Below are 113,355 nucleotides of genomic sequence, written 5' to 3'. Positions count from 1 at the left end.
AAGCTCAAAGGCAATAATGTGCGACCGTTGGGTTGAATTTCGTGACATACTTTTGAATAACTTTTTCCAACGTTTAGAAACCCGCTTTATTAATTTCAAGTTCCCATTCAAGTATCCTTTTGCTTTTCCACTACATATTAATTTTTGGTTACCGGTATTAAGATACTAATTTTGACATAAAATTTTGGATTACATTTATTCCGTATTTACTTGTTAATACTAGTTAAAAACAATACAAATTTTATACCAAAATCTTGGTGTTATTTATTCCATATAGGATGTGGGTTATAATCTCAAATATCTTAGTTCCGAACAAAATGAACCTATAGAGAAAGTAACAAAGTAAAGAGCTTCTTTTAGGAGGTAACATTACACTTAATTGATGTTAGATTAAATTGCTAACATTAAGCTGCAACTGGATATAGATGCAAGTTTTGACGGCCTTTTATTAACTTTGAATTATATATTTGTAAAAGCTCACTCTCACTGCTACAAAAGGGAAACACTACACCAATTGGTTTTAAAATTGTGAATCAGCTTCTGACTGTATATTCTCCAAAGACCACTCTATGTTATTTATTTGTTTAAATTAAGGTATTGGCCATCATATACAAATTTGTGAAATGGCCATTTAACGGATTAAAGCTTTATAAAAAGCAGAGAAAGGTGTCTGCAAAATGAGTATGACAGCACATCTTCCTCCTGTCCTGACTCCTGACCCCTTCCCTTTTTCATAGTTTCCTCTTTATCACACAAAACAAAAGCAAAAAAGAAAAAGAGACAGATATACTTGAGTATGAAAAGAAAAACTTACCTAAAACTTCCTTAATTCTTTTCTTTCTTTCTCTTATTGTCCATTTCTTTTTTCACAGTTTACTCCACCCTTTTATTCCTTGTTTTACCAGCTAAGCATTTGCTTATATGGTGTTCCAAGTCCTGAATTTTCTCATACGGCTCAACACTCATCATATTGCTTGAAAGTAAAATCGGCAAAAAATTGATTCTCTAAGCAATTACTTCTCTTTTCTATTTATGTCCTCATTAGAGTTAATTTTTTTCCAAATGCATATCCCTTTCACACACTATATAATTTAATTCATGTAATTCAAAGATGATTCTATATTTTCACTTCACAAAAATAAAAATAAAAAAATTGTCACCATTTTGGCTTACTTGCATTGAAAGTTCTTACTATTAAGCAAAACATGTAGTCCAACTTAGTAATGAGAGTTTGCTCTAACGTAAATTTGTATTGTGCATTAAAAAGTTTAAGCATGAAAATAAGTATATATTTTATTGGCATGAAGAATATATTTTATTTTTTCGGCTGCTGCACTAACTAATTGATAAATTATAACCTTGCTTGACAAAGAAATAACTTTATTTAAAAAAATAATTGTTAAATTGAACTACAACGAAATGATTCTAGATGCTTAAACTTAATTATGAAAATTCGTCAATTTCTCATTTATTGGATACATACAAGACTACAATATAGGAAACTTCAAGGGGCACAAATGGAAATCAAACAAACATAGAGACGCTAATGCAAATATGCAATATTTATCAGCAATTTTCCCTCTATAAAAGAATCAGTATCATCACAAAACAAAGAAAAAGCAAAAGCTGCATTCTGTTGCATTCTATTGAAGAAACCTGTAAGCTAAGAATGGAGGGGAAAGAAGAGGATGTGAAGGTAGGAGCAAACAAGTATTCAGAAAGGCAGCCATTAGGGACCTCAGCACAGAGCAAAGACTATAAGGAACCACCAGCAGCACCATTGTTTGAGCCTGGTGAGCTCCATTCTTGGTCCTTTTGGAGAGCTGGGATTGCTGAGTTTATGGCTACTTTCTTGTTCCTTTACATCACTGTCTTGACTGTCATGGGCTACTCTAGGGCTAACAGCAAATGTAGTACCGTTGGTGTTCAAGGCATTGCTTGGGCTTTTGGTGGTATGATTTTTGCCCTTGTTTACTGCACTGCTGGCATCTCAGGTATATATATATATATATATTTCTATCTCTCTTTCTTTACCTCCATAATTTATGTACTAGTCACCTAAAGTTGTGCTTTTTGCTTCAAAGCTACACTTTCTCTCATGTTCATTAGTGATATATATTTTGCTTCAAAGATGAGATCTTTAATGTGTTTTCTTGATAAATGAAGAAGTAAAACCTTTAAAGTTGCAGTCTTTGACAGTTACTGAGTTTCTTATTTTGAACTACTTCTCTCGAGTTTCATAATACATCAAAATTGTAACAGTTTCCTTTTGGACATTTTGGAGCAGAATAGCTTTTTTAGTGGTTATCTTTTATTTGCAATGTTCTTATGGAATTTTTTTGGCTATACTAATAGCATTTCCTGCTAGAGCTGGATTAAACTCCAAGCAGTATCTTAGTGAAAGATGCCAGATCCTCTGCAGAATTGGTTTTTAGAATGTGTTTCGGTGCTATGATGTGTAAAAATATTTACAAAATCTGGTTACTTATAAGGTAGTAAATCTCTACAATTTTCGCACTTCTCAAATAGCTCTGTATTCCTATATTCTTTGCTATTAGATGCTGTGTTATTTGTTTATGTTATGTTATTTCCTTGCCATTGTTACTGTTTGTTTATTGTGTCCTTTTCACTGTTCTTAAGCCGAATGTCCATCCGAAACCTCTTTCTTCTTAAGGCTTAGTTAAGGTCTGCGTACACATTAACCCCCAAAACCTCACGTGCGGGATTTCACTGGGTTTGTTGTTGTATGATAAAAATGGTATCTAACCTGCTTTCACATGTTAAAAACTACACTGATAGTGTTAGAAATCATTACAGTATATAACTTAAATTGTTTTAATTTTGTTATTTGTTCTCTGACCTTGAGAAATTCTTGATTTTTGATCAGGTGGACACATTAACCCTGCTGTGACATTTGGTCTGTTTCTGGCAAGGAAATTGTCCCTAACCAGGGCAGTTTTCTACATTGTGATGCAATGCCTTGGTGCAATCTGTGGTGCTGGTGTTGTCAAAGGGTTCCAGCCATCTTTGTATCAGGTTAAGGGTGGAGGTGCTAACATTATGAACCATGGTTACACCAAAGGAGATGGGCTTGGTGCTGAGATTGTTGGCACTTTTGTTCTTGTCTACACTGTCTTCTCTGCTACTGATGCCAAGAGAAATGCCAGAGACTCCCATGTCCCTGTGAGTACTTACTTGGCTTCTCATTTGTACTTTAGATTTTACTGTTGAGCTAATTAATGTATATGTATTCTAACTCATGGTTGTGTATTACAGATTTTGGCACCACTCCCAATTGGATTTGCAGTGTTCTTGGTTCACTTAGCCACTATCCCAATCACAGGCACTGGCATTAACCCTGCTAGAAGCCTAGGTGCTGCCATTATCTACAACAGAGATCAAGCATGGGATGACCATGTAAGTTATCTTTTATGCATGAATGGATTTAGTATGAGGACAATCAGTGGGATGCACCCACTATCCTTGAATTCAATTGTACATTAAATTGAATAATTTTTTAAAAAATGGACCCAAACTTGAGGATATATGAAAATGAGGATTCATGCAACCCACCCAACAACTTGAAATTGAGGCTTAGTTGTTGTATAGTTATTACTAAATCCTCACCACTTATCGTAGTAATAGTAATATTGAATGAAACAAAAAACATGAGATGATTTTTCTCGGCTGCTTAAGCTTTGGTGAGCAAAATCATCTTGTACCTTTGTTGGTGGGAAGTAGCTGGCAGAGACGGATCCAGGATTTTAATTCTATGAGTTCAAGATTTTGACTTCAACCACTGACCTATCAACTTGTTTGAGTTATGGGTTTATAGCTCATTTTTCAGCAATTTTAAAGAATTTTATACTGAAAATCTAGGTTTAAAATATAAGTTAATAGTTCAATTGAACTATAACTAAAATGTTGGATTCATCCCTTGGTCATCACGTTAGCTGAACATACATATAGTGAATACGTTAGCACCCATTATCTTAAAATCTTAGATCCGCTTCTCTTTTTAAGAGCTACGTATTTTTTTTTTTAAAAATTGTTCATTGTTGTTTTGGTTTTATGAGTAACTAGAATTTTCTCTTTTTTTCCTGGTTTTGAATAAATGCAGTGGATTTTCTGGGTGGGACCATTCATTGGAGCTGCACTTGCTGCTTTGTACCATCAGGTTATCATAAGAGCCATTCCATTCAAGAGTGGAAACTGAGAAACACCTTGGTTACTTATCATAAGAGCCTGTGTCTTGTTTCTGTAATTGGTTACTTTGCTATGATTGACAATGATGTTCAATGTTGATTATGTACAAAAACTGTTGTATTGCTTTATTTATCGTATTTGGTTTTGAATTCATCTTATTTATTTTAGCATCTGTTTTAGCGTTATTGCCTTATTATCTCTGCAACCCTTTTTTGTTTAGAGCTAATTTTCTACCTACTGGCGGTTTAAAAAGTATTTTCACAATCAAAACCTATAAAATCTCTATGAAAAGCATTAGTTGAAGTAACTTGGTAAAAATGATAGTAATTGACTTGCTAATTTTGCAATGTCAAGTACTCCCTCCGTCTCATGTTAACAGTCGTGTTACTAAAAATACTTGTCTCAAATTATTTGTCATTCTAGAAGTTCAAGACAAAATTGATTATTTTTTTCTTTTTTTTACCCTTAGTAATAATTGTTTTTAAAGATGGAGATAACACATAAATAGAATAAACATTCAATGAAGAGAGATTATACCTTAAGATATAAATAAAGGTAGAATAGTCCAATCACTTTCCTAATTAATATTTCTTAAGGGGCATGTAAAAGAGAAACACGACACATAATATTGGTAAAAATTGCATGGGGTGCCCTATTTGGTCGCCCCTTTTAAACTTATGTCCGTTTTTGTTTTTCTATTTGCATCCGTACCCATTTTTTTTGTTAAAAGCATTTTAAAATGACGATTTTGCCCTTCTTTAATAAAAAGACGATTTTGCCCTTTTTGTTATGATGTTTTTTAGCAAATGAACTAAATAATTTCAGCATGCATTAGAAAAAACTAATTAGAAAAATATATACCGCAAGACAAAAACTTAAAAATGTTTAGTCTGAAATTTTAGCAAATGAACTAAAAAACTTCAGCTTGTTAAGACTGAAGTTTCGGATAAAACTCATGACAAAACCGTAGACTGCATGACAAAACTTCAGCATATTTTGGTATTAAGTTTTAACAAATGAACTAAATAATTTCAGTATGCATTAACAAAAGCTCATTAGAAAATTACATACTGCAAGACAAAAACTTAAGCATGTTTAGTATGAAATTTTAGCAAATGAACTAAATAACTTCAGCATGCATTAGCAAAAACTCATTAGAAATTACATACTGCAAGAGAAAAACTTAAGCATGTTTAGTCTGAAGATTTATCAAATGAACTAAATAACTTAAGCATGTTTAGTCTGAAATTTTAGCAAATGAACTAAATAACTTAAGCATGTTTAGTCTGAAGTTTTAGCAAATGAACTAAAAAACTTAAGCATGTTTAGTTTGAAATTTTAGCAAATGAACTAAATAACTTCAGCATGTTTAGTATGAAATTTTAGCAAATGAACTAAATAACTTAAGCATGTTTAGTTTGAAGTTTTAGCAAATGAACTAAAAAACTTAAGCATGTTTAGTCTGAAGTTATAGCAAATGAACTAAATAACTTCAGCATGTTTAGGCTGAAGTTTCGGATAAAACTCATGACAAAACTGTAGACTGCAGGATAAATAACTTCAGCATGCAATAGTATGAAGTTTTAGTTTTAATGTGAAACAACTTCAAGCTATATTAGCATGGAGTTTTAACTTCAACATGAAATATTAGCATGAAGTTTTAGCTTCAAGGTGAAACAACTTCATGCAAGTGTGATTCTGAAAATGAATCTGGACAAGTTTTTGGTTTTTTGATAAAACTGTTGAGAGGAGAAGAGGAGATATTTTTTCACGAATGAGGTTGCAGATCACGCGATTAATGCGTGATTCAGGTTTTATATCTTTTGTCAGGGGTGAAATTGTCATATTATAACGGATTTTTTGTGAGCAAGCTACCAAATTAATAATTTTTAAAAATAGGGTACAAGTTAAAAGATGGCACAAATATAGAATATGATTGCAAATTTTCCATTTTATTGTATATAATGTAGCACGTTTTTAAATGTTCAAAACTTGGAAGGTATCATTTTGGTGGGCTAAAGCAAACGTGGCCCAATGTTTAAGCTGGAACTAGATTGGAGCGTGTTAAAGGAGCCCAAAGCTTCTCTCTTTTAGCTAGGACCAGACTCGAGATTCAAATTAAAGTTAAGGAATTTTCACAAACCACTATTGTTTAGTGTCTATTAACTTTCTATTGCTACCATATACATAATTACTTTCTATAGCTACTATTCAGTTGTTACGGTAGTGTATTCGCTGTATTCGCGCTGCTGTATTCATGAATACACCAAAAAGCGCCTAAAATCAGGACAATCCAGTTGTACGCGCATATATTCGCGCCATGTATTCATGAATACAGTAACGACAAATCACCTTAAAAATAGGTATGTCTAGTTGTCTAATAACAGAAATAATATCAATTAGCGTGATACTCTCTTAATATAACTCAATAAAATCAATTCTAACATACCTCACTATCAACCCAACTAATTAGAATTATTTTTCAGTTGTATATAACTGCAGTATTTAACTTTTGTATTTAGTGTATTTCAATATTTTTTTTTTATTGTTGCATTCATCAGATTTAATGTTTGTATTTACTGTATTCGCTATTTTATATTCAGTGTATTCAAAGGTATTTGTATTAACAGTATTTTTGTTATTCCTAATACTCCTTCCGTTTCAATTTATGTGAACATATTTCCTTTTTAGTACGTGCCAAAAAGAATTGCCACTTTCCCTATTTGAAAATAATTTATCTTTATAAAATGATTTATCGTCACACAAAATATATGTGCCTCGCTTTATACCACAAATTCAAAAGTCTTCTCTCTTTTCTTAAACTCCATGCCCAGTCAAATGAGTTCACATAAGTTGAAACGGAGGGAGTACATGTTATTACTGATGTATTCAGTATATTTCATTGGTTGTATTCACTGTATTTCTATTTGTATTCAATGTATCTTACTGTATTTTACTGTATTTTAAAATTAAATGTATTCACTGTTTAAATTCTGTTCTATTTTAATGTTTGGATTAAGTGTATTTCAATGTTTATATCATGTATTCATGCATATTGTATGTACACTATGCATGAATACAAGTGTATCCAGCTGTATTAAAAAAATACAAATCTTCGAAATACATAAATACATGCAAAAAAAGGTATTTATATAAAAATACAATGTGTTTGAGTGAATTTGTACAGAATACAATGTATTTGTATCATTGTATGTGACTATATAGCAAAGAAGAGAAGAAAGTTCTCGGATCCGTACAACAAATTTATGATAAGAGTTCATCACATTGCTCCTTTCCGTTCGAAAAATTCACTTTTTTCTGTTTCCTGGCTGCCTTCTACTCTATTCTAATATCTCATCGGCCATCAATACTAGGGCGTGTATCTTGAGTTGCTCGAAGAGAGAGAGAGATTCTTCTTTCTCGTCGGCCATCAATACTAGGGCTTGAGTTGTTCAAAGAGAGAGAGAAAGAAGAAAAAATTTGAGTGAGAATCTTGTGTTAATTGAAAGAAATAGAGAGAAAAAACATAAATAGCGTATTGCATGCCTCAATTGTAGTATGTACCATAAATACCTTTTTTGCTATAAAATATAAAAGGTAGCTATAAAAAATAATATTTTAAAATAATTTTGATTTATAATAAATAGGGTGTATACCTTTAATATAGGAGGTAAAATTTCCATTAAAGAATACCTAAATTATTTACATAGCCACACAAGCACAATATAATAGCTCCAAACCCATTTATTTATCATAAAAGTTGAAATCAAACTCGAGAAAATTTTGTATGATGTAAGTTGCTGAGAGATTAATTATAAGATCAAGATTGAGGTTTAACTAGTTAATTTACTTTTTTTTTTAAGCAAACGTTTTAAACTCAACCATGATTTGAAGCTTGTTAAATATTCAAGTTGGATCAACTTGACTTGCGTGTGAATTTGAAGGGGAAAAAAATACGTTAAGAAAATACACTTCGTGGGATTCATGGACCGTGGTATATAACTAGAGACTAAAGGTTGAACGAAGAATGAAATTGCATTATAAGATCTCAATTGAACGTTCTTCAGTTGCATAACACGAAACCTATTAGGCTCAAAGTTTCATGAAAAGTAACAAAAGTCCATGCACCTCTAAATTAAATTCCATTTCACACTAAAGAGTAAAATTCCTTGTACTTCACACCTCAAAGAATTTGCAAAACCACTAGGAGGAGTAAAATCTTTAGTCATTTACAATTGCAGCCTTCAAAAATTGGACCCATCTATAGATATACCTACCGTACAGTTACTTTAAATTTAAATGTTAAATGTTACGTACCTCATCGGATTTGAATCTTTAAAATTTTAGATTTAGATTTAATATTTTATTAAAATTTTAATGGGTTTCGCATATATATATATATATTTCGTGTCGAAAATATTGAGTACCCATAAATTCATCGCTGAAAGGGCTAGATCCACCCTCTGTAACCATGGACAATCCATTTTTTCAGCAACATTTAGTGTACTCGTTGTCTTTGAAGACACTAAATGCAATTCGATTCTGACACATGAATTATTAATATAATGTAGTAAAACTTCGCACCCACTGATTAATAATTTTGAAGCTGTCTTTTTTATTATATCTTTATCTGTAAAGAAGTTGAAAGAAAGACGAGAATAAATAAAATTATGAATAAGAATAGAGGAGGATGAGAGCTGAAGTGGATTAGTGGAGGAGGCAAATGGCATATAGGTGGAAGTTGGTGGAGGTGGGAAGCTGCTGCATCCATATAATATAGAGTATCCAAAGTCAAAAACCCAAAATATACGTTTGATCTAATAATTATATATTTTTTTTGGTTTTCCACCCATGTTTCAGTATTCACATTTGAATTCAATTAAATACGAATTTTTACGGGAAAGTTTCATATTAGGGTATAAAATGGTTCATAATAAAGACAATTTTATAACTAAAACGTAAATCCAAAATCTCTAATTAAGAATAATAAAGTATTATCACAATCGTTATTTGTGGTGCATCTAATAAATGACTCGTACAATAGTCAATTAATGAGAGCAACAAGAAAACATGTTTGGGGTCCCAACTTCCTGGTTTGATAATCTATTGCTGCCCAACTACTTTAAAATTTTCCTTTTCTCCACTGAATTAGACTTCATGTTTATGTCTCTCACCACAAATTTTATTGATTTCCCCACTAGCTAGTTCATCTTGTGATCTTGCTAATTTGGACCTCATCTGGATGTCAACATGGTGGGACTTCAATTCCAAAATTAAAATTGTTTTTAATATCATCTAAATTTATTTTTTGAGAACAACAATTCATTTCTCATAAAAAAACAGAAGACATTTTACGTCATGTATAATGGAGCTCAACCGAAATAGGAGAAATATTTTTTTCCTTCAGTAAGTCTAAGCATCAAATCGCTTTTGGTTCTTTGCTTCATCCATTTGTATCTACATTATTTTAGGATTTAATTATACACGAATGGAGTAATTAATTTTTTTTTTATACATTATCATTTAATTTGAAAACCAACTAGTATAAGTAACTATCTAAGCTAAATACGCGTGCATAGGTAATCTGTAAAATATTTAATTAAGTAATTTATTATAACAGGGTTAAGCTACATTTTAATAGAATAAATGTAAAACTACAGGATGAATTTTCCTTCCCATCCAACGGCACAGCAGTAGAGCGCTTCCGTTAATTATAATCAAGCTTAATTTTACTAAAGGTCATTCAATTATCTCCCAATTTCACAAAAGTCATTCTAACTATTTTTTTGTCACTCAAAAAAAACTCAAGTTTACCATTGTCACTTAAAAGTTACTTTGGCTCAAACCCCTACCCATAAATCTGATATGGCATAAAATTTAATGAAAAAAATCTAAAAAATAAATGTCACATCAGCATAAATGAATCTATACACACTTTAGATCTGTTTTTCCTTAAATTCGATTTAACTCGTAATTCAAATGAGTTTCAATAAAAAAAAATGCCACATCAACTTAGAATATTTATTCTATACTATAAAATTCTTGCTTTGTCCGTTAAAAATGCCAATTCGTGATGATTTTATACTAAAAAGTTCTTGCCTTGTCTATTCCATAGTGTCCATTTAAATTTCTACTGAAATTAAAATATTATTGTATTCATCTTACATAACATATAATGTATCATAAGCAGACAAGAATAATAAGGCTATAATTTTTACAAACTACTATTCAATTTTAAAATGTTGCTTATTAAGCAACACCAGCAAACAAAAAACCTACGCATCACATATAATTAAAGTGCATAACAAAAATTGTCAATACACTTGCAATTACAGAGAGCCTATAGCAATAGTTAGACAGAAAGACAAAATATGATGTGTCATTAAGACTATATCTTTACGCCAAAACCCAAAAGAAATTCACAAGACCTAAATTATCTTAAATTCTCTAGACTTCTTTTTTTGCACATCAACCACAAAATTAGACACGATTTTTCTCTTCGCATTCCTTAATCTCTTTGAAATAGCTACAACAAAAGTTCATCAGAAATTTATTTTTTCTAAAAACCCTGAAGTGTTAAGAGTGGTCGTAGGTGCGTATTTTATTAGGAGAAAGAAGGGAAACGGTGATTTCTTTTAGTATTAAAATCCATTTGGGTTATGGGTAAATTCGAGTTTAAGGAGAAATGAATCTAAAGTGGGTATGGTCCTAATGTGTCATTTATGTTTGATTTTTTCTCATTAAATTTTATGTCATGTCAGATTTTTGGGTAGGAGTTTGAGCCAAAGTGACTTTTAAGTGATAATGGTAAACTTGAATTACTTTTAAGTAACAAAAAATAATTGAGTGACTTCTATAAAATTGAAAGATAGTTGGATGGCGTTTATTGTTCGGTAAAATTAACCCTCGTAATCATATGCGCTGTTGGAATAGGAAGACTAAAAAGTCTAATATAATATGGTTGTAGAACATTGAAACAAGTAAGCCTATGTCTAATAAATAGCTAGCCAACTACAAATACAAATAGAAACACCAACCTGACCTACTTATTGAACTTCCATATGTTCATAAAAGCACCAATGGAAACCAGGAAAAAAAAAGGTTTCAATCCGGTAGCTGGCATGTTGATATAACTAACCAAGACTTACTACTTTCAAGTTTAAAAGGATAAACTGAATGAGGAATACGTTTTACATATGAAGACTATGGTTTCTTGTTGTAATGGTAAATTGATATGCCTACGTTTCTTTTTACAATGGGTAATGGATATTTTAAGTAATTGGTTCTGTTCCCCTTATGTTTTGCTCGGCAATATTATTTATAACAAATGCATGCTTTCTACTTTGAGAAAAGAACTAGGTAAGACATTCCTTTACTCTGATGTTTTATTACAGTGACTTTTCTTTATTACTAAGGACGCATATGGCAATAATTCATTTTGCACCCCAATGTTAATATATTTTCCTAGAACTATATGGAAAAAAAAATAATCAAAAATTAAGGGTTTTTTTCACTTTTAGCCCGCGCCAGAAACTATTTATATTCGGTAGTAGAAAAAATATATAAAATTTATATATTTTTTGAATGTAACATACAAAAATATACAAAAACTATATATTTTTTCGACTATTATTTTAAGAGCGGCTATACAGTATCATTTTTCCAGAAATTAATGCATAAAGACCGCTTCTCACCGAAGATATTTTTTTAGATGCACACACAAACAGGTACAAATATGCTAAAGATTAACATCATTAACTTCAACTGATAAAAAGGGGATGGGCGTCTGATATTTCTATGGGGGGTTAATTGGTTTTTACTTTTTACCAAAGTAGAGGATAGATCTTGATAATTGATGTATAAATTAAAACATATATTCAAGAAAAATACTACTCCTGTGCTTCGGATTACTACTATAAGTTCATTGGCCAAAAATAATAAATGGCCACCGACCTGACAGCTTTGCAATTAATAGCATGAATAAATAGAAAGAAGTAATGTTGATAATGAAATTGAAGGACATGAAGGAAAAGTCGAGTTGGTTGAGAAGTGAGTCAAGAAAATATTCCCAAATCTGAATAAGAAATTGCTGATATAATTTGGCAAGCAAAGAAATAAAAAAAAAATAGTAATATTTACGTCAAACTAATAAATTCATGACATATATTTTTTACATTCAATCATTTGTTAAAAAATATTTGATGTAACTATCTAATGTCAGTAAATTTTTTCAGAGAAAATCCAATTCACTTACTTTCTTTTGCACTTTAATATAATTTGATGCAAATATTGAGTGTCAATAATATTTTTCCAAATAAGAATACAAGTTAGTTTCTTTCACACTTCGTATTGATCATTTCCTTTCTGTCCCTCCTAATTTAGTAAAACTTTGTTAATCAGGGCAAATCAGGTATGATCACTTCCCAAAATAGGTAAACACATTGAGGTCTGCTTTCACGTTTCCAACAAACTAAAATAGTTTACATCATTAATCAATGACTAGCATTAAAAAAAAGAGTATTTATACCAATTTAAAAACTCTTGTTATAAATATGATCTCTAAATGGGTAAATATACAAACTTTAGTTTTAAAATATTTAAAAAAGAAGTCACAAAAAAAAAAATCATGGAGTAAATAATTTCGAATCCGATAATTCTCATATATCGGTGAGAAAGTCAAAAGGCAAATTTGATCCTTATCTTCACGAAAAATGCAAAAAGTAATACCAAACACCAAACCAACAAAATTTTATCAATTGAAGCATTAAATTCCTCATCCTCCCCACTCGCTAAACTCAAGGGTCATTCTTGTCTTTTCACTAACCTCCATCCAAGAATTCCCAACTGTAAAAACCATCCTAAAGGACTTTTAAGTAACTTCACTCTCAACCACCTTCATTTAAAACCAGACCTTCCCTCTCCTCACCCTCCCATTCTTGCAAACCAAAAACCAAATAACTTCCATCTTTCTCTCCGGAGTTTTAACAAAATGTCACTTCCAAAACCGAATAAATCCTTCCCGTCGGTGACGACATGCGATACCACCGCCGTGGACCACCATTCCGTAGCGGCCGATCTCGACGGAACCCTCTTAATTTCCCGTTCATCTTTCCCTTACTTCATGTTAGTCGCTATCGAAGCCGGCAGCTTTCTCCGGGGACTTATTCTTCTCCTTTCTTTTCCTCTCATAGCCATCGCATACGTGTTCGTATCCGAAGCATTAGCTATACAAATGCTCATTTACATCTCTTTCGCTGGCGTTAAAATCCGAGATATCGAGCTCGCTTCGCGGGCTGTTCTCCCGAGATTTTATGCCTCAGACGTGAGGAAAGAAAGCTTTGAGGTGTTTGATAAGTGTAAGAGGAAAGTTGTGGTTACTGCTAATCCGACAATTATGGTTGAGCCCTTTGTCAAGGATTTTTTGGGAGGTGATAAAGTTCTTGGAACAGAGATTGAGGTGAATCCGAAGACTAAAAGAGCTACTGGGTTTGTGAAGAGTCCTGGGATTTTGGTTGGGAAATGGAAGAAATTGTCAATTTTGAAGGAATTTGGAGAAGAAATGCCTGATATTGGAATGGGTGATCGTGAGTCTGATCATGATTTCATGTCCATTTGCAAGGTAGTAATTAATTAGCATAAATTTTAATTGCTATTCATTCCTCTGTTTTTATGTTACATGACACTAATAGTATTTGGAGAGTGTGAAGAAGCTTTTTCTTTAACCACGATTTAATAACTATAAAAAAATGTAATTTCTGGCACTTTTTATTTAGTATAATTTCAGTTTCCTTAAATTCGATGAGCCTGAAATATGTCGGAAATAACTTTTTGACCTTTATAAGGTTTGCGTACATAATAACATCCCCGACCTCATTTATAGATTAATCTAGGTTTGTTGTAGTTATTATTGTTGTTGCTCAGTTTCCTTAAAGGAAAATCTAAAATCTTTTATTATTCTTTGATAATGTGTACTTATTTGCATTAACTTTTAGATTGATATACTGAAATGCTATAAATGTGAATCTTACACACAGTTAGTGATTCTGTTAATGAAGCTTTTGTCTCATATATGGGAAATCTAACAAAATTTAAATCTCTGACGTTTAGATTTTCCATTTATGCTTTTAGCAAATTGTATTAATACTAATAAGTGTTATGAGAGCTTGTTCAACTAGTGCTGACGTACGTTGTTAACCAAACATATCTAATTTTGTGGCCACGGTTAGACGTTAAACTTGTGATACTATTGTTGTTTATATTATATTCTCAAGTAGGTAACGTGAAGAGTTCTTATCGATCTGATAATATTTCTTAAAATGGACCTTATCTTTGATTTCTTGTAAGAATCAACAAAGAGAAGAATAATACCTCCAATCGATACTGATTTACTTACAACTTTATACTTCAATAAAGTAAATAACTATGTGGGTAATTGGTTACGTACCATTTAAGGCGGTGGGTGAGATAAACACGTGAAAGTAAATTGTGAGGGGCCTAAGCATTTACTCTCCTACCAGCCACTTAGCAGAATTCCAGTGGTCCTTCACTCTGAGTTGTGCGTCAATATGACTTTAGATTTGATATACAAGTGAATAAAAGTAGTCGTAATGAAGGACTTGATTTCTATTTTGTTTGGTCATTTATGTATTGTTAGTAGTTGGTTTTTCTTTATTGAATTAATAAATGCATGAAACCTCAACGTTGCACCAAGATTTCATTTGAACTTTGTGTTATGTGCCCTTTCTAACGATCATGTTACCAGAAAGGGTTTAAAGGTTGAGAATGCACTTTTGGATTGAATCAAAATTCCCTTTGTAAATAGGGTGTTCATTACTGTTATATTATTATTTTCTAAAGACATACATGTATACATTCAATTTTGCCGAACTTTACGCCTCCGATCACTGCCAAGTCCGAACCCAAGAGCTCAGTCTCTTTGAGTTCGAAGCAACTAATAGGTGATCTACATTGAGTTTATGCTAACATATATATGTTAAACAGGAAGGTTATATGGTGCTTCCTAGCGAATCAGCAGAACCGGTTCCACTCGATCGCTTGAAAAGCAGATTGATCTTCCATGATGGTCGTTTGGTTCAGCGCCCAACTCCACTCAATGCCCTAATCACCTATATGTGGCTGCCATTCGGATTTGGTCTCGCTATATTCCGTGTATACTTCAATCTCCCTCTCCCAGAGCGCATTGTTCGTTATACATATGCATTGGTTGGGATCAAGCTTGAGATCAAAGGCCCTCGACCACCTCCACCATCTCCAGGAACCCCTGGAAACCTCTACGTGTGTAATCATCGTTCAGCTCTTGATCCTATTATTGTTGCTATAGCACTCGGGAGGAAAGTCTCCACTGTCACATACAGTGTGAGCAAGCTCTCCAGATTCTTGTCACCAATTCCAGCTGTTGCTTTGACTCGTGATCGTGAAGCTGATGCTGCAATGATTAAGAAATTGCTTGAGAAGGGTGATCTAGTTGTGTGTCCAGAGGGAACTACTTGTCGCGAGCCATTTCTGCTGAGGTTCAGCGCTTTGTTCGCAGAATTAAGTGATAGGATTGTGCCTGTTGCAGTGGACTCTAAGCAAAACATGTTCTATGGTACAACTGTCCGCGGGGTTAAGTTTTGGGATCCATACTTCTTTTTCATGAACCCAAGGCCAAAATATGAAGTGAAATTTCTTGAACCATTGCCAAAGGAAATGACTTGCAAGGCTGGTGGAAAATCAGCGATAGAGGTAGCAAACCATGTCCAGAAAGTGTTAGGTGGTGTTCTTGGTTTTGAGTGCACTCAGTTGACAAGGAAGGATAAGTATATGTTGCTTGGTGGAAATGATGGCAAAGTAGAGTCCATGTACTCCAAGAAATCCTGAATTACATTTCATTTGGGAGGAGGTATTATATAGCTAATGGATTTGGGGTTTTTTTGCCAGTAAAATTGTGTTCAACATTTAATAGAACTCTGCTGTTGAAGGGGTTTGTTTTTATATGATTAGTTACTGTATTTGTATTCAACAGACAATATTAATTGAAATCAAATTTCTGCGTAGACCAACTTCTCTTTGCTGTTTCTGTGTTTTTCCTCCTTCAGTCTTCTAGTTTTTACACCCAAGTGCAATTTCAGGACTATTAAAATAACTTTTTTTCTTTGTAGTTCAACAACAAACTATTTAATATAACTTGCAAGGAAGATCTCGAAATTTTGTTTGTTTATATTTGGGAGAATAGCCTAACAAACACTTCTATTTAATTGCATTTGTCATCCCGGTCCCTATACTCAACAAAGTTTCATCCGGACACTTATAATCGTTCAAAGTCATTATTTTAAACCCCTTTGACGCCGCGTGTCTCTCAATCACATGATGCTAGAGTCCACGTCATATAAAATATGCCACATCATCTTTTCTTTTTAATTTTATATGAAAAAAAAAATAATACTTCTATCTTTTTTCTTTTTCTAACTTTTTCTTTATTTTTCTTTCTTCTCTACCATCACCTTCTCCATCACTGTCATCTTGGCCACCAGAGAACACCACGGACACTCTCCCTAAATAACTTATATGTACCATTTTTTTTCTTCTCCAAAACACATCAGGCTAACCATAGTAACAACCTAATTCTGTTACTCATTTCTTATTTTCGACAATCTTCATTCCTTCACTCATTGCTTTCCATCCATCTTCATGATTTCACTAATAATAAAAAATAAAGATTTCTATCAATCAAATTGCACGATTTTGTACTGAAAACAAACATTTACAAAGCAAAAAATAATGGCAAACAAACATTTACAAAGCAAAAAATAATGGCAAATAAAAAAATAACTCGATCATGTAAAAGGAAATCAGATCATCCAAAGATATTTTGAAAAGAAAAAGAAAAGAAATAGAAAAGGGGCCGGGGAAAGAACGAGAAGGGAACAAAAAAGAAATGGAGCAAGGGCCGGGGAAGAAAGAGAAGGGAAGAAAAAGAAAAAGAAATTGAATGGGGAAAGGGCTTGGGGAAGACGGGAAGGGGAAGGGGATAAAGAGAAAAATAAACAGGGGAGGGAGTGGGGTAAAACTGAGAAAGAAATTTATGTTTTTTAATTTTTTTTATTTTTATTCTAAATTTTTATAACCACGCTCCTTGTATGCGTGAAATATACACATTTTGTACAACTCAGTAATTAAATTATCATATATGCATGATCAATAATTAGAGGGGTTCAAAATACTTACTTTGAACAACTATAAGTGTTTCGATGAAACTTCCTTGACTACAGGGACCGGAATGAGAAACGCGAACAAATATAAATATTTACTGGGCTATTCTGTCTAAAATAGAATAAGAACTCCATGGTTTATTTTTGTTTTACCTTTTATTAGGAAAGGGACAAAATGTCGATTAAGCAAACATTTTTATCGTGATAAAAGCAAATCACTCGCGATTTCATAGTTAAGTTTTCTGCTAACATGTCAATTGGGGAGTGGAAGGATGGGTGATTAACTAATTGACGTAAGTTTGAGTCATACATACGAAGAATTGATTGATGTTGAATTAAGGGTTCGGAGTAGAGGCGTTCGATGTTTACGTTCGCGTATAGTTTGTATTGTATTGTATTATATTGTTTAGTAAATATAATATTTGGATAGATGGTATCGTTTGTCATCGTTTAATGATGCCATGCACCTATAGTATGAAAAATAAATTTGCAATATTACAAAGAAAAAATACGATACACTGTAGAATTATTATATAAAAAAATAGGTTAAAAGATAATATATAATTATTTAATAATAAGGATGGGGCAATATAAAAAGGAAAAAGCAAGGTAACGACGCCACCACATATTCCGACGGCCGGCATAGATCTCATGAGACCTGCCCACTATTACTACGAAAAAAGTCATGCCCTTTCCTTCGCTACTAGGAAAGTAAGCAACTTCTATTAGCGCCGGACCTTGAGTCGAATTGATCATGTCATGTGCAACGTCCATCAATGATGGTTCATTAATGTCCATTGATTTAGACTCCTTCCCCCTTCTCAACGTAGAAAAAGATCGAGAGGGGCCCGAAATTTACATAATATGGCGCTTTTCGTCATTACGTAACGACGAATTTAACAATACGATACAATAAAATTAAAATAACAATCAAAATAAATATTGTATTTAAAATAATAATATGATATAATAAAATTAGGTAACAACCATCCAAACAAGCTGCAAGTGTCAATAACTTTGTATTTTCTGTATTTGTTCATTATAATCATCCCGTCATGGCACATTTAATTATTTGAAATTGAAAAAATCATTGTCAAATCGTTAAATCGCGTAATCACTATATTGTAATAAACCTATTCGTTCTTGTATAGGCCAAAATCTGCCCTAAAGCTATTTAGCGTAATACGACGTTAAGGAAAGAGTCAGTCGAGCTTGACAGGGAAGAAGCAAGATTCGTGGCCGAGATATCAACCATGACCGAGGTCGAGCATCGTGTAAAGAACAATAACGGCTAGTTTTTAAAATAGAATATTAGAGAGAATATTCTAGTAAATACTCTCTACACTTGTACTATTAGGATTTGCTGGGGATATGTGTCAAGTACATATGGGGAAAAAAAAAGGGAATAGGGGAAGCAATATTCATATAAGAAGCCTTTTGAGAAAAAGACTCTCTCTCTCTCTTATAAAAATACAAAGATTATATTTTTATCAAGATTCCTACTCATATTATTCCACACCTTTTCACCAGATCCAAGGATTGATCAAGCAAATCTTAGATCTATCTGTCATTCATCATTGTCAGGAGAAACATTCGTCCAATCCATCCATTATTGGGTAAATCATTCCTCCTATTTACTTAAATGTCATTTATTGTTATTTATTACTAGTCACACCTCTATTATTACTCACACTTTAAGAATGTTTTGTACTTATTATCATCAATCTTTTATGGAATTTGTCCCTATCTCCCACACATTTTTAAGACTTACATCTAGAGTTATTATCTGTAACAAGATTTAACCCATTATTACTTAAATTTAATAGTTTAGCCGAAAGCTACACTTTCTGGTCAAACAATTTGGCGCCGTCTGTGGGGAGTTTCTAGTTAAGTCTTTTAGTTTCTTCTAGATCTACAATCGACACTAGTCACTAACGTAAAAAAAAAAAAAAAAAAAGAACATTTTTCTCTCTGCATGCATAGATCTAATATGGCAAGTAACAGAGAAAAAAGAATGAGAATAATGAGTGACCTCCCAACCAATCTCATGAACATCATCTACGAAAGTTCTGAAACAGTGGACGAGGACACATCGCCCAATGCCTCTCCTAGGCGAGGTGGATCACCCCCTTCCCACTGCAGTGTCACAAAATCTCTTGGTAAAACAACCTCCTTATCCGTGGGAAAGGATGCACCACCAGCGATAAATAAGCTCCCTGAGGCCTAGCTAACTAATACACTAACCAGCGTCCTCCATAAGCCCGCTCGGGACGTGGCCGCAGAAAACACGAGAACATGTGTCACGCCACCAATGGACGAGCAACATGATCAACCTCCTCCTCCTCCTCCCACGATAACATATACTACTCACAATGTTGTTGACATGCAGGTGACGACACTCTCACGACCATTCTGAAAAGGATGGAGGAAATGGAGAACGAGAACAAGGCACTTCGGGACCAAATGAGAGAACACCAGGAAAGGGTTGATAAAATACCGGGCGCCCCCAAGCTATTTCCTAAGAGAGATGCTGGTCAGTTCGTCGAGCAGCCGTACAGTGATAGTGCTGCCCCACATGCCATCCCAAAGACCTTTAAAATCCTGGCCTATCTGAAAATATGCGATGGCACAACCGACCTCGATGATCATGTGATGCACTACGTCACCGCCGTGAAAGGCAATGACCTCGCCAAGGAACTAGTATCTTCCATTCTTCTACAGAAATTCGGCTAAACCCTCATGGGAGGCGCATTAACCTGGTTTTCGCAACTGACCGCACATTCCATTGAAACCTTTGAGGAAATGGCCGATAAGTTCGTAACGGCTCATGCCGAGGCCAAGAAGGCCGAGGCAAGAGTGAACGACATCTTTGTTATCAAACAGTCTTCAGGATAGGGGCTAAGGTACTTCCTCGCCCGTTTTAACCGCGTAAGAATGACCTTGCCCAATGTATCGTAAAGGAATAGCGGTAGCGGTTTTTCAAAATGGGCTGAGCAGAAATAGTTCGAGGGCGACAAGAAAATTATTAAGTTGGCTTATGAATCCCCCAATGACCTGGGACGAAATACATAATGCATATTGTGCCAAAGTCCGAGCAGACGAAGACGACCTCAATGGGCCGAACCATCGACTGACCTCAGTGCAAGCAAAATCTAGAAAAGATCTAAGAAATGATATCATAAGAGACCCCGTGGCCGCACGACCAAATCGGGAACGTCATCTCCCATACGTCAGAACCACCGGTGCATCCTCATCTCTCCATGAAGAGGGCCCACCCTGATAAAGAACAGGGACTCACCGGAATGAGAGAGGTATGCCCCATTTATTATCCCCTCACAATTTTTACGTATCACCTGTTACACCCCATGTTTTCATACGTGAAAGTACACCTTAAGTAAATTGATGGAAGCTCGAAAAAATGAGATGTTGCATCCCGCATTTTCATACGTTAAAGTTTCGTCGTAAGCTAATCAACGTAAGATCGGGAATGAGATTATTTTGAGATTATAAGTATTGTGCTATTTCAAACAAGTGATGAGTAAATTCGTGAAGTTGAGAAGGTAAGCAAATCGAAGAAAATGAATTTCGTCGAAGTTTGGCATTTTGAGATAAAATACGGCCCGAGCTAAAATACCCGGTATTTATGGACTAGTACCATACAAGGTACCACATGGCCATGATAGTAAGGTGTATAAGATGTGTTTAAAGTGAGTAATATTATAAATAATTTGAGATAATTCTTAATTATGTGGATAATCAGATAATTATTAATTTTAGTGGGAGATTAACAATTAATTAAGATAATTGATTGTTAATTATTGGATAAGATCCTTAACGTGGCATCAAGCCACCTAAGACCTATGACTCTTAAATCTTATGGATTATGTGGCAAAGATGAAGGATATATGGTTAAGCCACCACATAAAGTGGGGCCCATATTCATGTATAAGAAATTTATAACTTAAGAGTCTTATGACTCACGTTATTATCCACATCCACATCACGTTATTATCTATAACTTAAGAGTCTTATGACTCTTAAAGAATCCCATCACGTTATTTGGGTCATTTAATATGCATCTGCATATAGCATATAAGCAACGCAAGACCTTCAACAATTCAAATCAAAGTGAGATTTTACAATTATAACGGAGTACGGTGCAATCTTTCTCAAGAATATCATACGGATTTTTTTTACTCCGATCTTGCTGTTACGTGTTGTCGCAATTGACGTATGTTAGAGGGATTGTCAAGAGAATCGACTCAGGTATGTTAAGGCTATCCATTTTTTCTTTTTGGCATGATCTATGCGACACGAACAAAATGAGCAAATGCACAACTTCCATAAATGACTCTATTCATGGAAGTATTAGAGATGTCTATGTTCTTGAATTCCCATATGTGTTATTATTCTATCGTTTGTTCATGGGTTTCAGAAAATACGTAAGTTGATAAAGTTTGTTTCATGATATTAATTAGAGGTTTAATGGTCTTATGACGTTCCGAGAGATTTTATTGACGTACTTCTCATGCATTGCATTTATTTATACATGTACATTGACCCATGACCAAACGACATTATATACGCGTATATATGTATATTATATGTATATGAGATATGGGAAAAGGTTACGGCGTTATATACGCACCACCACCTGATCAGCTGGTATATGTTGATGATTTTTCCCACAGTGGCCGAGATGATATGATGGGATGCCCTCAGAGGCTTGATGATATTATCAACACATGTACTTATGCACGACATGACATTCATACGCATATGCATGACACTATAAGTATTTTATGATTTATAGAGTTGTCCAGACTTACAGGTTGAGTCATTTACTCTATATTTCTTCCATATCTTTTATGTACTTATTTATGTGCCTTACATACTCGGTACATTATTCGTACTAACGTCCATTTTTCCTGGGGACGCTGCGTTTCATGCCCGCAGGTCCCGATAGAAAGGTTGAGAGTCCTCCAAGTAGGCTATCAGCTCAACGAAAGATGTTCCATTTGCTCCGGAGTTGCTTGTTTGGTCAGTATGATTAGTATATGTATTGTTTGTTATGGCGGGGCCCTGTCTCGACCTTTATAATAAGTATGTACTCTTAGAGGCTAGACAGACGTCATGTATACATATGCTTGTATGGCCTTGCCGGCCTATGTTTTGAGTTTATAAATGATCATGTTGGCCTTATAGGCCCGTATGTCACATGTATAATATTTTTTATATATATCAGGTTGGGTCGTCCTATATTGAGTATTCTCATATGTCTATTCTGGTTAGCCCATGACGACCCATTTGGCCCATTTGCCAATGAAAGTACAATAAGAAAGATATGTTATGTTGGTACTCGGTTGAGTAAGGTACCGGGTGCCCGTCGCGGCCCATCGGTTGGGTCGTGACATCACCTACACAGATAGTCTACGCCTTGGAAAAGCTCGTACCAAAGGTGAAGTGACCACAAAAGATGAGGTCAGATCCGAATACCAGAAAATCAGATGCCCTTTGCGAGTTCCATCAAGAGCGAGGACACAAAACCGAATGTTGCATCGCCCTAAGACAGGAGGTCATAAACATGCTGCGACAGGGAAACCTCAAAGAATTGCTGAGCGGTCGGGGAAGGACCAACTTTGCCACGGGATGTGAACAATATCAAGGGCTACCAAAACCGCCCTCGCCAACCCGCACCATCCATATGATCATCGGGGGCGGGGATGACGTTTCCGTCAATAGTGTGAAGTTCACCACAACCCACAAGCTCAAACAGTCGATCACCCACGAACGGTATGATGAACTCTAAGAAAGTATCATCTTCGATAAGTCAGATACCGACAGTTTGGCTTTCCCTCACTATGATGCTCTCGTTATCACTTAACGGATTTTATATACTGACGTAAAACGGATTATGGTAGACGATGGGAGAGACGCATGTATTATCCATCCTCGAGTACTCACACAAATGAAACTCGAGGACAAGATAGTGCCACGCTGCATCACACTAACATGCTTTAATAATGCAGTTGAGCGAGCATCCGGCGAGATCACACTCCCCGTCTTAGCGGGTGGCGTCAGTCTGGAAACCGCATTCCATATCATGGACCAGGACACGACATACAACACCATAATATGGAGACCATGGATACACACCATGAGATCCATCCCGTCCAGCTTGTCCCAAGTCATCAAATTCCATACTCCATGGGGAATATTCAGTAAACGATGGGAACAACACACATCCCAGGAATGCTACCGCATCGCCCTAGACTGCGCAGCCACCCAACAAACAAGGAATAAAGAAATAGAGCCATATCAATCAATAAGTCGAGGTCGGTATGCGATGACAGCGAGGACATCATCATAGACCCTGACATGGTCGAGGCCGCAGGATTGACCATAGAGGGCCTCAACCCCGTTCAACTAGACAGCAACGACCACAACAAGAAAGCTTACATCGGCTGCAAACTTCAAGAACCGGGTAAGTTTTGTGAGTGTTTAACTGCTAACGCGGACTTGTTTGCTTTTAACCATGCAGATATGCCAGGTATTCCAAAGGAAATCGCCACGCACAAACTGAACGTCGATCCACTCTACCCCCTGGTGAGGCAGGTTAGGCGTAAGTTCAACTCCGCAATTAATGACATAGTACGCGAAGAAGTGGAAACATTATTGGAAAATGGCTCCGACAGGGAGTCGAAGTACCCCCAATGGGTCGCTAACGTAGTCATGGTGAAAAAGAACAACAACAAGTGGCGGATGTGCGTAGATTTCATTGACCGGAACAAGGCTTGCCCCAAGGATTCGTTTCCATTACCTCATATCGACCAACTCATCGACGCAATAGCGGGGCACAAGCTACTAAGTTTCTTGGATGCCTACTCGGGCTATAATCAGATTCTTATGGAGGAAGAGGACTAGGAAAAGACCACCTTCATCACCCACCATGGGACGTACTGCTACAGAGTCATGCCCTTCTTCAGACTGAAAAATGCGGGGGTAATCTACCAAAGATTGGTGACGAAGATGTTCAAAGACCAACTCAACAAAACGATGAAAGTCTACATCGACGACATGCTGGTCAAATCCAAAAGGAAAGAAGATCACATCGACCACTTTAGAGAAGCCTTCGGCCTACTCAAGCAATACGGCATGAAGCTGAACCCCGAAAAATGTGCATTCGGCATGGCCTCAGAAAATTTCTTGGGTTTCCTAGTGTCGCAGAGAGGTATCGAGGTCAATCCCGACCAAATCAAAGCCATCTAATAGATATCGGAGCACTTGACCACCAAAAAATAGGTCCAGAGGTTGACTGGCTGTATCGCTGCCCTTTCGAGGTTCATTTCATGATCCTCCGATAGGTGCCATAAGTTCTTCGGCATACTCAAAAAGGAGAACGACCTCCAATGAACCTCTGAGTGCGTCCAAGCCCTGAAGGAGTTAAAGGTGTACTTGTCATCACCACCGTTGCTTTCAAATCCAGAACCGGGACAGTCGCTCATCGTCTATCTCGCCATGTCCGAAGTAGCTATGAGTGCAATCCTGGTCCAAGAAAATAAAGGTACGCAATCTCCCATCTATTACATTAGCAAAACACTAGTCGATGCCGAGACAAGATACCCCTATCTTGAAAAACTAGCTCTGGCCTTAGTCGTAGCTTCACAAAAGCTTAGACCGTATTTCCAATGCCACCCCATCTCGGTCGTCACGACTTTCCCTTAAGAAGCATTTTATATAAACCCGAGCTATCAGACAGGTTGGCCAAATGGGCCATCGAACTCAGCAAGCATGATATTACATATCAATCGTGAACGACGATAAAGTCATAGGTCCTCGCAGACTTCGTCGCCGATTTCAATGCAAAAATAATATCGAAGTCGAAAAAGAAGTCGTCCACGCTTCTCCCCAAACACAAGACCTCTGGGTCCTGTACACCGATGGCACGTCTAACGCGACCGGATCTGGGCTGGGACTTGTACTCGAAGTCCCAATAGGAGAAGTGATTCACCAGTCTATAAGTTGCCCTGATATGACTAACAACGAGGTCGAGTATGAGGCCGTAATTGTAGGACTGAGACTAGCACTCAAATACGGGGTAAAATGGCTCAGATTGTGCTACGATTCTCAACTCGTAGTCAACCAAGTCACAAGGACTTTCCAAATCAAGGAGCAAAGGTTACAAAAGTACCAGACCGAAATCTGTAAGCTACTACCCGAGTTCGACGAATGTCAACTCAACCAGATCCCCCGAGCAGAGAACACCGAGGTGGACGGCCTCGCCAAATTAACCACATCCACCAAAAACATTACAACCGGAGAAAGAAATGTTGTCTACCTACTCAACTCGTCGATAGATCAAATCAAGGTAAGAATTATAAACCTGACTTGGGATTGGCACAACTGTATTATTACATATTTGCAGGACGGCGTACTCCCCAACGATAAAAAAGAGGCCAAGAAGCTACGAATGCAAGTAGCCAGATACAACATCATTCATAACGACCTGTACAAAAGGACATATGGCGGCCCTCTGGCGAAATATTTAGGCCCAAATCAGACGTGGCGTGTCCTTGAAGAAGTACACAAATTCCACTGTGGAGCTCACTCCGGTAATCGAGCTTTAGTCAGATGCCTCATACAGGTAGGATACTACAGGCCCGCCATGAAAAAGGAGGCCGCGAATTTCGTGCAAAAATGCGAGCAATGCCAGAAGTATGCCCCAATAATCCACCAAGCAGGAGAACACCTACACTCAGTAATTTCCCCTAGGCCATTCATCAAATGGATAATGGACATCGTGGGCCCCCTCCCGGTAGGATGGGGTAACGTACGATTTCTCTTGGTTTTAACTGACTATTTCTCTAAATGGGTGGAAGCATGAGCATTCACCCAAATACGCGAACAGGAAGTGATCACCTTCATATGAAAAAACATCATATGTCGTTTCGGTCTCCCCAAAGACATTAACTGCGACAATGGACCCCAATTTACAAGAAAGAAGGTGGCTACCTTTTACGAAAAATGGCACATCCGCGGGCAACGGGCAAGCAAAATCCTCTAACATGTCAATACTGAACATCATGAAGAAGAAGAAACGCGAAGATGGCAAGGGACTGTGGCTGAAAATATTGCCAGAAGTACTCTGGGCCTACCGAACAATGCCAAAGACGAGCACAGGAGAAACATCATACTCGTTAATCTATGGGACTGATGCAGTAATACCGGTCGAGGTCGGGGACCCCAGCCTAAGATACTCCCGCGAAAGCGGACCCCAGAACAATGACAATAGAATGCAGGAACTCGATGAAGTCGAGGAACGAAGAGATATGGCCTACATGAGAATGGTCGCCCAAAAGCAACAAGCAGAACGCTATTATAACAAAAAGGCAAAGATCACGCCACTCAAAGTCGGGGACTATGTGCTTAAAGCCAAAACACAAGCAAGCAAAGACCCGGGGGAAGGCAAACTAGGAACAAACTGGGACAACCTCTACAAAATCATGGCAACAGCAAACAAAGGGTCATTCACACTAGAAACAGTGGAAGGAAAGAGACTACCAAACAACTGGAATATTACTCACCTAAAATACTTCAACTTTTAAAGGATGATGTCCCCAAAGTTGTACACTTTTTTCCTTACTCGAGTTTTGTCCCAATTGGATTTTCTCAAGGAAGTTTTTAACGAGGTGATGACGGGGATACTTCAGGATTAAATTGCGCATAGACGAAGGCACTAGACAACTAGTTCATTGCTCGACCTATCAATATTTTTCTAGTTCGACCAATGAAGGGACTAGATAGACTGGGACTGGGACTGAAAGGCCAGCCAGCGCTCGGAAAATATGTAAATCTCCCCAAGTATATGAACAAAGCACAAATACATAAAGTTTATTTTTGTTCTCCCCAAATATTGATTATATTCAACCTTGTTCGAATCAACACCTAATCGTCCCTCGACCACAACTAAATATAGGTGATATTCGACCTTGTTTGAATCAACACTTAATCGACCCTCGGCCACAACTAAATATAGGTTATATTCGACCTCATTCGAATCAACACCTAATCGGTCCTCGTTCATAACTAAATATAGGTTATATTCGACCTCGTTCGAATCAATACCTAATCGGCTCTCGGCCATAACTAAACATGCGAGGTGTTCAACCTCGCTCGAACCAACACCTACTGGCCCTCGGCCAAAATCAAACTTAAGAATTTGTTTTAACCTCATTCGATCTACTTGAACAAAGTTATTATGACTAGGGCAACCAAGCAACAAAATCAAAGAAACATACAAACCCGAACAGAAGAAAAAGAGTCAGGTACGAGTAACAGAACTAGCATTTAATACTTAGAATGTTTTTTACAAAAGCTCGAAAACACTCCCACAAAAAATACACATGTCTGTGGCTAAGCAAAAAAGAAGGAAAGAAAAAATAACTAATTTTCGCCTGGCCCAGCAACACTATTAGCTTGATCGCCTAGGCCATCTTCATCTTCCTCTTCATCATCGTCATCGCCAGCGGGATACTCATCCTCATACCAGGCGTCCTGTTCAATCCAATCCACGCCCGTATCCTCCTCAACATCATCGGCCTCTGGTGTAGCGGGATCATAGCCACAAGCAACTCGAGCTCTACGTGCCTTAACATGAGCATCCTCGAAGTCGGCCTCTGAAATAGTTCCCGCCCCCATCAGATCTCTAAATATATCCAGCTGGGCCTTGGCATGAATCCATTCCTCGTACAAATCCCGCGGAAAGTCGGGAAAATTAGAAGTACGGGAAGAAGATGATCAAGCCAATAACTGTGCCTTCTCAGCCTCGAGAGCAGCAACTCAATCACAAAGGCCAGAAGCCTCTTTTTCCAGCTCCCCTATCCGTTCATCAAGTCGCCCCTCTCTGAGCTTGGCCATCTCTAGAGCACTCTCCCGCTTAGAACGAAGAATGCAGATCACGATCTCCAAAGCCTCCACTTTCCTCGCAACCCCTAACTAGGCCAACTTTGCCTCCTCTAAATCCGCTACCTTCTTAACGACCTCGCCACTCAGAGCATCCACTTTGAGTTGACACTCCCCGAGCTCGGCGCGCAATGAGACCACTTGGGCTTGGCACATTGAGCCTCGACCCCCTTGCTCACCTCAAGATCTTCTTATTTGTCCCTTAACGCCCCCTCAAGAACACTGCATTTTTTGATGACTCTTACCAACTCGTCATCCTTCTCCTTCAGTTCATCTCGGATAGCCTGGAAATTGTCGCTCTCACCGAACCGTCTGCAGATCTCGCGGTGTTTGTTACGGTAGTCACGATATTTTTGCTCTATCTTCTGAAAAATAGCCTTAAGCATCTCCTCTCGTCGAGCGCTCTCAATCTCCAAAATAACAGTCTGAAAGAAAGAGAAACAGAAAATGAAGAGTAAGAACAAAGTTTTGAAGTCGACATACAAAAACGAGGAGGGATCGAAAAACTTACCCTAAGAGCGAGGCCGGCTATGGTCCTAGATAAAGTGGCATCCTTCAGCTTTTCAAGGGTTTTACCCTCCACATGAGAACAGAGGGGACCAAGATAAGGGACCACGACCTCCGTGTCAACAAACAAATCCCGATCCACGGGGATCGCAATAGTCCGCGTGGTCCCCTCCAATCTTACCTCAAGACGGGTAAGTCCCTCCCCCATCATCCTCACCTTCTCGGCATCCATATCAGAGCCTATCTCGGAACCTTCCTCCACTACGTATTTTCCTTTTATGTCAGCCTTCGAAGAAGGATCCTCGGTCGGTCGCGAGGCCGATGGCTCGTCCTATCGCAAGTCGTCAGGAACTCTCGCCGATGGCCCTTCAAATTCCACCACGGTCTCAGGGAGAGACGTGCCCTCTTCGACTTTAGATGATGACGAAATCACGGGCGGTAATTCGGTGTCATCTTCAAGTTCTATGGTCGCCGTTTCTTGGACGACGAAATCCCCTATCACTGAATTCACCTCTCGGACAGCTCTTTCACCGACGTCCACTGATCTTCTCTTGCGGGGAAGCAAGTTGCTACTATTCGGCGATGATTCCTCTTCATCGTCCTCGTCTTTTAGATGATGCAAAGGGGAAGTCGAGAGTTCTGCTGCAGATGTAGGAACAGAAGAAGGAAGAAGGAACAGAAGCAGACGTTCGGGCAGGCCTGGTCGCAGTCATAATGGGAACAGACTCCGAAGAAGAAGCAGTCTTCCTCTTACGAAATGCAGGAGCAGGAGCCTCCGGTCTCCTAGATAATCCTCAGGCTGAAAAAGAAAGATTAAAAGATTGTCACTTCCTATACAAAACTATAACGAGCAAGCGACTATGAGGTCAAAACAGTATAGATAAAAAATAATATATATATATATATATATATATATATATATATATATATATATATATATATATATATATAGATGAACTCACTGATCGCGGAAGACGCAGGCCCGAACTTCTTGAGAAAGGTCGGCCATTCACGAATCCCCACTGTGTGAGGCAGAACCTGGCTGACCCAGTCATGAATGTCCCCGACCAAAGGAGGAGGCGTAGTCTCAGCTGCACGAAGAAGGGAAGGAATGTCAGACTATGACTAAAACAGGAAGAACAAATGTTTGAAATAAAAGGGATACTTACGGGCGTAATTCCAAGTCTCAGGGAATCCGCTCGTGTTGGCCACCACGTCCTTGATCTTCACGGAAAAGTAGTTGAGCCAGAACTGGCGATTTGCCTTGTCGTCCATCTTCACCACCAGACATTTACTTCCTCGGTGGCGAAGGTGCAATATCTTCCCCCTATAGAAACTCGGGACGAAGAGATGCATCAAGTGGCGGAGTGTGACACCGACCCCGGCCAACTCTGTATATTTCGTCAACATGCGGATAAACTTGTAGATGTATGAAGAGAGCTAAGTCGGGCAAACGTCGTCATAGCGGCAAAATTACTCCGCCAATGGGAGAAGAGGAAAGGAATAGCCAACGTAGAAAGGATACGCATAGAATGCGCAATACCCGGGGTAGTGTATTTGTACCATATCGGGCCCCGCTGGGATCAGATCGATATGGGCAGAAATTTTGAACTTTGCCCTAAGCTCAGCAAGATCAACCTCTTTCATCACCGATTCCGAGACCTCAGGGTCGTCCCCAGGCATCTTCGAAAAGTCGGACCTAACTTTTTCACTACGAGGGATTATTTCCTCCACCGTAGAAAAATTCTTGTCTTCAATGGAAACAGAAACACTATCGCCATGAGGAGGCATACGCTCCGCCAAAGGGATAGGGTCAGTTGCCATGCCGGAACTAGAGGGTATATTAACCATATTTTCGAGAGAAGATGTTTTAAGTACAAAAGTGTTGGAAGCAACTGGAATCACCAGAATTAGGGGAGTGGGTACGCGATTACGAAGTAAAAAGAAGGCAATGATTCAATATGAAGAAGAGAGAAGAAGGCATAGAGATTCGATATTAAGAATATGCAAAACACAAACGAATGGTCTCATGTCCTTATTTATAAGAGTTCAAGCATCATGACCAAGAAATCAGGCCATCATTACCCAGCGCAGGTATCGAAACGGCAGGGGCACGAAAAATGACGCAGAGCATTGGGAAGACGCCATAGTGACGCATGATGTCATGACATCATTCTGAAACAATGCGACCCCAAAGGTTGCGGTTCACGAAAGGTCATGTTGTCACCTCGTCTGAAACGCCACTACTTGACTTGCTCGCCCAATTTTGCCAACCACGATAAATAGAGTCCGCTCATCAAGGCCGTCTAGGGTCGGCCTTAATAAGCGGATGGACTAACTGTATAGGCAAAAATATGCCCTAAGGATATTTAGCGTAATACGATGTTAAGAAAAGAGTCGGTTGAGTTCGACCAGGAAGAAGCAAGATTCTTGGCCGAGATGTCAATCATGACCGAGGTAGAGCATCGTGTAAAGAACAATAACGGCTAGTTTTCAAAATAGGATATTAGAGTGAATATTCTCTGCACTTGTACTATTAGGGTTTGCTAGGTATATGTGTCAAATATATAAGGGAAAAAGAAAAGGGAATAGGGGGATGTAATATTCATTTGATAAGAATACGTTTCAGAAGAAGACTCTCACTCTTATAAAAATATAAAGATCACATTTTTATCAAGATTCTTGTTCATATTATTCCACACCTTTCCATCAGATCCGAGTATTGGTCAAGCAAATTTTGGATCTATCTGTCATTCATCATTGTGAGGAGAAACATTCGTCCAATTCATCCATTATTGGGTGTATCTTTCCTCCTATTTATTTAAATATCATTTATTATTATTTATTGCTAGTCACACCTCTATTATTACTCACACTTTAAGAATAATTTGTACTTATTATCATCAATCTTTTATGGGATCTGTCCCCATCTCCCATACATTTTTAAGACTTATATTTAGAGTTATTATTTATAACTAGATTTTAACTCATTATTACTTAAATTTAATAGTTTAGCCGAGATTTACACTTTCTGCTCAAACCGTTCTTATAGACATAACGGATGTGCTATTCTTTTCACTTGGCTTAAGAGCATATAACTTAATTTGATATGTATGCAAAGAGGAGTGGATCAAAAATAGCCACAACAAAAAATGTACTCGCAAGATTCTATTCCTTTACGTGACTCACCGATCAATGGCTTTTCGGTAAAAGCGATAGCCCACAGCTTTCATGGTGATATCCGATATTACCCTTAACGTCACACCTTATTTCCATTTGTTCCCACTCTTAAAATCATTCCTAGTTTAATTAAACATAGAGGGGTATTAAAGAGATTGTAGCTTCTCCGCACGGATAACCTCTCAAATCACAGCGGATGAAATGCCACGTGTCATATTCTCAGCCCTCTATTGCTCTGGGTTATATCGACGCCCACTGAGATTTTTATTTTTCCCGCTTTTCAGAAAAAAACAGAAAATATAAATGCCAATTTTCCACTGAAATTCGGATGAGGAACATCACTCCTACTGTTATCTCCTTTCTCTGCGCAGATTTTAGAGAGAGAAATTCAGTTTATTTCCTTAAAACGGATAACTAGTTCGTGTGAACGCAGAGAGTGTTGGTTGCCGGAAAACGTAGTCACCGGTGACAATGGCAATCGGTGCCGTTGTTTCTAACCGGAATTTCGGTTGTTTCGTCAGTTCAGGTAAACAATTCACCATTGCTAACTCGTGCTTTGGACTTTCGCTACACTAGTGTTTCTGCTAGCTGTTTAGCTGATTAATTTCAGTATACAGGAAGTTATGAATTTTGAGAAATAGTGAAGCAGTATACTCTATTGGATGCATGTAGCAAATTGATTGCATGTCTATTGATTTTGTGAATGTAGTTTTTTTTTATGATTAAAAATATTTAGTTTTTTTCTTTTTTTGGGCTGAAAGTACTGTTTTGCCTCAATACTTGAGTTAAATCTAGATGTTATACTGGTATCTAAAGGAATCTTTTGCATGCAAATGGATACTCATAGATTTTGTGTGACAAATATTTCAATTTTGGTCATTTGAGCGACTATATCAATGTTGAATTCTAAAACTGATTCAACTAAGACAAAGCTTAAATTAGTTACGGCTCGAAGATGTGTAACAGTGACTGTTTGTTTCTTTATCTCATTAATATTAGAGAATCATTTTGGTATTTCGTGCCTAGACTATAAACAGAAAAGAAGTCCTATTTTATCAAGATAACATTCGCAGTATAAACTCTCTGATCTCTTTGATGTTAAAATCTCTTGCACAATTTCTAAAGGAATATCCTTTACCACAAGCTATGGTGAAGTGATGGAAAATTTGATAAATAGTGGTTAACCCGACAAAACTAAGAGAATCTTGACTTCAAATTGGGTACATATGCAAATTAACTCATGATTTGCAATTAATTGGAGAGATATATGTGAATATTACACATGCAGGGAATCTTGTGATTCCTATTGGTCACGGAAATGCTGTAAGAAACTAAGCTGGTCTCTGGGTAAAGCGAGTAGTTCTTGAAAAGTGAAGAGCATTGAGTCTTGTTTCTTTTTCTCTTTCGCTTCACTTGTTGTTTTTGGGGAACACTCTGAATAGTGAAGTGCTGTAAAGATCAAAACGTTAGCCAGCACTTGTAGCTGCCAAAACTAAATTTTACACTTCGCTGAAGCCTTTTCCTGATTTTCTTCATCTACTTGATCTACTCAGTTCTTAGTATCTTGCATCTTCGTGGTGCCTTGGATAACAAATCAATGAACTGACTATGTCAACAGGCAGAGAGCAGTGTATTAGCCGTGGAGAACGATTGGGTTGTGCTGCTTTGAAGTATGTTCAGAGGAATATGTTATACAACGACCGGTGTCTCTCAAGGAGTGGCTTGTCGTACTCCGGTTGCATTTATAGGTCATATTCCCAATCTACTGGACCTTTGGATGGTAAATCTTTTGGATCAAAATCACCATTTTATGTTGAACTCATTCAACCTAACCGGTTTAGTGAAAGTTCTCATGTCATCAATCCTAGGCGAAGAACCAGAAGATGGGAATGTTATCTTTCCTCTGCTGACTCAGGTAACAGTTGGGTTCAACCAAGGAAACTGGATAAGCTTGGTTTCATTGATGGACAAAAGCTGCAGAAAAAGCATGCTGCGGTAAATAGAACCCAAGCTGACTATAAATCTGATGAGTATGACATAACTGGAGCTTTGGAGTCTCTTGTGTCATCGGAAGGGGCAAGTGAAGCCATTTTGGTGGAAGAAGTTGAGCAATCAAAACCTTGGTGGGAGCAATTTCCAAGACGTTGGATTGTTGTACTGCTGTGTTTTGCTGCATTTTTGTTATGCAACATGGATCGTGTGAGCAATTCATCCAACTTTTATCTTGCTACTTAGCTTTCCATTCTGATCTTATGACCCCCTATAAGATGGACATTGTCATCCCTTTTTGGGATGTTTGAATGTATCGTTCATTGCTTAACTTTTTTATTAAAAAAAATACACCTAAGCATAGGTGTATTCAGGCACATGCCAAACTTTATGGCTACCACATTAATATTTTATATCCTATTTTTTCAATAATCACCATCAAAATTTGTTTACAAACATGGTTGTAAGAATAGCTACCTTGCCTTCAAGTTTTTAATTGCAGATTAAGTCACAAAAGTTGTTTAAGATTTTTTCTTAAAAAGAGAAATTATGTTTAAGTTCTTGAGATCTTAAGCTGAATGACAATGAATTTCTTCCTTCCATTCTTTTTCTATTCATCTGTTTGATATTATTGGAAAAAAGACCATATGTGATCCTTTATTACTGCCCTAACTCAGCTTCCACTTTGGTTTTAGGTGAACATGAGCATTGCAATTCTTCCGATGTCAAAGGAATTTAACTGGAACAGCGCTACGGTTGGTCTCATCCAGTCTTCCTTCTTCTGGGGCTATCTTCTCACTCAGGTTTTCTTCGCTTTAACACTATCTTGGTCTCTTCTAGTGCACGAACTCTTTCCTATTCTAGTATTAGTATTTGATCAATCTGTTGTATTATGGATGCGGTTTTCATGTACTCTGACCATGTCTCAACATAAGGTTTTATCTATTATTAATCTCTAAGCTAGCCTTAGAACTCTATTCTAGGTTGCCAGTGAAGAGGCACGAACACATAGGAGAATCAATTCAGTTTCTGATATGCTATTCTTATGTGCTAGATAAACCAATATCTTACTTTTGTTTATATGTTCTATATGCAGATTGTTGGAGGGATATGGGCGGACAAACTTGGTGGGAAGGTAGTGCTTGGCTTCGGAGTTGTCTGGTGGTCGATTGCAACTGTTTTAACTCCTATTGCCGCCAGAATGGGACTTCCATTTTTACTTGTCGTGCGTGCCTTAATGGGTATTGGGGAGGTTAGTCTCTATATGCATATTCCCAGTTTCTTCCAAAATCTTCTACGCAGCTGATTTTCCAAGCATTTTAAGTAGTCGTTAGACCAGTAAGTAGCCTGAATGTTCTTGTTATGGACATTGTAAGAGAAACCAGTTGTTTCACGCTTAGCTATACTAAGCATAGTGGATTTAAGAAGATACATCTCATAAACTTGTGGATCAATTTTGGGGCCTCACCGTACACTCTGATTCTTTTGTACCACAACTGTAGTTGGTAAGGAGTTAATTCAAGTATCGCATGCATAGTCTCTTGTTCTGACTATGTAAGTTCTCGTCAGGGTGTCGCGATGCCTGCCATGAATAATATGCTCTCAAAGTGGATTCCTGTCTCAGAAAGAAGCAGATCTCTTGCCCTAGTGTATAGTGGAATGTATCTTGGTTCTGTTACAGGATTAGCTTTCTCTCCTATTTTGATCCAGAAGTTCGGATGGCCATCAGTGTTCTATTCCTTTGGTTCTCTTGGAAGCATCTGGTTTGCGCTGTGGTTGACCAAGGTGAGTTTGTATGCTTTTTCAGTATCTTTGACTTATGTTATTTTTATAGTCTTTCAAAATTTTCATGACTTGTTATCATTATTTCTCCCTTCTCACAGTTTTGCTTAAGATAAGAGAACCCTTTGTGCTTCTAGTTGTGAAGTTCTAACAAAGCAACATAGTTATTAGTTTTCAACTTCTGCGATCATCCTTTAGGAGCGTCAGTTTCTTGTCAATGTATCTAAGATGTCTGGTTGTTATTTCCTTTCCATGATTTTTCATGGTTGAAACATCATTCCATGGTATAACATTTGTTATACGTTGACTATTTTGTTTTACAGGCATATAGCTCTCCAAAAGATGATCCAGGGCTTAGTGCGCTGGAAAAGAGGCTGATCATGGGTGGCAGTGTCTCTAAGGAACCTGTCTCTAACATCCCATGGAAACTAATTTTATCAAAGGCACCTGTCTGGGCCCTCATTATCTCCCATTTCTGTCATAACTGGGGAACATTTATTCTACTGACATGGATGCCTACATACTATAGTCAGGTATGTCTGATACTGCTGTCTGGCGCCATTCTTCTTGGAGTTAATTCTTTTCTTTGCATTTCATCATCCTGGAAAATGGAGAACAAAAGAATAAATAAAACTTTATTTTTTGTCTTCGTCCAAGTGGGATATTATTTGATTCATGCACCGTTTCCTGGAGACTAGCTGAACCGTAGATCTCAGAGATTCTATTAATGATACAGGATGCTGTATGGTTTTATGCCTCTGATTTCAGTCCTAGCAGGACAGGAAAACTGCACCCAATTACCTGATCCATTATGCAGTCTGTTTTTATATTTTAAATTGATTTTGCTGATTAACTGCCCAATTCCTTGAAAACTCTAATCAAGATTGTAATCATTAGAAGAGGAAGAAGAAATGTTTAATCAAACTCCAAATGGTTCTCGAATATAAACTTTAACATATTCAAGAAGTCACTCTTGTGACTATGCGTGTACAGATTTATTAATTATGCTGTCAAAGACTTCTTGAAGTAATTACAAATCCCGGGTACACTTGATACTTCAATTTATCTCACCTTCTCCTCTCTTCTGTTTCCTCTGATTTCCTTGGCAATTTACCATTAATAAAAATAATGAAATTTCACCAGGAATAACAGTAAAGATTGGTAAAGATGAACTCTATCTTAACATGCATGGTTATAGGAGTTAATCTAAGCATCTGAGCCTGGTAGCCGGAGATCTGGAATTCTTGCTTGACAAATAATTTGTGTTCATTTCAGATTGGTTTCGGCTAGTCTTCTGACATTCCATTTGTTTTGTGCATCTGTTTCTTTTCTTTTTCCGTGCTTCTGTGGAGTGTGATGTGACTGCCTTAGAGATTCCTTGTCAAGATAATATAAATCTCAAAATAACTTTAAGCACTTTGTGAGCCATCTTATCAGTCAATAATCAGCTATGCCTCAATCTCAAATTAGCTGGGTTGGCTAATCCATTTCGCTCGACTAATTATGCAAGTCCATTTTCTTGCCTTCTAATATCAATGTTTCTTGTGGTATCATGAAATATTTGTCTTGCTATCACTGATGACTCTCTTAGATGTTGAGAATCTTCAAGGCTCTAGAACTTGTAACCATAATGCTGAATCTGGAGTAATGATCTTGTGAAAATTTCAGTTACTCGTATTCCAACTTGAATTTGGATATTGGTTCGTTTTGTCATACCTTTAGTGCTTGCCTTACTAGCTCTAGTAGATCTTGACATTTCTCTGTATTCTGTGGATTGAATTTATGAGGTTACGGGCTAAACTATCTGAAGTGACTCAATGCTAATGGATTTTTTGAAGACGGTACCGTATTTAGAACAAACTTTATTGTGCAAGCTAATTAAGGTCTTTCTCTCCAATCTTTTTATCTCTACAGGTTTTAAAGTTCAACCTCACCGAATCAGGACTACTCTGCGTATTGCCATGGCTGACCATGGCCGTATTTGCAAATGTAGGTGGTTGGATTGCCGATACACTTGTGAGCAAAGGATTCTCCATAACATCAGTTCGTAAGGCAAGGGCTTCATAAAACTCTTGTATAAAGTTTACTGTGTATAGCGTTATAGTTTAATCATCTAATGATGAGCATTACTTGAATTTATTTCGTTTCTAATAAATAACTACCAAAGTAAATTTGCAGATTATGCAATCTATTGGTTTTCTGGGCCCTGCTTTTTTTCTTTCACAATTAAGCCATGTGAGGACTCCTGCGTTAGCAGTGCTATGCATGGCATGCAGTCAGGTTGGTACCATAGGATAATGGAATGACATACTTTTGGGAGATTTTTGAAGTCTGTTGATTAGATATTTTGATTTTTTGATTTTTTGCAAGGGATCGGATGCATTCTCTCAGTCTGGCCTCTACTCTAATCACCAAGACATTGGACCGCGTTACGCTGTAAGTACCTCTACTGCCTATAAAAGCTTTATATGTTGATTGACATGTCTAGAATCGTTGTCCTACTTTTTTCCCGGTTAGTAGGTAACTGCGGTCCCAGGATGCAACTCGTGAACTTTATCTTATCACCATTGGTGGAAGTTCTTGTCTGGACACTGTTAACTATATTTTATGAATTAGTAATCATGAAAGAAATTTTATATCATGTTAGCTTGTTGGTCGATGGCTGTAAACCTCTGCTAACGCTTGCCTCAACCCATTATATTTTTCACAGAACAGTTGGACATTTTGTAGCTTGTTTTGAAATTTAGATGTTTGAAATTTTTTTATACATCTCCTCCCGCAGGGAGTGTTGTTGGGATTATCTAATACTGCTGGAGTGCTAGCTGGTGTCTTCGGTACAGCTGCAACTGGATACATACTACAAAAAGGTATTTATGTTGTATATTTTCTTATCAGCTTGGTGGTTCTGAATGAGAATGTTGGTTTTGAGTTTATTCATGACATTCCTGTATTTTCCTTCTGCAGGATCTTGGGATGATGTATTTAAGGTGGCTGTTATATTATACATCATAGGCACATTAGTCTGGAATTTTTTCTCAACTGGAGAGAGAATCCTCGAGTAGATATTAAAGGTTGCATGAAGGAAGCCTAGTGTAACTTAAGAAATCAGAAAAAGTGCAAATCCATCGGATACCTGGAAACGAGTTTTACTACAAGCATAAATTCCAGTTATGAGTACAAGGTGCTAATGCCCCCAGGTTTATACATAGAAAGTCCCCTGCAATGAGGTCCGTAAAACAATTTTCAGAGTTGCTTTCGGAAAGTTTCTCCTTAAAGGTGCTCTTTACTTGCATAAAACTTTGAACCATGCTTAGCAAAAAGCTATCTGGGTAATTTGACCTGTAAATGTTGGTAAATTTACTGGCATGGATTTTCCATAGAACACCTGATATGAAGTCTGGACATTTTTTTAGCTTAGTATTTTCCTTCAACCTTGATACCGTTTGCTAGTCTTGTTGTACGGACGCGTTATTATGGTTCCATTATACTTGTTTAATACTTCTCAGGATGTTGATCTGACACTTAACGATGGACTCTAAAAATTTTACGGAACTTAGATATGATAGTACCAAATGTAATGCCTAGATTTGGTTTTGCTCTGACCAAACTCAATACACTCAGCTTAAATTTCTCTGTGATAAGAGAACTGAGCTGGCTTAAAAAACGCCCTTCAGTGCTATGTGTGATGTGGATTCCTTCATATGGATTTAAGATCCCCTTGCTTCATCAATCAAATACTCCAATAGAGATATTTAAGGAGAGATGTTTAGTTTCTGGTCTGAACACCAGGATATGCATCAGCAGACAGGATTTTGCTAAGTCCTGGAAAAGAAATAGAGTTGAATTTACAAAGAACAGAAAATGAGATTATAGAACCATGAGATTGGGATATAATTAAGCTAAGGGCCCGTTTCCGTAATAGACTTTGAGACATCGCCTAGATAGACTTTAAAATCTTGCATTTTCTTGGATGATAAATTCCAGGTAATATGAGACTTGCCATTTCAACGAATTTCACCTTCAAATGAGAGAAAGATTTGCGACAGCTAGAGTTCGACTCCTAGTTGCAAATGTCACTGATTTTGGGAAAAGGAAATTGAATTAAGCAATTCAGTTAGATTAGTTATTAATTTGATTGTAACCGATCTTCCAAAAACTAATCTCAACCTAGGAAAGGGCTTTACAGAAAAGTTTTAGGTTCCATTTATGCTTGACCAGTGGTCCAGCTTTCTACTTTCGCTATTGAGCATTAAGCATTTAAAATGTAAATTGTGGGACAAGAGGCCAGAAACAAAACAAACACCATTAGTTATTCAAAAATAATAACAAGATACAAAAGAATTAACATACCAAACAAAGTGAGACTGAAAAAAAAAACTAGAAAATACAAAAGAATTCTAAGGAGAATAACCAAACAACGTAAAAGGAACAAATAAAGGGGTCAGCTTTAGGATACTATAGAATAATTAAAAGAAGAAAAGTAGTGCAGCTAGATACTTGTACAACTTATTACTAGTAAATTATTGAGAAATCTTCCTCCTCTTCAACCTCAAAATCATTTCCAGTTGTGCTCATCTACCACCGAAAAAAAAAGTTTGTCTCACAATGAATGAGATGTACCTTAAAATCATGAATACCGTCATTTCTCCTTTATGACAAAAGCTGCCATAATTGAGCATTCATGTGAGAATTAACCACCATAAGCCAATCCAATTGAACTAGCTCCTTTGCAATCAATATTTGCCGACACCATTCTTTAAACCACCTCAACCACCCTCCTACCCCTCTCCCCATTATGATCATTCATCTTTGTCCCTATGCAATTTTTGGACTAATTGGACCTCTTTTTCCTTCTTTAGACTATCCGTTAATAGTGTGAGGTCTCTTGGAAGAAGATTTACTTTAAGGCCGTCTTTCATGAACAAAGTCAATGACATTTTCTGCTCCACCTTATGGCCGGGAGCCACCATGAGCCGGTGGCGGAGCAACACTGCTGCCGCCACCGACTTCATTTGCAAGTATGCCAAGTCTTTCCCTAGACATATCCTTGGACCAGCATTAAAAGCCACAAACTTGTATTGTTCATGCATTACAAACTTTTTACCATCTGGGGTTAGCCACCTCTCTGGCTTGAACTCTAAGCAATCCTCACCCCATGTAGTTTTCATTCTTCCAGCTGAATATATGGAATATGTTATTGATGAACCTGCCGGAACAAATGTTCCGTCCGGCAACAAGTCGTCGACCACCACGTGCTTTGAGTCCTCCGGCACCGACGGATAAAGCCGGAGAGTTTCAGATAATGCAGCTTTCAAGTAGGTTAGCCGATCAACTTCCTCGAAAGCTAACGGCTCGTCGAGCCATGATGATGTGTCACTGCCACGTGTCTCTATCAAGACCGTGCATATTTCGTGTAAGATCTTTTGTTCAACTACTGGATTTTGTATGACCAACCAGAAAAACCAACTCAATGCGACCGATGACGTGTCACGTCCAGCTAGGATGAAGTTGAGTGCCACGTGTTGCAAGAACTTGTTCGTGTAGGATTCCTTCTTCTTCATGAACCTTGATAATAAGTCATCATGTGGGTTTCCATCTTTTTGCTGACTCATCAACTCAAGCTTACGTGTATTGATGATGTCAGACATGTATTTGTCCAGCTGTACAAGGCTTCGGTTCAAGCTGACTTCCATTCCTAGCCCAAGCCATTTCTTCAGCTTCCATATAACTTCAGGTAATATGAACCGCTGCAGCGACGCCTCAGTGGCTCGGTCAAAAGCCGAAGAAAAGGTATTCTCCGGCAAGCCGGGTGCCAATGTTTGCGGGTCCTTGCCAAAAGCCAAGCCGCAAATGTTGTCGAAAGTAAGCCTAAGTAAAAGATCTTGTAAATCAACCGGCTTGCTTTCAAGCTGAGCCGTCTTAAGAATTGGACAGAACCTAAGCTGAATGGCTCGGTTGACCCATCGAGCCATGGCTTGGCGGAGGGTCCTAGTCGTGAACTCAAGCGCCGCCGTCTTCCTTTGAAACAGCCACGTGTCACCATCAGAGTTAAAAATTCCTTGGCCAAGCAGCTCATGGAAAACGGCTTGCCAAGTCGGACCCTTCGGGTAGTTCTCGAATCGGGTCTTCAAAATATGCTCCAAGTTTTTCGGGTCGCACGTGACAGTCACGAGACCTTGCTTCCGGGCCAAGAATGGGATAGCACATATGCATGTCTGGTACGTGCCACCACACGCGCGGAGGTTGTCCACAATCCAGTCATGCATACGCTCGGAGTTCTCGATCAAGCCCGGTAAGCTGCCCAATAAGGGCCAGACACGTGGACCCTTGAGAGATCTTGAGATGAAGGTGAACCATAGAAGATAACAAGTTATGGCAGTGAACAAGAGTAAAGCTATGGCAATGTCCATGTTTTGAGAGAATGAAGCATATAAATTAAGAAGAAAAAAAGACGGCCAATGGAGTAGATAGTACTATGAGATTTAACAAAAGAAAAGGAGAATAAAAGGGAATTTATAGGGGAGGAAAATAATAGTAGTAGTTGAAGTAGAATTGAGGAGCAATAACTAAGCGCCAGACTGTATCTTGGATTTCACCATCTAATTTTTTTCTCTCTGGCAAACACAATAAATGCATATAAAAAAAAGAAGCTATATTCAAGATTTGTAGCAAAAGGACATCAAGTAAAACCACTATAGCCAAAACTTAACAGTGGGCAATCAAAAGGAAAAATACAAATGAGGGATGGTGGGGGGTAGGGGGTTGGGATGAAAAGCTCCCCAACTAATTTCTGCAGAGAAAAGGAGCTGCTCTTTAAATTCAAGCATTGAATGAAGGAAGCTAAGGGGTGGTGAAATGAAGTAAATGAGATTAGTTGAGAAAAAAGTAGCTAGTAGTGCAGAAAGAGAAAAACAGATAAAAGGGAAGTGAGAAAGGATTGGAAAGTTGTACTTATGGAGATGTATATGTGCTTTTGTTTTTGTTTTTTGGTTGCAAAAATTTAGTTAAGAATTAGTATAACAACTCATAAATGGAACATGGGGTTGTGATCATGTAGCTGGTTAAGGGTTCGGTGAACGACCTGCCACCAACAAATTTATGGCCAAGTACTTCACGTTACGTGACTCTATTAACCTTTTTTATTGCCTTTCGTTTTTTATGTTTATCCCTTTTATCAGTAGAAATAATATCTTGCTAAATGATTTAACTCCTATATACTTGCATTTTTATATTTCCTCAAAGATATTTAGTGTAGCTACTCATAAAAGTGGGATGAGTAACTTAGAAAATAAAAAAGTTTACTCGCAATTTATTAGTAGTATGTATAAATTAAAACCATTGGTAATTAATATGGAAAATATAGTAAGTCTAACTTTTGTGCCTGATTAAGATTTTTTTACACTATTGGATTAAGATGAGCTACAACAGCATGTGGCTATGCATAGGAGCAAAGATTACTTTTAACCCGAGGCCAAAATTATTTACGTTCAATAGCCGCAAAAGTGTATATAATTTATACTCCCTCTGTTTCAATTTATGTGAACACATTTGACTGGATACGAAATTTAAGAAAAGAGAGAAAACTTTTGAACTTGTGGTATTAAATGAGGCACATATATTTTGTGTAGCTATAAATCATTGCATAAAGGTAAATTGTTTCCAAATAAGGAAAGAGGTCATTCTTTTTGGCACGGACTAAAAAGGAAATAGGTTCACATAAATTGAAACGGAAAGAGTATATTTTTTGTAAATAACATACATAAATGTATATATATACAAAAATATTGCGGCTATATAGTATCATTTTAACTATTTATACTTATCCTGAATTGGTAAAATAAAAATACTTCTGACTGGTTAATATATACTGATAGTATAAAAAATTTAACACGATTATAATAAATGAAAATAAAATTTATTACAATGGCAGGAGTTGACTTTGACTATCTTGAATGCAGGATAATACAGAGGGGCAAAAGTCAACTACCATATATAGACGGCCATGGTTTTCTGGAAAGAAAACAAAAGTCTAAGTAAACAGGTTTTTCGAACAGAACGAAATTACGAAACCTTAGCCGATTGATTGGGAAATCGAGCCCCTTTTTTACCAATGCAATAAGCCAAGATAGATCTGCAGGAATCAAATGCTATTTGAGGTCAACGCCCAATTTCTTTTCTTAAACCTTTTTCTTTAGTTGAAAATGAAAGAGCTTTAATTTTTTACTGAAAAAGATGATAAACAAAAGGAAAGCTTCTAATTGATGGATTAGCTATTATCTATCTTCTTCACAACAATTGACTGGCATATCTTAATTTGGATAAATCACTTCACCAAATTCCTTACTAGTTTTTCAGCAAAATTTTCTAAGATTGGTGCAACTATCTCCTAATAATTTAGGTGATAAACTAAATATCCTTGAGAACCTTCTAATGCTAATAGAGACCATAAAGAAATATTAAGTATATTCTTATACATAAAAAAAAAAACACTTATAACCAGCGGTATACGCAAGATTTTTTTGTAAGCGGTGTCACATTTAAAGAAGTAAGAAATGACATATTCAACACCACTTCAACCTTGGTACATCCGCCGGGGTATAAACCTTATACTTAAAATATAACTCCTCCCCTTGATTAATGCATTCATTTTGAATCAAGTAAGAATAGAAGCAAAAGTCACATATTCAGTTACATTATACTCCAACCTATTATACTTAGCAAACCTTTGAAGATCAAAGCGACAAATTTATCATAAATTTCTTTAAGAAAAATTGTGATTTCGAGGTTGGAAAAGACTTTTTTGAAGATATGTTCTTCTTATTTCATCATGGTTATTACAATAATATTTTTGAGTTGTCAATCTTTTTTCAGTGTCAACTTTTAAGGAATTTAAATTAACTCGTTTAATTTGTCGTTGTTGCTCCGACTATTGACCCTTTCTTCCAAGTTAGATGAATTTTGAGATTTTGAACTTGATTTGAAAGTTTGAAAGATGCTTTAGGATAATCTATTGAATGTAAGTTGAATTATAAATAAAAATATTAATTTGAGAACCTCCGAATATTTTTATAGAGTACACTCATAAAGTAAAACTATTTTAAGAATTTTTTTTTAAAAAAAAAGTAACAGAACGAAACAATGAAAAAGTAACAAGAGATACATTCTCTTGCCCTTCTTTTTTTCCAGTCCAAATCCTCAAAAAAAATAAAAAAAATAAACCCCATAAATGGTGTTCGATCCCGCCACCTTGCTTAAGGAAATCAGGCGCTACACCAATTGGCCGGAAAAAAACTTGATGACAAGTGGTGTCACACTTAATTATTTTAGTATGTTAAATGGTATTTTTGCAGATTATTTATATACACATTTAACAAAAATTTATGACGAAGCGGTGTCACGTGACACCGCTTCACGCTTACTGCATTCGCCCCTGCTTTAGGGAACGTTTGGCAGGAGAATAAGTTATCTCGGGATTATAATAATGGGACTATAATACGAGGATTAAGTAATAACGGGATTATTTAGTGAATATATTTTTATCGATAAATGTTGACTAAAAATGGAATATATGGGTATAATCAAAACATGTATTTTGTGTACAGTAAATAAGTTAGGATAAATTTTCATTTTTAATTTTAACTTTGGATTGTGTAAAAGACTTAGGGGGAAGAGCCTTGGAGAAGGGCATCTCTGCCATTTTAATGTTTATCCCGGGATTATTATCTCACCCTCAATGTGGATAGAATAATACCTAATTTTGGGATTAATTGATCCAAAGATTGCTAATCCCGAATTTAAAAATTCAACCAAACACGAGGTAAAATATCCTGCATCTAATTCTTAGATTATTATCTCTTATCTCAAATATCAAACGACCCCTTCAAATTTTTAGCATTCAACCTATTTTATTTTTAAAACTATGGTTCAAACCTATTATTTGTTATAATTTTGATACATTTTTACATATAAATTTATTACTGAATTTAGACGAACCAAGCAACACAACACGCCATCCACCCCTACACTTAGCAGTAGTCTATGTTACACGGACTCGTTCTTCGGAGTGTAGCCAATACAGGTGTATATGAGTATTCGTACAAAGTTTTTTGCTAATTTTGAATTTATGTAAAGAACCTGAGAAATTCTTAATGCAGTTTTTTGGTAAATTGAGAAAAGAAATGATCCATGTAACTTAGGCTATAGTTCCTTTACAAATCAGGATACATTATGAAGAAACAAATCCAACTATACAAAGATAGCATTTTTTGGTTATTTTTGTTTATTCCGTCAAAAATTATACTGTTACTAACTTACTACTCACATTTAAATTACCTTTGCCATGAGAAGAGGAACTAAATTTTAAGACGAGCAGCGTAAATTGACAGAATTGACTCTTACAGCCATGTACAAGCCACATAGCCTCAGTATCACCCAGGAAATGCCAGAGGGAACAACATATACTCCATGTAATAAGAAAGTATCAAGTAATACCAAGTCCCATGAAACCGTCCCAATAATGAAAAAAGTGAAAACATCCACCTTTTCTTAGGACCTCTATTTAGTCCATAGAGCAGCATGAGAGAAACCTTATATTCCAAAATCAACAGAGCATTTTTAAGATTCACATTGAACAAACCAGAGAGAGTCGTACCTAGCTATTTCCAGACGTCCTTGCATCTTCTTGATGCCAACACTGTAGCCAAGAGTTGTGCGCACCTCAACTATTCTTCTAGAGAAGTATTCAAAAAAGGAAATATCGGGTTGCCATCAAGGGGTTAGGTTGGAAGACAACAAAATTACCTTCCAGCAAAATATACACACTTCATTCTATAGCACCAATTACAGCAGATGTAAGTGATCATGTTTAACAAATAAAAAGATTTCAAAAGGAATCGAACTTGAATCATTTAATGCCAGTAAACTAACGGACTAGCTAGATTCTTATAAACTCAGAGAAAGCAAATAATCACTTGCGTATCGTCATATGTTCAATGTTAGTCAATTATTTCGACAGCTGAAAATATTTAAATGTTCTTCATGGAGTCCACCCAATCAACTTCCACTTAGCCTCTCACCACTCAGTATACAAAAAAGAATGATACACAACTAGAATCTTAGTCGTACATTCACCCTGCCACAAAGGTTGGTTAGGTGACATCACCTTGTTGACTGCATCATGCTGCTCTTGCTTGACATGCAAAATCATATTAACATGAGTGGCTTCGTTACACGAATGGAACATCTTGTATATCATCCTCTGTATAAATACTTTGCCAGAGGAAATTTTAGACTCTTTGCAACCTGCAGAATTTGAGAAACAAGACGAGCCACAATGGTGAAGTAAGAACGGCTTCTGAAAATATGGCCATTTGTACTTTAAAACAATAAGGAAAAAGATTTTGAAAGTTACCTTAAGAGCCATATCTTCGGACACCATAGATCGATACCGATTAGCGCCTTCCAAGGGGCAACTTCCTCCTTTACTGATAAAATTAGCATTGCACAGACTTGATAATTCCAAAAGAACATCAGATAATAGTCCATTAGTCCAACTCTCTCCTTCCAATCCACCATCTTCTTGTGCTTCTTCATCAGGTAAGCATTCTTCAACAGATACAATACACTGAAATATGGCTAATAATCTTTCCAAGGGGAATGTTCCTGGTCCCTTCAAGAGCAAGTCTTGTTCTGCAGTTTCCTTTTTCTCCATTGACTTCTCGGAGCTCCTGAAAGCAGAGATCATATCTTTAGGCGTGTAAGGACAAATGAAGTAAGATAATCAAAGACAACTAAAATATGATTCGCAGCAGATAAATGAGAATCGCTTTAACTTTAAAGGGATTGAGCTCATCATGCACCAGACAACACTTCAAATGCCAATATCGATTCACTAACAAACCTAATCATCAGACAACATCGTCACTTTTTCGAACTTATATTTCCTTAAGAACTCTCATGAATGAGCCAATAGGACTTTAAAGCTTCATAACATTAGGAAAATATTTCCAACTAATTGGCTTCGATGATAAAAACGATAACAAGGAAGCAAATTCTCATTTTCATATTTGATTATTTCAGTGATACCGATGTCAAGTAGTCCAATTTAGCACCCCTGATTATTTTGGTAATAACTATGTCCGGTATTCCAATTTATCACCCAACAAAAACTTACATATTTGTTCTCTGCTTTATTTAAGAAAAAATGAAGGTACACCCAAAGCACTCATGTAAATGCAAAGAAAGTCATCAACACAAGCAATTTGTCTACCAAATAAAGGGAAGTAGAATTAACAGCAATGTCAGAAGAACAGATTTCAGAATTACTTACTTTCTCTTTCGTTTTCGGTTGCTGGAACCTCCAGTTGAATCAAACAATGACGCGTCAAGGGTAGCTGGGTTTCTTGAAGCAAGAAAAGCACAAATAAGAAGGTATTTGGCACAAGCAGACATATGAAAGTCTATCTCATCAGAAGATTCACAAACTCCATTTTTCTTGGCCATGCCTTTCCATTTGTTCTTCTTAGCTGAGGCTTCAGAAGACAGCCTGCTTCCAGCTTTGAACGTGTCATTCAGGGATGGCCCAATATGTGGTTGAAAATGAGAAAATAGTTTTCTTTTCATATCTTCATTTGGAACAATGCCTAAATCATCCAGAGGTTCACAATATATCTGATATAATGATGAGAAGGCAGTCAATAATTCATCAACTCGTCTAGTAACTCGACAAAATGGCCTCAACACCACACTGTATTAAAATAAGTAAAGAATGTGTGTTAAGTGGAATTCATAATAAAGCCACCAAAATGATGAAAATTAAATTTAAATTTCAGACTTACTCCAGAAATGAGGAATATAGCTTTGGGCCTCCCTGGTCTTTCATTAAGATTTGACGAAGTTCATCCTCGGTGTAATCAGGAAAATGAACAGGAATAGGTTCTACATAACCAGTGTCCGAGTCATACGTGTCAGGTGAGGCATTACTGAGAAAAATCAAACCCACTTCAGGCATTTTCATTATATCATAGAGCTTAAAAAGAAGCGGTAATATATTGGAACTCTTGTCCCATCCGCGAGCAAGCTCCAAGTTATCAAACACCAAGTAAACCATCTTCCCCCTAGCCCATCCCACTGACTTCTTTGAGCTTGATTTCGCCATGCTCCCCTTCAAACTATCTACCACACTACGAAGAGCCCCCTGCAAAAGATTTACAAAATCGGAGGGCTTTTCGCAGCGGTTAGTACTCGAATAGTCATTGCTTTCATCCCTTCTATGAAGCGATAACTGGTTCAACACCGATTCAAATAGTATCCTTGGGCTATAACATGTTATACAACTACAGTAAACAAACGGACGTTTTAGGTGCTTAAATATCTGAAGAATTGTACTTGTTTTCCCAGTTGAAGCACCCCCATATACAAAAAATGGTAACATTGGAGAATCCAAGGGGCCCAAAAGGCGCAACAATTTGATAATTTGTGAGCGCCTGCCTGGTAAATTAGAAATCAAGTCATCTAAACTAATTGATGATTCGTCTCGATAAGCAAGGTCATGTATTGTTAAAGGTTGTTGATTACATGATTTTGACTTGTCTGTAGAAATTTTAGGATTTGGTGTGCTACACAATGATGATCTAGTGGCTCTTCTGGGAGTTCGTGGATTTCCCTCTTCACCCATTTCTTACAATGTGCTCAAAATCCTGGAAAATTCAAAAAATAGCAGTATAAATCATTCAATCACAGTGCCACCAAAACCCTAACATTATCAAATATAGATATTTTAGAAACTGAACACAACTTAATTGCATATAAATCCCACATAAAATGAATAATGAAAACTGAAGTAAGTAAACAAAGTAAATGCAGTTGAGGACGAACCTTAATTCAGCAGTAGAGTAATAGGCCGGAATTAGTGGGTAGTCAAAGATATGAAATCGGCCGGAATTTCGAGGTGGCCGGCGAAGGGAGACACGGAGTTGAAAGAGAAGTTGAAGAGTCTTTCACATCAGCCCTAGGTTATGACATCTAACTTTTCCCGCCAAGAAGCCCATGGCTTTACAATGTTTTGGGTCAAGGTTTTGCGATAACTGTTCAAATATTAAAATTGGATTTTACAACAATAAAATTAATGCTACAACTGTTATAAATATATTATATTATAAATATTTATTTAGTACTCCGTTGTAAATAAACTTTCTGAAAAAACTTATCCATATGAGACTCCGCCGTAAATATATTTATCTATTTAGTACTATATTGGAAATAAACCTCGTGAAGAAGCTTATCATTTTGGTACTCCGTTATGGATAAACATTATTTTCGGTAGAAGATTATCTATATCTGGTACAATAGCAGCTTACACAGCAGCTTGCAGTAGCAGCTTAGAAGCAGCTTGCAGTAGCAACTTACAAGCAGCTTATACAACAGTTTGCAGTAGTAGCTTACACAACAACTTTCTTTCTTCTATAAATAGATGAGATTTCAGTTCAAACAACTTTCTTTCTTCTATAAATAGATGAGATTTCAGTTCATCATGTACAACAGTTTGAAGTTGAATAATATATCAGTTTCTCTCCATACTTGTCTTACTTTACAGTCTTTATTTTATAACCAAAAAAAAATAGTAGTGTAGGTTTTTAAATTTTATTTTCTAGTACTCCTTAAGTGGCCTCTTCAGGAGGTCGATGGATTCAAACCTATAACACTGTGATTCAGTTTATGCTTTTTAATCATGGAATAATTATTTTCATGCAAGTCAAGCAACTTGACTGAAATACTGAATAAATAAATTGATATTTATGTAACTACTATCTTCATTTTTGTTTACCCGAAAAACGGATAGACCGTAAAGTTCGTAACTTTTGCTGATAACGTGTTATAAAATAAAGACTGTAAAGTAAAGACAAGTATAGAGAAAAACTGATATGTTATTCAACTTCAAACTGTTGTACATGATGAACTGAAATCTCCTCTATTTATAGAAGAAAGAAAGTTGTGTGTAAGCTACTACTGCAAGCTGTTGTGTAAGCTGCTTGTAAGTTGCTTGTAAGCTGCTACTACAAGCTGCTTCTAAGCTGCTACTACAAGCTGCTATGTAAGCTGTTATTGTACCAGATATAGATAATCTTCTACCGGGGTAATATTTATCCATAACGGAGTACGAACTTTCTTTTTCTAAATAATGTCAAATATTTCTAAACTTGAATTTGTAGCCCTGGATATATCGGGCAAAAGCTACATGTCTTGGGTGCTTGATGCAGAAATTCATCTTGATGCGATGGGTCTGGCAGATACCATCAAAGATAAAAATCAGGTATCAAACCAAGATCGTGCCAAATTAATGATATTCCTACACCATCACCGTGATGAGGGTCTGAAAATGGAATATCTTATTGTTAAAGATATAATCATACTGTGGAATAATTTGAAAGATAGATATGACCACCTGAAAATGATTGTTCTTCCACGGGCACGTTATGATTGGACTCATCTAAGGCTACAAGATTTTAAATCTATCAGTGAGTATAATTCTGCTATGTTCAGAATTATTTTCTAATTGAAATTACGTGGTGATAATATTACTGATCATGATATATTGGAGAAAACTTCCACCAATTTTCATGACTTTTCATGCCTCGAATATGCTCGTGCAGCAGCAATATCGAGATATGGGATTCAAAAAGTATTCTGAACTTATCTCACATCTTCTTGTAGCCGAGCAACATTCTCTGAGACGAACTTCCACCAAGCTAAGCGCGGAAAAGGACGTGACCCCAGTCGTGGTCATGGCCATGGTCGGGGAAGAAATTCTAATCATGGTAATAATAATGCACCAAAAAATCCTCCTCACCACGAGCAGTGAAAAAGGAAGGAACAAAAGTATGAAGCGGTGCAAGTAACAAAGGCAGAAAATGCATGATATAGATGTGGAGGAAAAAGGCACTGGTCACGTACCTGTCGTACGCCAAAGTACCTGGTTAAGCTTTATCAAGCCTCCCTAAAGAAGATAGAGAAAAATGCTGAAGCAAAATTTATTTCTGAAGATAATTTAGACTTCATGCATTTGGATGTAGCTGATTACTTTGCACTCCCGGAAGAAGAGACAAGTCATGTGATCGGTGATGAATCTGTAGAAATGTAAATATTTTAATTTTGGTTGTTTGTAATAGATAGTATGGTTATGTAATTGTTGTACATAAATAAAAGTTATGCTTTGTTAATGATATTTACTATAATATATTTTATTTATGTCATTTTGAAGAATATGGATAATCCTCAAATTATGTTTGGATCAAAGACTAATTATGAAGATATTTATGTAATTGATAGTGGAACAACTCATGCCATATTCAAGGATCAGAAATACTTTTCTTATTTGCATAAGGAAAAAGCAAATGTTTCAACAATTTCTGGTAATATAAGTTTGATTGAAGGCTCCGGAAGAGCTATTATATTTCTGTCTAAGGGAACAAAACTTATTATCGACAATGCATTATTCTCCTCCATGTCCCGAAGAAACTTGTTGAATTTTATAGATACCCACCGAAATGGGTATCATATTGAGACAATAGATAAAATGAACGTGGAATATCTTTGTATTACAAAGAATATTTCTGGCGAGAAATGCATTTTAGAAAAGTTACCAACTTTATCTTTTGGCTTATACTATTCAAAAATTAGTATAGTTGAAGCACACTCTATCGTAAATCAGAAGTTTGCGGATTCAAATACTTTTGTGCTTTGGCATGGCCGTTTGGGCCGTCCTAGATCAACAATAATGAGACAAATTACTGAAAATTCGAGTGGACATCCATTAAAGAACCTGAAGATTCTTACAAATAATGAATTTTCTTGTGATGCTTGTTATCAAGGCAAAATGATCACTAGACCATCACCAATGAAGGTTGGCATTGAATCCCTTGCCTTTTTAGAACGTATACATGGGGATATATGTGGACCTATTCATCCACCAAGTGGGCTGTTTAAATATTTTATGGTCCTAATAGATGCATCTTCAAGATGATCTCATGTGTGCCTACTATCATTTTACAACCTGGCGTTTGTAAAGCTACTAGCCCAAATAATTCGATTAAGGGCGCAATTCTCAGATTATCCTATAAAGTATATTTGCCTTGATAATGCTGGAGAATTCTCGTCTCAAGCATTTGATGATTATTGTCTATCCGTTGGGATAAAAATTAAACATCCTGTAGCTTATGTTCATACTCAAAATGACCTTGCATAGTCATTTATTAAATGCCTGCAATTGATAGCAAGACCACTACTTATGAAAACATGTTTGCCCACTACTGTTTGGGGCCATGCTATCTTGCATACAACATCACTTATTCGTCTCAGACCGACACATTATAATAAATTTTCTCAGTCACAATTAGTTTTTGGTCATGAACCAAATATTGCCCATCTACGAATTTTTGGATGTGTTATATATGTGTCAGTAGCACCACCACAACGTAGTAAGATGGGGCCCCAAAGAAGGTTAGGAGTATATATTGGGTTTGAATCACCCTCTATTATTCGCTATCTTGAACCATTGACGAGAGATTTATTTACTGCTCGTTTTGCAGATTGTCGATTTGATGAAATAAATTTCCCACAATTAGGGGGAGAGAAAAAGGAAATCAAAAGAGAAATTGTGTGAAAAGTTTCATCATTATCTCACTTTGATCCACGTACCCCTATATATAATCAGTCGGTCCAGAAGATTATCCATTTACATAATATAGCAAATCAAATGCTAGACGCATTTATTGATTTGAAAAGGATAACTAAGTCACATATCCCTGCAGAGAATGTGCCTATCCGAATTGATGTCCAAACAGGACCATCTACTAGCATGAGAGCTAGTGAACCTAAAGCACGCCTGAAGCGTGGTAGGCCTTTGGGTTCTAAGGATCGAAATCCTCGAAAAAGAAAATTAACAAATGATCAAAACGATACTATGAAGGGATCTCCTGAAGAGACCCAAGATCTGATTAGTTATCCTGAAGAAATCAATGAACCCGAGACTCAAGTGGGTGAGAAGATTTTAATAAGTTCTACTGGTGAAGGGATTAATTTAAATCAATCTGAAATAGTGGTGGATAATATTTTTACATATAATGTTGTACTTAACATTATGCAAGACAGTGAGAATCTTGAACCCCGATCTGTCGAAGAATGTCGACAAAGATCTGATTGGCCAAAATGGCAAGAGTCAATTCAATCGGAATTAAATTCACTTGCTAAAAGAGAGGTCTTTGGACCAGTAGTCCAAACACCCGCTGGTATAAAGCCAATTGGTCATAAATGGGTTTTTGTGCGAAAAAGGAATGATAAAAATGAAGTTGAAAGATACAAGGCTCGCTTTGTCGCACAAGGATTCTCACAACGACCTGGAGTTGATTATGAAGAAACATATTCACCCGTTATGGATGCCATACCATTTCGATATCTCATCAGTTTAGCCTTACTTGAAAGGCTTGAAGTACATCTAATGGATGTGGTTACAACTTATCTGTACGGGTCACTTGATAATGAAATTTACATGAAAATCCCTGGAGGATTTAAAACAACTGAAGCATATTCAAAATCTCAGGAAATATATTCAATCAGATTATAAAGATCTTTGTACGGTTTAAAGCAATCTAGACGCATGTGGTGTAATCGCCTCAGTGGATATTTGCTGAAAGAGGATTACATAAATGATGTTATTTGTCCATGTATTTTTATAAAGAAAATGGCTTCAGAATTTATTATACTTGCTGTTTATGTTGATGACATAAATCTTGTTGGAATTCCAGAAGAGCTCCAAAAGGCAATTGAATATCTTAAGAAAGAATTTGAGATGAAATATCTTGGAAAGACATAACTTTGTCTTGGTATGCAAATTGAACATTTAGCAGACGGGATCTTTATCCATCAATCTGCCTATACAGAAAGGGTCTTAAAATGTTTTTACATGGACAAAGCGCACCCATTGAGTACACCAATAGTTGTTCGATCACTTGAAGTGATTAAGGATTTGTTCCGACCTCCAGAAGAGGATGAGAAACTCCTTGGTCCCGAAGTAACCTATCTTAGTGCAATTGGTACACTAATGTATCTTGCTAATGCTACAAGGCTTGACATAGCATTTTTTGTTAATTTACTAGCAAGATATAGTTCTTCTCCTATACGGAGACATTGGAACGGGATTAAGCATATATTGCGATATTTAAAGGGAACTCTTGATATGTGTTTGTTTTATGCTAACAAAGATAGTGCAGATCTTGTTGGTTATACAGATGCAGGTTATTTATCTGATCCCTATAAAGCTAGATCTCAAACCGAGTACGTGTTTACATGTGGAGGTATTGTCATATCATGACGCTCCACAAAGTAATCTATTGTTACTAGTTCTTCAAATCATGCTGAGATAATAGCTATTCATGAAGCAAGTAGCAAATGCGTATGGTTGAGATCAATAATCCATTTTATTCGAGAAAAATATAGTTTGGAATGTGAGAAAAGACCCACAATTTTATACGAAGACAATGCTGTATGCGTAGCTCAATTGAAGGGAGGATTTATAAAAGGATATAGAACGAAGTACATTTCACCAAAATTATTCTACACATATGATCTTCAGAAAAATGGTGGCATTGATGTGTAACAAATCCGTTCAAGTGACAATCCAGAAGATTTATTCACTAAATCTTTACCAACTTCAACTTTTGAGAAGATGGTATACAAGATTGGAATGCGGAGACTCAAATATTTGAAACAAGATTATCATCAGGGCGAGTAAAATACGCGATGTACTCTTTTTTCCTTACTAAGATTTTTTCCCACAAGTTTTCCTTGTAATGTTTTTAAGGAGGCAGCTAGCAATGCGTATTACTAAATATGTGTATTCTTTTTGCTTCACTATAAATTTTTTTCCCACGGGGATTTTTCTAGTAAGGTTTAAATGAGGCACATTATCTTTTAATGAACATCCAAGGGGGAGTGTTATAAATATATTATATTATGGATGTTCATTGTATTCCGTTGTAAATAAGCTTCCTGAAGAAACTTATCCATATGAGACTCCGTCGTAAATATGTTTATCTATTTAGTACTCTATTGAAAATAAGCCTCGTGAAGAAGCTTATCATTTTGGTACTCCGTTATGGATAAACATTACCTCCGGTAGAAGATTATCTATATCTGGTACAGTAGCAGCTTACAAGCAACTTACAAGCAACTTACACAATAACTTGCAGTAGCACCTTAGAAGCAGCTTGTAGTAGCAACTTACAAGCAACTTACACACAACTTACACAACAACTTGCAGTAGTAGCTTACACAACAATTTTCTTTCTTCTATAAATAGATTAGATTTCAGTTCATCATGTACAACAGTTTGAAGTTAAATAATATATCAGTTTCTCTCAATACTTATCTTACTTTACAGTCTTTATTTTATAACAACAACAAAATAGTAGTATAGGTTTTTAAATTTTATTTTCTAGTACTCCTTAAGTGTCCTCTTCAGGAGGCCGATGGATTCAAGCCTATAACACTGCGATTTAGTTTATGCATTTTAATCATGGAATAATTATTTTCATGCAAGTCAAGCAACTTGACTGAAATACTGAATAAATAAATTGATATTTATGTAACTTCTATCTTCACTTTTGTTTACCCGAAAAACGGATAGAGTTGAATTTATATGTAGTTCTAAGGATACGTGGTGTAACTTGGCACAAATCGGAAAATAAGTAGAAATATATTGAATATTGATTGTATAAAGAATGAAATACAAACCAAACTAAGTGGAAAATGGTTTATGAACAAGCAAGCCGAATCAATATACAAAACCAAAAAAAGGATAATCTCTCTATGAATATCAATAATATGAGAGTGTATGAATGCCTTAACGATGGATGCCTTACAGAAATAGTATCTATCCCTCTTATAGTGGAGGAATCCTACTTTAGATATAATTTAAAATACATAGTGGGGATCCCATGATAGATTAGTTTTTTCCTAATTTCCGCCGAGATTCTCTCCCTTAGTGCAGCTGTAACGGCTCTTGTCTCTTGGCTCGATCTTGGTCAGATTTGGTATTGGTCGATTTTCAAATTTTGAGCTCGATATTAACTCGAGCTCGGTATTGACTCGAGCTTAATATTGACTTGGGGCTCGGTATCGAATCAGGCTTGATATTGGTCGGTCTCTGGCTCTTAAGCTCGATGATACCTCTTCACTTCATAGTTCGATTTGGACTCGAGCTCGGTATTTGATCGGTCCCAGAAATCACAGCTTGGTAACCTGGATTCAGATCTCATTTCGATATTATGAATGACCTTCAGTCCATTATGTTCCAATATTGACTAATCATACGAAGGTCGAAATCGGTTTTGACCGTATACATATAGTCCATTCGTTTCTCCGGAAGAATGTGGTGAGAAACGACATGATTTTCCAACGGTATGACTAGATATACACTGATATTTGCATCGAGCCCGGCCATGATGTACGTGATGGATGTCCCGTCGGTTCAGTTACCAAGGCATTAAATGCGTGTCAGGTGATGGTCGGTCATTGCTGATATTGAACCGTCATTGCCAACCCTATAAATAGTCCCTATTTTTACCACTGCAGAATCCCTCTTTAGAACACCAAACCTTGTCATCTTCCTCTATCGTCAATCTTCAAATCCAAATGGCAAAAACGTCAAAAATTGTTCCTCAAAAAGAAAAAACTTCTTCTTCGCGGCCCACCGTCGACAAAACACCGGTGGAGCCATGACCTGAGGAGTGTGTTCCCGGGGGGAAGGGGGGAGGGGTGTTCTTGCCTAAGATTTTAAGTTCGACAAAGCTTCGTCGCTTCCAGATCGATGCGATCCAGTATCGAGGTACACGTGCTCGATAACTAAGGGATATGTTAAACAGGTAAAGATAGATTGTAACTGGGAGAACAAAGAAATGATAATACCGGCTCCCGAAGAAGATATTACTACCCATGTGAAAGGGTTTTTAAGTATGTATACTTACTCTTTCATGTTGGGCCCTCTCGACCCTGTTGTCATCGACTTTTGCCGCCAGTATCAAGTAATCCTAGGCCAAATCCATCCTTCTTTTTGGAGGATCGTTATTCTGATCCGCTTCTTCGTGAACAAAGTCGAGGGGACGTCTTTCACCCTCGACCACCTCATGAGATTGTACAGCCCCGCCTCTATCGAGGTGGGTTAGTAAAACTCCAGCGCCGGGCTACCAAAGTGCTGTTCTAGAGCATAGACGAGGACAAGGATCGGGGCTGGATGGGCAGGTTCGTTTGAGTAAAGACTTCTGACTTAATCCCGACCGAGAAGATGTTGTTTCTAGAGGAATGGAACATGAAGCGTAAGTATAGTTTCTACTGTTAGCTCCTATTATTTTGCTCTTTTGTTTCTTTCTCACCGATATCATTTTCCGTGATGTAGCGGTTTCTTGGATGCCCAGTGCTATTCCTAACCTTAAGAGCTTGGTATGAGACTTGACTTCGACCTCCACATATGCCGAGCGCTCGTGGAGCGACTTACCAAAGGGATGATGGGAGGCTAAAAATCATGGTAAGCCTCTTTCCCATGTCTTCGATGATTCGAACAAAATGACTTTCCTATACTTAACTAATTTTCTTGTGTGTATGCTTGGGCAAAGATGCGGTCATGAGGCCCCCGTCTGGCGAGGAAGAGACTTCGGCCCCGGTTTTGAAATCGGCGAAGGACAACAAGAGAAAAAGGGCCTCTACTTCCGAGGATCCAGAACTTAAGACAAGGACAGCTCGTAAGCCGAGAAAGAATACCATCCCTCTGAACGAAGAATCAGTTCAGTGCCTAAGGGATGAAGACGAAGAAGATGATGACTTCGGGATGGTGTCTCGAGTGAAAATGAGTGCCGAGGCTCCAAAGGATACTGAATCGATGAAGGCCGCAAAGATTCTATTTTGTGATGAGGGAGTCTCGGGAAGAGAATTGATCGAAGTCCTTGAGTCATCGAGGATCGAGGCTACCTCCCACCATAATGAGCCAATGGTGAGTACGGTTGTGGGGGCTGGTCTCGAGGCCCCTCAAGATGGAGAGAATGCCCTAAGTGATTCACTTGGGGCAATAGAAATTGGAGGCTCCCCGCTGCTCCCCTCGTTTTCCGAGGAAATGATTCGGGAGGCTCGGGCCTTGAAGACCCTTTCTATCGAAGGGGGCCACGGAAGGGAAGATCTTTTTCGTGATTATTTTACTGGGGTCGAAGAGGTTACCGGCCTGGGCGATTTGGAAGTCTCGAGGAAGGACTCGAGTGAGGCATTGAGCCTTTTCAACGAAGTGCAACGGGCTCTGAATCGGGTAAGCCTTAACTTCCTTTGTTGGTATTACCTCTATGTTTGTTTTTCTTTTCTAACTTCTTTTCTTCTTTCTACGTAGGTCTCAGTGCTTCATCAGGAAGCATGTGCTCAGTCTCGAGCTGAGCTGAGTAGGAGGAGAGAAATGCCCTCAGACTTCTTTGTGGGAAAAAAAGAAGAGGAGACCAAGGACCTTCGAGCCGAGTTGGCCAAGGCTTACCAAGATCAGACCGACCTGATTGAGCAGGTAATGAAAATTTTAAAAGCTCATGGGCTCGACTCGGGAACGGTGGCTAACGTTTCAATCTCACAGCTACAGCAGAAGATCGAGAGGATCGAGCAGTTCCGTAAGGAGGTCGACACGATAAGAGCAGAGTCCTTGGGATGGAAAGAAAGCATGGACCGCCTTACTGCAGAGAAAGAGACTGCTCGAGCTCAATTATCATCGGTCGAAAGTCAACTTCAAGGTATGAAGGAGAAGAGTTCAATCCAGGCGAAGAAAATAGAGGAACTTGAGGCCCGGTTGTCTTCCGAACTTGCAAAGGCCAAGTTTGAAACTGAAAAGACAAAGACTGAGGTAGAGGAGATCGTGGTTGTCTACCGGGCTGATGCCGAAGCCACCCAAGTTCAAGCAAAAGAGGCAATCGAGACCGCTCGAACTCGAGCATATTGGGTTGCTGAACTCGCCAAATGCCAATCTCGGAGGGAAACCTTGAAGGAGATCCATGCTCGGGACTTCGATTTTATCGAAGAGATAATAAAGGCTAAAGAGCTTGAAGCCGAAACTGGAGCTCTGGCTTCCGATGATGATGCTGAAAGCAAGAGCAGGGAGGACTTTGATGAAGAAAAGGCTGCCCCTTAAGGTTTTCATTTTTGAACTTGTAAATGTAGGGTCCTCAATGATGATGTAGAGTCCCGATCAAATTTTGTAAATGTTATATATATAAAGATCTCTTTTTCCGACTTGCCTTCATTTCATTTTCTTGCCTTGCGAAAATTTTGTTTTATTCATGCCTTATGAATGTTTTGTTCATAACCGAGTGAGTGTTTACGTGAATTCGCATTAAGAGTTGTCCTTGGGCTGTATAGTCGAGCGAGCATTTGCTCGAACTCGAAGTAACGTAGCCCTTAGGATTTATGGTCAAGTGAATATTTATTCGAACTCGATGTAATGTAGCACGTAGGCTTTATGTCGAGTGAGTGTTTGCTCGAACTAGGAATGTGTAGCCCGTAGGCTTAAATGGTTGATTGAGTGTTTGCTCGAACTCGAAGTAAGAGTAGCCCATAGGCTTAAATGGTTGAGCGAGTGTTTGCTCGAACTCGAAGTAAGAGTAGTGTAGCCCGTAGGCTTTGTGGTCGAGTGAGTGATTGCTCGAACTCGAAGTAACGTAGCCCCTAGGCTTAGTAGTTGAGTGAGTGTTTGCTCGAACTCGAAGTAAGAGTAGCCCTTAGGCTTAATAGTCAAGTGAGTGTTTGCTCGATCTCGAAGTAATGTAGCACGCAGGCTTAGTAGTCGAGTGAGTGTTTGCTCTAACTCAAAGTAATGTAGCATGTAGGCTTAGTAGTCGAGTGAGTGTTTGCTCGAAGTAAGAGTAGCCCTTAGGCTTAATAGTCGAGTGAGTGTTTGCTCGAACTCAAAGTAATGTAGCCCGTAGGCTTTATGTCGAGTAAGTGTTTGCTCGAATTCGAAGTAGTGTAGCTCGTAGGCTTTATGGTCGAGTGAGTGATTGCTCGAACTCGAAGTAAGAGTAGCCCGTGAGCTTAAATGGTTGAGTGAGTGTTTGCTAGAACTCTAAGTAAGAGTAGCTCGTAGGCTTAAATGGTTGAGTGAGTGTTTGCTCGAACTCTAAGTAAGAGTAGTGTAGCTCGTAGGCTTTGTGGTCGAGTGAGTGATTGCTCGAACTCGAAGTAATGTAGCCCGTAGGCTTAGTAGTCGAGTGAGTGTTTGCTCGAACTTGAAGTAAAAGTAGCCCTTAGGCTTAATAGTCGAGTGAGTGTTTGCTCGAACTCGAAGTAATATAGCCCGTAGGATTTATGTCGAGTGAGTGTTTGCTCGAACTCGAAGTAATGTAGCATGTAGGCTTAGTAGTCGAGTGAGTGTTTGCTCGAACTCGAAGTAAGAATAGCCCTTAGACTAAATAGTCGAGTGAGTGTTTGCTCGAACTCGAAGTAAGAGTAGCCTTTAGGTTTAATAGTTGAGTGAGTGTTTGCTCGAACTCGAAGTAATGTAGCCCGTAGGCTTAGTAGTCGAGTGAGTGTTTGCTCGAACTCGAAGTAAGAGTAGCCTTTATGCTTAATAGTCAAGTGAGTGTTCGCTCGAACTCGAAGTAAGAGTAGCCCTTAGGCTTAATAGTCGAGTGAGTGTCTGCTCGAACTCGAAGTAATGTAGCCCGTAGGCTTATGTGGGGCTTGATTTCGTTGATTTTTCGGTTGGTAGTCCCCGATTTATGGGTTAATGGTCGGCCTTTAAGCCTGTTTGCATAATAAATCACGAAATAGAGGATGGATTCTGAGATATGAGATATCGGTAAAGAAAAAAAAATTCTTTATGTCATTACACATGTGTTCATGTTTTGTGACAGGGCTCGAGCAAACTACACGAGCATGGTTCGTTTTGACCATTTGGCTCTTACAATTTTTCCTATCGAAACCCTATTGTCATGAAGTAACTTCCATGTATCGAACTTGATAATTGAATTTGTTTTGTTATACTCGAGGGTAATGCCCCCCAGTATTCGAGGTTGACTGTAAAGTGGCCTCGGATACTATTGAATTGTTCTAAGTTAGCACGATCAATGGTTGCCTCATTAAAAACCTTTCCGAAAACCCCATTTGGGACAAAATCGGTCTAAGGGAAAAAGAGTGCAACACGTGCTTTCAGGCCTAAAGGCTTCGAATTGAATACTCCATCCCCGTTTCTGGTCAAACACATGCAAGGGTTAATTTTGAAATATAAATGAACATATGAGGGTCATACCTTAACAGTAGTATCATTTTAGGTGCGACACATTCCAATTGCTTGATAGTTTATTGTCGTTTATTACACCAAGCTTGTAGAATCCTTTTCCGACGATTTCGAGAATCAGAAACGGTCCTTCCCAATTCGGGCCCAGTTTCTTTTCATTTATTTTTCAGGTGTTGAGGGTGACTTTCCTTAGCACCAACTCCCCGATTTTAAAATGTCGAAGATTGGTTCTTCGATTATAGTACCTTTCGATCCGCTGTTTTTGGGCGGCCAATCAGACGAGAGCTGCTTCTCGTTTGTCGTCCAATAATTATAGGCTTGTGTTCATTGTCTCGTTATTAGACTCATTTGTCGCATACCGAAATCTGACGCTAGGTTCTCCGACCTCAACCGAGATAAGAGCTTCGGCGCCATAAACCAACGAGAATGGTGTTTCTCCGGTACTGGATTTTGATGTCGTGCGGTACGCCCATAGGACTTCGGGTAGTATTTCTCTCCATTTTCCTTTAGCGTTGGTTAATCTTTTCTTGAGATTTTGGATGATGGTTTTGTTGGTCGATCCGTTCCCACTGGGATGATAAGGTGTTTATAGGATCCTTTTAATTTTGTGGTCCTCGAGAAATTTAGTTACTTTACTTCCGATGAATTGCTTTCCATTATCACATACAATTTCGGATGGCATCCCTAACCGACATATGATATGGTCCCAAATGAAGTCTATTAATTCCTTTTCTCTGACTTTCTCAAAAGCCTGTGCTTCAACCCATTTAGAGAAATAATCAGTCATAAACAAAATAAACTGAGCCTTACCTAGGGCTGATGGGAGGGGGCCGGCGATGTCCATCCCCCATTTCATGAAATGCCATGGAGATAGAACCGAGTCGAGAAGTTCCCCGGGTTGATGAATCATGGGCGCATTCCTTTGGCATATGTCGCATTTTGAACGAACTCATTTGCATCCCTGTTCATATCGGTCCATTAATACCATGCTCTAATTATTTTTTGGACCAGCGAATTGGCACCGGAATGATTTCCACATGTGCCTTCATGAATTTCACGTAAGATGTAATCGGTATCTCCCGGTCCCAAACATATTGCCAGTGGACCATCGAACGTCCTCCTAAATAGCGTTTTGTCTTCGGACAAGGTGAACCGTGCTGCTTTTATGCGCAGATCCCTCGATTCTTTTTGGTATGACGGAAGCTTCCCGTTCTTGAAGTACTTTATGTATTTATTTCTCCAATACCAGGTTAAACTCGTGGAGTTTATCTCGGCATAGCCTTCTTCGATTACTGATTTCATGAGTTGTACAACAGTCCACGAGTTGAGTTCGTCATCCTCGATCGAAGACCCTAAGTTTGCGAGAGCGTAGGCCTCACTGTTTTGCTCTCGAAGTACATGTTGCAAAGTCCATTCCTTAAATCGATGTAGAGTCACTTGCAATTTATCCAAGTACCTCTGCATTCGATCTTCCCGGACTTCAAAAGTCCCATTGACTTGATTTACCACGAGGAGGGAATCACATTTAGCCTCAACGACCTCGGCTCCCAAACTTCTATCTAGTTCGAGACCTGCAATCACGGCCTCATACTCGGCCTCATTGTTAGTCAATTTTTTAGTTTTAATAGACTGTCTAACTACATTACCTGCGGGCGATTTTAGTACGATGCCCAATTCGGACCCCTTTGCGTTCGAGGCACCGTCCGTAAAGAGGGTCCAGACTCCCGAAGAGGTACCTGATTTTATCAGTAATTCTTTTTCAATTTCGGGTACGAAGGCTGGCGTAAATTCAACCACGAAGTCCGCTAAGATTTGAGATTTGATAGCGGTTCGAGGTCGATACTCGATGTCGTACCCGTCGATCTCTATGGCCCATTTGGCCAATCGACCTGAAAGCTCAGGTGTGTGTAAAATATTTCGTAGTGGATAAGTCATTACAACGTGTATCAGATGGCACTGGAAATACGATTTTAGTTTCCTAGAGGCACTTATCAAAGCAAGTGCTAATTTTTCTAAGTGTGGATATCTAGATTCGGCCTCACCTAAAGTTCGACTGACATAATAAATAGGAAATTGCGTACCTCGTTCTTCTCGAATTAGGACTCCACTTATTGCTATCTTCGAGACAGCTAGATACAAATAAAGATGTTCGTCTACCTTCGGGGTATGAAGCAACGGAGGGCTCGATAAATACCGTTTTAGCTCTTCCAAAGCCTACTGACATTCCGGAGTCCATGAAAAATTGCTTTTCTTTTTAAGCAAAGAGAAAAATCGGTGGCTCCTATCCGAGGATCTCGAAATGAATCATCCCAGGGCGGCTATCCGTCCCGTTAGCCTCTGCACGACCTTTACATTATCTACCACTGTGATGTCCTCGATTGCTTTGATTTTATCGGGGTTAATCTCGATTCCTCGATTGGACACCATGAAACCGAGAAACTTGCCCGAGCCAACCCCGAAAGCACATTTTTCGGGATTGAGCTTCATATTGTACTCCCTTAGTATGTCGAAAGTTTCCTGCAAATGCTTTAAATGGTCCTCTGCTCGCAAGGATTTAACTAACATGTCATCAATATAAACCTCCATTGATTTTTCTATTAGGCAAAGGAAAAGAATCCTTAAGGCATGCTTTATTCAGGTCTTTATAATCCATACACATTCTAAGCTTGTTCTCCTTTTTAGGGACTACCACCACATTTGCTAGCCACTCGGTGTATTTTACTTCCCGAAAGGACCCTATTTTAAGAAGTTTGGTTACCTCGTCTTTGATGAAGGCATGTTTGACCTCGGACCGAGGCCTTCTTTTTTGTTTTACCGGGGTGGAACTTTGGGTCCAAGCTTAGCTTATGAGTGGTGATTCCCGGTGGGATCCCTGTCATGTCAAGATGGGACCAAGCGAAACAGTCCATGTTAGCTATAAGAAATTGAATAAGCTTTCTCCTGAGCTCGGGATCTAACCCCGTGCCCAGGTTTACCTTCTGTTCGGGCAGATATTCGACTAGTATGACTTGCTCCAATTCTTCGACCATTGATTAGGTAGTGTCGGAATCATCAGGGACCATGAAGGATCGAGGGACCCTATGTTCATCATCTTCGTCAGTCTTCTGATTCTCTAATTGGGTCGAAGCTGACGTTTGTAATTGCTATTAGGTATTCTGTTCCTCCTTCGAACTCGATCATTTTGCTGATGATAATGATGATATCGGAATCACTTCATCGATGACAAACATTTCTTTTGCGGCTGGTTGCTCCCCGTAGACCGTTTTGATTCCCTCCGATGTTGGGAACTTCAAAACCTGGTGGAGGGTCGAGGGTACAACCCACATACTGTGGATCCACAGTCTTCCGAACAGGGCATTGTATCTCATATCGCCTTCAATCACGTGGAACTTCGTTTCTTGGATGGTCCCGTCCACGTTAACTGGCAGGATTATTTCGTCCTTAGTAGTTTCACATGCCATATTGAATCCATTTAGTACCAAGGTTGCGGGCACGACCTGGTCCTGTAGACCGAGTTGCTCTACGACCCTCGATCGAATGATGTTGGCCGAACTACCCGGATCAATTAACACACGTTTAACTTGAGTTTTATTCATAAGTACAGATATTACCAGTGCATCGTTATGTGGTTGCGTGATTCCTTCCGCGTCTTCGTTATTAAAGGACAAGGTTCCTTCAGGGGTGTAATCCTGAGTGTGGGATCGATTTTCTCTTACAATCGACATATTAGTGTGTTTAAGTACCAGCCCCTGGGGAGTATCGATCCCACCCATGATCATGTGGATGATGTGTTGTGGCTCTTCTTGTTCGTTTTGTCTACTGAAATCCTTGTTTTTGAAATGATTTTTGGCCCTGTCACTTAAAAATTCTCAAAGGTGCCCTTTATTGAATAACCGGTCTACCTCCTCTCTCAGTTGCTTGCAATCTTCCGTTCTGTGGCCATGAGTTCCATTATATTCACACATTTGATTGGGATTCCTCTGGGCAGGATTGGTCTGCAGAGGTTGAGGTCATTTAGTATCTTTGATGTGTCCGATAGCCGACACGATGGCGGATGCATCGATGCTGAAGTTATACTCTGATAACCGTGGTGCTTCCTTAGGTTCGGTATGCTTGTCGAACCCATTCCCGTTCTTCAGCCCCCGAGACCCTTGGCCTCGATCATTTCTCCTTTCGCCTCGTACGAGGTTGCGTGAAGGTTCGCTACCCCTACGATCTTCGTTATACGGCCGATATCGATCCTTGTTTGACCTTAGTTCTCGGTCGATATCCCTTTTAATAGCGAACCTAGACCCCAACTGGTCGTCTTCAACTCTGATCTTCGATTGATATCGATTGTGTACATCGACCCAAGTAACAGCCGGGTACTCGATCAAATTTTGCTTTAACTGTCGTGAAGCCATCGAGATCCGCTCGTTCAGTCCTTGAGTGAAAGCTTGTACATCCCAATCGTCATTGACCGGTGGTAGATCCATTCGTTCTGTTTGGAAACGAAATGCGAACTCTCTTAGCATCTCGTTGTCCTTCTGCCTTATCTTGAAAAGGTCTGACTTCCTGGTCTCGACCTTTATGGCTCCGGCGTGTACTTTTACGAAAGAATCTGCAAGCATAGCAAAAGAATCGATAGAGTTAGACGGTAAATTATGATACCATATCATTGCTCCCTTTGACAGGGTTTCACCGAATGTTTTCAATAATACAGATTCGATCTCATCGTCCTCTAGATCGCTCCCTTTAGTGGCACATGTGTAAGAAGTGACATGTTCGTTGGGGTCAGTCGTTCCATTATATTTAGGAATTTCAGGCATGCGAAATTTCTTTGGGATCGGTTTAGGAGCCGCGCTCGGGAGGGAAGGCTTTTGTACAAATTTTTTGGAATCTAAGCCCTTAATATCGGCGGTGCCCCTGGGATATGATCAACCCTGGAGTTATACGTTTCCACTTTTTTGTCGTTTGCTTCGATCCTCCTTTCTTCTGACTCTATTCATTTTGTCAGTTCTTCGAACATCTTAACAATTTCGGGATTAGTCCCCGATTCTTGCTCATTTGACCTTACTATAGCTGGCCCTGTTTTGTGGGTGACTTCTTGGGGTAGACTGGGCTCGAGTATGGTCGGTGCCTGGGTTTGGCTCTGCAATTGAGCTATTGCTACTTGTTGAGTTTGCAACATCTCGAAAATCATACGCAAGCTGATTCTGTTTTCCTCAGCGTTTTGGGTATTTCGAGCTACAGACTGAGTTCCACCATGAATGCTATTTTCAGGGTCGGAACGTTGGTTTGCCTCGATGGCTGCATGTGAATTAACGTCTATTGGCTTTTCGACCCGAGCTCCAACGGGATCGACGAGTGGCCTTCCACCCCCGGGGGTTAAGTTGTTGTTCTCATCTTGAAGGCCAACTTCGTTGTCGATTGGTAGGGCCATTAATTGAGAATTCGTCGTTTTCAACCTGAAATCAAAGATACTTCCGAGAGCAAGTATAAAATAGTGTGTTTTGCAGAGATTCGTACCAAATAAGCACTGTTATCCTTAGCCCCACGGTGGGCGCCAAACTGTTTACCCGAAAAACGGATAGAGTTGAATTTATACGTAGTTCTAAGGATACGTGGTGTAACTTGGCACAAATCGGAAAATAAGTAGAAATATATTGAGTATTGACTGTATAAAGAATGAAATACAAACCAAACTGAGTGGAAAACGATTTATAGCAAGACGAATCAATATATAAAACCCAAAAAAGGATAATCTCTCTATGAATATTAGTATGTTTTTATCTGTGAATATCAATAATATGAGAGTGTATGAATGCCTTAATGATGGATGCCTTACATAAATAGTAGCTATCCCTCTTATAGTGGAGGAATCCTACTTTAGATATAATTAAAATTACATAGTGGAGATCCCATGATAGATTAGCTTTTCCCTCATTCCCGCCGAGATTCTCTCCCTTAGTGCAGCTGTAACGGCTCTTGTCTCTTGGCTCGATCTTGGTCAGATTTCGTATTGATCGATTTTCAGATTTAGAGCTCGATATTAACTCGAGCTTGATATTGACTCGAGCTTAATATTGACTTGGGGCTCGGTATCGAATCAGGCTTGATATTGGTCGGTCTCTGGCTCTTAAACTCGATGACACCGCTTCACTTCATAGTTCGATTTGGACTCGAGCTCGGTAATGACTTCGAGCTCGGTATTTGATCGGTCCAAGAAATCTGAGCTTGGTAACCTGGATTCAGATCTCATCTAGATATTATGAAGATGACCTTCAGTCCATTATGTTCCAATATTGACTAATCATACGAAGGTCGAAACTGATTTTGACTATATACAACTTTATTTGCTCGTATTATACAATCACATAACATAAGAATTGGCACAAAATTCCCCCACTTGGACCCAAAGTTAGTTGGAAACTTCTTGATAATCCAATAGAACGAGTGTTGTGTTTTATGTAGGAAAAATTGTAGTTATAGCTATAGAACGAGTGTTGTGTTTTATGTAGGAAAAATTGTAGGTATAGCTATTGCCTTTTTTTCCTCTGATTTCTTTTTCGTATTGGTTTGCTGGCCCTTTTAACTTAGCGGATGTGACTTAGAGACAATAAAGTTAACATTACAAACTCAAATTCTCACATTTGTAATTAATTTCGAACAGGATCGTTTTTGCCTGAAAATAGAAAAAGAACCATGCTCTTACAATTTATCGTTTATGAGACGCCACTTATGAAGGTTTCATTTGGTGAGGCGAAAAATCCAATTTAAGATAGGAGATCGGAAAAGGAAAGACCAAACGCTGCAAATTTACGAGGTTTACTGCAATGAATTTTTAATCAAGATAACAGCAGCCGTCCACTGGGCAAATGTTATTTAAACTTTATAACCTAACACAAGCAAAAATTTCAGAAAAGGAAGAGCTGGAGAGAAAAATGAAAGATGGGAGATGCGAATGCAGCTGTTACTAGTTAAACACAATAAAGCCGAACATAAAACAGATTCCCCTCCCTTTAACAAATCACTCATGGACTCATAAAGACTGTAATTGTAAGCAGAAGCTATTCCAGCAAACTTTATACGTAAAATTCAACGATCCATCTAACACCAGATATGTACAAGACAGTACAATTCTAACCCTTCTCAAAAATTAGATTATGAAAATAATACAGTGAACTCTTTTGAAATCTTCAAAAGAGCAAAACTAGACAGTAGACAACTTAAACCTTTGGAGAACAATTGTATAACATATAAAGTTCTGGAGACTAGTTTTCAGAACGTAGCTAAATTCTAAGCTGCACAGTGCCAAGCGTGGAAATCAACATTACAAGAGGGCTGCAGCAACTTCCCGAATATAACCCAACAATCAAGACTCCCAGGTGCATGCTTATACAACCCCATCAAACCATAAGATATTCGCATTAGGCCCTGGTCAAAAGCAAGTAAATCAGCACACCAAAAAGCAAAACCTCGCAAGCCAAGCACACAAGACTTACCTCATTCACTCATTTTCGTCATCATCATCTTAAAGTTGAGCTGGTGCACTCCCTCTGATAAAGGTACCACGGCGATCACCCCCAACAATCACATCTTTCAGTCGAGATAGTGGACCAAACATCCTGCCAATCCTCTGTCAACATTGAAATACAGATCAGTGGACCAAGAATGCAACTAAACGGAGTAAAGGTAGGAGTGGAATTAGCATTTCTGAGAGCCAAGATGATTGATCTGACGACAAGAAACATAAGCGGAACTAACAACGTATGTGGATGACTTTCAGAGTTCAATATTCTACTATACCACAATAAGTGAAAGGTTTTGTAACCCTGGAAATCCCGGTTTATCACTTAGCTGTTTGTGTGATTGAAGTCTCTCGAATTTGATTATAAAAGCTACTATTGATTAGACCAAAGAAAGCAGCAAGCGTAAGCTTTTATCCTCCCAGAACCAACAATGGAGATCCCGAAAGCAGAATCAAACATAGGACAAGGGGTGAAGATTAATAAAAGTCGAAAGACCTTCTGCAGATTCACTGATTCAGGTTCACTTATTCTAGCACACATGAATTTCCAGACTCAAGACAGAACCATATTCAGAAACAACATACTGCGAGCTGTGTTAAAAGTAATTTTGTCATTCCATATAGGGCATTGGAGTTGGTGAAACTATTATGAATCGTTGATCCTTTTATTATTTTTGATTTTTTGGATAACGGTGGTGTCCAGGATAGCTTGCGCACACCTCAACTATTCCACGGAGTACCTACTACCTCCCACCAACCAATACAGGCACGCACCAGGTAGCTTTGCCTACCAAGGCTTAGGCAGATGGGAAGAAATCACCTAGCAATTTTTGTCTCCGCTGGAATCAACTATAAGAACTGCAAAGTAGTTTATTTATGTAGGGCAAAGATCATACTCTTCCGAGCCATTCAACCAGATCTTTATAGACTGGATCCACCAAGAGAAAAAATTAGCAACTGTATTTTTGCCAAGAGTAGGTCACGAGAGAATAGTGAGATTCCCCTCTGAAAAGGAGAGAAGGATGTGCTCCATAAAAGTTTTTTTTACATAAAAACAAGAGTTGCCACCATACTATCCATTTCAAAAGTAGTTCTTTTTACATAACAAATGAAACAAAGACCAGTGCAGGTATCATCAGAACCAGAAGGGAGAACGTTAATTTTCAAGATAGGCTGTTGTGGGCGTTATAAATATACACGTATAGACTGGCAAACAATACAGTCCTGTAAATCGCATTCAACATTAACAACTAGTCCCATCTCAGAAAAAGGTGTGAGCAAGTATAGGCCAACATATGAGAAAAAGGAGATACGACTGAATGCTTGAGGAGGGAGGAGGGAAGAAATCTAGTAAGCTCATTTGAGAATGTTGACTAAGCTGAAGCCTAGGTGAAGACATCTTTATCAGTTGGATACTTGGATCTTATTTAAATCCAGCTATTTTGGGTCAATCTTGTGTTTCTTCTTTTAGTTATCTCAATCAGAATATTTTGTTTGCTAGAAAGTTCCCTGGATTTTATTTTTTCCAGACAATTGGCAAGTATTGCAATTACACAGGTACTCCTCTTCAGAAGGTATTGTAATACGGTAGCTGGTGGGTAAAGTTATAACAAAGTGACTCTAGATGGGTTTTCTGCATTTTCTTCACAAGCAATTTCAGATTTCAGACCAAAAGTTGGAATATTCAACTCAACAGGGATAAAAATTTCAATTATTCCTCAATAAACAGCAACAACTCACCTCACCATGGACAACCTGCCACTTCGTTTGCAACACCTGCCACCTTTCTTGCTGCCACGTCTGCCCAATAATCACAAGGCCCATAACAGCAGCAGCAATGAAAATAGACCAGAATGCATTTGCGTCTTTCGCATGGGCCACAAGGGAAGCAGCCCCTCTTTTCCACCATGCTTGACAAGGAAGGTTAGATGTATCATCATCTTCTTCATCTTTAGCCTTTGGCAAATTTGAGATGCCTGAGTCTAAGCCCTGGTAGAAGAGTTCAACTGGTTCTGCATGCACGTTGGTTTCCTCTGTTGTTGCTGAGAGATCCATGGGTTCTTCACTCTGGTATGAACAATATTTAGCAGTACCAAGGAAACTCTGCTCTTTGTCTACCAAACTTAAGCCTTGCAGGGCAGCATCTTCTTCAAATTCTGCACCAATAAATAACAGGTTACCCTTTTCATCAATAAATTGAATACCATGAGATCCCGGAGTGCTCACACCTTTAGTTTTTGTACTTCCTTCATAAATATCTGATTTACCCCCTTCATCAGCAACAAGTTCTGGAGCAGCATCTTCACCTCCCTGTTCATCACAGATCTCATTAAGATCGGGTTCCAACGGCAAATTCTCATGCTGGCTTGGTGGAAAGACAAAGTGACCAGACATAAACATTGCCTGGGAAGTCTCGGCTACATACTCTGCACTACTATTATTATCATCATTCGGGTCAACCTGCTTTGGACCAGGGGCAGCAGCATATGCTGATTGTGTAAGTGACACAACTTCCCACTCATTTCCACGAGGAGCAGTTTCCTCCCCTTCCTCATTGCTAGCCATCTTTCGGAAATTGAAACAAAAGAAACTTAAAAAGAAAACAAATAGAAGTCAGAGCTTAAGAGCTAAAAAGCATCGCGCACTTTGAATAACAAATGTATTCCAAAGGAAGTACAGAAAATAATTAAGAAATAATGAGGGCACATATGATAAATTTTGTAAATTCTTAAGACATTTTTCTACAAATTTCTGGTACCAAAAAAAATGTGATGAAATTAGAAAGTACGACATCAAGTAACTCTTTACAGAGAAGCGGAGCTAGGAATTCTAACAAGGAAATTCAAGAAAGTATAAAAACGCGACATACGGGATCTGAACTTATATTTCTCTTATGTTAAGGGGATTCATTTTTTTAAAAATCTATAAAATAATATTAATAGTTTTTATCCTCATTACGCATATAACTTTCCAACAAATTGAATTCCCTTTATTGCATGTGGTTCCACCACTGTTTTCTAAGCAGTGGAACTGCAAAATCTCATAAACACATGCACTTGCAACATTGAGAATATCAAACCACAAGGTTTTAAACCTATTACATCTTCTAGTCTTATGGAAGTTGCTTGATAACTCTGAAGTCATATTCAGTCCAGACGGAACCATATCTCGTACCTTTGGAACATGCAAACTGCCAACACAATCAAGAGAGGAACTTGAAGAAAATTTTATCACTTTCCAACTTTCACTAGCAGAGCCCTCTGTCTACATTTTTTAATTTATGGATGTGCTTTTCCAAACCCTAACAGATTTCTAATTATGGGAAAAAGCGTATGAATTTTACACAACAGAGATAGAATCACAAGCAACTAAACAACAGCGACAGTCACGGATACTGAATCGGATAAACAGAGAAGAAATACAATATACAAGCTTTCAGCCGATAGCAGAAGCACATATACAGATCCGAAAGCTGAACCCACGCAACTTGTTAAAATACCGAATAAAGCTAAATCAGATTAAGGATTAAGTCACAACGATCAAATAATCCGATCAACAAATCGAGTGGAGAAAAGAAAAAGCGTTAAATCAAAAAACTAAAACCGGAGGTGAAATTCGGAATACTTACAGAATCAAAAGACGAAGAGAGATGTGAGATCGGTGAAGATAACGTCTGAGCTCCGGCGAGAATGATTGAAAACTGTCTCGAGGAACGAGCGAAGAGAGAGAATGGTTTATATAGTGAAGATTTTTGGGTGAAGAGATAAAAAACCGGGAAAACCGGTAACGCTGTAGTGTTAATGACTTGCTTGAGGATAGCGGTTTTACTTCTACCCACTGTGGCATGCAAACGGCGTCGTTTGGTGGATTCAATGGGCCAGATTTTGTGGGCCCGGGTGGAGTGCATGGGTGGTTCCCGGTTTTTGTGGTTGCTTGTAGGAGTGGAGAAGTGTTGTTACGTGCAGTGGCGTTTGTGTTGAGTTGGGAAAAGGTTATTCACGAGCTCTAATCTTTTTTTCTTAATTTTGCCAAAATTGACAACAACAAAAAAAAAATTGTAATACAAAGTCACGATTAATTCGGATTCGTATAGGTAAGACCCATTAAAAAATTATCTGTTAGGACTTTTTTTATTTACAAGACTTGTACCTAAAATCTTTAATTAAAAAAATACAAATCTTATTCACATTTATCGACATAGAATAATATGTGTAATATTTTTTTTTTTTACGTTACTCATAAATTGGACATATCATTTATATGTCAACTTACATGAACAATGGCGAATACCAAGAACTATTTTATTTGTTAAGTTTGTGAAAACATTCTTATTTGCAAATTCTAACGAATGACAAGGTAAAGTGAAAGTTTTTAGTTTGTGCCAAATTCAGAAAGAAAAAATCTAAAGGTTGTTTGAATAACTTTTGGCACTATACTATAGCATAAGAGGAACATTTAATAGGAAATACGACATCAATACAAGTTGACACATTAATTGGAACTCAAATTCAATACAATTTAACTACCGTATATAATTATTTTATTAATTACACCATCAAGTTAAGTTACTTATAACAATAAATAATTGTATGTATAAGTATAATTATGATAAAATAATTAATTGTAGCAGATTAAAATACACGAATAATTGGGAAACAAATTACTCTATCAAAACCCTAAACATTAAGATACTCTACAAACTAAAAGTGAAAAGAATATAAGAAACTCACTCCAGAAGCATGATCAAATTCAATTAAGCCAAAAGTTGTACTGGATGGAGAATGTATCGATATCATCAATATTTAAGCTGCATTCCCCTTCAAATATAAGACGCACCTCCTTAATTAGTTATCTTCTATTGGAATTGGCTATTTTTCAAAAAATTAAAGTACCACTCTCTTCAATAACTAAACATGAAAAGGTTTAATTCGCTAAACTTCTTTGAATTTTTTATCAACATAAGTAAGATAAGTGGAAAATATAGCCATGTACTCCTAATGAAATATTTTAAAGATTCATTGATTTTTTTTTTATGTTGGACATGAAAGTAAAGGGAGGTTTAGATTTCACTGAAGTTATATATATTAGTGTACAAGAGAAATTAATTACAACTCTATAATCTCATGCAAAAGAAAAGAAAAGAAAAATAAAGAAGGAGACGCAAGCAAAAGACCTATTAGCATAAAGATAGTTTGTTGATGTACCAAAAAAGTGTTTCACAGTGAAATTGAGCTTCACAAGTTCACATTGGGCTTTGTTCATTTTTTTCCCCCCTTATTACATAAGATAGTGAAAAATATAGTTAGAGTCTCCACTTAAATAGAATTTTCAGTTGATCCCCCCAAAGTTTAGTTTTAATTTTACCAGACTTGGTTTCACATTTTTAATAGCCCCTAATCGCTATATACCCAAGTACCCAACAATACAGTCACAGCTAATTTTGGGGAGAGTCGGAAAAATTTTTACACGAGACATAATCCCTACCAACCAATAATAGAGTAGAGGAGATGTAGGCACGAAGCAAACGTCTATAATTGTTAAATTATAATTTATTGATTTCTTTATTTCTTATTATTAAAACTAAAGGATAATACGAAGACATAACTAGACAGAATAATTTTAATCGTTGAAGGAAGCTGGACCTGGGAAAAATTCCCAAAATTTGCTTCTCCTTCTCTCTCTGTCTTCTGCTATAAGTTTTGTAGCAACTAGCAATACACTATGTTGATATTTGTTGAATTGTCTGATCAGTTACTCATTTAAAATCTTTAAACTATTAGAGATGAAATACTTTGTGTATTTAACTATGGGAGCCTGATTTTTTTCCCTTATACTCTGTTTGGATCATCTGTTGAATCTGTGAATTGCAGAAATTGTAATGACAAGAAGAGAAGAGCGATTGAGAAATTTTTCACTGTTTTTATTAAGCTTCTAGCTAGACTATTAGTCGTATATTATGAGCTCGTTTGGATTGGCTGAATTTAAGTAGCTTTTAGCACTTAAGTAACATTTAAGGAGATGGTTTTATAAATAAGCAGTTAGTGTTTGGATAGAAGTGCTGGAGCTGAAAAATAGTTGTTGAGATGTTTGGTAAAAAAGTAGGTGAAAAGGCATTTTTTCTATTAAAATGACTAAAATATCCTTAAAATTGTTAGTTACTATAGAGGAACTGATTATTCAAGATTTCTAATTCGAATTTACTCATATACAAATAAATTACTCTATATTCAATTCACATTCAGTTCTACGTTGATTGCAAGAATATCATTTTACCAATAAATATAGATTATGTATTTGAAGTGGCTATGTTCTAGCTGTTATTTGATTTTAAAAATCTAACTAATTTATAAATAAAGTTGCTCAAACTATTAAGTGCTCTCTGCTATTAGTATGCATATGGATTAATGCTAACCAGTATTTCATATACACAATAGTGCACTAACTGGTGGCTTTCCAAAAAGTTTCACTTCCCACCAAGCCAACGTAATGGAAACCTTTTGTAAATGAAGAACAAATGAGAGAATCTACATTCATTAGAATTTTTTTTACTAAAGGTGGGTCATCTATTTATCTACGGAGCTTAATTATGCATACAAGCTTCTTCAGAATACTCATTTCGATTTCTTGAATTAATCACCAACTCTGAATACTTCACATAATTCAAATCATGAGAAGAAAGTAATGCCACAAAAATCTCAAAAAGAAAGACAGAGAAGTGATGTAGAGATTGCGGAAAGGAAGAGGAAAGAAGAGAGGAAACCAAATAGTAGTAGAGAGGAAGAAAAGAAGACGGATGAGTCTAGGGATTTTGTTAGTGAGGGGTATTGTTGGAATTAGAAAATATTATAAGGGATAAAAAGGTAAATTTATTGGTCAAAGTAAAATGGCTTTTAAGCCAAAAAAATAATAAGTTGGAGTAGTCCAACTTATTGCTTTTGGCTTGTTTTGGACCTTTTGGCTTAAAAGCCAAGTGCGTTTAAGCACCTTTTTTACTTTAACAAACACCCAAATAAGCTAAAAAGAGCTTAAAAGCTAGTTTGACCAGCTTTTAAGCCAATCCAAACACCATCTATGTAGTATTTCTCCACTAACCGCTACAACTAATTGACAGTTGTACATATAACTAACTAACTCTAATTGACAAACTATAGTTAACTTAACTAACTATGGTTAAGTAATTCTATCATTTACATCCCCCTCCCCCCCCCCTCTAAGCTAGGAGGTATGAAGATGTTCTTCATTCCTAGCTTGGATACAAGGTAGTCATGCTGATCCCGGCCAAGTCCTTTGGTAAGTAAATCTGCTTGCTGATCACTTGAAGCCAAATAGAAAGTAGAGATGAGACCTTATTGAATCTTCTCGCGAATAAAGTGACAATCAATGTCAATATATTTGGTGCGCTCGTGGAACACAGGGTTTGCAACAATCTGAAGAGCAGATTTGCTATCACAATAGACAAGTACAGAGGAATAGTGAGGAACACCCAACTCCTTGAATAGGCCAAAGATCCACACCACTTCAGCAACAATAGAGGCTAGGCTGCGATACTCAGCCTCAGCAGAGCTTTGAGAAATAGTAGATTGCTTCTTGGATTTCCAAGAGATGACGAAATCACCAAATTTAACAATATAGCATGTGACAGACTTCCTAGAATTGGGGCATGCAGCCCAATTCACATAAACAGAAGGCTGACAAAGACTCATAACAATAAAACTTAAGCAAAATACCCAACCCAGGACATTGTTTAATGTACCTGACTACACATAAAGAAGCTTTCATGTGGGACACTTTAGGTTTGTGCATAAATTGGCTAAGGCATTGAACATCAAACGAAATGTCTGACCTAGTACAACAAGATAAAATAGCCTGCCCAGAAGCCTTTGATAAGGTCCATGATCATCAAGATGTGTATCATCAGTGATACCTATATGAGCATCAAATTCACAACTTGTCAACTTCAAATTAGGTTCCATGGGAGAAGCTACAGGCTTAGCACCAGACAAACCCAAATCTGCAATAATCTCAAGTGAGTACTTCCTCTGATGCATCAAAATCCCTTCAGCATTCCTGGCAAACTCGATACCCAAGAAATACTTGAGCTCCCCCAAGTCTTTGATTTTGAAATTCTGCTGCAAATTACCCTTAGTAGTCTGAATCAAGGACATATCATCACCAGTGATGAGCAGGTCATCGACATACACTAGAACTACCACTATGTGATCATGCAGTCGTTTGGTGAATAAAGAATAGTCTAGATGGCTTTGGTGAAAGCCTGAGGCAATGAGAGCAGAGGTCAATTTAAGATTCCATTGTCTAGAAGCTTGTTTAAGACCATAAAGTGATTTATGTAATCTAAAAACCAATGATGTATCTCTAGGCTTACTGAAACCCTGTGGAAAACTCATATAGTTCTACTCAGTGAGATCACCTTGTAAGAAATCATTGTACACATCCATTTGGTTAATGATCCAATGCCTAGATGCATCTAAGGAAAGAACACTTCTAACATTCACCATTTTGACTACAGGTGAAAATGTCTCCTTGTAATCCAGTCCTTCATTCTGATTGAAACCCTTAGCTACAAACCTTGCCTTGAATCTCTCCACTTCTCCAGAAGCTTTATACTTGATCTTATAAACCCATTTGCATCATATAGGTTTCTTACCTAGTGGCAATGGAACCAACTCCCATGTATTGTTGTCTTCCAAGGCCTTGATTTCAGCCTCCATAGCTGTATTAGTGGAAAAAAGGCATGACACGTGGTCTATCATCGAGGTGACAGGGCATGGTACGTGGACCATCAATATAGCGACAAGTGGCATTCCTAATTAGACGAGTTAAAGAATGCGAAAAAGACACGAGAGGAACACCCTCGGGCTTACACTGAGAAAGAGCCGAACCTAACAGCTGTAAAAGGAGAAACATGAGAGGAATTAATAAAGGTCGTTAAGAAGGAAAGATGCATGAACCTGTCATAAATAAGGAAAAAAAACCGATACGGTTACAGAAAATCTTTAGCCATAAATACTTTAGTTACAATTGTATATAGTAATGGGTGATCAAGGAAATTAATGCCATTAGTGAGCCAAAATTAAGTAAGGAAACTGTTACAATTGTATGCTCCTATATAAAGACTAAAACCTCATTTTGTAATATCATCGGATATTTATTCAAATTTATGCAATCATTATTTATTTTATTCTCAAAGTTCTAAACCATAATTTTGGGAGTGATTATCAATCTGTTTCTTATTTTATCAATTATTTCCATTCCTTGATTTATTCTTCAAATTATTGGGAAAGAGAAGTAAATCTTGGTTATCAGTCACCCGATTTCTTCTAGATTTTGACTTTGTCGAGAAATCTATTTTTGGGTTAAACAAATTGGTTCTGTTGTCAGGAATTTGATAATCTGTTCACTTTCCAAACTTTATTTTTAACGACCAAGTATGTCAACCATTAACGAGAACAACCAGCTGAACCAACAAGGTGGAACTCCACCACACCACACACCTACAGGATCCCCTCAGCAATCCCGCGGAAGTTCATCTGAAAGGTCTGCTTCGCGCGCTGATGATCAGTAGGGAGATGACCAAATCGTGGAGCAGGATGCTCTAAAGCAATTGATTACAGAACACGTGAACAGTGAGTGCACTGCAGGCTTTTGTCAGAGGACTATCCAATGCAGTGCAAACTCCTCTACCAGTTAATATAACAACTTTAGAGAACCCGCGTGCAGGGCTTGATAACTCTGGAAGTGGAGAAATTCCCAATGAATCTCGTGATGGAGAGTCAGGTACACCAAATAATTCTAATTTATGAAGTTTAGTGCTAACTTTGCAAAAAACAGTTGAAGGAGCAAAACGATCGTATAGAGCAAATACTTGGCGTGCTTCCCGTGATCAAATGTGTGGATGTTGACAAGTATTCACAACACCCCTGAAAGCCAAGTGTAGCACCTTTACCAATTCCCAAAAAGTTTAAAATGCCTGATATTCCCAAATATGACAGAACAACTGACCCTCAAGATCACGTAACCACGTTCACTACCAGGGTGAAAGGCAATGTTTTAACCAAGCAGGAAATTAAATTAGTTTTGGTTAAAAAGTTTGGCGAAACACTCACAAAAGGAGCGTTAACGTGGTATTCTCTTTTACCTGAAATTTCTATTGATTTTTTTGCTGAACTTGCAGATTCATTTATAAAAGCACATTCGGGAGCTCAAAAAGTTGAAAAAGGGATGGAAGACATCTTTAAGGTTAAACAAGGGAGTATAGAATTGCTCAGGGAATTCATAGATAGATTCAGCGGGAGATGATGATGTTGCCTCGAGTACTTGATAACTGGGCGGTTATGGCATTCGCGAGCAACTTGAACGAGAAAAGTTCAGAAGCCACGAGTAGGTTGAAAGAATGTTTGCGATAATTTCCTGCAACAACTTAGAACGATATGTACAATAGATACAGTACGAAGCTGCGGATAGAAGAAGATACGGCCGCACAGCCAAGGGCCGAAGAAAGACCAGGTTCGAGACGCTCAGAATCATAAAGAAGGTCCGGTAAAAACAAGTACGAGCCGTACACGAGACATGCGGGGCGAGACTCTCGATCTAAATAGGAGAATGCACGATTTGATTCAAGATCAAGGCAAAAAGATGCGAGTTCTTCATCCAGGTTAAACAATGAGCGAGATGCCCGAAGCAATGATTCCAGTACGCAAGAAAGAATAGGGGAGTACAACTTTAACATTAGCATCTCTGAATTAGTGGCTGTTTTAAGAGGTATGTGAGATAAGGTGCAATGGCCAAAAGAAATGAGTCAGATCCGAACAAAAGAAACCCAGATTTCTGGTGCGAGTTTCATAATGAATCAAGTCTAGAATGTGCTTTTATAAATGAATCTTATTGATTTGTTTAGTGAGAAATGGAGAATATCATACATGAAGAACAGACATGAACCCCCAAATCCTCCATCACTAAAAAGAACAGTCAACGTGATAACTAGAGGAGATGAGGTCAATGGGGTAACATATACAGCCGCAAAAAAGACATCAAAAGTCATTGTTACTCACGGAAAGAGAGTTCGCCAAGTCTTGGATGGCGAAAGTATAACATTCGACGATGAAAACGCGGATGGCTTGATGATTCCTTACAACGATGCACTAGTAATATCCTTACTTGTACATGATACTAATGTAAAATAAGTTTTGATTGATCCAGGTAGCTCAATGAACATCATTTTAATGAGGGTGGTAATACCAAGCTAATGATAAGGTCATACCAAAAGCCTGAACCTTGTTTGTGTTTGATAATTCAAGCATTGTTACGAAAGGGGAAGTTGTTCTTACCACATTTGCAGAAGGAGTCATCAAGGATGCAAAGTTCCAGGTGATAGACGCGGACATGTCCTATAATATAATTCTAGGAAGACCGTGGATTCATGATATGGACGTTGTCCCATCCACATTGCATCAAGTCATTAAATTTCCTTCACAGTAGGGAATCCGTCGAATCTGCGGAGATCAACAAGCTTCACGAAGTATCAACTCGGTGGTGATTGCAAGCACAATAGCCAATGATACAGATGCGAAATAGCAATTATATAATTAAGTTGAGGACACTACTGTTAAAACCTCAACTGAAAACACTCAAGGGAAAACCGATGTCGACTCGAGACCCGATGTGATTCAAGAGCTAGAGGAAAATGAGAACATTAAAACAACCGCCGAGGAACTTGAAGCTGTAATATTATTTGTCCACTGGCCAGAGAAAAAAAGTTTACATTGAAGCAAATTTGAGCCCAAAGATGAAAGGTAAGTTAATTAAATTTTTACGTGCTAACACAGATTGCTTTGCTTGGTTGTACTCAGATATGATAGGTATATCACCGGAGGTAATGACTAAAATATTTCAAGAACACTTGGGAAAAATCATGGAAGTCTACAGAGACGATATGTTGGTTAAGTCAACACATGCGGAGGATCATTTTCAACACTTGTGTGACACCTTTGAGATTCTCTGCAAGTATAATATGAAGTTAAACCCGAAAAAGTGCGTTTTTGGCGTGGCTTCATGTAAGTTTTTAGGTTTTCTTATTTCTAACAAAGGTATTGAAGTGAATCCCGCACAGATCAAAGCTACTTAAGAAATACCATATATACTCACGAGCAAGAAAGAAGTGCAGAGATTAACAGCCAGGATAGCAGCTCTGGGAAGATTTATATCAAAGTCATCAGAAAAAAATTTTAAATTCTTTTCAGTGCTGAAAGAGCAAAATCAGTTTGAATGGACTGACGAGTTCCAACAAGCTCTCAAGGACCTAAAGACGTATCTATAAAATCCGCCTCTGTTAGCCAAACCAAAAGACGATGAAAGATTGCTCATTTACCTTGTTGTGTCAGAAGTAGCGGTAAGTGCGGTGTTGGTAAGTGAAGATAAAGGTAAACAATCCCTAATTTATTACGTTTGTAAGTCTTACTAGATGCTGAGACACGTTATCCACACCTAGAAAAGCTTGCTTTAGCTTTAGTTATGGAATCAAGAAAGTTACGATCTTGTTTTCAGTGTCATCCTATTTCTGTTATAACTGCTTTCCCACTAAGAAACATAATGCATAAACATGAATTATCAGGTAGATTAGCTAAATGGGCAATAGAACTCAGTGAGTATGATATCATATATCAGCCTAGAACTGCAATAAAATCGCACGTGTTAGAAGATTTTGTAGCAAATTTTAGCACGAACTTAGTTCCTAAAGCAGATAAGAACTACAAGTGTTCATCGGAGCTAATCCGGGGACTTAGACCCTATTTACCGACAGTTCCTCAAATGTTAAAGGAGTGGGTTTAGGTATTATTCTAATTCCACCCTCAGGTGAAATCATAAGACATGCAATAAAATATTATCCAATCATTAACAATGAGGTAGAGTATGAAGCTGTGATTGCAGGCTTGGAACTGGTACGAGAACTTGGTATCAAACAAATTGTGATCAAAAGTGACTCGCAACTGGTAGTTAATCAAATACAGGGGACTTACATGGCTAGAGAGACGTGAATGCAGCAATACCTCGAAAAGGTACGAGAATTGCTTAGACAATTTCAGATATGGAAAGCTGTGCAAATACCCAGGGAGGAAAATATAGAAGCAGGCGCATTGGCAAATCTCGTATCTGTCGCAGATACAACAAATACAGAAAATGCCATTGTGATACATTTGTTTCATTCAGTACTCGATCAAACCAAGAGTGAGGTAAATTTCAATAATTTAACTTGGGATTGGAGAAATGAATTTGTGAATTTTTTGCAGTATGGTATCTTCCTTGAAGATAAAAGAAATCCCAATTGTTACGGCTGAAAGCTGCCTGGTACTGCTTAATTCATGGAAAGTTATATCGTAAAATGTTTGGTGGACCTTTAGAACGGTGACTCAGACCATCATAAACGGAGTATGTAATGAGAGAAGTACATGAGGGGCATTGAGGCAATCACGCGGGGGGGGGGGGGGGAAGATCGATGGTGAAAACATTAATAAGGGTAGGATATTATTGGCCAAAAATGGAAGAACAAGCAGAAAACTTTGTAGGCATGTGCGATAAATGTCAACGATATGCCAATAGCATGCATCGACCGGCGGAGCTGTTGCATTCAGTTATTTCACCGTGGCCCTTCATAAAATGGGACATGGACATCGTATGGTCGTTGCCTCAATGTAAAGGAAAGGTACAGTTTCTGTTAGTTTTAACAAATTATTTCTCCAAATGGGTAGAAACAAGTGATTTTAAATAGGTGCGAGAAAAAGAAATTATGGATTTCATTTGGCGAAATATTATATGCCGATTTGGAGTTCCAAAGGAGATTGTATGAGTCAATGGACCACAATTCATAGGCGCGAAAGTCACATAATTCTTCCAAAGTTGGCAGATTAAATAAATTACTTCCGCACCTTATCACCCAGCGGCCAACGGACAAGCTGAATCGACAAATAAGGTTATCATCAATAACTTAAAGAAGAGGTTGGAAGAATCAAAAGGCAAATGGCCAGAGCTATTACCAAGGGTGTTATGGGCTTACCGAACAACGACAAAAACTAGTACGGGTGAGACTCCATTTTCACTTGTATACGGAGCAGAAGTTTTGATTCGGGTAGAGATAGGTGAACCAAGTACGAGGTACACGCATGCCACTGAATCAGCAAATGAGGAAGAGTTGTGGGTAAATTTGGATTTGATAAAAGAAAGGAGAGAAGCAACATTAATTCGAATGGAGGTTCAAAAGCAAATGATTGAACAATATTATAACAGGAAAGTCAATTTGTGGTATTTCAAGATTGGGGACTTTGTCTTCAAAAGGGTGTTCCAGTCAACAAAAGTGGCAAATGCAGGAAAATTAAGTCCAAATTGGGAAGGCCCATATATCTTTAGAGGCATCGCTCGAAAGGGAGCATATGAGTTGGAAACCATTGATGGCAAGGTGTTACCATCAAACTAGAATGCAGTCCATTTGAAGAAGTATTACTTCTAAACGAGGTTAATACCCACGGTCAGGTATCACACAAAGTTTGATTTTGTTTCGTTCATTTGAATTGTACTAACCATTTTAGATGATAAGCAAAAAGCTGGCCCGTACCAAATGATGATATTAAACCCGAAAGACACGCAAAATACTGAAATATTTTCTGTCTAAGTTACAACTTTTCTGATGGAAAAAGGGTTATGCAGTCATCATCTAAAAAGTTATCTCCGAGTCCCGTTTTGCATTTTCCTTTTCAGGAAAAAAGACTAAAAGAAAGGAGTTGATCTAGTGTTCGAGATTTAATACTTCAATGCTCTAACACTAGGGGGACTATGCATATAGAAGGTTACACAAGGAAGAAAGATGTATACCAAGGGCATAGTACAGTTGAATCAAAACCTTGAAGAAACCCTTGAAAAGTTTTCAAAGGAGTTCAAACTCGAAAAAATGATGCAAGATATTACCACGAGCTTCTAGGTTAAGGCCATAAATTTAGTTGTGGGAAAATAGACCCGAATTTGTAAACTTGCTACAATGAAAGCAGTTATGAAAATGTTGTATGAATAGTTATAAAAATGATGTACATAATTTATTCATTTGAGAGTTCAAAACATAAAACTTCTTCAAATTATTTCTCTTTTCATATCTATTTCATGTTTCATATACTTGCACCAATATGAAGATGAGACGTCATATTCATTCGTTAATATAAAAAGACCCTCTTTTATAAAAACCCGTGTACATCGAAGTCACGGTCTATTAAAGCAGTTTAAGTGCAAGAGAAAGCTCAAATATTAAAAGGGCAGAAAGCATAATATACGGCAAAATCAATAAAGATATTTATATCTTAACCCCAAAGAACAAGTGCGATATTTATATCATATCCCCAAAGAACATGGGCGGTATTTATATCATAACCCCAAAAATGATAGGGGCAGTAAAACCTTCCAAAAAGTTGTCCAAAAAATACGAGGGAGTTTTAAACAAAAACCAACAAACAAACACTTTCAACACAAAAGTCTCGAAAAGAGAAAAGCTAAGGAGCATCATCAACATGAGAAGAAGGATCGACTTGAGGAGAAGAGGGTTGAACATCAGCTTCACCAGGAGCCAGACTATCTCCATCACCCTTAGAACCTTTGTCTTCAGGTGTGGAAAAGCTTTAACGTTGCTGAGTCTGTTCAATTATTTCCCTGGCCTTAGCAATCTCAGCGTTAAGGTCAAAACCCTCATGGTTGGTTTCAGTTAAAGTCTCGAGGCGAGTGTTCAAAAAAGACCAGCTAACACCCAGTGATGACTTATCTTCAAGGGCTTTATAGTCCTTCTCCCACTACTCGATCTCAGCTTTCAATTCTTCATTTTCTGCCTCTGAGGCTTCATAAGCAGTCTTCAAAGGAGCAAGAGAACTTTCAAGGAACTGAACTTTATTTATAGAGGCACGAAGGTATTCTTGAGCTTGGGTAAACGTCTGAACCAGATCACCCGCGTAAACCTCTTTTTGATTTAGGAGCTATTTCAAACTCCTTATCTCTTTAGTAGTCTTAGAAAGTTGTTCAACAAAAGAGGATTCCAGTCTATCCTTATCTTTCTCAACTTGACTAGAAGAAGCTATTAGAACCGCTAACTCAGCGGAGACCATCCTCAGTTGTTGTTCCAAAGCTCCTTTTTCCTCTGCAAGAACGTCCTTCTCCAACTGAATACCTTCAAATTGTTCTCTCCGGTTATCAGCCATGGTGCACAACTCAATTAATTGCTGGTCAGTCCAAGAGATCCTTTTCATAAGCTCAGTGCCTATCAAATTAATCTATAAAAAAGGCAAAAGAAGAAGAGTTACGAATGAGGAAAATAAATGAAGCAAATATAAGTAAAGTTATACCTTAAGAGAGGAATGAACGATGTCATTCATTAAAGTCAAGAAACTGTGACTATGGGTGTCAAGGGGCCGGTCTGGTACGGTCCGGGCTTTTGGAAAAGGAGACCGGCCAGTCTCCAGACCGGGCCGATTACCGATTTTTTAATACCGGGTTTTCTGGTTCTTAGCCCCTGCGATGAATTATTGAACCGGAACGGTTTCGGGCCTAAGGGGCCGAGCATGTTTTATTTAATTTTTTTTGAAGATTAAGTATAACTATCGTAATTTATATTAAGATAAAGTAAAAATATAAAACATAAAAATAATCTTATAAAAAGAGTGTTTGCATAAATTTCAAAGGCTTTAAAATCCTTATATTTAAATATTTCATTAAGAATTTAAGATAATAGAATATAATGAAGATGGAAAAAAATTGAACTTATAATTTGCAAGTTCTTTTTTTAATTCAAACTTGCAAATTAAAGTTTACATTTTACAACAACTAAATTAAAGAAAAAAGAGTAAATTCAAAGTTTAATTATTAAATATAAATCAAGTACTTCAAAAGTTTTATATTGCCTTAGTAAGTTCTTCATAATCAATATGAATTTCTTGGCCATCTTCTCGAGTGTTAAATTCAGATGGGTTACCATGTGTTAATATATCTCCAAGTTCTTCGTCTTCTGGTTTATCAACATCTTCACGTCCCTGATTTATTCGTTCCAATCTAAAGCCATAGTAACAGTAGGGTAATATACTCCAGAAAATTCAACAGTAGCTGTATGAAATTTATGTAAAAATTTAACAACATCATTAATGGCCTCCCAAGTATTAGTTGTTAACATACGGTTTGGATCAGTACAATGCGCATTAGCAACTTTAGTTATCGGCAATCTATATTTGTAGCAACATTTTAAAAATAAGTATGTATAATTCCATCTAGTAATAATTTCATCTGGCATGAATATGGGGTTAAGGTTATGCTCAGTACACTTAGCCTTAAATTTCCTAATTCTAGATTGTCTATTATTTTCTTGAATAACACCAACTGCTCTTCTAACATGAGTAATCTCAGTCGAAAATAAATCAAGGCCACTTTTAATAATTAAATTATAAACATGACATGCACACCTAACATGAAAGATTTCGTCAAGTGGTGGTTTCAAATGCAGTCTTAATATTGAAATAGCGGCATTATTGTTAGAAGCGTTATCAAAAGATACACACAATACTTTTTTATTAAGATTATAAAATGCAACAACTTCGCAAATAGTAGTACTTATAAAAATAGCAGTATGACTTTGATCTTCATCATATTTAAAAGCGATAATACGTTTTTGCATACAATAATTATTATCTATCCAATGACATGTAATTGTCAAATAATCATTTCCATTAACAGCATGGCAAATATCAGAGTTAAGAAAACTCTACAAGGAAGATGGTCAAACAAATAACACATGTATGTCTGATATTGTCCATGAAGTCTAAAGATATCGGATCTACAAGTACTTCTAGGGATATCTTTAAATAAATGATTATAAATCCTTTGAATATACATAATAGGATATGATGAAGAAGCAAAAGAAAAAGGTAGACAACCCAAAGCAATCATTTTTGCTAACTCCTCACGATCCTTCATTTTATCATATTTCATAAGTCCTCCAGTACTAGGGTTTAGAGTTCCTTGATTTTCATCTAAATCAGAGCCCCATTCTATAGGATGAGTAATTCTCATATGTCTACTAAGTATCCCAGTCCTCCCCTAAACTTTCTCCAGTCTTATGTTTAAAATCACATTTACAAATTTTGCATCTAACTCTATCAGAATTCTCTATTTTCTCAAAATATTTCCAAACTTTACTTCTCCTTCTCCGATTACTAGTCGGGGCCATAAGTGGTCTACTACTAGCATGACGACTACCACCCCTGCTACCAACTCTAACACTACTAGGTGTAAGTAGTACCTATTTTTCTATTTCCTCGATTACCAACATTATTACAAACTCTTTTTGCAGCATTAAACATATTGTGAAAATTTAACTATTAATAAAAATTAAATATGCAAATAAAATAGTAAATAAGAGAAAGAGTTGGAGCGAGTACACCGAATTCTGCAATAAATTGAACACTTGATGATTTTTGAAGTCTTGAAATTGAATTTCGCAACTCTGATGTTACCACGAAGAAACGTCAATTGTTCAAAGTTCAAACTTCAAATAATACCATAAATAAAATTCCAAAAAAAATGAGAGCCAAATAGTTGATTGCAATTTAGGTGAAGAATGAGAGAATGACAATTGAGAATTTGGGTTTGAGAATTGAGAGATGAGTGAAAAATGAAGAAGAGGGGGGTATATTTATAGTTTTTCAAAGGGCTAAATTAGTAAATACTAAAAGTGTTATATTTGAAAAAAATGATCAAAAAAGGGTATTCTTGCAAAATAGACGTTAGGCAACGGTCAAAATGGCAGCTGACCGTTGCCAACGATCAACTTAATTAAAAAAAATCTGAAATAATCGTTGAACCGGTCTGGGCCGGTCCGGTTAACCGGTTCGACTTTGACCTGACAGTACCGGTTTTGACCGGTCCGGTTAACCAGTACTTCGAACCTACCCGGCACAATCTATTTCCCGTCTCAACCCAGCCCTGCCCCTACCTACCAGAGTGGTCCGGTCCGGTCTATAAACTGTCTGGGCCGGTCCGGAACCGGGTCAACCCGGCCCGTTAGACACCCTTAAATGTCACCCTCCAACTTCTTCTTTTTCACGGGTCTTAAAAACGATTTCAACCATACATCATCTTTGCCCAGATTTTCTCAACAAATTCCCACCTTCGGGGATTTCAATAACAACTTTTTTCATATCCCGCCTGCTGCTAGAAGGCTAAGCTTCTACATGAGGAGCAATAGCGGGAGCAACCATTGGAGGAACACCATGTAAAGACACAAGGAGGTTAACAGTGGGTAAAACTGAAAGGGAAGCGAGAGGTAGTTCTTCAGAAACAGGCTCGAGGCCTTCCTCGCCCTCAAATCCATGGGTGAATAACCTTTCAACATGACTTTGGGGGGAGGGGTGGCTGAGTTACCAGCATCTTCATCATAAATTTCTAAAGGAGCATTCTCGGGCTGGGGGGGGTCATAAGATACATGGGTTTCATCATCTAAAATCACAAGTCTTCTGACACGCGGTTTTCTCACTAAGGAACCTTTTTCGGCATCCTTTTCATCATCAGACCCACGGGCTTCAATAGTTTTTCTCTTGGAGGAAGAAGCACTCAAAATCCGTTCTTGAGCAAGACTTACAGAAAGCCTGGTTGAGGGAACAGATGCAGGATTGATGCCACGAATAGCAAACCCTATGTCACAACCCAAACTCCATTAAAGATCGTGATGGCGCCAGACGCCGCTGTCAGGCAAGCCAAAAATAAATATTGATTTGGTTCTTATTTAATATTTTTAAAATCATATTTCCTTAAATTAAATAGTAAAAGATGGGATTTTCAGAGTAAATAATAATATTTTTAACAATTTCAGTATAGAATAACCCATAATCACCCCAAAACCCGGTGTAACAAGTGCATGAGCATCAATTAAGAATATAAAATAAAATACAGCATCTGTCCGGAATACAAATTTGGACAGGAAAAATATAAATACCACTGAAGGAGACTCTGCCGGTTGCGGGTCGTAATATGGAATGCAGCTCACGTAAGTCCCCGCATGCATACACGGCTCTGCTCTCACCAAACCACAAGTCACATATGTGCCTGCACAAAAGTGTGCAGCATGTGTAGTATGAGTACGTAATCAACGTGTACCCAGTAAGTATCTTGCCTAACCCCGGAGGAGTAGTGACGAGGGATCGACATCGACACTTACTAGTGGTCCAATAATATCATGTACAGTAAAGAGGTAAGTAAATATGAGGCAGCGTAAATAAGTGAGATAAACAAGTATAGATCATGTGGTATCAATACCCCTCTTAACGAGGAACTCAAGCTCTCCATTAGAAATTCCCTCCTTAACCGGAGCATATATATGAATATAGTGGATCTCATCAGATAGATTTTCATAACCCAAATCGAGAAAACTTACAGATACTCTGGCTTCTTGCTAAATATTACGCACGATTCCATGAGGATATGATATAGGAAATGCCGAGGCGTACGACCCGCTCCAACATAAAATTTAAATTGTGCACTGCCGAGGGTTGAACGACACGAACCATAGATGCATCTATTAAACTGCCTAGGCGAACGACCCGCTCCCCAGAGAGTGTGGTACATAAATCCTGCCGAGGCGAACGGCCCGATCCCATTAGAATAAAAAGTTTTGACGGGTCTTTGACCCCACTCACAAATAAACGTGTGAGTTGTAATTTCTTTTAACCAAAAACCTTTCAATGAAGTGTGTGTGTGTGTGTGTGTGTATATATATATATATATATATATCATGAAAATATGCCGTAAGGGGAATAAAGTTATTCGGTGACTAATCATGAACTCGTGAAATCTCTACAATAGCAAGTCTAGTCTCAACTAGAAGTGTAAAGCAGCGGAATTTAATAGGCGAGAAAATGCTCAAATAGTGCAGCTACATCATGATGTGAACCTAAGACTACCTGGACAATAACATGAATGTAGCTACGTACGGGCTTTCGTCACCTCGCGCGTACGTAGCCCCCACGACAAGTAGCACACATCAATATACCACACCTAGGGATAATTTTCCCTTCACAGAGTTAGACAGGAGACTTACCTCGCTCCGAAATTCCATAACCGGCTCCAAAGCCTCTCTAACACCTCAAACCGATGCCCGACGCTCCAAACTAGTCATTTAAGATGCAACCCAATCAAAATGTACTCTAATACTCATAATTAATCAATTTATAACAATTTTCAACTCCGCTCGAAAAATCGATAAAGCAACCCTCGGGCCCATGTGCCCGGATTCCGAAAATTTTCGAAGACAAACACTACTCATAGCACTACGAACTCAAATATATAATTATTTCTCAATTTCATGCTCAAATTCGTGATCAAAATCAAAGAATACCAATTTCTAGGTTTTTCTTCAAAATCTCAAATTTCTACCAAATTTCCATGCTTGAATCCACATAAAAACCATGTATTTGACTCAAAATAGTTGGGAGTTACTTACCTCATATTAGATGATGAAATCTCCTCTTCAAAAGCTCTATTAATGGCCCAACCAAAATGAAAAATGGGTGAAATGAACCCAAACCCCGCTTAAAAGCATTCTGCCCAGCCCGACTTTCGCACCTGCGGCCTCTTCGCCGCATCTACGGTCTCGCAGGTGTGGCCAAAACCTCGCACCTGCGCATTCCCTCTGCCTAGCACGACTCCGCACCTGCTCTTTTCCTTTCGCATCTGCGCCTTCGCAGGTGCGGACATCCCCTCGCACCTGCGCTCCAAGACTCTTTTCTCACTCTCGCACCTGCGACGCACCTCAGCATCTGCGACCTCGAGGTACGATCAACCCTTCGCACATGCGGTCAATGCCCAGCTTTTCCCAAACCACACCTGCGACCATTGGCTCGCACCTGCGTCCATTTTTGCACAGGTGCGATCACACCAGATATCAACTGCCCCATTTTTTCTTCCAATTCCAAACTCGATCCGTTAACCATCCAGAATCCACCCGAGGCCCTCGGGACCTCAACCAATTATACCAACACGTCCCAAAACACATTACAAACTTAGTCGAGCCTTTAAATCACATCCAACAACATTGAAACTACGAATCACCCTCCAATTCAAACTCAATGAACTTTAGAACTTCAAACTCCTACAATTGATGCCGAAACCTACCAAATCACGTCCAATTGACCTCAACTTTTGCACACAAGTCATAATTGGCATTATAGACCTATTCCAGCTTCCGAAATCAGAATCCGACACCGATATCAAAAAGTCCACTCCCGGTCAAACTCTCCAAAAACTTTCAAATTTCTAACTTTCACCAAATGACCCCCTAAATGACCTACGAACCTCCAAATCCACTTCCGGACGCGCTCCCAATACCGGAATCACCATACGGAGCTATTCCCAGACTCGGAATCCCAAACGGACATTGATAACATTGAAATGCACTTCAACTTAAATTAATGATTTCTTTCAAAATGCCAACTTCCATAATAGGCGCTGAAACGCTCTCGGGTCATCCAAAACCCGATCCGAACATACGCCCAAGTCTAAAATCATCATACGAACCTGTTGGAACCTTTAAATCCCGATTCCGAGGTCATTTACTCAAAAATCACACCTTAGTCACTCTTTCCAACTTAAAGCTTCCGAAATGTGAATTTTCTTTCCAAATCAAGTCCGAACTTTCAGAAATTAAATTCCGACCACGCGTACAAGTCGTAATACCTGAAGTGAAGCTGCTCAGGGCCTCAAACTGCCAAACGACACGCTAGAGTTAAAAAAAACCCAGTCGGGTCGTTACATTCTCTCCCACTTAAACATACATTCGTCCTCGAACGTGCTAAGAACTGTTCCGGAGTTGTCCAAAATTATTGTTTAGCACCTCGTGCACCTAACCGTGCTACCACAACCCAGTTGAGCACATTAGCTTGAGCCAGTTTGAAGATCCTCCCTTTTATTTAGTCAAATAAGCCTTAGAGCCAAATTCCAACATCTGAAATTCTCTAATAGGCTTGTTTCCAACATACAAACACCGTATCAATCACTCCACGATGCACCAATACGAGATTGCATACCTCTGCTGAATTCACACCATGCACCGCATAAGTCACATGACCAAAGTAATATCCTCCGATAACAATAGCCGGAATTTCACGAATCTGATGCCGACAACATACATCAAAACACATATAAGTCTTGTTCCAATTCTTGCAATGCAGCGACGACGGAAGAGATGTGTAAACATTCATGACCAATTGCTGAATCAACAAATCATTGAGTTTTTCTCCTCTTGACAAGAGCCATTATCTTATTATGAACCAAATAATGATATTTGCTTTTTAATATGCTTCATATAAATCTGATTGCACTAATCCCAAGTCCAATAATCTCGTTTCACCCGGTATAGGCTGCTCAAGCAATAAACCACCTCATATACTGCCAAAAATCTCACATGATGCCACAATGTGCCAACAAGCTACAAACTCAAATGTGATACATAAGGAAAACGAACTCTGGAAAGAACTACTCAACCCACGCAACTAATTTAAACAACTGAAAAGATGTTATGAACCATCCTCAGGAAGCGAGAAGCAAAACACATAATAATAGCTATGGGAAACTGTACTCAATAACATATTGTTGCGGCGTGCAACCCGATCCACACATGATACTGTTGCGGCGTGCAACCCTATACAACCATGATACTAGTGGCGGCGTGCCACCCGATCCAAACAACATATCCGTGGCGGCGTGCCACTCGATCCAACCATAATAATCTAAAGAAAACACACATCGTGCCGAAACGCTTATACTCATGAAATGCCCGAATATCAACCATAAGCACGCCAAGTGCATAATACAAATCCTGGGGAGACAGGTAGCGTCATACGCTATAAAACTCAAGCACGACTAAGGTGCGATATATGATCTGCATCTCGAGAGCCATCCTGCTCACATAATATCGCCGCTACGCGGGACCTCAACACATTGTACGAATAATTAAGCCGTCTCACAACCCATATGGCACAATAGGGTAATTAATGAAATAGCCGGCGATAAAATTAATGCCACATGCCCAAATACTCTTCCATAAGGAATGCTATGCTGAATGAACAAACACAGGCTGGTATAGAGTACACATCCACATTTGGACCCATGAGCAGACGTCAAACCGATCCTGATCATACCATGCTTGGGCAAATAACCTCTCAAGGATCCACAATGACCATTTTCCCGTGACATGCAAGAACAACCATCGATTCCGAAACAAACTTCCACAACCCACAATTAAATGAACTGAGCGCCTTTCTGGCATAAATTCTCACATTAGCGATAGTACCATAATCTTCATACTTGGTTTTAAATCTTTAATCAATCAGGTGACTATATGTCACACTTATACAATATTCCCGTGGGATGCACTCACACGACCTTCCGCACCAGGTAACAAGTTTGCACCTCCATACTACCGGCCACATTAATGCTGTAAGGCCAATCAAAAATCCGTAAATCAGTACACAAAGCCTCTCACGCAGGACACTGATCCCAGGTGACGCTAAAGACGAGACCGGCTTACTCTAAACATCTGAATCCTTCCCTGCTCATCCGAGCTCGTGACATCCCTGTCGACCTCAACTGCAATATTGATCCTCAACTTTCCAATTCCCATGCCGCTCACTACACCTAACATACCAATACGCAAGAGTACAAAAATTTCATCATAACTCCCGAACCACCAATAGGGTATACACTTCATCATATAGAAACCTTTCATTTAACCCAATCCAGGAGAACCATTGCCACACGTGACTGAATTCCCATAACCGTAGAAAATACAACCCCACGTAGTGGTCTAAACCACTATGTACCTTCTGGGATCTATCTACTCATAATAGGCCATAATAACTGAATACTTCCAAATAAATCAAATTACGGTGGCCGTCAAGCCTCGCACGTAGCGCCACAACCACCTGTAAAACTTAACACGTTGAAGGACCCGATCATTGCCACATCATGCCGATTCAACTATTGCTAACTAATCTGACTTCTTCTAATTTACCCTGGACTTGCCTTAGGAATAATAATAGCTTTATTCAACATATAACGAACCCAATCTGCACTCATCTTGGGTGACCTTATTTCACGAGACCACGTCGTTTCAATACATATGAACCATTTCATGTTCTCCTTAAGCGCTCAATAACATCGTCAACCGGTACACCCATTCTGCAAGACCTTTCGCGAATCCGAAGCTACTTCTTCCCTTCCTTCAATACTGCACCGCATGCCCAATGATAACATAGAACATTCCAAGCCCCTTTTTCATAATCCACTACCAAAGCCCGATACTTAACCATACCACAGACTCGAAATCCTTAGGCACCGCACTTTAATTTTGAACCTACTAGAACCATTGTTGAGAGCCACCCACTCTGACTTGGTCCCGAATACAATCAATTACCAGGCTCTGTTAGCACATGAATGCCCTCTCAAAGAAGCACCCGGCTTAATCACCTTTCTTGTACATCACATCTACACGAAGCATAATTCTTGAGTCTTCCCAAAGCCTGGACAAATATGGATAAGGCCAATTATAAAACACATTCCTCAAATCCTTTTCTCAAATCACCACCGATGTTCTCTTTCCTTAGCTGTAATAACCCATCAATATGCCAATAACCAGGAACCTCCCAAGTAAACAACCATGCAATCCAATCGTAGGCGGTGGGGCTCTCCCACTTAGCTTGAAGCTACAATTACATAGCCCTGGAGCCCACCAAGATTCCTTCTTCCTCATTGACATAATCTAAAGGTGTGACAATACATTCCAAATCCAAAGTCATGTTGTATCCTTCTTCATACCAAGCAACTCATTTTTCGTTGTATCCAACCTTCTTCCGCATAGTGGCCAATATTTACAATCAAGTTCATAGACTTAGTCACTGTTCACCATGAACCCCAAATCACCCTAAAGTTTTCCTCAACGCGTGTAGCTATCCTGCCACAGAACCCATATAATACTCTGCAACTCTCCCACTTTAGTCAAACCCTCCTCCTTTAAGCAATACTCAACTTATGTTTTCTTACACTTGGCCTTCTAGAAGTTTAACCACCGCAAGATACCTCCCACGTGTCCTTCCCCATCCTTCGCTACCCAATTGTTGCCTTAAATAAGAATTTATCTCTGCAACACCTGAACCAACAGATCGCCTCCAACTCTAAACCTCCCCGAAGATCATCTTCCTTGAGCCATCAACATTAGGATCACCGATTTGATCCTAAACCACAACACACTGCAACCTCTGACAACTGCTTCCTCGACACCGTTCACAATACTCTGCCCCAAAGGCGATTTGAAGAAGGTCGTAACACCGTCGAACTTAACACATTCAATCAAGGACGACGACACCACATCACGGATGAAGATTCCACCACGCTCGAAAATAATAAGTCTCGTTACTCCATCAATTCAAACCTGAACATCCTTAGTCCGATTACCTTTCCTCCGCTGGTAATAAAATGCCGAACCCCTGAATCATGTACTGAGTAAAACCTCATTTCAAGTTATTCACTGCCTCGATGCATAGGCAAGTGCCCTACCATTCCACAAATACTGTGCGATAACAATTCATGAATATCATAGCAATTGGTGCATAGCCCCAAAACTATCAGAAATACAGCTACTGACGTGAAATGACAGAACATCTTTCCGCAATGCGACGACATTAACCCAACCGAATATGCAGGGAGAAACATCTTGCACTACTGATGTAGTGCCATTAAAATTCCTCGATTTCCAATTTATAACAAGCGCTTCACGTCGCATAAGATTGAATAGGAAGGGAATGAAGGCATAAGCCTCAAAGGTATCAAATCGCGTGATGAGGAATCAGGAAGGGAAGTGATCCTAACAGTCCTGTAGCCTCTCGAAGATAAGTCCAGGCGTCTCCGTACCGATCCGCAAGACTCTACTAGACTTGCTCATGACTCGTGAGACCTAAGTGAACCTAGCGCTCTGATACCATGCTGTCACAACCCAAAATACATTAAAGGTCGTGATGGCGCCGGACGCCGCTGTCAAGCAAGCCAAAAATAAATATTGATTTGGTTCTCATTTTTAATAATTTTGAAATCATATTTCCTTAAATTAAATAGTAAAAGATGGGATTTTCAGAGCAAATAATAATATTTTTAACAATTTCAGTACAGAATAACCCATAATCACCCAGAAACTCGGTGTTACAAGTGTATGAGCATCAACTAAGAATGTAAAATAAAATACAGCATCTGTCCGGAATACAAATTTGGACAGGAGAAATATAAATACTCTGAAGGAGACTCTGCAGACTGGGGGTCGTAATATGGAATGCAGCTCACGTAAGTCCCCGCATGCATACACGCCTCTGCTCTTACCAGACCACAAGTCACATATGTACCTACACAAAAATATGCAGCAGGTGTAGTATGAGTACGTAATCAACGTATACCCAGTAAGTATATTGCCTAACCCCAGAAGAGTAGTGACGAGGGATCGACATCGACACTTACTAGTGGTCCAATAATATCATGTACAATAAAGAGGTAAGTAAATGTGAGGCAGCATAAATAAGAGAGATAAACAAGTATAGATCATGTGGTACCAATACCCCTCTTTACGGGGAACTCAAGCTCTCAATTAGAAATTCCCTCCTTAACCAGAGCATATAAATGAATATAGTGGATCTCATCAGATAGATTTTCATAACCCAAATCAGGAAAACTTACAGATACTCTGGTTTCTTGCCAAATATTATGAACGATTCCATGAGGATATGATATAGGAAATGCCGAGGCGTACAGCCCGCTCCAACTTAAAATTTAAACTGTGCACTGCCAAGGGTAAAACGACGCTAACGATAGATGCATCTATTAAATTGCCGAGGCGAACGACCCGCTCCCATGAGAGTATGGTACATAAATACTGCCGAGGCGAACGACCCGATCCCATTAGAATAAGAAGTTTTGACGGGTCTTTGACTCCATTCACGAATAAACGTGTGAGTTGTAATTTCTTTTAACCAAAAACCTTTCAATGAAGTATATATAAATCACGGAAACATGCCATAAGGGGAGTAAAGTTATTCGGTGACTAATCATGAACTCGTGAAGCCTCTACAATAGCAAGTCTAGTCTCAAGTATAAGTGTAAAGCAGAGGAATTTAATAGGCGAGAAAATGCTCAAATAGTGCAGCTACATCATGATGTGAACCTAAGCCTACCTGGACAATAACATGAATGTAGCTACGTACGGGCTCTCGTCACCTCGCGCATACGTAGCCCTCACGACAAGTAGCACACATCAATATACCACACTTACGGGTAATTTTCCCTTCACAGAGTTAGACAGGAGACTTACTTCGCTCCGAAATTCCATAACCAGTTCTAAAGCTTCTCTAACACCTCAAACCGATGTCCGTCGCTCCAAACTAGCTAATTAAGATGCAACCCAATCAAAATATATTCTAATACTCATTATTAATTAATTTATAATAATTTCCAACTCCGCTCGAAAAATTGATAAAGCAACCCTCGGGGCCACGTGCCCGGATTTCGAACATTTTCGAAGACAAACACTACCCATAGCACTACAAACTCAAATATATAATTTTTTCTCAATTTCATGCCCAAATTCGTGATCAAAATCCAAGAATATCAATTTCTAGATTTTTCTTCAAAATCCCAAATTTCTAACAAATTTTCATGCTTGAATCCACATAAAAACCATGTATTTGACTCAAAATAGGTGGGAGTTACTTACCTCATAATAGATAATGAAATCCCCTCTTCAAAAACTCCAAAAATCTCCCAACCAAAATGAAAAATGGGTGAAATGAACCCAAAGCCCTCTTAAAAGCATTCTGCACGGCCCGACTTTCGCACATGCGGCCTCTTCGTCGCATCTGCGGTCTCGCAGGTGCGGCCAAAACCTTGCATCTGCGCATTCCCTCTGCCTAGCACGACTCCGTACCTGAGCCTTTCCTTTCGCATCTGTGCTTTCGCAGGTGCGGACATACCCTCGCACCTGCGCTCCCAGACTCTTCTCTCACTCTCGCAGGTGCGGACAACCCTTCGCACCTGCGGTCACTGCCCAGCTTCACCCAAACTGCACCTGCGACCATTGGCTCGCACCTGCGACCTCACACCTGCGGCCCTTTTTGCGCAGGTGCGATCACACCAGATATCAACTGCCTCATCTTTTCTTCCAAGTCCAAACTCGATCCGTTAACCATTCGGAATCCACCCGAGGCCCTCGGGACCTCAACCAATTATACCAACACATCCCAAAATACATTACGAACTTAGTCGAGCCTTTAAATCACATCCAACAACATCGAAACTACGAATCAACCTCCAATTCAAACTCAATGAACTTTAGAACTTCAAACTCCTACAATTGATGCCGAAACCTACCAAATCATGTCCGATTGACCTCAAATTTTGCACACAAGTCATAATTGGCATTACAGACATATTCCAACTTCCGAAATCAGAATCTGACACCGATAACAAAAAGTCCACTCCTGATCAAACTCCCCAAAAACTTTCAAATTTCTAACTTTCACCAAATGACCCCTGAAATGACCTACGGACCTCCAAATTCACTTTCGGACACGCTCCCAATACTGGAATCACCATACGGAGCTATTCTCAGACTCGGAATCCCAAACGGACATTGATAACATTGAAATATACTTCAACTCAAATTAATGAAATTCTTTCAAAATGCCAACTTCCATAATAGGCGCCGAAACGCTCCCGGGTCATCCAAAACCCGATCCGAACATATGCACATGTCTAAAATCATCATACGAACCTGTTGGAACCTTCAAATCCCGATTTCGAGGTCATTTACTCAAAACTAATACCTTAGTCACTCTTTCCAACTTAAAACTGCCGAAATGAGAATTTACTTTCCAAATCAACTCCGAACTTTCCGAAATTAAATTCCGACCACGCGTACAAGTCATAATACCTGAAGTGAAGCTGCTCAGGGTCTCAAACCGCCGAACGACGCGCTAGAGCTCAAAACGACCGGTCGGGTCGTTACACCCTAATAAAAAAAAGGGTGATGAAAAAGTGATATATGAACGAGTAAAGAAGGAAAGAAACTGCGAGAATAAAGAGTACAATGAGTTTTCACTTTCCAACCAAATTTCTGTGAAAGAAATTTCTAAGATCTTTTGTCCATGGTGTTGATACCCAATTTTGTCCTACTTTTCTTCTGATTAATTTTTTAGTGCTTCCTAGTCATTAATAATCCAATACTCTATATTTACTAATATTATAATAATTATGGATAGTACTAATATTACTATTGGTATACTACTATTAATTTTATCGTTGTTTACTATTGTAATTACATATTTATTACTAATCATCATGGAAGAATCATATTTTACTCTTGTTTCAAACTAATCAAGTAAATAATATTTTGGTTTCATAAATTTGGCTTTTCTTATATTCCGTAAATTCTAGTATTGTAAAATCTTCATGAAATATAATTCATATATAGTAGCAGGCCCATTTTTATTGATTCATGACTACTCTATTTGCTAAATAACAACGAATTATTTTAATTATTATTATTCATATAATTTCTAACTAGAAAGCCCAAAAATTATTTTGAAGAAGAAGAAAAATCGGGGGATTTGCAGTTGTACCCTATATTTGTGCCACCTTTTAACATGTACCCTATTTTTAAAAATTATTGATTTGGTAGCCAGTTGACAAAAAATCCGAAATAATATGACAATTACACCCCTGATAGTATTAGCATTAGCATGCTACTTTGGAGATGACCTCATTCGCATTAGCATATTGTAAAACAAGCCCTGATGAACGTAGCAGCATGCTAACGTTTGGAGATGACGTTGTTTTACAGTACCAGAGGTTATTCATTAGCATGCGAGATGGTGTAAAACTTCAGCCAATTACAATAGCAGCTGAAGTTGTTTTACATTGAAGCTAAAACTTCATGCTAATGGATGCTGAAGTTATTTATCCTGCAGTCAACAGTTTTGTCATGAGTTTTATCCAAAACTTCAGTCTAAACATGCTGAAGTTATTTAGTTCATTTGCTAAAACTTCAGTTTAAAATGCTGAAGTTATTTAGTTCATTTGCGAAAACTTCAGACTAAACATGCTTAAGTTTTTGTCTTGCAATATGTAATTTTCTAATGAGTTTTTTCTAATGCATGCTGAAATTATTTAGTTCATTTGCTAAAACTTCAGACTAAGCATGCTTAAGTTATTTAGTTCATTTGCTAAAACTTCAGAGTAAGCATGCTTAAGTTATTTAGTTCATTTGCTAAAATTTCAGACTAAACATGCTTAAGTTATTTAGTTCATTTGCTAAAATTTCAGACTAAACATGCTTAAGTTATTTAGTTCATTTGCTAAAACTTCAGACTAAACATGCTTAAGTTATTTAGTTCATTTGCTAAAATTTTAGACTAAATATGCTGAAGTTATTTAGTTCATTTGCGAAAACTTCAGACTAGACATGCTTAAGTTATTTAGTTCATTTGCTAAAATTTCAGACTAAATATGCTGAAGTTATTTAGTTCATTTGCGAAAACTTCAGACTAAACATGCTTAAGTTTTTATCTTGCAATATGTAATTTTCTAATGAGTTTTTGCTAATACATGCTGAAGTTATTTAGTTCATTTGCTAAAACTTCAGACTAAACATGCTTAAGTTATTTAGTTCAATTGCTAAAACTTTAGACTTATCATGCTTATGTTACTTAGTTCATTTGCTAAAACTTCAGACTAAACATACTTAAGTTATTTAGTTCATTTGCTAAAACTTCATGCCAAAATATGCTGAAGTGTTGTCTTGCAATCTACAGTTTTGTCAATAGTCCTGAAGGGCAAAATCGTCTTTTTAAAATACTTTTAACAAAAAATAGGTACGGATGCAAACGGAAAAACAAAACGGGTATAAGTTAAAAGGGGGCGACCGCCCCATGCAATTTTTACAGAAAAGTCACTCTAACGAGCCCAAATTGTTTGACCCATCAGACCAAACCCCAGTCCAATTAGCCTAATCCCTAAAATTCTCCGCCCATCCCATTCTCCTCACTAGCCGCCACCCTTGTCTTCTTCCCATACTTTCCTCTCTTAAACAAAAATCCATTCTCTCTCCAGCCATGGCAGAAGTTTGCCTTTCCAATTTCGAGTAAGCTTCTCATCTCTCTTACTTTTTATCTATCCAAAATATCATGACTTTTCCTATCTCTCAATCCGTAACAAGATTTGTTCACCACAAGAAGCCAAAGAACTTTTAGATTTTGATTCTCTATGGCAGAGATTTAATTTTCAAACGGCTCTCTTGAGGACCAACAAATCCCAACCAGTGACTCCTCTGATTTTGGATTCGAATTTCAGATAAAAAACCTAGATGTTTCACCTATAAATACCTCTCTAAGTCTCATCTGAATTCATCTGGGAAATCCCGAAAAAAACTCAGTTTATATCATACTCTGCTTTCTTTTAATTTCAAGCTTTACAATCTGTGGAAAACTTCTCAATTTTTAGTCTTTATTTTTACATTCTCGACAACTGAGGAGTGGTAGATCTGATCCCTCAAAGTCCTAGTTCACTGCCCCACAAAAGGTAAATTCTACTCCACTCTGTTTATTTTTGTTGTTAAAATACTGTGCTCTAGAAATCGTAGCACCTGGGCTACAGATTTGGATTGTTGGGAGGAAGAAAAAATAGAAAGAAAGAAAATTAAGCAATTTCAAATTCATTGATTCCTTCTTTCTGAATACAAAGTAAGATAAATAGTGGATATTCAGCTAGCTATAACTGTCTTCCTAAAAAATTAGTACTATAATTGGACACTTGTCCTTAATTGAGGCTTATAGCCCTTTAGGGAATAAAGACCAACAAGATAAGAGCTAACTAATAATGGGCTCAATACTGCAATTGACATTGGGCCTTATAATAGGTTAATACTCAGCCTAAAGCAATACAACTGACCCAATGTCACGATTATAATCGTGACATCCCATCCTCCTTCCAAACAGAGCACTTCTTCTTCTGTCAAGGATCAAACTCAGGAAATTGAGACTTCAAGAATGCATAATATTCCCATGTCGCTTCTTCTCTTGAGAGGTTTGCCCATTGAACTAGCACTTATACCACTGCTTTATTTCCTTTTTTGACTATTTTTCTGTCCAGAATTGTAACTGGTTCAGCAAGGATTTGACCATCATCAGAGCAAAATGGAGGTTCTTGGGAGGGAATTACTCTGTCCCCAATCTTCTTCTTCAATTGAGACACATGAAATACTGGATGAATCTTCGAGCTTGGGGGTAATTTTAACTCGTAAGCCACCGGACCCAATTTACGAATTACTTCATAAGGACCGTAAAATCTGGCTGCCAATTTCAAATTCCTCCTCATTGCTACTGAAGTTTGACGATATGGTTGCAATTTCAGGAAGACCATGTCTCCTACCACAAATTCTCTCTCACTTCTTTTGGAGTCTACGTACTGTTTCATACGATTTTGTGCCTTGGTCAAATTCTCTTTCAAGCTTTTGTAAGTGATTTGTCATTCCTTCAACAACTGATCTACTGAGTCCAATTTTGACTGAGAAATTAGCTCAAAGGTCGGCAAGGGTGGTTCATAGCCGTACAATACTTTGAATGGAGTCATACCAATAGCTGACACGTAATTGGTATTATACCAAAACTCAGCATGTGAAATTCACTTGCTCCATTCTTTGGGTCTATGATCAGTCATACAACGCAAGTAAGCTTCCACACATTGGTTTAGTCTCTCTGACTGCCCGTCAGATTGTGGATGATACGCCGTGCTGAGTTTTTGTTCAATGCGCAAGCCTTTAAATAGCCCTTTCCATAACAAACTTGTGAAGATGGGATCGTGATCCGACAGAATTGAGCTTGGGACCCCATGAAGCTTGCAAATGTGATCCAAAAATAACTGAGCTACTTGGGTTGCGTTGTAAGGATGAGTCAATGTGAATATGTGAGAATACTTGGTGTACCTGTCAAAGATTACCAGAATAATATCCTTCCCAAATGACCTTGGCAGTCCTTCGATGAAATCCATGGTTAGGTGTTCCCAAGCTATTGAAGGAATTGGAAGAGATTGCAAAAGTCCGGGATAAGGAACATGTCCTGCCTTGTTTCATTGACAAACCTCGCAACTCTTGACCCTCTCTTTTACTTCAGTCAGTAGCCATGGCCAAAAGAATAAGGCCCTTAACCTCTGTTGGGAGCCCAAAATTCCTGAGTGTCCTCCCCAAGGGGTGGAATGCATTTGTTCGATAAACTTCTCTCGTAATTGACCCTTATTCCCCACAAATATCTTGCCATCTATTCTGATCAATCCATTTTGTAAGGTGGTGTTGGGTAGGGCATTGCTATCGACTGCTAGTTGTGTTAGGATGTGTTGAGCCTCAAGGTCACCCTCATAGCTCTCCATTATTTTAGTGGCCCATTTTGGTTGCACAATTGTAAGTGCATTGCACTCTTCAGTGAACTCAAACCTGCGTGACAAAGCATCAACAACTACATTATCTACCCTTTTTCGGTATTGTATTTCATAACTCAGCCCCATTAATTTTGTGATTCCCTTGTGTTGAAGAGCTGTGGTGATTCTATGATCTCTCAAGAATTTAAGGCTGAAATGGTCAGTACGAATGACGAAATGGTGGGGTTGAAGATAGTGCCGCCACTTTTCCACTCTAGCAATAAGGCAATCGATTCTTTCTCGTATGTAGAGAGACCCAAATGCTTTAGGCTAAGAGCTTGACTCATAAAGGTAATTGCCCTGTTATTTTGAATCAGAACAGCCCCCACGCCCGTACCACTCGTATCCACCTCTACTATGAATGGTATGGAGAAGTCAGATAAGTCTAATACTGGGGCTCGGATCATGGCATTTTTCAGTTTATCGAAGGCCTCCACAACTTTTTCATTCCAATTGAATGCTCCTTTCTTTAACAATTCTGTCAGCGGTTTGCTAATGATAGCAAATCCTTTAATGAAATGCCTGTAGTATCCAGTGAGTCCTAAAAACCCACGCAACTCTTTGATTGTGGCAGGATAGGGCCAACTAACCATTGCCTCAATTTTTGTTGGGTCAGTACTTACTCCATGCCCTGAGATAATATGCCCTAAATACTCAACCTGGGCCTCGGCAAAGCTGCATTTAGATAATTTGGCGAACAAATGATTGGCCTGTAACACCTTAAAAGCCACTTCTAGATGCTGGACATGATCATTCAGATTAGTACTATAAATCAGGATGTCGTCGAAGAAAATCAGGACAAATTTACGCAAGTAAGGGCTGAAAACTTCATGCATCAGTGCTTGGAAGGTGGCAGGGGCGTTGGTAAGCCCAAAGGGCATTACTTTGAATTTCCAAAGTCCATGATGAGTCCGAAAAGCAGTTTTAAACTCATCCCCTGGCCTCATTCTTATTTGATGGTAGCCCGACCTCAGGTCCAATTTGGAGAATATTTCAGCCCTATTGAGCTCATCCAAAAGATCTTCCACAACTGGAATCGGATACTTGTTTTTTATCTTAATGTCGTTCAACCTACGATAATCCACACAAAATCTCCACGTAGCATCCTTCTTCTTGACCAATATGACTGGGGATGCAAATGAAGAAGTGCTAGGTGAAATTGTTTGAGCTTCCATCATGTCCCTAACTATTTTTTTGATAGTATTTTTCTATTCAAATGAGTATTTGTAAGGGCGAATGTTAACAGGCTTAGATCCTGGTAGCAGCTCTATTGCATGATCATAAGTTCTGTTTGGGGGAAGGCTTTTGGGCTCCTGGAAAATGTCCACAAATCTGGACAATAAGCCTAGGACTGGTTCTGGTGGTCCATCATTTTTGGACACGGCTTCCATTTTTGTTAGTTGGGCTGAAATGATGCATTGACCCATCCTTAACAACTTCTGAATAACCTTTTCGTCACAAGATTCACTCGGCCCAGAGTTATCATAACCTATAAAGGTAATGATTTTGTCCCCTCTAAAAAAGGAAATACTATGCGGTGTAGTGTGTAAAACAATTGGGGCCATCGTATCTACCCAATCCATGCCCAATATAATATCCGCTCTTCCAGCGTTTAAGAGTCTCAAATCAAAAGAGAACACTTCCTCACTCATTTTCCATTTGAAAATGGGGCACAATTGGGTGCAACTCATAATTTGTCCAATAGCTACCCGTACCTTCATGGGCTTAGTCACGAGCTCCGTTCTCCATTTGAGTTTCTTCACAATGGCTGGGTCTACAAAGTTATGCGTAAACCCACTGTCGATCAAGACTGTAATGGGCTGCTTCTTGACCCATCCTCTAATTTTGATTGTGGAAGGGGCATGATTGAGGCCCAGTAATACATTTAAAGAAATTTCGACCTGGTCCACTTCTTCCACCCTTTCAATCGCCTCTCCTGGTTCCTCCTCCTCTCTTACTGCCTTCTCCTCCTGCCCTTCCATAGCATTTAGTACCTTTGGTTTGCGCTGGTGTCCCAGGAAATATTTGTCGTGGCACTTGTAACATAAATTCTGCTCAGAGAGTGTTTGGAGGTTTGGGACCTTTTGGGCTATGGTTTTGTTGAGTAATGCAACATTTGGGCCTTTGGTTAGTGGAAATGGGGTTTGGGTTGTGGTTTTATAGGAGGGGTTATATGTGGGTGGCTTAGAAAATTTGGCAGAGGAATTTTTTGCTTGGGCATTTAAAGACTGCTTATAGAGTTTTGCCATATTGTAGGCAGCAAGTAGTGTTTGTGGATTTGCGACCTTCACCAATGGGCCAATCTCCTCTCTGAGGCCCCCACGAAACAGGTTATAAAATAGAGCTCATCGAAATGAGGTCTGACTACTTGGGGTCGACAGCGTAAATCCTCAAAACGTTTTTGATAACTTGTTACATCGGCCCATTATTGTAGCCTATTGAAGCATGCATACAAGTCCACACAAAATTGGTTCCAAAACACCTGCCCTCCATGATCAATGACGTATGAATCAAACCAGCTATCAAATTTATCCTTGACACTCACTGCTACATATTTCATTTTGGCAGCGTCTGGGACTTGGTAACAGTCAAAATAGTACTGGCAACGGCGTATCCAACCCCTAACATTATTTTCATCAAATTCTGGAAAATCCAACTTAGCCTTTAGAAAACGCAAGTTATGGGTCGTAAGGTCAGAGTGGGAAAACAAGGTTGGGAGTGTGAAATCAATGTGTGGGGGGTAATTGGGACATAAACATTGGTGCTTGAGTGGTGAAAATTGGCATTTGTGACATATGGGCTGATGATAATGGAACAGTAGACGTATAAAGGGATAATTGGGCTGAAGAAAAAATTAGTGTGTGAGATATGGGAGGTGATTGGGAACCCACATAAGTACCAAAAGTTAAATGATGACTTGATAATAGTGAAGAAGCATACGGCCCACTGGAAGCTGAAAAACTAGTGAAGGGTTGCGAAGCACTGAGGGAAACAAGGATAGTGAAATTTATAGTAGAGTGAAAGGTATGAGAGAAATAGAGATTCATTGGACCATGGGGTTAGTGCCTCAGTGAAGCTCGGAACAGAGCTTACACGAGGAACCATGGGATTAGGCGTACTCAAAATCAGGCCACGACTTGTGTTTGAAAAACTTGGGGTTACCGCCGCTGAGGGGGAGTAAATGGGAGTCGCCGGCGCCGACGCTGGGCGAAATAATCCCCCACCGATGACTGACCAGATTCAACATATGAGCTTCCCTGGGCTGTCGCCATAAACGAACGTGCAGCTGCTCGAGAATCTTCTCGCCGGTGTATATCCTTCACCATCGTTTCCATTTGTTCTATCTGTTTCGTCGAAGCTTCCATAAACGACTGAAGCTGAAGCTCGAGAGTCGGAGTTCTTTCCTCTTCAGTAATTTCATGTTGTGGATCCACCATTGGATCGATGCTCTGATACCAAATGTAGCACTTGGGCTACAGATTTGGATTGTTGGGAGGAAGAAAAAATAGAAAGAAAGAAAATTAAGCAATTTTTAATTCATTGATTCCTTTTTTCTGAATACAAAGTAAGATAAATAGGGGATATTCAGCTAGCTACAACTGTCTTCCTAACAAATTAGTACTATAATTGGACACTTGTCCTTAATTGAGGCTTATAGGCCTTTAGGGAATAAAGACCAACAAGATAAGAGCTAACTAATAATGGGCTCAATAATGCAATTGGCATTGGGCCTTATAATAGGCTGATACTCAGCCCAAAGCAATATAGCTGACCCAATGTCACATTATAATGGTGACACGTGTTAGAATCTTTGTATTACAGAATGTTGTTTATGTTTGTAGATTTGCTTCTGTTGTGAATCTTGAATAGCATACCATCATAAAGAAAAAAATATTTTGATTCTTTGAGTTGTCGATGTCTTAGAAACCATGTCTAAAGTCTATCTTAAATAATCTTCATGCCTAGATTTATTCGTGATTGTGTTGATTTGCTGGAACATTCTTTGTCGATGAATACTTCTTTCCATAAAATATTGAGATGCTCATAAAAATTGCTCTATTCTGCCATATTTCTTTTTTCTGTTTTTTAACCCGAGATATATTATCCAGAAACGAAAGTGTTGATTTGGTATTCTTGTTTCCTAGAAACCTTTACTACAGGACAGCAGTTTGGCTTGATTGAATGATAATAAAATAAACAAAAAAAAATAGCTTTAGTTTCTTTATCTGGTAGAAGCTCGATTTGCTTAGAAGATATAATTTTGTAATGTTATTATAGACTTAGCTTTCTTAGTCATAAAATTTGAATTAAGTAAAACTTTGTTTAAATAAATTTATTACTTAAGAAGTTAGTTGGCTTCGCTGCTTGTTTAAAGGTAACGCCCCAGTTGCAATGGTATGATCATAGAGTAAAACATTTTGAGTTTTAGTGTATTAGTTTTCAGATAAGTCAAATGGCTTTACTAAAATAATTTAAAACTGTACATGTGTATGTCAAATAGCATTTTCTTTAGGATCTCATTAAACAGGTATATAGCCTATCTCTTTCATGTTTTTTTTAATAAAACACTTGTCAATTACAATGCCGTTGTTTGAAATACAACATGTTAAGTTTCTAGGCATATGCAAGTTTCATGATGGGTTTAAGTCGTTTATATATTGATCAAATGTGCATTCTATGAATCTTTTATTTTGGCTTTCATGTATTAATAAGAATTAGGTTCCTTAGTTTCTAATTCTTCTTATTTCTTTTGTCATGTACACCTTTGGAGCAAATTGGAGCCTTCGTAACACCGTCTCGCATTCTCATACTGCCTGAGACAGCTACAAGAAAATTATCCCTTTGGGATGTTGGCGAAAGAGCCAGTCAATTGCTCTTTTGAATTTTCATATTACTTGTTTCCTTTTGTTTGTGTTTCATGATTTTTCCCTCTAAATATATGGTTGTGTTGGGACCTTAATTATTTGATATGTGATACTTTATAGGCATACTTTTATCACATAGGAATATAGCACCGAAGTATGAAAACTTTAAATCAACAATCTGATTATTTCTTCACCCTTTTTACCTTTTTATCACTATGGCACAACATGACAGCTTAGGATAATAAACTGGTTTGAAATATTTCATTGGGTGGAATTTGATTATCTCAATAAAATAGACCAACCCAACCAATTTAGAATTCGACCCAGAAGAGACTCAACTCCTTTAAACTTTGTTTTAAGCTAATTATGTCTATCAAATCTGGCATGTTTTGTTAAGTTTGGTTTAACTATGTACAAAATGGTTTTTGGTCTTTATCCTAATATGTTGAGGTTCATTTGCTTCATAAAGATATGATCCACCTCATGATAACTTATTTTATGAGTCAAGTTACTGCTTTACTAATTTAATCAATTATATTGTAGTTATTCACTTATCCTTAATTAACTTTAGTCTGGTCGGTTAATCATTTAATATGGATCTTAAAGGGTGCCTTAAAAACCTTCCCTTTAGATTAATTGAACTCTTACTTAGAATCTTTAGGTTAAGTAAATCGTTAACAGAGTTATATTTAATTATTTTTATTTTAATCAACTTAAGGTGTCCTAATTCACCACAATTAATTAGGTGGCGACTTTTTAGTTAATAATTAATTCAGGAACCAATCTGTTGTACTCTAATTGTTAAAATGGGGTATAACATATGGGAACAACAGTCAATATTATTTCTACCCAAGCACGAAAGTTTCGAAGACTTCGATGGTTGCTGAAAAAATTATATGCGATTATATAAAGGAGCTCAAGATATCAAATAAAGAAAAAGAAAAAGAAAAAAAAACTTACGTGCAAAGTTACATTTTTTTAGAAAAGGCATATTTTCTTCACCTACTAATCCATCAGTGGGTGCATCAACAAAACGGGCGTACCAGCCACGGCCACGGTCATCCTCGGGACAAACTAAAATCCTTTTACTTTTAGCCACGAGGGAAAAGACACCTTCACTAAACAACTTAGGAGAGTAAAGATGAAGTGAGTGACGGAAAGTAAAAGGAGCTGAAACTAAATCCGACAAATAGCGAAGGCATACTACTGCCCTCCACAAAATGGGACCAATTGGGCCAAGGCAAATATTAAAATAACGACAGAACTCGATGATCACTGGGTCAATGGAAGGTTTAAACCCTAAAGTGAAAGGGTAGGTATAAACGAAAGAGAAGCCAACATGGTAAGAAGTGATTCTTTGGTTGACACCAGGAATTAAAACTGAAAAATCTTGTTTCCAATGACATTTTCGTCGAACTAAAGAAAGAAGACCAGGAGTGATCAAACTCGGGTAGTGTTCAACAGGGTTAAGGGAAGCTATAGAAAAAACTTGATTTTTCATGGCTTCACACTCTGATACAAAGGAAAACTCTTGAGGAACAATCTCAGAAACAGTAGGCTCACGCTTGGGTTCATTCTGATCCCTATTTTTAGAAGAAGATCTAGGGGTTAAAGGAGCTCTAGGTCTAGAAGAAGATGGTTTGACGTAACTACTTTGAGAAGTAGAACTGCGAGTAAATAACGAACCAAGACTGCGGAGTCTACCACCTTTCCTACTCCTAGTATGGGGAGTAGAACGAGCAAGCTCATCGACTATCATAACTTTGTGAGGGTCTAGTGTTGAAGAAGACATGTTTAACAAAGAAAATACAAAGGAAAGATATAGGACTATGAAGGAAGGTTAAGGTGATGGATACAGAGAAGAAGGAAAAGGGTTTCAACAACTCAAGGGGGATGAAGTATATATAAGGAGATGCAACCGTCATCAAAGTTGATCATTATGAAGTGTCATAATAGAACCGTCACTTTATAATTGATGCAGCCGCACAAAAACTGCAGAACCAATCAGGTGAAAACACATGGCATAAGCATTAAATGGATGTGACATACGTCACAATCGTTTCTGAAAAGAGCATAATGATACTCGAGAAACGACGGCAAGAATTTCCGCCATAAATATTTATCACTTTCCGTATATTCAGTTGAAAATATTCAGAAAGTGGGGGAACTATTTATATTAGTGGAAAAAAGGAATAATACGTGGTCTATCATCGAGGTGACAGGGCATGTTACGTGGACCATCAATATAGCAACAAGTGGCGTTCCTAATTAGACGAGTTAAAGAATGCGAAAAAGGCACGGGAGGAACACCCTCGGGCTTACACTGAGAAAAGAGCCGAACGTGACTGCTGTAAAAGGAGAAAGAGGAGCGGAATGAATAAAGGCCGTTAAGAAGGGAATATGCATGAACCTGTCATAAATAAGGAAGGGAAATCGATACGGTTAGAGGAAATCTTTAGCCATAAATACTTCTGTTACAATTGTATATGGTAACGGGTGATCAAGACAATTAATGCCATTAGTGAGCCCGAATTAAGTAAGAAAATCGTTACAATTGTATGCTCATTTACAATATCATCGAATATTTATTAAAATTTATGCAATCATTCTTTATTTTATTCTCAAAGTTCTAAACCGTAATTTGGGGAGTGATTATCAATCTGTTTCTTAGTTTCTTTGTCAATTTTTTCCATTCCTTGATTTATTCTTCAAATTATTGGGAAAGTGATATAAATCTTGATTATCAGTAACCCGATTTCTTCTAGATTTTGACTTTGACCGAGAAATCTATTTTTGGGTTAAACAATAGCCTCAACCCAATGTTTGTCTTTTACTGATTCATGAAAAGTGGTTGGTTATACATCATTGGAAAATTGGGAAAGATAATTGTGGTACTTGGTGGAGATATGATCATATCTAATAACATCAGACAAAGGATACATACAATTGTTGGACTGTCCTTGCTTTTCTGGTCTCATATAATCACTAAGCCATATAGGTGGCTTAGATACTCGAGGGGATTTCCTGACAGTGTCCTGTGGTGCAATGTGCACAGTAGATTCAGTAACAGGCAAAACTCCTTCTGTAGTTGGATGCAATGTCTGATGAAGAATTGATTGTGTCTGTCAAAGAAACAGATCCAGGAGAAGGAACAAGACAATGCAAGGGAAGAGTGTTCACCATAGGTGCAGGTACATTTGAAGGAACAGAACAAGGTAAGAAAGTATCTCCTGCCCTGGCTGGACTGTCAGTATTAAAGGATATGCTTTGAGTAGCAATCTCAGGATTATGGAAAGGAAAGGCATCTTAATAAAAAATCACATCCCTGCTGACAAACAAAGTATTGTGCTCAAGGTTCAGCAGTCTATATTCCTTTTGATTTACACCACACCCAAGTAGAACACATTTCACTGCTCGGGGATGAAACTTATCACACTTAGGCAGAGTTGAGGCAAAGCAAAGATAACCAATGACTCTCATGTGAGAAATAAAGGGTTGCCTCTTGTACAGTAGTTCAAATGGTGATTTGTTACTAAGAACAGTAGAAGGGATCCTGTTGATTATGTAGACAATTGACTCATTACACTCCCCCCAGAATTTAGTAGGTAGATGGCCTTGAAATTTGATTGCTCTGGCTGTCTCCAAGATGTGTCTATGTCTCCTTTCAATCACCCCATTTTGTTATGGGGTGTAGGGATAAGAGCTTTGGTGCAAAATGTCATACTATTGAAACAGGTCTTTACAAGTTGTGTTAAAGAATTCACTACCATTGTTAGATGTGAACATTTTAATTACTTTGCCAAATTGAGTCTGAATCATAGTAATGAAATTCTTAAGCAAAAAAATCACATCAGATTTAAGCCTTATAAGAAATACCCAAGTCCACCTTGTATAGTCATCAACTAAGGTAAGAAAAAACTTCATTCCATTATGAGTAGCTGTCTTATCGGGTCCACATACATCCATATGGATCAATTGAAAACTACTTAGGCTTCTACTATGGCTAACTGGAAAAGGAACTCTAGTTTGCCTTGCTGAAGGACAAATCTCACATTTATGTAAAACTTCACATCTACTGAAAGTAGACATTCTTCTAATGACTTGCATAGGCACATGCCCCAGCCTTTTATGCCAAATGTCCCCAGCTTCCTTTGCTACTACTGTGAATGCTTGATAAGTCCTCCATTTCTCTTGTTTGGTAGCAGAAAGCATTGTGTATAGACCATCTTCCTCTACCAATCTCCATCATTTTCTCAAACA

At 38.0% G+C, this 113,355-nt stretch overlaps 7 protein-coding genes across 10 annotated transcripts; 4 read left to right on the top strand and 3 right to left on the bottom strand.

Annotated features, from left to right (window-relative positions):
- The first annotated feature begins 1,590 nt into the window (after positions 1 to 1,590).
- Positions 1,591 to 4,370, top strand: LOC104119930 (probable aquaporin PIP1-5). Its single transcript, XM_009631544.4, has 4 exons — positions 1,591 to 1,994; positions 2,888 to 3,183; positions 3,277 to 3,417; positions 4,121 to 4,370. Exons 1-4 carry the CDS (start codon positions 1,670 to 1,672, stop codon positions 4,214 to 4,216), a joined length of 858 nt encoding a protein of 285 aa, XP_009629839.1. The 5' UTR covers positions 1,591 to 1,669; the 3' UTR covers positions 4,217 to 4,370.
- An 8,757-nt stretch (positions 4,371 to 13,127) lies between these two features.
- On the top strand, positions 13,128 to 16,268 carry LOC104119929 (glycerol-3-phosphate 2-O-acyltransferase 4). The gene is made up of 2 exons (XM_009631543.4): positions 13,128 to 13,825; positions 15,208 to 16,268. The coding sequence occupies exons 1-2, from the start codon at positions 13,196 to 13,198 to the stop codon at positions 16,084 to 16,086; spliced, it is 1,509 nt and encodes a 502-aa protein (XP_009629838.1). The 5' UTR covers positions 13,128 to 13,195; the 3' UTR covers positions 16,087 to 16,268.
- Positions 16,269 to 32,308: 16,040 nt separating this feature from the next.
- On the top strand, positions 32,309 to 39,363 carry LOC104119928 (ascorbate transporter, chloroplastic). Its single transcript, XM_009631542.4, has 11 exons — positions 32,309 to 32,592; positions 33,685 to 34,265; positions 34,751 to 34,858; positions 35,152 to 35,307; positions 35,625 to 35,840; positions 36,161 to 36,370; positions 37,752 to 37,889; positions 38,016 to 38,117; positions 38,208 to 38,273; positions 38,620 to 38,704; positions 38,802 to 39,363. Exons 1-11 carry the CDS (start codon positions 32,538 to 32,540, stop codon positions 38,897 to 38,899), a joined length of 1,815 nt encoding a protein of 604 aa, XP_009629837.1. The 5' UTR covers positions 32,309 to 32,537; the 3' UTR covers positions 38,900 to 39,363.
- Positions 39,364 to 40,124: 761 nt separating this feature from the next.
- Positions 40,125 to 42,815, bottom strand: LOC104119927 (cytochrome P450 86A8). Its single transcript, XM_009631541.4, has one exon. It carries the CDS (start codon positions 42,245 to 42,247, stop codon positions 40,637 to 40,639), a length of 1,611 nt encoding a protein of 536 aa, XP_009629836.1. The 5' UTR covers positions 42,248 to 42,815; the 3' UTR covers positions 40,125 to 40,636.
- A 3,900-nt stretch (positions 42,816 to 46,715) lies between these two features.
- Positions 46,716 to 49,909, bottom strand: LOC104119926 (origin of replication complex subunit 5). The gene is made up of 5 exons (XM_009631539.4): positions 49,713 to 49,909; positions 48,674 to 49,534; positions 48,166 to 48,582; positions 47,248 to 47,563; positions 46,716 to 47,138 (listed from the first exon to the last, which is right to left on the bottom strand). Exons 2-5 carry the CDS (start codon positions 49,510 to 49,512, stop codon positions 47,088 to 47,090), a joined length of 1,623 nt encoding a protein of 540 aa, XP_009629834.1. The 5' UTR covers positions 49,513 to 49,534; positions 49,713 to 49,909; the 3' UTR covers positions 46,716 to 47,087.
- An 8,600-nt stretch (positions 49,910 to 58,509) lies between these two features.
- Positions 58,510 to 60,039, top strand: LOC138906434 (uncharacterized). The gene is made up of 3 exons (XM_070195217.1): positions 58,510 to 59,181; positions 59,260 to 59,391; positions 59,491 to 60,039. Exons 1-3 carry the CDS (start codon positions 58,510 to 58,512, stop codon positions 60,037 to 60,039), a joined length of 1,353 nt encoding a protein of 450 aa, XP_070051318.1.
- Positions 60,040 to 69,178: 9,139 nt separating this feature from the next.
- Positions 69,179 to 73,448, bottom strand: LOC104119924 (ATG8-interacting protein 1). 4 transcript variants are annotated; one of them, XM_070182346.1, is made up of 5 exons: positions 73,281 to 73,448; positions 71,881 to 72,242; positions 71,393 to 71,808; positions 69,627 to 69,760; positions 69,179 to 69,558 (listed from the first exon to the last, which is right to left on the bottom strand). In XM_070182346.1, the coding sequence occupies exons 2-4, from the start codon at positions 72,215 to 72,217 to the stop codon at positions 69,656 to 69,658; spliced, it is 858 nt and encodes a 285-aa protein (XP_070038447.1). In that variant the 5' UTR covers positions 72,218 to 72,242; positions 73,281 to 73,448; the 3' UTR covers positions 69,179 to 69,558; positions 69,627 to 69,655. The 4 variants fall into 4 exon arrangements, with proteins under 4 accessions (XP_070038447.1, XP_009629833.1, XP_009629832.1 ...); XM_009631538.4 differs by having other exon boundaries at positions 71,881 to 72,217; positions 73,281 to 73,435; XM_009631537.4 differs by having other exon boundaries at positions 71,393 to 72,242; positions 73,281 to 73,437.
- Between the last annotated feature and the right edge of the window lie 39,907 nt (positions 73,449 to 113,355).

This window comes from Nicotiana tomentosiformis, chromosome 1, assembly GCF_000390325.3.
Source record: "Nicotiana tomentosiformis chromosome 1, ASM39032v3, whole genome shotgun sequence".
NCBI classification, from domain to species: Eukaryota; Viridiplantae; Streptophyta; class Magnoliopsida; order Solanales; family Solanaceae; genus Nicotiana; species Nicotiana tomentosiformis.
This window is presented reverse-complemented; position numbering and strand designations above follow the sequence as displayed.

Excerpts from the sequence above, each read along its gene's own strand:
- LOC104119928 (XM_009631542.4), top strand. The coding sequence starts at position 32,538 with ATGGCAATCGGTGCCGTTGTTTCTAACCGGAATTTCGGTTGTTTCGTC. Across the intron at positions 37,890-38,015 it reads CCATAACATCAGTTCGTAAG|ATTATGCAATCTATTGGTTT; the intron begins GCAAGGGCTTCA and ends GTAAATTTGCAG. Across the intron at positions 38,118-38,207 it reads TATGCATGGCATGCAGTCAG|GGATCGGATGCATTCTCTCA; the intron begins GTTGGTACCATA and ends ATTTTTTGCAAG.
- LOC104119930 (XM_009631544.4), top strand. The coding sequence starts at position 1,670 with ATGGAGGGGAAAGAAGAGGATGTGAAGGTAGGAGCAAACAAGTATTCA. Across the intron at positions 1,995-2,887 it reads CTGCACTGCTGGCATCTCAG|GTGGACACATTAACCCTGCT; the intron begins GTATATATATAT and ends ATTTTTGATCAG. Across the intron at positions 3,418-4,120 it reads ATCAAGCATGGGATGACCAT|TGGATTTTCTGGGTGGGACC; the intron begins GTAAGTTATCTT and ends GAATAAATGCAG.
- LOC104119926 (XM_009631539.4), bottom strand. The coding sequence starts at position 49,512 with ATGGGTGAAGAGGGAAATCCACGAACTCCCAGAAGAGCCACTAGATCA. Across the intron at positions 48,583-48,673 it reads CTATATTCCTCATTTCTGGA|TGTGGTGTTGAGGCCATTTT; the intron begins GTAAGTCTGAAA and ends ATTTTAATACAG. Across the intron at positions 47,564-48,165 it reads AACCGAAAACGAAAGAGAAA|GAGCTCCGAGAAGTCAATGG; the intron begins GTAAGTAATTCT and ends CTCTGCTTTCAG.
- LOC104119927 (XM_009631541.4), bottom strand. The coding sequence starts at position 42,247 with ATGGACATTGCCATAGCTTTACTCTTGTTCACTGCCATAACTTGTTAT.
- LOC138906434 (XM_070195217.1), top strand. The coding sequence starts at position 58,510 with ATGAGGCCCCCGTCTGGCGAGGAAGAGACTTCGGCCCCGGTTTTGAAA. Across the intron at positions 59,182-59,259 it reads TGCAACGGGCTCTGAATCGG|GTCTCAGTGCTTCATCAGGA; the intron begins GTAAGCCTTAAC and ends CTTTCTACGTAG. Across the intron at positions 59,392-59,490 it reads TTCGAGCCGAGTTGGCCAAG|CTACAGCAGAAGATCGAGAG; the intron begins GCTTACCAAGAT and ends TCAATCTCACAG.
- LOC104119924 (XM_009631537.4), bottom strand. The coding sequence starts at position 72,217 with ATGGCTAGCAATGAGGAAGGGGAGGAAACTGCTCCTCGTGGAAATGAG. Across the intron at positions 69,761-71,392 it reads GGCAGGTTGTCCATGGTGAG|AGGATTGGCAGGATGTTTGG; the intron begins GTGAGTTGTTGC and ends CAATGTTGACAG.
- LOC104119929 (XM_009631543.4), top strand. The coding sequence starts at position 13,196 with ATGTCACTTCCAAAACCGAATAAATCCTTCCCGTCGGTGACGACATGC. Across the intron at positions 13,826-15,207 it reads ATTTCATGTCCATTTGCAAG|GAAGGTTATATGGTGCTTCC; the intron begins GTAGTAATTAAT and ends TATGTTAAACAG.